General features: G+C 50.5%; 1 protein-coding gene and 1 long non-coding RNA gene across 6 annotated transcripts; one reads left to right on the top strand and one right to left on the bottom strand.

The window, feature by feature from the left end:
* The first annotated feature begins 12,290 nt into the window (after positions 1–12,290).
* Positions 12,291–110,677, top strand: KCNB1 (potassium voltage-gated channel subfamily B member 1). Its single transcript, XM_004430288.3, has 2 exons — positions 12,291–12,990; positions 106,221–110,677. Exons 1-2 carry the CDS (start codon positions 12,424–12,426, stop codon positions 108,228–108,230), a joined length of 2,577 nt encoding a protein of 858 aa, XP_004430345.1. The 5' UTR covers positions 12,291–12,423; the 3' UTR covers positions 108,231–110,677.
* On the bottom strand, positions 42,983–55,271 carry LOC147914195 (uncharacterized). Of its 5 annotated transcripts, XR_015555567.1 has the most exons (6): positions 55,214–55,271; positions 54,437–54,502; positions 48,615–48,811; positions 47,551–47,611; positions 46,356–46,433; positions 42,983–46,273 (listed from the first exon to the last, which is right to left on the bottom strand). It is a non-coding gene; the product is annotated as an uncharacterized LOC147914195 (long non-coding RNA). The 5 variants fall into 5 exon arrangements; XR_015555566.1 differs by having other exon boundaries at positions 42,983–46,433; XR_015555564.1 differs by having other exon boundaries at positions 46,356–47,611.
* Positions 110,678–127,877: the final 17,200 nt, after the last annotated feature.

Here is a 127,877-nt window from a genome sequence, read left to right on the forward strand (position 1 = left end):
AGAAGAGGCCAGTCAACAGAGACACAAAGTGGGTTAGCGGTTGCCAGGCGTTGGGGTGGGGCTGGGGAGAAATAGGGGGTGTCTACTAAAAGGTATGGGGTTTCTTTTGGGGGTGATGAAATGTTCTAAAATTGATTGTGGTGGTGGTTGCACCACTATGTGAATTTACTAAAAACCGTTGACTTGTACCCTTTAGATAAGTGAATTTTATGGTATGTTATTTATATCTCAATAAAATTGTTATGTATATTTTAAAAAGTAAGTATTTTGAGCACCCTGCACGTGCCAGCTACCATTCTAGGCGATGGGGACCCAGCAGTGAATAGAAAAGACCAAAAAAATCCCTGTCTACGTGGAGTGACGTTCTCATGGGGGAGGCAGCAAAAGACGAGGTAAATAAGTAAAATACAAATTATGGCAGATGGTGATAAGTGCTATAGAGAAGAATAAAGGTGGGAAAGAGGATGGAAAAGTGCAGTTTTCAATAGGTCCTCTCCAAGGTGACCTTTGAACAGAGACTGGAAGGACGTGAGAGGAGCAAACCATGTGAGTATCCTAGGGAAGAATGTTCCAGAGAGATGCAACAGCAAATGCAAAGGCCCTGAGGTAGGAAGCTCTCGGGCTCTTTGCAGGAACAGGAGGGAGGCCAGTGTGGCTGGGAGCCATGGAGGGTTCTGGGTAGAGGAGGGATGTGGTCTGACATGTATTCTAACAGGATCCCTCTTGCTCTATGTGTGTGAAGAATGGGCTGTAGGGGGAGAGGCAGGAAGCCAGGAGACCAGCGAGGAGGAGACTGCGATAGTCCGGGAAGGTCTCTGCCCTCCTAGATTTTACATTCAAGTGGAAGAGATAATTCAGCAAGGAAAATCAACCTAAATATAATGTTAGGCACAGAGAAGGGCTGCGGAGACAAGCAAACAGCACGATGCAGTGTGACGGTAAAACAGAGATGAGATGGCTGTGGAGGTGGCCGTGGAGGTGGCATAGGAGCTGAGGTCTGAATGAAGAGGAACCAACCTGGCAAAAAAACAGATCGAGAACGTTCCAGGGAAGGGGCTGGCCCCGGCCCGTGGTGCAGCAGTTAAGTGCGCACGCTCCGCCGCAGAGGCCTGGGGTTCAGATCCCGGGCGCGCACCGACAAGCCGCTTGGCAAGCCATGCTGTGGCGGCGTCCCATATAAAGTGGAGGAAGATGGGCACGGATGTTAGCCCAGGGCCAGTCTTCCTCGGCAAAAAGAGGAGTGTTGGCAGCAGATGTTAGTTCAGGGCTGATCTTCCTCACAAAAAAAAAAAAAAAAAAAAGAACGTTCTAGGGAAAAGGAACAGCAAATGCAGAGACCCTAAAGAGGCAAAGGGCTTGTGCATTTGAGAGACAGTGAGCATGCCCGGAAGGCTGTGGCCGGGCAAGAGGGGCAGGAGATGCTTCTGGAGACACCTTGGCAGCCGTGGCCTGTAGTCTGGTCTTTATTCTAAGGGCCCCTGGAAGCCATTGGAGAGTTTGGAGAGTTTAAGCAGGAAAGTCAACAGCAGCCTTCCTCTAAATGGAATCAATTTAGCTTTATGAAAATCTCATCCCATCATCCTTATGTTTCACAGTGGACCAGTGAGAATTCAAGCCCCTTTATTGCACTGGTGTTTGGGAATCATGGCCATTTAAGACGAGAACCAGAGGCATGTGTCTGCGGGGCAGAGGGTGATGAATGGAGAGAGCTGGCAGTGTGTTAGCCTCTTGCCCTGGGACCTCCCCCAGGACCTCAGAGAGGCCTAAATGGCCTGAGAGACACAAGGCAGATGCACCCACATTATGCAAAACTGGGAAAGTGGCCCTCGGGGCCTCTGGATCCTTGCGATCAGGGTCTCTGTGTGACTTTATTTCAGGTCTTCTGGGGGCTGACCACTGGGGAGAAATGCTGATTGCTTGGCCAAGAGCCAAACCCCCAACCTCCTTGCTAAAAGAACCCTGGTTTCCTTCAGATATTAGGGAGCCATGTGCTCCGAGAAAATGGGCCCAATCTCCAAATCAAGACCTGAGGCCAAGCCAAATATAGATATCAGGCACTTCTTGCCAGCGATTGGGCTAGTGGTTGTCATGTGACCCAGCACAGGCCAATGAGATGGTGAGGGAAGTCTGTGGGGAGCTTCAGAAATACGGGAGAAATTCCTCCTTCCTCCCTCTCTTGGAGTTGTCATGTGAGAACGTGGCCATGGCAGCCATCTTGTGATCATGAGGATAAGAGAATCTCGGAGAAATCCACCAAGAATCCTGAGACCTCCTAGATGCTGCTGTGACAGAGCCTGGCATGACTTACTTTCGGATTTCGTGTTAAATGGGACAATGAATGTCATTACTGTTTAGACTCTACTTAGAGGCCATATACCATAGTGGTTAGAACATGGACTCGCCTGGGTCTGAATCTCGCCTGAGCCACTTATACCAGGGTGATTTGGGGCGTCTCTCTGTGCCCCAGCTTCTTCATTTGTAAAAGAGGGATAATAGATAATAATAACATCTCCTTCATAGGGTTTTTGTGAGCATTAAATGAGCTAATATTGTCATTCACAACCAGAGGAGGAGACGGAAGAATGAGTGTCCTGAGTTAGCCTCATAAAAGAGTTTCCCAGAGGAAAGAGAAACTAACCCAGGCCGTGAGGAGGCAGGGGCAGTGCCGCGGGATCTGGACTTTGAAAGGTGAATAGGAGTCCACCGTGTGGGACAAATGGTGGCTGGGCTGGGGACGCATTCCAAGCACCCCAACAGCGTGAGCCCAGACCCTGTATCAGCTATCTGTTGCTGTGTAACAAACAGCCCCCAAATGTAGTGGTTTACAATGAAATTGCTTTATTATTTCTCATGGTTTTGTGGGTGGGCAGGGGCTCAGCTGGATGGTTCTGCTGCTGGTCTTACTTGGGGTCTCTCATTAGTTGCAGTCAGGTGTCAGGTGGGGCTGCAACATTTAGGATGGTGCCTTGGCAGGGACGACTGCCAGGCTGTGCTGGGCTGAGACATTGGGACGGCTGAGCTGCTCTCTCTTTCCACGGAATTTCAGGGCTTCTCACTTTCCATGTGGCCTTTCCACGTGGTCTCTCCTGCACGTGGCTTGGGGCTCCCAACAGCACAAAAGGGGATGCTGCCCCACCTTCTAAAGGCTTAGGCCTGGAATTGGTGTCACTTATGCCACCTTCTGCTGGTAAATGCGAGTCACAAGTCCCAGCTCAGCGTCAGTGAGGAGGGGACTGAGAACGGGCGTGGATACCAGGAGGCAGGTTCACTGGGGGCCGTCTTTGGGAACCAGCTACCACTGGGCCAGAGGTTGGAAGTTCTTTGCCTGAAATGCGGGGATGTAGTGGTGGGTGATGAAGCAGAAAAACAGACAGGGCAGGGGTCAAACCCGTGTTTCTGTGCCCTGCCATCCCCAAGCTTGTGGGGATGTGAAAAAGAGGGAAACACCCAGAATTCTGGCAACTCTCTTCAAAAACCAAAAATGCCATCGGTTGTCTCCCTATCTCCCTAGAGGGGGGTGATGGGCAGGGACTTCAAAGCCTATCGAGGACCAGCCTCCCAGGGGGCCCTGCGTCAGAGGGACCAGCATCTCCCTCGAGGGAGGGCACTTGTCAGGGGTTGTCCTCAGTTTGGAGGCTCTGAGGCCACAGGAGAAACTGAGACCCCCGGAGCCTCTAAAATAGCCTTTTACATCCTGAAGGTAAAAATCAAATCAGCTACTCCCTTGCTTAAAACCCTTCAACGCTCTTGACAAAATCTAAACACCTCCCCACGGCCCTCGCCTACATGGTTTTCTCTCCTCTTCTGTTTTTCTCTCCTCATGTGTTTTTCTCTCCTGCTCTTCTGAGCCCCCTCTTACCCTTACACACTCTTCTCTGGCCACATCTGCCATCTTCCATCTCCTCAACCTCCCCCCACCCTGCTGCCCCAGGGCCTTTGTACGCGCTCTCCTTTCTGGTGTTAGCTTGGAATGCCCTTCCGCACACCCTTTTATGGCTGCGGATTACTCTGGTTTACCCCTCCCCTGCATGGTCTCTGGCTCAGGGAGTTCTTGATCTGAAGTCGCTGCCCCCTCCTCCCCATTAATCTTACTTATACTTTTGCTTATTTCTTTCACAACTATTATCAAGATTAGATTATTTCTCAATGTCTCTGTTTACATCTCCCATTTGAGTGTGAGCTCCCGGAGGGCGGGTCGACGTCACCACTGCTGCATCCCCAGCGTGCAGCCTCAGCTGATGGGTGCTCGGGAAGTGTGTGCAAAGTGAATGGATGGCCTTTTCCCCATCTTGGAAAGGGAGTTTGTCTTTCATCCTGGACAGTGAGGAGTCCTGAAAGATTATAAGCAGGGGAGTGACAGGGTCAGATTTGTGCCTTTAACAGTCTACGCTGGTAGCTGGGAGGTTGGATAAGAGGGAGGATAAAACTGGGGGAGGGAGACCAGAGAGGAGGCAGATGAGATCAGGAAGGGGTGGACAAAGGTGTTGAAGAGGAGGTAGGAGAGACCTCAGTCCCCAAAAGGCAGGAGAGCTGGATTTTAATGAAATGTTGTCTTAGGAGACTCGGTTAATTAGCTCTCGATCTCTGCGGCTTTACTCTCCTCCTTTTGCTGACTCGTCCCTTTCCATCGCATCTTGGAGTTCCCAGGCTCCTCGGTGGGGAAGAGATATTAGTTCACCTCTAATTGCTCTGCTGGAAGCCGTGCCTCAGTCCATCCCCGCCCTGCATTTCACCATCGTTTGGCCACTGACCCTGGGAGTCTGTGGCTTTGGCAAAGTTCAAGCCACAAAGGGCCACACTGGACTACATGCAGGCTTGCCTGTCTCCCTCTGTGGGGACCCTCTGGTGACGCCCACATTTCCTCCCAGGGAGAGAACCCAAGAGACCACGCCTGGGCTTAGCACAGAGCATTACATGTGGTAAACACTCCAAAATGTTAGGTGGTAGGTGGGTGGGGATGGCTGAATAAGTGAGTAGATTCGTGAGGGGGTGGGTGGATGGATGGACGGACGGATGGATGGATAGGTGAGTGGTGGATAAATGCATGAATATTTGAGCTGGATGAGTGATTGGGTGGGGGGATGGGTGAGTAGGTCGATAGATGCGCGAGTGAGTGGGTGGGTGATAGGTGGATGAGGAAGTAGGTGGTAAGTGACTGGGTATATGGGTGGATGGATGGGTGAGTGAATGTGTAGATAGGTGAGTGGGTGGAAAGACAGATGGTGTATGGATGGGTGGATGGATGAATAACTGGGTAGGTGGGTAAATGAGTGGGTGCAAAGATAGATAGTGGGCAGAATGTATGAATGAATAGAAAGAAAGATGAATGAGTGAGTGGATGAGTCCATGGATTGATGGGTGAGTGGGTAGGTAAATGGATGGTCATTTAGTTGGATAGTTTGGTGGCTGAGGATGTGGGTGGATGAGTGGATGGTTGGGTTGATGGGTAGGTGATGGGCAAAAGATGGATAGAGGAAGGGATAAATGTTTGGGTTGGTCAGAAAACCAGGAACCTGGGCCAGGAAACCCAGGGCCTAATAAAGGCAATCAGGCTAGCACAGAACAGGCACTAGAATCAGACATCCGGTCACTGAAGAGTCATACAACAGCTAATAGGTCTTGTTTATATTAGAATATTCGTCCTAAAGATGAGACAGCCAGAAAGAATCTTAAATGAAGCCAGACACATGCAAAGCATTTAGTACTGAGCCTGGTATATAGTAACTGCTCAGTCAATGCTAGCTGCTATTAATTATTGCGGCTGTTAGTATTGCTACCACTGTTGTGCTAATGAGTACTTACTAGCGTAAGGCAGGGTGCTGAGCACTTTGTATGCTTGAGCTCACGGGAGGTAGATTCTATCATTAACCCCACTTTACTCATGACCATGATTATGATTATTGGGTGCGACAAAGAGGAAGGGCGCGAAGACTGGGGTCCAAGCTGATGGGAAAGTCCCTGGATTTGGAGGGAGCTGGAGTTTGTCTGGGCGAGGCCACAGCACAGAGCAGTCGTCCTAAGTGACAGCCACTCAGAGATGACTGTGACTTCCCGTGAGCCTTCGGGTACCCCATAACCACTCTCATAAAGCAATTATTCCTTCTCAGGGGTCTGTGGGGAGAGGGAAGAGGGGATTAATTAGTCTTGCTCAGTGCCCAGAAGTGCCGAGAAACCCGAGCAGGACACTCAGTGGGATTATAAATAAGTGATGGCCAGTATTATGGAGTCCAAGAAAAAAATCTGACTTCAAATGAACACATCTCTTGCCAGCACAGTTTAGAGGGGATTCACTTGTATTTACTTGGATGAATTGGTCCGACTTGAGCTCACTCAGCCTCGGGGAAAAATCTCAACACTTCTCAGTGGGAAGTTTGCCGAGAGGGCCTGAGCAGAAGACGTTTTGAGAGCGCACTGGCCTGGGAGTCAAGTGACCTGGTGCTGGTGCTCGGCTGCCCACTCGCTGGTTGACCACAGGGATGCTGTTCCCCTCAATGAGATTTTTCATTTTTCCATCTGTCAAATGAAATGGTTATACTTGAATTCTTATCCTGGGACCCCTTCTCTATAGAACATTCTGAACTTCATTACTCTTTTTGTCCTGTTTCCCATAAGTACATTTTATTTTTGCCCTGTTTCTTATAAGTACATTATAAGGAGAAGGTAAACTTCTTGCTAGTGGAGAGATAATTGTATCAGTTGGGCCCTTTTTGACATAAATGACAAAATCACAGTTCAATCTGGCTTAGATAAAAGGGGGTATTTACTTAGCTCACATGGCTGGAAAATCCAAGGGGACTGCCTTCAGGCATGGCTGGATCCAGGAGCTCTAATGACATGGTCAGGACTCAGCATCTCAATCTCTAGGATTTACTTTCCTCTGTATTGGCTTTATTTCTAGGTAGTCTCTCCTTTTATGAAGGCAGAAAATGCTAAGAAATGAAGGCCAGATGCTTTCAAATAACTTATAGTCTTTTCATTCAGAAAATAAAAATTCTAAATCCAGGCACTGTGCAGAGTCTGGGGAAACCGAGAGAAGCAAGACAACCTCTTTGGACTTCGTTGGCCTTTGTATGCAAGGAGCACAGACTTAAATTTATACCAAGACCAAACAAGTGACATAAGTGAGAAAAGTGGCTTGAAAGAGGAACATCAGGGAGAGGTGGAGACTGTGATGAAGTGGAGAGCACGTCCTGTCTAAAGGGGGCAGCTGAAACTCAAGGGCAGCCATGACTCAGTGCCAGCCGTAATCGCCATGTTACACAGGAATATGTGCCCAGTGTTAATCAGCTCCTCCAATTTTTCAAGAGAAGCCAGACATCTAGATTTTTTAAGTAAACTCTTCTGATGTTTAAATATTCACTCAAATTAAAAAAAAAATACTGTGATAGCCAAACAACACAAGTTGACAGATCACCAGCTCATGACTTCTGCTGTTTGGCATAAGGGATTGTCCAGAAGACTGGAACACTGCTTATATCCTAGCCATTTCTTTTAGAAAGATATACACAAATATCAGTTTAGCTGACTTGACTGTGAATGATCGCAGGAGTCTCCTCGTGAAAGGCTGGGAGTCAGGGAGCAGGGCTGTAAGAGAGTTCTTTGCCAATTTTATTTCTGCATACCTTGCCCCCACCCCTATAATGGGACTGGACACCTCTGGGGTCAGAGATGTGTCTTACTCGTAAGTTTCTCATATGCCCTCCTGTAAGAGGATTTATTTATTCATTCAACAAATGAGTATTGAGCAGTCACTCTCTGTCTGGCATTGTGCTGGGCACTAGGGGAACAGTGTGGCAGACACTGATGGTTGCCTTCTCAACTTCCATCTCCAATTCTTCCTTGTTAGACTTCAATATTGTAAGGGCAGTAATGAACCAGCCCTAGGGGGTGAATCCCGTTCCCTTTACCAGTGATTAATCGAGGAGGGGCTGTGTGATCCATGTTAGGGAACTTGGCAGTGGGTGGGGAGATTATGAAAAAAAAGAGAAGAGAATTATTTTTGGCCACTTTGGCCGTCTCCTTCTTTCTGCCTTTGAATATGGTTTTATGGAAACTGATGCCTAGAGTGATGGCAGCCATTTTGTGACTATAAGGCGACAAGCCTGGGACAAACAGCCAATATATTGAAGAAGGCAGAGCAAAAGGATGGAGGAAATCTGAGTCCTTAATAACGCAGTTGAGCTGCTGAATCAACTCTCAAACCACAATCCTCCTGAATTTTTATGTGAGATAACTAAATATCCTTATTCTTTAGGCCCCTATTAGTTTTCTACTACTTGAGATGAGCAAGACAGACCAGCTCCTGCCCTTGGGTAGCCTACAATTTACCAGATAACGAGAGCTAGCAACGAGTAGGTGCTTTCTATAATTCCTCTTAGTAACCTTAAAGAGCAAGCACTGTCCTTATTCCCATCCCCATTTTACAGAGAGAAAAATTGAGGCCCAGAAGGGTTAGACCACTTGCCCAAGGTCATTCTGCAAGTAAATATTGGCGCCAGTAATTCTGACTCCAGAACTCGCTCTCTGAGCCACTAGGCAACCCTGCTTTCCTGAAGACAGTGGCGCTGAATCCTTGTTGAGTAAATGAATGGACTAGTAGTAGCAACAGGACTGTTCGCTGAAAAGTGACAGAGCTGTTCCCACTATTCAGGATCCAGGTGTATCCAGATGTTCTTTATTTGAGTCTGGAGCTAGACTCTGCAGCAATCAGACCGTCCAGAGGGAAGAATCTGAACGACGCAGAGTATCTAGCACTAGCTGTGGCATTGCCCAGCCGTCCCCACCACCGTCATCCCAGTCCAGGCCCTATTACCTCTGGTCTGGACAAGGCCAAGAGGCCTTGGCATGGGTCTTCCTGCTGCCGCTCTTTGTCCCCCAGCTCTCCAGAATGCACACAGCAGCGACATTTATCAACACATGGGGCTTCTCTGCTTAAAACTCTACCTTGGCTTCCCATCACGATGAGAAAAAACTCCAACTCATTCCTTAACCTTGAGCATAAAATCCCAGCAAGGCTCTGCCCGGCTTGGTCCTGTTCGCCTCCCTTCTCAGGCTCATCTTTACCTGAGGGCTTTTGTTCCTTCTGGTTCTGCTGCCTGTGCCTCCTTCCTCAGAACTTCACACAGCTCTCTTCTCCCTGTGCTCAGGTTCTCAGCTTAGATATATCACCTCCTCCAGGAAGCCTTCCCTGCCTGACCACCCTGTCTAAATTTGTTGATGCCTCTCTCAGGCATGCTCCACCACTTTCTCTTGTTTACTTTTCTTCATAGCATTTGTCATAATCCAAATGACCCAGTTTATTTATTTACTTGTTTACGACCTGTATTCCCCACCAGAATATAACGCCATGAGCATAGGGACTGCCTGCTTTATTCTCACTGTTTCTCCAGTGTCTTGAGTAGTGCCTAGCACATAGTAGGTGCTCACTATTACTGGTTGAGAGTAGAGCATTTCCAGACTGGGAAATACCTTTGCCGTCTAGTAAATTAATCTAGGGCTTCTCAACCTTGGCACCGTTGACATTCAGGGCTGGAGAATTCTTTATTGCGAGGCTCTGTCCTGTGCATTGGAGGGTGTTTAGCAGCATCACTGGCCTCTGCCCACGAGATGATGGCACCTTGGACAGGGATCGTGGTGATGGAGGTGATGAGAAGTGAACAGATTAATCATATGTAATAATCTCATGTGCAACTCTGTGGAAATGAATCCCTTAATTTTAGAAATGAAGAAAGGGCCTAGAGAGGGTTAGAAGGATTTTATGTTGGGGCCCTGTGGCTTGTTCACAGTTTTTCTCTTCCAGAGCAGGGGCTCACCGTGTATCCCCAGCACCTATTTACCTATCATGCAGCAAACATGTGTTTGGAAGAATAACCAAGTAAACGTGTGGCCCAAGTATGGCATCCTTAGGGAAGCCCGGCTCACCTCTCCAGGTTCTATATTCGTTGCTGGGGATTATTTGATGGATTCTGTCTCCCCCACTGGACAGGGAGCTCCAGGAGAAGACGGTTCCTTTACTGAGCCTGGCACAAGGCCTGGCACACAGGCAGCTCTCAATAACCAGCTGTCCGAGGTAACCTGAATGAATGAATCACCAGCTCACCCCACTCTTTCTTCCTCTCACCTTGCTTTTTTCTTCTTCTTAGCAGTTATCACTAGCGGCCACATTGCATATTTATTTGTTGATGTATTCATTGTCCACCTTCCTCCACTAGAATCCAGAATTCCGTTCTAGAATTAGATTTTAGAATCTAGAATGGAAGCTCATGAAAGCAAGGACTATTTAACATTGCAATCTGCCCCCACCCCCACCGCCTCTGCCCTTCTCCTTTGCTTCATTATGCCCCCAGCGCACATCACCGGCTGACATATTCTTTGACTTGCTCGTTTCGGTCTGTCTCCAGACAGCTCCACGAGGGCCGGACGTTTGTGTTTGCTTCACAGCTGTATCTCAGACGCTTGTCCTCGTGCCTTGCACACAGTAGGCGTTCAACCCACGTTGTTGACCCGCCGAAGGAAGGCCAGATTGCAAGGCAGGCAGAGGAGGCAGCCCGGTGGGAAGGGCCGGACCGCCAGGCGCATCTTCCTCGCCTAAACCCCCAGCCCGCCCGCCCCCAGCCTCGCCAGCAAGCTGGGCCGGGCAGGCAGGAGTTAAGCCGCGCGCACGCTTCCGACCCGCAGGTGGCGCCGTCCTGCCTCGGTGCCCGACTCCGGGCGCTCCGAAGTGCGGGACAGAATCGCAGCGAGCGCGGAGCTGAAGCTCAGCCCCGACTTGTTGATCTCGCCCAGGCAGCCGCCACCGCCGCCGCGGGAGCAGGAGGAGGACGAGGTGGAGCAGGAGGAGCCGCGCGATCGCGGTCCTGCCACCCGCGCCCCCAGCGCCCGCCCGCGCCCCCAGCCTCGGAGAGCGCGCCCCGGCCCCGCCGCGCCTGCAGCCCCGGCGCGTCGCCTGCCCGGCCGGCGTAGGCCGGGCCCAGCCCGGCGCCGGGTCCGCGGCTGCCCGCGGGCGGGGGCGCCCGGGCGGCCGCGGCGATGCGCGGTCCCTGGCCCCGGGAGGCGGCCGCCCTGGGGGTGAGTGTTGGGGCGCGCGGCTCGCGGCGGGGGCGCAGGGGGACACGAGCAGGGGACTCGCCTGCTGCAGCTCGGCCTATTGGTCTACCCAGGCTCCGCGGCTCCAGGCTGGGGGGGCGGGCAAGGGCTGGGGCCTGGAGAGGCGCGCGATCTCCATTCCGGGGCGAGGGGAGAGGGCGTGAGCTTCGCACGCTGAGGGGCTCAGAAGAGCCCCCGAAATCACCAGTGCGCGGCGGGAGGAGGGCACGTTTTGAAAAGGCCAGAAAATTCAGCTCGTTTCCCCGCCTCCCACCTCCCCCACCCCTTCCCTTCCAAGCCCCGGGAAAGGCGCAGAACCCGGAGTTATAAAAAGCCATCGCAGGAGAGGAGCGAGGAGGAGGAGGAGGAGGAGGAGGAGGGAGGAGGAGGGGGCGGGGAAGGAGCGAGGGGAGGACGGAGCAGGTGGCTCCCCAGTACTCTGCGCCCCCCTCCTGCGGTGGGGTAGGGGGCGCAGTGAGAGGAGCGGGACCCCGCGCAGAGCTCGACTTTGCGTCTTCAGGGCTCACCTCATCGCCGGAGCGACCTCAAGAGATGCTCCCGTGGCTTGGGGAGAGGGGTCGCTCCAGGACAGCGGGGCTGTTGTGACCACCCCGTCTGATGTGACCTCTGACAGGTGGGCACCTGAAACCCCCAGGAATTCCCCCAAATCTTTAAGGTTTAGAAAAGGCAAACCCGCTGCCACCCCCCTTAGCCCTCAAACCCTAATTATCTCGGAGCGGGGGAAGGAAGAGATAAGAAATCTCTAAAAAAGAAAAAAAAGTTTTTTATGCAGCGCCCCTTTCTCCCCATTGCGGGGCCAGGTTAGGGATTCGACGGGGAGATCCAGAGAGAAGCGAGTTTCAGCACTCGACGGGGCGGACAGCGCCCCGGGCGGCTGAGTCGGGCCTGGGCCGCGGGAGCCCCGGGTGGGGCCTCCTGGGCCCCCGGGGAGCCTCTTGGGGGCTCTCTCCCCGCCCCAAAGGGCGGCCCCTCCCTCCAGCCATGGGGTGGGGCGGACTTCAGCACCTGCGGGAGGGACAGCACCCGGCCATTCTGCCCCCTGAGCCGCTTAAGCGCTGGGAAGGTCAAGGCCGGCGGGGGCCCCGGCGGAGAGGTGGGGAGGGGCCGCGCCCAACCCCCTGTTTGCTGACCCGCTTCCGCTTTCTGCCTCGCAGCCGTCGGGATGGAGGTGAGAAGACGGCCGTGACGCGCGCCGCGCGGCCCCTGCACCCCCAGCAGCCCACAGCGCTCCCTGCCCCCCTCCCCCGCGGCGGCCGGCCTTGCCGTCCAGTGACAGCGGCCTAGGGGGGCGGGGGGGCGGGGGCGGCCGGACCAGCGATGCCGGCGGGCATGACGAAGCATGGCTCCCGCTCCACCAGCTCGCTGCCGCCAGAGCCCATGGAGATCGTGCGCAGCAAGGCGTGCTCGCGGCGCGTCCGCCTCAACGTCGGGGGCCTGGCGCACGAGGTGCTCTGGCGCACCCTGGACCGCCTGCCCCGCACGCGGCTGGGCAAGCTCCGCGACTGCAACACGCACGACTCGCTGCTCGAGGTGTGCGACGACTACAGCCTCGACGACAACGAGTACTTCTTCGACCGCCATCCGGGCGCCTTCACCTCCATCCTCAACTTCTACCGCACCGGGCGGCTGCACATGATGGAGGAGATGTGCGCGCTCAGCTTCAGCCAGGAGCTGGACTACTGGGGCATCGACGAGATCTACCTGGAGTCCTGCTGCCAGGCCCGCTACCACCAAAAGAAGGAGCAGATGAACGAGGAGCTGAAGCGGGAGGCTGAGACCCTGCGGGAGCGGGAGGGCGAGGAGTTCGATAACACGTGCTGCGCGGAGAAGAGGAAAAAACTCTGGGACCTACTGGAGAAGCCCAATTCCTCGGTGGCTGCTAAGGTGAGGCTGGGGGCTGGGGGCTGCTGGGCTGGGGGGCTCTGCCTCTGTCTCCCGGTTGAGGACCACGGCTGGGGGACTCTGGCTTAGTTCCCAAATATGGAGACCGGAAAGGGAGAGGGGCTATGGCCGAGACCTCAGAGGTGAGGACCAACCCCTTCAGACTGTTCCTAAGCGGCATTGGTCACACCATCCTTTTATTATGCAATACTCTATACCCCAACTTTGTTGGAGAAAAGGATTTGCAGAGACATAAGAACCCACAGCAAGAGGAGGCACACTGCAATTAAGAAAGAGAGCAGAGAGGGACAATAAAGCCTTGCTGGGGTGGGGCAAAGTTGAGTTTGGTCTGTTCTACGTCATGCTCCTTTGTGAAGTCCCAGACCCAGGCTGGAGGGGTCGCCCTGCGATTTTGTTACTTATCCCTATATCTATAACCCCACTTTGCCCCAAGAAGGGAGTGAAAGCAGCTTACAGACATGCTTGGAGGACATTGAGATACAGGCAGTTTTAACACATACGTAAGAAAACTGAGGCGGAGGGGCTCTGAGGGGTGGGTGTGTGTGCATGATGCCTGCAGCTGGCCATGGGTGCTTGCGAGCGAACAGTCACCCTGGTTTGTTCTTTCTTTATTTATTTGGTGAGCTTATTCCAGGAAGGGTTGATGCAGCCTGTAAAGATGCTTTGGCTGTCAGAAGAGGATATAAATTTCAAAAGAGGAGAGAAAAAATGAGACAATGTGAAAACTAAGGCAGCATAAGGAGGCAGGAATGAGGTTGATCCCATGGGGGAGCCAGGAGCCTCGTGTGCTGCTGGGGAAAGACAGAGGCTGTCAGGGGCTGAGAAAGACTTGGGTGGGGGCCGGGCCAGGACGGGAGGTCGTTGGTTGATGAGCAACTTCTCTGTGTTGGGCTGGGGTTCAGGGATGCCTCAGAGCGATGGGGGCCTGTCTTCACGTGGCCGACGTGCTGGGCGGCAGGAGTAACTGACAACACAATGTGTTCATCACTATAAAAGAGGCCATGCGGGGCCCCGGGGAGCCCAGAAAAGAGAGGTGTTGATGTCGAAATCCAGGAAGACCGAGTTGGGAAAGACACGTTCTCTCTCTGAGATGGGGGCCAAAAATGGAGAGGGGCAGGTAAATGTGTCCGTGGCGGAAGAAAAGGGGACGAGGGAGTCTACGCACCCGCCATGGTGTGTTAGCTAGGGCTGCCTCCTGTCCAGCCTGGCCTCTCATTGAAGGATCCCCCCGGCCCCTCACTGGAGGCCCACCTGCAGGGCCGGGTCTGAAGGGTCCTTTCCCCAGATCTGGCCGCCCAAGGAGAGGCCTCTGAGAGTGGATGGGGGGGTGGAGGGGCTGGAGGGAGGGTGGAGGGAGACCCCCAGGTTTTCTTTCTTCCCTGTGGACCCTGAAGAGGACATAGAGATTCCTAGGCCTGGTTTCCTCTTCTGAGGCTGTGGGCTGCCTCTGGCCGTAATCCTGCCCCGGGTTCGTGTCTAGAAAACCTCCCTCTTACGACAGAGTCACTCGCCCTTAACCGGCTTAGGATCAACAGACTTATTTTGCTATTTCCAGGCCTGACACGGGTTCCTCACCTCCACATCCCATTTGGGCCGAGACATGACTCTCCATCCTTCCTGCCTGTGCCTAAAACATGACAGTGAGGGGGAGGGGAGGGTCACCCTTCCGAAGAAGCAGGTCCAGGGCTGTGTTTGGGTTGGCGCTGGCAGCAAGGCCGGGGAGCACAGGCTTGCAAAAGGTGCTGTTTGGAAATAAACAGCCTCATTTCTCCCTCGGGTTAATCCGCTTGCAGGGACAAGCTTCGTGACCTCTCCGTGATCCCAGGCTCAGGCTGCCAGCTCACATTCCCGGCAGATGGATGGTCTAGGATATTCTGCAGCCAGAGCTGAAATGGGGAGACAGGCAGGCAGGCTCGTTGGCCCTCGGTATAGAAATCCTGACTGCCGTTGATGAAATATCTACTGTGTATGAAGTATAACAACACAATTAGTCCTTATATCAATCAATGCTCTATTATTAACCCATCTTTCACAAATAGGGAAGCTCAGAGAGGTTAAGTAATTTGCATAACGTAACACAGCAGGCAAACAGAAGTAGCCAGAAATTCAAACCTAAGTATAATTTTGAAGACCCTATTCTTTCCATCATGATTAAGTGCCACGGTCTTCCTGCTTCTGCTTTTGCCCCCTGCCATCCATTCCCCGCACAGCAGCCAGAGTGAGCTTTTCAAAACGTAAATTGGATCACATTATTCATCTGCTTAAAATCCTCCAGACGTTTCCCATCATGCTCAGAATAAAATCCAAACCCTTCACCATGGCATACCAGACCCTACTGAATCCGGCCCCCATGACCTCTCTGGGCTCATCTCTTCTACTCTCCTCTGGTTCACCCAGCTTCAGCCCCCCGGCCTCCTTGCTGTTCCCGCAACAGGTCAGGTTCTATGCCACCACAGGACCTTTGCACTTGCTATTCCTGCTGCCTGGAATGCTCTTCCTCAGCTTGTCCCATGGCCGGCTGCTTCTCCTCATTCCTCATTTGAGCAGGTCCCTCTCCTCGGAGAGACCTTCCCCGAGCCTGTCTAAAACAGTCTCCCGCCCCTTCCTCTCCGTCGCATTGTGCAGTCTTTCCCGCATAAGCTTTAAGCGCCATCTGAAATTATATTTGCTTCCTCGTGTGTCTCTGTTTCTCTCCCACAAGAATGTGAGCATCATGAGTGGTGTTCACTGCTCTGTTCCCAGCACCCCTTTTGGTGCCTGGCGCAGAGGAGCTGCGGATAACTCCATGCAGAATGAATGAATGGGCCAAGCCATCAGTCAGCCACTGTGTCTCAGGTCTGGGGATCTGTGTCTCCTGCCTCACTGCCCACCTGCAACCCAGCTGCCTGTGCCCCTGGCCTCCTTGAGCCACGTGCACTTTGCCCACCCCACCCCCCAGCCCCCCAGCTTGGACGCTTTGCTTGTCCGAGCAGCGAGGCCTGCGGAAATCTCTCAGAGGCCACAGAATGAGAGGGTCAAATGGAGGACCACTTCTGGGTGGTTGTGAGACACAGAAATGGCCACGGCTCACACGTGTAAGAGCCAGGCAGACCCGGTTCCAGGCCCAGCTCTGCCACTTCCCCAGTTTCCGGCCTGAGGCACATTCTTCACCTCCCCAGGCCCCAGCCTCCGACCTGGGCAATGTAGATAAGAAACTACAGGGCCATCATGAAATCATGGTCGTCACACTTTAGCGGAGTGCCCAGCACATGGCATTACTGTTATGAATAATAAGGAGCAGAGGCCTGTCCCTGTGGCTGGGGGGCTGAGTGGCGGCAAACCCTTTCCTTCTGATGGCAGACCTGGGAGGCTGAGCTGACACTGTTAATAATTGATGGGATGTTCTGGCAACGCAGAGACAAGCCAAAGCACAGGCCCCAGCCTTCGCCATCAGGGGAGTTAAAATCAAAATCCATTAGGCAATGGCAGTGGGGTGGACTCTTGTTTGGAAGCTGGAGTCAGGCGCATCGGAGGGACAGGGCTGCGGTGCTGGGCCACCACTGGGTTTCCACGTCCTCGGAAAACTCTACAGGCTTGTCTCCAGAGGAGAGGGAGAACTCATTTGCCAGGCCAGGAGAGTCTGCACTCCCTGGGACAGTCTCAGGGTTAAAGACTGGAGATAATTTCCTCATTTCCAGAGTAGCTGCTGTTTGTTGTGCCCGGCACTGATTAGTGATGCTTTATATGCACAATCTCACTGAAATCCCTTCAAGAATCCCATCAGCTAGTCTGCCCATTTGGCTGCAAGTAATAGAGTAGAAAACTCAAAGGGGCTTCTATAAGGAGGAAGATGCATCATTTCACGTAACAGGAAGTTCCAAGGTAGCTGGTTTTGTGTTAATGGCCCCATGATGCCATCAGGATTCTAGACCATAGATTCTTTCTGGAGGAGTCTTTCTGCTCCTCCAACTCCTGCGGGTGACCTGGTCCTCAGGCTTGATGCCTCACATCACAAGATGGCTACCCAGTTCCAGCCTTCAAATGTAGACACATGAGGTCCAACCAATGAGGAGAGGCATTTCCTCCTATGTGCCACTTTTTTCCCAGAGAGACAAACCTTTCCCAGGAGCCCCCTAGCAGACTTCTTTTTAAATCCCATTGGCCAGGATCAGGTCACATGCTTATGCTCTAGCTGCAGGGAAGCGTGGGAAAGCAAGTGTCTGGCATTTTCAGATGAGGGAAGGAATGGGGTTGAGGAGTGGTGTTAATATTCTTTTACCAAGAGGAAACGGGGACTCAGAGGTGAAGTCACGTGCCAGAGCTCACACAGCTCAGTGCTCAGTAGATGTTTGTGGAAGGAATGAAAACGGCGGAGCCAGGGTTTGAACCCAGGTTGGTCTGCTTCCCAGGCCTGTATTTCCTAATCCTAGGACCTTGGGCAGATCATTCGCTCTCCTTGAGCTTCAGTGAGCTCATCTGCCGGTGGTGATAACATCAGTGTCCACCTCCCGTCGCTGTTTGATAATTCAATGAGATTTCAGATGTGACTGTAATTTGCATAGAAAGTACTTTATAAATGTGAATTATTATTATTATTACTATTATTATTGTTGTTATATGCAAGAGTGGGAGTATTCTTTATTTAGGGATATTGGTCAGTAGTTTAGCCACCACAGATTTGATTAAGAATCAGCTCCAGAGCCCAAAAGATGTGGTTCATTTCTTAGCTGCATCGCTCACCAGGAATACGGCCTTGGGCAAGTTCCTCCCCTTCTCAGGGTCTCAGTTTCTCCAACTAGGAAATAAGAGCTATAATGGAGACCCCCTTGCAGGGCCATCAGGAGATAATCTGCATAAAGAGCCTAACCCAGTGCCTGGTACCCGGTACCTGGTAAGCATCAGTAAGTGACAACGGTGAGTATTAGTGACATCACTGAATTCCTCTATTCTAGCTACGCGCCTGCTTGGCAACGTCTCCTGTTATGGGGGTGTTGACTGTAGGATCGCTGCCTGCCCTCTTGGCATTTCGTGCCTCCAGTGTGGTGATGCCTCTGCTTCCTTGACCGGAGCTGGGGGATTCGTGTATTATTGTCAAGAAAAATGAGGGAAACCAACTCAGAGTCCGTGGGGCCCCTTCAGCACTATGAGTCATCTGGCTGAGGCCCTTGCTGGCCCCAGGTCAGTCATCCAGGCTGCTTGTATTTATTCCTGGGAGGCACTATGCCAGAGATTCAGAATCTTGGCTGTGGGGTCACACAGACCTGGAATTGAGTCTCAGCCCTGACACTCCCTAGCTCTGGACTTTGGGCAAATCACTTTACCTTCCATTGCTTCCGTTTCCTAACCTGTAAACGAGGATGACAATAAAAGCCACCTCCCAGGGTTGCCCGGAGGATTACACGTGATAGCGCCTGTAAGGTGTTGAAGCCACGCTTCATAAATCCAGCATCCCCATTTGATATAGGGACACAGGGAGGATGCTTCAATGACTTGCCTGGGTCACACAACCATTTCCACGCCTTTCTGACAGCACTGTTACCCTCCTGGAGGCTCAGGGGTCTTTCCATTCCTCCAGCATGCATGACCAAGAGCATCCCTTGGCAGCTGGTCTGTCAGGAGACTGAAAGTCTGTGCTAGGCTAGAGAATGTGAAAATGCTTAGCAAGGAAACATGCTCGCCAAATGAGCAGTTTGGCGAAAGCTTAATTAACTGAAAGGGGACATGCATGCATTAAGCACCAACTCTATACCCAGTGTTCTGTGTACTTCCTCTCCTTGATAGCGCCATGGATGGCAGCCCTGATTTTAGAGCTGGATCGCCCAAGTTCAAAGTTTGGCTCCTCTACTCACTAACCATGTGATTTGGGGCGAACTACTGCACCTCCCTGTGCCCCAGTTCCTTCAGTCATAAACTGGGGGCACAGCAGTGCCTGCCCCTTTGAACTGCCACCAGAATTAGATGAGTCGATGCAGGCAAAGCACTTCGCATAGGGTTTGGCATGTAGAAAGCCCTCCATAACTGTTAGGGTTTTTTCGTTCTTCATTGTCATTGTCTCATTTAATCCTCCTGACAATCCTGCCAGATAAATAGCTCCTTTTCAAAAAATTGTCATTCTTATAAAATGATACCTGCGCGTTGTAAGGTGAGGCTGCGTAACTTCCTCAACGTCACACGAGCAGGTGGGGCAGAGCAGGGCCCCGACCCTGATAGAGGAGAGGCGGCGGTGTCCCACCGCACCCTCTCGGCTCTCACGCTGTCAAGGCGGCTAACCCAACTCCCAGCAGCCGGCACCTGCAGTGCTTTGCCTGGAAGCTTCCTCTGGCCGGCGGAGCCCAGCAAAGACAGAGAGCTGATGGCCCACCCAAAGCAGCTCACACTGCTGACTGATGGGAGAAGGTGCGTCAACACCGCACCCCTCGCCCCTGGGTGGGGATGTAGCTCGGAGGTTCATGGTCTACACCGGCCCCCAGAGTTCCTCAGCAGGACTAAGCCCCAGGTGCCCACAGTGGTTCCTGGCTTGATAATGCACCCTGCTTGGCCTCTTCCCCCTCCCTTTCTCACGGCCCCTCTCCTCCACTCGTGTTTTCTGGGATCACTTCCCACATGAGCCTCTTGTACTCAGGTCTTTGCCATAGGGTCTGATTCCGGGGGAACCAGCCAAAGACCTCAGAAACCTTAATCGTAGTGTCCTGGTGTTGTGTTATGCGCTAAGAAAGCATCTTACAAGCAAACCCCTGTCGGGGATCGTATTAAAAGAAGAAATTCCAGAGCTGGCTGGGCTCGGTCAGCCTCATCTCCATCTCCTGGAGAAAATAAAGACAAAAGGTGCGGCAGCACACACTTTCGGAGTGCTTACGGTGTGCCTGGCGCGCGACAAGGGGCATCAAATGCACCGCCGTACCTGATCCCCACAGTCACCCTGGGGGGGAGGGGTAATTATCGTCATCTCACAGCCGTGGAAACTGAAGCTGAGAGAGGTGAAGCGGCTGGCCCAGGGTCACACAGCGAACGGGAGGACTCCCTGCCTGCGAGCCCATGGGTTGGCCGCGGTGCTGTGAGAATGACCTTCAGGAAGTGAACGACCTTCAGGAGGTGAGAAGCGAGCTCCAGGCTGCCATCCGCAGCTTTCCCTTGTCACATTGGGGGACCTGAGGCGCTGTGAGGTGAGAGATGTGTTCAGCGTCCCCCACCTGACTTGGGAGTGCTCCTGGCTCCTGGTCCATAATGACCTGGCCCCCAAAGGCTGCTGGATGGGACTAGTGGAGACACAGGGCTAGCAGCGAGCATTATGTTAACATAATTGAATAGATAAGGCCCTGCCTTCTCCCTGAGGTGGGGAGTCTCGATTTGGGCGCCTCCGGTAGAGGTGGGCACAACCAGGGGAGACCAGGGACCGGAGGAACACTCCAGCCCCCAAACTGGAGGCGGGTGGAGTGGGAGCCAGGATTCACGTGTTAATATAGAGGGCACCAATTCTCCTTAAAATGTTTCCCTGGTGACGTAACTAACAAGACGTAATGGTACCCGCTGGAACATCTTCTTACAGGCCCACAGGGGCCTGGGTTCAAACCCCCCTCCACCACTTCCTGGCTGCCTGAGCTCCTGAGGCACCTCACCTCTGTGAGACCGGGAAGTGGGCGTAATAAACAGGGCATACCTCCCAGAGCCGCCGTGCCCAGCCCTGAGCTTTGAACAACACCCATGCCCAGGCCCCGCAACTGAAACACAACCCCTGGGTGATTTTTTAAAATTTGTGGTAAAAAACGCATAACATAAAATTTACCAACCTAACCATTTTTATGTGTATTGTTTAGTAGTGTTAGTATATTCATATCGTTGTGCAACCAATCTCCCGAACTTTTTCATCTTGCAAACCTGAAACTCTATGCCTATTACACACTAACTCTCCATTCCCCGCCCCCAAGACCCTGGCAACCACCCTTCTACTTTCTGTTTCTATGAATCTGGCTACTGTAGGTACAGGATTTGTCTTTCTGTGACTGACGTGTTTCACTTAGCATAATCTCATCAAGGTTCCTCCATGTTGTAGCATGTGTCAGAATTTCCTTCCTTCTTAACGCTAAATAATATTGCATTGTATGGATACACTACATTTTGTTTATCCATTCATCTGTCGAGGGACACTGGAGTTGCTTCCACCTTTTGGCTATTGTGAATAATACTGCTATGAACATGGGTGTATAGGTATCTGAGACCCTGCTTTCAATTCTTTTGGGTATATATCCAGAAGTGGAATTGCTGGCACGTGGTAATTCATTTTTTAATTTTTTGAGGAACTGCCATACTGTTTTCCATAGTGGCTGCACCATTTTACTTTCCCACTGACAGTGCACAAGGGTTCCAATTTGTCCACATCCTCACCAGCACTGTTATTTTCTGATTTGTTTTTTGGGTGTGTATGTGAGGGAGATCAGCCCTGAGGTAATGTCCGATGCCAATCCTCCTCTTTTTGCTGAGGAAGACTGGCCCTGGGCTAACATCCGTGCCCATCTTCCTCCACTTTATATGGGACGCCACCACAGCATGGCCTGACAAGCACTGCGTCAGTGCGCGCGTGGGATCCGAACCTCCGAACCTCGGGCCGCTGTAGAGGAGCGCGTGAACTTAACGGCTACACCACCGGGCCGGCCCCTGGTTTGCTTTTTTTTGATAGCAGTCATCCAAATGGGTGTGAAGTGGTATCTCCTTGTGGTTTTGATTTTCATTTCCCTAATGATTGGTGATGTTAAGCATCTTTTCATGTACTTGTTGACCATCTGTATATTTTTTTTGGAGCAACGTCAAGTCAAGCAATAGGCCCATTTTCTAATTGCATTGTTTGGTTTTTATTATTGAGTTTTGAGTTCGTTATATATTCTGGATATCAGAATATATGAAGATATATGATTATATATCAGATATGTGATTTCAAATATTTTCCCCCATTCCATTGGTTGTCTTTTCACTCTATTGTGTCCTTTGATGCACAGAAGTTTTTAATTTGGATGAAGTCCAATTAGCCTATTTTTTCTTTTTTTGCCTATGCTTTTGGTGTCATATGCAAGAAATGGTTGGCAAATCCAATGTCACGAAGCTTTCCCCCATGTTTTCTTCTAAGGGTTTTATACTTTTAGTTCTTACATTTAGGTCTTTGCTCCATTTTGAGCTAATTTTTGTACGTGGTGTGAGGTAAGGGACCAACTTCATTCTGCACGTGGACATCCAGTTTTGCAGCACCGTTTGCTGCCCTGGGTGACACTGACTCGCAGGGAGGGCCGGGAATCCCAGTCACTGAGGAGGGCCCTGGGGTGGGGGGCAGGGGCCCTAACACGCACAGAGCCCTGTGCACAGGGCTGGGCACTCGGGTCAGCTGCTATTACGATCGTTGGCTGGGATAATGGACAGTCCCGACACACCCGCGTGGCTCCACCATTCCCCTTCCACTCAGGGGAGCTCCGTGGGATGCAAGTGAGAAAGAGTGAAACACAGGTGTGAGGGACACGTGTCCAGAATGTGACCACTGCTCACCACCCCACTGCTGCCTCCCTGACCTAGGCCCCCATCCCCTCCAGCCGGGACCATTGCAGGAGCCCCCTTCCGTCTGCTGCTGCCACCCTCTGCCCCCACGGTCTGTCCTCCGAGTGCAGCCAGAGGGAGCCTCTGTAAGTCAGACCACCTCGCTCCTCTGCTCAAAATCCTCCCCTGGCTCCCACCTCACTCAGAGAAAAAGCCGAAGTCCTCACCACCCCCTACAGGGCCTAGGATCTGGCATCTTTCCCCTCTACCCCCAACACCCTTCCAACCTCATCCCTACCACTCTCCCCCTCCATCACTCTGATCCACCCACAGTGGCCTCTTTGCTGTTCGTCAGACACACCAGGCACTCTCCCACCTCAGGGCCTTTGCACATGCTGTTCTTCCACCTGGCACAGTCATCCTGCAGACATCCCCAAGACCACTGCCCACATTGTTCAGGTCTCAGCTCAAACGTCATCTTCTCAGCGAGGCAGTCCCCTCCACCCTGTATAAAATAGCACCCCCAGCACTCTCCATTCCCCTCTCCTGCTTTATTTTCCTTCACCTGATGTAACATATAATTACTTCATCATGCGATTACTTTTTCTCTCCCCCACTTGGATACAAGCTTCAAAGGGCAAGGTGTTTTTCTCTTTTGTTCACTATTGTATCCCCAGTGCCTAGAACAGCACCTGCCATAGAATAGGCACTCAATAAATGTTTGTCAAATGAATGAATGATGTTATCCTAGAGATAACTGAGAATACGTACTAAATGATGAGAAAAGGAATTTGTTTACAAACCTTGGGACTTTCGTTATTATTACTAACACATTTCTAAAAGTCTGACTCTCATCTGCTTCTGCCACACTCGGGATACAGAGCGCCTCTGGTTTCTCAGCCAGAGCCCGGTTTCTCAACCTCAGCACTATTCACAGTGAGGAAGGATAAGTCCTGTTGTGGGCCGTCCTGTGCACTGTAGGATGTTTAGCAGCCTCCCTGGCCTCCACCCACTAGATGCTACCTGGAGAGTGGGCATTGGAGAAACGGAGGACAAGCAGCCGCCAGGAGGATGTTGCAATATTCTAGGCAAGAGAAGATGGCGGCTTGGAAGGTGGTGGCAGGGGAGTCAGTGAGAAGTGGCTGGATTTGGGATATATATGGGATGTGGGGCCAGTTCCTGGGCAGCCACAAACCCTCAGCCCCCACCAGATGCCCAGTCAGTGTGATGGGTCTTGGGCCCTGGCCATTTTCTAGCTGTGGCTCAGTTTCCCCATCTGTAAAATGGGCCCTCCCTCGTAAAGAAGTGATGAGGATTAGATGAGGTGATGTGGTAAATAACAACAAGCACAGAACGCCCACAAGATCAGTAGCAGCTGTTACTATTTTGAGGGGTTGTGTTCATTCATTCAGTGAGATGTATTGAGTACCTACTGTATGCTGAGCACCGGGCTGGGTGCTGGGGACACAGCAGAGACAGAACAAAGATCCCAGCCCTGGTGGCACTGATATTCCAGCAGGGGAGAGAGTGAGACCACTCACACAACAAACAATACAGACACTGCTTGGAGCACGGCCACTGTGACAAAGAGATCACGCGACGGGCAGGGAAGCATGAACGCTAGCTGGATATTTGATGGCATTGAGGAATTGATGCTATTTTTTAGGTGTGATAATGCTATTGTGATTATGTTTAAAAATCTTTATCTTTTAGATATGCATACTGAAATATTTATGGATGAAATGACAAGATCAAATACATATGTAATGTTTTGGTTGGTGAGAGGTGCCATGAAGAAAGGTCGGCAGGGAAGGGGGAGGGAGTGCTCAGGTGGGGGGTTAACCAGGGTGGTCAGGAAAGGCCTCACCCAGAAGGTGCCCATTAAGTGGAGACCTGCAGGAAGGGAGAGAGGGAGCCATGTGGACTGTTAGGGGAGAGTGTTCCTAGTGGAGAAAACAGCATGTGCTAAGGCCCTGGGGCAGGAGCGTGTCTGGGGCAGTCAAGGAACAGCTAGGAGGCCAGTAGGGCTGGAGCAGAGTGAGCCAGCAGAGGAGTTAGGGAGATAAGATCAGAGAGGTGACTTTGTCTGTCACCGTTGGACTTGGGCCTTTCCTCTGAGCCCCTGAGCCTCCATGCTGGCCTCCCTGCCTCCAGCCTTTCCCCTCCAGTCCATCCTCTGCAGGGAACCAGAGCCGTCTTTCTCAAGTGTAATCTGTTCATGTTAATCGTCCCTTTCCAAAACCCCTTCCCTGGTGCCCGCTGCCCCCAGAATAAAGTCCACACTCCTCAGCTGGACCTTCAAGACCCTAGCCAACCTCTCCACCCTCCTCTCCTCCCATCTACTCTCCGTGGTGCCCTCTGCTCCCACCACACCCACCTTTCTGCGTTTCCCCGAATGCTCCGTCCTTCCTAGTCCTGCTCCACACCTTTGCCCAAGCTGATTCCTCTGCCCGGCAGCCCCTTCTTCCTCTTGTTTGCCTACGGCCTCTCTCCCCCGCCTCCAAGGCCCAGCCTCTCCCTCCCTGCACCACCCACAGCCCTTCAGGCAGCACTGACTGCTCCTTCCTCTACGCTCCGGAAGCCTGATGTTCACACCTTCCTCGCACGCAACACTGTGAAAACTAGCTTATGCGTTGTTCTGTGGATGCCAGGCCTGGCCCACAGAGAGACAGGGAGGCTTAAGAGAGGAGGCTCTGCAGCCCAACTGCCTGGGTTCAAATCCCAGCTCAGTCAATTTTGAGCTGTGTGCCCTTAAGTGAATGACCTAACTTCTCTGGTCAGTTTCCTGATCCATAATTTGGTGACTCTCACAACACCCAAGGTTGTCGTGATAATTCTACAGGAAGCACTCAGAGCAGTGCCCGGCGCTCAGCAAGTGTCCTGTACAAGTTAACTATTATTGTTATTATTGCAGTTAAATGTTAGTAAACGTTTGTTGAATGAATGAATAATCAAACTTTCATGATCTTGTGATGACTGATTGGAGGGTCTCCCTTACAAGGCAAGGGTTTCCCCGGTATATCCCCATCTCCTCCCACCTTCCCTGTCTCTAGCTGCCCACTACCACCCCCACACTTCCTCGGCGAGGAGGAAGTGACCTCTTGCCTTCCATTCACAGCGCGGAGACACGATGAAATTAGACCCTTGAGGTTCCCTCTGCACCCTGGCTGCTCCCTTTTTGCTCTGCGGCAAGGCTGGCCTCCACCATAACTGCCCACCGTGGCCTGGCAGGCAGACACCGTCTTTGAGAGAATAATGTTACGTCTGCCAAACCCACACCATCACTTACATCCGCCAGGTAATGGACCTGGAACCAAACAGCTGCTAAAAATAGACCATCGTATTTCACTATTTGCCACCGAGGGCGCATCCCTGAGTCTTTGCAAGGCCCGTGCGATCCTTGGAGCGGTTCACCTTGGCCAGCTCTGCCTCTTAGAGTCCTTGTGGCCCCAACTGTACCAGAGAGGCAGCCCAGGATTGCCCTGCCAGCGGCCGGTGAGAAGCAAAAGGAAAGGGGGGTATGAACCAACCTTCCAACTGCCTGTCATGTCTGGAATTCCCACTGTCTCTGAATGGATCAATTTTCTTTTATCTTCTATGCCGTGGAGATGTCGACACATATTTTATTGTTCCTTGAAATACGGACCGCAGTTTGATTCAGTCATTCCTCCCTATTCCCAAGACAATCCTTTTGGTTTCAAAGTTAGCCTCCTTTCTAGGTTTCTCTGGTCCTTGTAACTTTATGTGGGTGTATGTGCATGTTTTGAGGTCCTGCTTCAATGCCACCTGTTGTGCATGTGACAAAAATTTATTGCATCTTACTATACACCAGGTACCATGCTGGGTGCTTGAGAAGCCCTTGTGTATCTGTTAGGATTCTTTTGGTTGCAGGTGAAAAAAAGGAGCTCAAGTGGAATTAAGCAAAAAATGTCATTGAAAAGTCCTGGGTTAGGTAGGGCTTCAGGCAGGGCTGGATCCAGGGGCTTAACTATGACATCAAGACATGGTTTCCAGTCTCTCTAAGCTCTCTTCTTCTCTGTGTGGGCTTCTCAGCAGGCTGTACCAACATGGCTGGAAAGATAGCCTGCAGCAACTCCAGGTTTCCATCCTGGGGAAAAAGCAAGTCTCTTTCCCAATAGTTCCAGCGAAATCCTGGGGCTGATTTTCATTGGCCCATCCCTGAGCCAATCACTTAGCTGGATCTGGGTCAACAGCTAGAGCTGGGATGAGACTGAGAATGGGCAAGAGATGGTTCCCCAAAGAAAAACTGAAGTAGTGTTACCAAGAAAGGGGAGCATAAATGTAAGCTGGCAAAATAATCCACAGCCATCACGGAGCTTATAGCCTACTGGAGGGAGATAGGCGTTAAACAAAAAATTAAATGAAAGAATAATCGCACAGCGTAATATGTATGCTGTGAAGGAGAGACACCAAGGGTTTCAACAGAGGATAACAGGGCAGGGTCAAAGAGCCTCTCAGCGTAGGCAGCTGTTTCTGAGAACTTGAACTTGATTTGTCTCCTTCCTGAGCTGCAGAAGTGATCTTTCTTCTACAGGTTCTCTCTTCCTACCTCCCCTGCACCACGTAGCATGCTCTCTCTTGTATTCTATTTTCTTCTGAAGTTGTTTTTCTCCCCCACTAAAGCAGGATGTGCTCAAAGATCGGGACTGTCTCGTATTCATTGCTGTGTTCCAGGGCAGGGTGGGCTGCCTGTTGTGTAAATAAAGTTTTATTGGAACACCTGCCGCATTCATTTGCCTATTATCTAAGGCTGCTTTTGGTAGCAACAGCATTTACAGGAAAAGTTTGCCCACGTGTGTTCTAAAGTGGCCTCAGGGCCTGATGCAGAGGAGGGGCTCTGTCAGAGGGGGTGTGTTGGGGGGTGGGAGGGAGGGATGGCACAAGCTAGCTGTGGGACCTGGAGCAAATCGCTTAACCTCTCTGGGCCTCTGACGCCATATCTCGCAAAGCCAGCTGCCGCTTCTCATCCTTCAGGTATCGGCTCATGTGTCAGCTCTTCAGAAAGGCCCTCCTTGACCTTGAACGACCAGTTTGGACCTGGTGGCATTTACGCTTTTTCCGTGATACAATGTCTCTCTGATTTATTTTGAGATTCAGCCCACTGGAGCGGGCGTCCCTCCCTCCTCTTCCCCAGTGTTCTCCCTCCTCTCATATGCCATCACCCCGAAAGAACTCTGGTTTGGAACTCTGGAGGCCTGGGTTCATAACCCAACACCGCCACATCTGAGCTATGAGATCCTGGGCAGACCCTTCATCTCCCTGGGCCTCAGTTTCCGAAGCTGGAAAATGGGTGTGCTGACTTTGCCAAGCAGGAAAGACAGGTGCGCTCACCTGTGCCAGAGGGGCCAGCTGTGCGGGCCAAGCACAGAGGCTGCGTTCATGCTGTTGGTTTTCCTTCTCCCTTCCTTTTCTTAAGAGGGAGAGAGGAAAGCGAGTCTACCCCAAACTTCTCTAGTCCGGCCTCTGATGACACCTTGCCTGCTGGAACTCTTTGTGCAGTGACCGTGCCGAGGAGTGGCTGGAGGGGAGGGGGCCTAGACACTCCCCCAACCCTTTCCCGGGGCTCCTTCACACCCCCATCCTTTGATATGGGGGCATGGAGCTTCCTCCATCTTACAGGAAGCTCTATGCAAATGTAGCCCAAGGCAAGTCCCCTAGTCCCCCTCTCCTCCCTCCAGGTTGCTGCTCCCAAACTCCCCACCCCTGTATAAAAATTTTAGACCCTTGCTGGCCTCATGACTGGGAGAATAGGCCAATCCAAAGAGGTGGTTTTCCAGACAGATTAGGAGAAGCCCGGTGTGTCGGGGGTGGGGGGGGTGGGGGGGGGCTGGATGCCCCTAATTACTGAGTGATCCACTGGAGGGCCAGCTACAGAATCTGTGGGGATGCAGTGCAAAATGAAAATGCAGCCCCCTTGTTCAAAAATTCACGAGAATTTCAAGATGGTGACAGCGGAGCATTAAACCAAGCGTGGAGTCCTTCTAATCACAGAGCTGTGCACAACTGCGTGCGTTGCAGCCCCACGAAGCCGGCCCTGCCCACTGGGGAGAATGACTTAGAAGTCCTTATGGATGGGGAGTAAAAGGCCCCTCAGTCCCGGAGAGTCTGTCAAGGAAAAAGTGCCTCCTGGAGCTCCCTGCCAGGGACACGGAAGCCAGAGCGGGGACCTCAATCAAACTCAGGTGCCTGCGGGGCCAGGGAGGTCGTGTTAACAAGTGGAGCAGTCGGCTGGAGAACTGCAGTGGGGCAAGTCCAATCAGGAAGCCAGGTAACACTCAGCCTGGTGTCAAGGAGGCAGCAGGGAGTGGTGGGGACTGTGGTGACCTGGAGCCGACAATCCTGTATAAGGAGGCAGCTGCTATTCAGCTCCAGGCTGGGTTCTGGGCCCAGCCAGAAATGTTAATTTTCATGTGAGATATCCCAATTTTTCAATGTTGGCAAATAATTTTTAAAAATTAAAAACAGTTGAATAGGCCAAACACAGTACGTCTGGGGACCACACGCAGCCTCTGGGGTTCCACTTTTTGACCCTTGCAGCGTAGAGCCTTCAGATGGCTAGAAATGGGAGGGGGGATCATTTCTAGCCTCTGAGGCCCCCCACCTGGAAGGGGGGAGAAGGAAGTGGGTAAAGCTTGGGTGACAGATGCAACAGGTCCCCCCTCCCCTCTCCTACTCCTGGCATCAAGCACAGCAAGGGGTGGCAAGTGTTTGTTGAATAAATGACTGTCCCACCCAGCTGGGACTTGGCTCCAAAACCCTAGGCAGCTCGTCCCTGGTGGATGCCAACACAAGTCAGAGAAATTCAGGGGTGAATCCTAAACTTCTTAGCCAATAGGACCCAATGTCCCCATACCCAACCTCCAATGAGAACGGGAAGAAAAAGCTGCTGTGGTGGTTAGAAAAAGCACTGGATATTGAGTCAGCAACGGGACTGGCTCTGAGCCTCAGGTTCCTCATCTGTAAAATGGGGATAATAAACCCCCAGGGTGGTCCAGGGGACTGACTGAGGTAAAGCAGGTAAAGTGCTCAGCAGAGTGCCTGACGTGCAACCAACATAAGCTGGTAAATTCGTATTGTCGTTTTCATCCTCCTCCTCCTCCTCCGGGCATTTGGCTTATCTCCAGGGGCTGGCGGCCTGGGGAAGAGTTTTCTGTGTAGAATTAAACTGTATCCTGTGGCGTAATGTCAGCTCTACGCATTCAGGCTGGAAAGCTTGGGCCTTCGGGAGTTTTCGGTCGAGACTGGGGTGCCGGGGACTGGAATGCTGGCGTTCAGGGTTGGAACTCTGCTGCTCAGCGTGGCCGCTGTGGAGCACCGCCGCTCAAGGTCGTGGCCCCGGAGGTCCAGGTCGGGAGGCTGCGATCCGCAGTCAGATCCTCGGATCCCTCACCGGACGCCCAGAGCGCAGGGCCAGAGCGTCTGGACTCGCGATGGAGACTCCAGCGGGCAGGGTAGGAGCGCCGGTGTCCGGGCTGGAACTCGTGTGCAGAGGCGGAATTCTGAGCTTCAGGGTGGGGACACGGCGCTGGGTCACGATCGCAATCCCGGCGGGCGCGGCCAGGGCGCCGGTGTTTGGGGCTGGAACTCTTGTTCCCGGCTTGTTGTTTTGTGGGTCTCGTCCCCTACATGTGTCATTAACCCACCCTCCTGGCAGCAGTTCCTGAAGGAATGCAAAGCACGGAAGGTCCCCAAACCTCCATTTAGCCAGCGGGGTGCCCCTTTCTCGTGCTGTTCTCACGCCGTCTGCTCAGGCCGTGCCGGTAGAAGTGACATGATGCTCAGGGAGGCCAAAGACCCTTGAGGCCGTAGTCAGCCCTGCCTACATCCACTTCTTGCTGGCTGAGCCCCAGCGGGCCGGGGAAGCAGCCCTGCCGCCCCCAGGGGCGCCTGGGTGACCTCACGGCCCGTTCTCCAGAGAAAGGCAAACGCTCAGTGGAGGGTGGGAACAGAGCGCCAGGGGCCTGTGGCCCCGCAGCCCGGGAGGTGTGGCCGGCAGCGACAGGCGAGGAAGTGCAACAGTGTGCCGGTCACTGCAGTCACCGCAGATGCACTGCTGGTGCCAGCTGGACGGGAGCGTCACTGATCGCGGGGTGGAGAGGGGCTAAGAAGTCGTCTTTAAACTCTACTTTCAATGGTGAATATAACGGGTGGGACTCAGCGGAGGGGGTTGGCGGGGACAATTGCTGGGTCACAGCCCCTAGTGAATGGTTGTAGCACACCCTCCCCGCGACCTCCATGCTCCACTCCTGTACCTCCCTTTATTTTTTCTTAGCCCTTTTCACCACCTCATATGTTATATGTGCATCTGGCTATTGTCCATCTCGTCTCACTATGTTATAGGCTCCATCAGAGAGGGACGTGGTCAGGTTTTCCGTCTATCTTCCCGGTGCTAACACTGTGCCCAGCATATAGTAGTTACTAAGTAAATACTTGTTGAATGAATGAATGAATGAATGAATGAACAAATGACTGTTGCCCCTTCAGATATAGTCTTAGAGGGTTTTCCAAGCTCTCAAGTCATCCCATGCAGAGCCCACTTTCCATCTCATCCCCTCTTATCTGTACAGTTTTGGGTGGGGGTCAGGTGACACGGCAGTAGGGAGGGGCATTAGCCCCGCCATGGCATCTCATTGCCCTCAGGATAACTTCCCAGATCCTCATCCGGCCACTAAGGGCCTGTAGGAACCACCACCTGCTTTCACATTGCACACACATCATATGGTTCCTATCTCCTTTCTCAGATCCTCAGGACACTATTCTGGGTCTCATCTCAGGGCCTTTGCACCTGCTGTGCTGACAACAACAACCTTGTAGCCCCTACCGTGGCCCCTTTGGCCTCCTTAACTCACCCTTTATGACTGCTTAAACACCCTTCCTTTGACTTCTTAAACTTGATGTCATTCTAGGCTCCATGATGGGCCTTGGTATTTCTTCCAAGAATGTGTCATTAGGCCGCCTTGGTCACTGCTTTTGGATTCCAAAGTTCATCACTGTGGGGATGATCTTCCCTGAACTGGAGGTTCCCTATGAGGGAGGTGGCAGGAGCCCCTTCCCTTTCACTCGGAAAAGTGCAGAGCCTGTCCCTCCTCCCAGATATGAGACATTCTTGCTCAAGGGAGGAGGCGGTTGGTCTCCCAGGGAGATTCCCTAGCTTCCCCCAAAGCCCGAATCATATGGGCCCATCTCTGTGGGCCCTCTGTCCCCCAGTTACTTCCCACCCTCCAGCTGTCCGGGCTGAGCCCGGGGCCTCCCCGCAGACTCTGAGGAGTTCAGCCTGTTTCTCTGACAACACCCACGTAGCCAACACTCATACCGGTCTCTACGGATGGTAACCCATTTGGCCCTCACAATGCCCTGTGAGGAAGGTGCTATTATTAACCCCATTTTACAGATGAGGAAACCGAGCCCCAGAGAGGCTAACACATGGGAGGATGCAGCTAAAAGGCGGCAGGGTGGCGTGTGAACCCCCGGAGCCCAGTGCCGAGCCGCACTGCGCTCTTCTCCCCTCTCCGTGCTCCCTCACTCGCTTCTTCCTTTTATTCCTAGTCTTCTCGTCTGTCTCTTTTAGCTCTTCTCCTTTTTCTCCTCAAGTAACTCAAACTCCCCGAGTTATGAAACAATCCCAATTGTGTGGATGTTTTGTTGCCTTTTTCAAATTCCAGAAATCAGAAGGGCAGTGGGTTTTTTTCTCATCTTTATGATGTCAGGGAGGGAGGAGAGGAAAGTTGGGCGTTTTCCATCTGATTTGCTGGAGAATGGGATCGGGGGAGGGGTAAATCTCCTCCCAGTGGCCTGCAAGGCCCCATGCGGCGCCCCCACTTCTCTGGCTCATCTCCCACCACAATCTCCTGGCTTCCTGTGCCCAGCACACTGATCTTGTATTTACTAAATTCCTTCCTGCCTCAGGCCTTTGCACATGCTGTTCCCTCTGCCTGGAACGCTTTTCTTCTCTTCTTCATCCAGTTATTGCCTGCTCACTGAAGCTCCCAGATCAAATGTCACCTCCTCTGGGAAGCCTTCCCTGATCTCTGAATAGGGCAAATCCCCTAGTTATGGTTTTCAAAGTTCTGTATGTGTCTCTCGGAAGGTCCTGGTTCCCATTGTAATTTCACATCCATTTAAGTGATTATCTGATTACTGCTTGCTTTCTCAAACCCCATGTGGCCTGGGAGCTCCCTCATGGCAGGACTCGTCTGCTGTGTTCATCTGTGTTTCCTGCACCCGGCACTATGCCTGTCTCCACATAAGCACTCCGTAAAACTGTGTTGCATGAGTGGATGCATGGATGATGCCAGAGGTAGCTCACAGTTGGCAGAAAGCAAACATCACACTCCTTTGAGTGGGGAGGGGGTGAGACAATCTGAAATGTCCAGCTGAAACTCTAACCAAAACGTTCTTATCACCCCAAACTGAGAGGAACGAGGGCACCAAATTCTTCGCAATCAGCTGAATCTCTTCTCTGGTGCTCAGAACTCGGCGAATGATAATTACAGTGTCTTCTCTCAGCTTGTCAAAGGTACCCACTTAGGCTATATTTTATAGGGTGCTATTGAATTTTCCTTAAGCAAACGCCACATAGGAAGACTCTAACCCCAGGAAACAGAAGTTCTGAGGGAGGTTTCAAAATGAAGGATCCCAAAGAGTTCACCAGAAATGTGATTTACTTGGAAGGTGCACTACCCCTTGGGGGCAGGTGGGCATGGTTCAAATCCCAGTGTCACCTCTAGTGCCTGTGGCCTCGGACAGGTCACTTCCTCTCTGAGCTGAAAGCTTCTCCAAACTCCGTCCTCCAAGCACCGAGGCCGGCAGAAAGCGAGGCCCTCTTTTCTGGCTGTTCCAGCAAAAGTCCCAGGACTGGCTCTTTTGGCCACACTTGGGTCACGTGCTCCTCTCTGAACCGATGCCTGTGGCCAGAGGAGGACATAAGAGAGGGGTCATAGACCACCACCGGGTCCAGGGGAAATGCCTGAAATAGTATTTGCTTAATGTTCTTCTTTAAATTAATTCATTTATTTTACTTAAATCAAGTTGTTTTAGGAGGAAATGTGGTATCGTGAAGAATTGGTACCATTTGCCATAAATCATGTTATGAAATTCTAGCCCGATGCTGGAGCCTGACACCTGCTCTCTTTGGGTTAAAAGGGGAGATATGTGTGACAGAAGTTGTTAAAGTCCCATTAGCTTCAAACTGGGACCTTCCCCCTAAGGGAGTCTGGAGGTTTGAGAGAGAACGGGAAAGGCTAGTGCCTTGTCCCTCAGAATCAGTGTGCTTCGATATCTTGCACCTGCACAGCTAAGCCAGTCCTGGCTGCACATGAGAACCATCTGAGGATCTTTGAAAAATCCCAACACCAGGCCACCTCCCAGAGCAATTAAATCAGAATCTCTGGGGGTGGCCCCAGGGATTGGTATTTTCAAAGCCCCCAAGGTGGTTCCACTGTGCAACGAGGTTGGGAAATCCAGATTTTGGTGCATCTAGTACTGGGGTGTGTGTCCCACACTGGCACGCACAGGGGTTCGGCAAGTCCACTGGGCCGCAGGAAGGGGCTCACTGGGACGCTGGGGTCCCCTGGGCTGGTGAGTGTGTCAGAGAGCAGGTTCCGGTTTCTCGAAGGAATTAACTGAGCAGTAGCCCGAGGAGAGTCATCTAACACTCTCGAAAGGGAAGGAAACGCTCATCCATCTCCCAGTCCAGAAGGATTAGATTCCCGGGATGAAATTCAACTCTCACCCTGATCCTGCTGCCACTATCTGGGGACTGAGAGCTTGTCACCTGAACTGGCTGTTACCTCTCCATCCATCTGTCAACCATCCTAGACCCAGCTCTGCTGCTTGCCAGCTGTGTGGCCTCCAGCAAGTCACTTAGCCTCTCTGGTCTTCAGGTTCCTCGTCTGCATGATGAATGGTAGCACATTGCTGAGCTGTGTGATCTTTAAGGCATTTCCCCTCCGGGGACCTGTGAGTCTTCAGGCCCTAGGTAAGGGGTTCTCAAACCCCAGCAGAATTCAAATTCCCAGGTCTGTCCCCCGGACCACTGTCAAGGTCTCTAGAGGCGGCCCAGGATCTGCATTCTAACGAGGATCGCAGATGCTTCTGATGCAAGTGGTCCTCGAAGTATACTTTATAAGCATGCTCCCTATGCCTTAGGGTTCAGCGTCAAAGCCCCTTATCCAGAGATCCAGCCTATGAGCCACACCCTCCTCACAGCAGCCTCCTTTTTACAGGTGAGGAAACTGAGGCTCAGAGGGGCTGAGTCCTTTCCCAAGGCTGTGCCCTGAGTACCTGGCAGCGCTGGGATTCGGACGCTGAGCCTGCCTAACTCCAAAGCAGGCGTTCTTCTCCTGCCTCTCGCCGTCCATTTTCAAATGGCAGCTTCCACCCCTGCGCTCCTTTTCTCTGCTCTAGTATTTTTTCCACAGCAGTTATTACCTTCTTCCCACCCCTCCTGGCCCCCTTGAGTATACGCTCCATGTGAGCAGGGGTTGCTGTCTTGTTTACTAAAGTATCCCCAGCACTGAATTAGTGCCTGGCACACAGTAGGTGCTTAATCAATGCTTGTTAATGAATGAAGTCGCTGCACCTCTCTAAGCCTCAGTTTCCCCATGTGTGGACTTTAGCCCTTGACTCGCCCCCTCAAAATGCTGAGCTGATAGGTGTTTTGCTCACTGTAGAGTGCTGTGCCAAGGTGAGGGGGGTTTAGCTTGGCATGGGTGAAGGAGAGCTGTGGCCCTGCCCCTGGCCCTGCTCGGGTTGAAGGGCCTGGTGCCTTTCACAGCTGGGGTAGGCACTGCAAGCCAGACCCTCACCTCCCCGAGGACCCCCCGCGCTATATCTTCTGTTCCGTCACGCCACCTTCTCACGAGATCAGATCTCGCCATCCTCCCGTGCCCATGCCCGGGCCTCTGCTGAGGCCTGGCCAGGCCGCTTTGTCTTTCTTCCCCTGGTAACTCATCTCCTCGGCCTGGTCCTCGAGCTGGGCCCCATCCTGTCTTCCCTGGGTGAGGCCTCCCCAGCGGGAAGATCAGCTGAGAGAGCCTGAAGGCTGCCCGCAGTGCCTCGCAGACGCTCGAGCCTCACACGTGGAACAGGTCTCACTTGCATCTGGTGGCCCAGACATGCGACAGCGCTTGTTTTATTTTTCAAATGCTGGCTTCAATGGCCTGCGATGGAGGGTGCTGGAAACTTAACCTCAGTTCAGTTCAGTCTCCTCTTCATCTTTCCTCTGAGGGTGGTCCTAAGAAGGGGAGGTTTAGGTAGTGATGAATTAATGCCATAAGGGGGCAGTCAGCGTGGTGGATGCTATAGGTGCCTCACCCACACCCCCTTTCCGGGCTGGCGAGCCCACCTGACTGCTGTGAGCGCCAGCTGCTAACAGCTTACAGCTGCCCCCTCTCACAGCTGCCCCCCTCTCACAGCTGCCCCCATTCTCACAGCTGCCCCCCTCTCACAGCTGCGCCCCTCACAGCTGCCCCCTCTCACAGCAGCCCCCCTCTCACAGCTGCCCCCTCACAGCTGCCCCCTCTCACAGCAGCCCCCCTCTCACAGCTGCCCCCTCACAGCTGCCCCCTCTCACAGCAGCCCCCCTCTCACAGCTGCCCCCCTCTCACAGCTGCCCCCCTCACAGCTGCCCCCCTCTCACAGCTGCCCCCTCACAGCTGCCCCCTTTCACAGCTGCCCCCTCACAGCTGCCCCCTTCTCACAGCTGCCCCCTCACAGCTGCCCCCTCTCACAGCTGCCCCCTCACAGCTGCCCCCTCACAGCTTCCCCTCACAGCTGCCCCCTCTCACAGCTGCCCTCCTCTCACAGCTGCGCCCCTCACAGCTGCCCCTTCACAGCTGCCCCCTCTCACAGCTGCCCCTCACAGCTGCCCCCTTTCACAGCTTCCCCTCACAGCTGCCCCTTCTCACAGCTGCCCCCTCACAGCTGCCCCCTCACAGCTGCCCCCTCACAGCTGCCCCCTCACAGCTGCCCCCACAGCTGCCCCCTCACAGCTGCCCCCTCTCACAGCTGCCCCCTCACAGCTGCCCCCTTTCACAGCTGCCCCCTCACAGCTGCCCCCTCTCACAGCTGCCCCCTCACAACTGCCCCCACAGCTGCCCCCTCTCACAGCTGCCCTCCTCTCACAGCTGCCCCCTCTCACAGCTGCCCCCTTCACAGCTGCCCCCTCACAGCTGCCCTCTCACAGCTGCCCCCTCACAGCTGCCCCCTTTCATAGCTGCCCCCTCACAGCTGCCCCCTCTCACAGCTGCCCCCTCACAACTGCCCCCACAGCTGCCCACCCTCACAGCTGCCCCCTCACAGCTGCCCTCCTCTCACAGCTGCCCCCTCTCGCAGCTGCCCCCTCTCGCAGCTGCCCCCTCTCACAGCTGCCCCTCTCACAGCTGCCCCTTCTCACAGCTGCCCCCTCTCGCAGCTGCCCTCTCATAGCTGCCCCTCTCATAGCTGCCCCCTCTCACAGCTGCCCCTCTCACAGCTGCCCCCACAGCTGCCCCCCTCTCACAGCTGCCCCTCTCATAGCTGCCCCCCTCTCACAGCTGCCCCTCTCACAGCTGCCCCCTTCTCAAAGTTGCCCTCCTTCTCACAATTGCCCTCCTTCACACAATTGCCCTTGGCCAATAGGAGTCACCCACGTGGGGATTGCAACCTACACAGCTCCCTCCTCCCCGCAGGCAGCCTGCAGCCCACGCCTGGCGAGTCAGGGGTACAGAGCTCAGCCTTCTTTCTTTAAGGTGAGATCAACTCCGGGTGCACTTCACGCTCCTGGGCTCCCCGTGGGATCAGGCCAAGGAAGCTAGCATCCTCCTGAGACCACGTCCTAGCGTAGCTCCTGCCCTGCCGGGTCCTGCTTCCCCTGCTCACTGTCTCCTAAAGGCACTTCCTCAGCGAATCACTGCATGAGAATCCTGGTCTCAGGCTCTGCTTCAAGGACGCCCACCTACCCGTCCTGAGGGGAAGTGGTCAGTGTGTTTAAAACTTACCTCCTTGTACAAGTGCTAGGGATTGACAACTCAAAGGGACCCTCCGTCTGGGGCAGAGGATGGGCTCTCATTGACCCCGTCCCCACAAGCACAGACCCCAGGCCACTCCCCATTGTCCTGCTGAGCTAAAGAGTTTTGCTTCTTCTGCTGACTTGGTGGGGATGATGGCCAGAGTGGGCTGCAGTCTAAGCGTTTGTTCACAAAGGGCTTTTAAAGGCTGGCTCGGCCCTCCGTCCCCGCCTTCTCTGCCAGGAACGCTCCCCATCCCCAGCGCGAAAGCTCTGGCAAGCTGGACCTTGTTTCTCTTTGGCCGGCGTTTTCTGAGGTTTAGCTTGGCAGCCTTCCACGCCGACCTTGGACGACGTAATGAAGTTGGGAGAGGCTGCAGGCCAGCTCCCCGTTAATGTGGCTTTGAGAGCACCTCAGGGCTCCCAAATCTTTTGGCCCCCTCAGGTCAGGAAGTAGAGAAGGTGAGCCAGGCAGGGAGAAAATGACAGATTCAATGGTGCTAAGGCGCAGCGTGACCTTGGACAAGTCACAGCCCCTCTCTAGGTCTCGAGTCCCCCAATATAAAGGAGAGCATTGGGCTGAGTGTTTCCTCGCAGCTCCCTACAGTATCCATTCATTGGAAAAACATTTATTGAGTGCTGAGTACGTGCCAGGCACTCCTCTAGGTGCTGGTAACATAGTAGTAATCAAAACAGCCAGCGTCCCTCCCTCGTGGGATAGGCTGTCCCTAGTAGGGAGAATGGAAAGAATGTGGGATTTAGAGTCAGAAGACCTGGATATTTTGCCACTGACTTCTCTGAGCCACAGTCTCCTCGTCTGTAAAATGAGGTTATTCTGAGGCATCCCTGAGATAGTGATGCAAACGTTCTTGGTAGTAGCCACATCTAACATTTATTAAGCACCTACTGTCTTCCAGGGCATGGACATAGACAACAACCCTCATAGTCTCTCCGTGAGGAGGGTTACTGGAATGGCGGTGAGTGAAGGCTCTGCAGCCATACTGGGTTCAAATCCGACTCTGCCGCTTTCGAGCCGTGTGACTTGGACCAGCTGCTGGACCTCTCTGTGCCTCAGGCTCCTCACCCCTAAGAGAGGGGTCATAACTGTATCTGGATTCTGAGGTTGGTGGAAGGATGGAGGGGGTTAGGACTCGTACAGCCCCTAGAACAGTGCCTGGCACACAGTAAGTGCTCAATCCAGGGGAGTTATTATGAGGTAGATGTTATTCATCCCATTTCACAGAGGAGAACACTGAGATTTTAATACTTGCCTGAGGTCATCCAGCAAGGAGGAGCTGAAGGAGGTGTTGAAGGAGCTGCCCCCCGGTCTGGACCCAGGGCCAGGAGCTCCCCCACCTCCCTTAGCCGCCTGGACCTGGAGGGACCAAGCTGAGCTGCAGATCAAGGCTGAGGGATCTGCAGCTTGGAAATCCCCATTTCTGAGTGTGTACGGGGTGCCTCCAGGAGATTCCAGGCACATATGTGCAAGTGTGCGTGGCTGTGCGTGCTTGCTTGCACACATCTGAGCTTGCGTAACAGTCATCATCAAGAAGGCCGTTCTGTATGATTCCATTCACATGAGCTTCAAGAACAGGCAACACTAAACTGGTGAGAGAAATCAGAACAGCGACTGCCTTTGGTGATACTGACTGGAAGGGAACCCAAGGGAACTTTCTGGTGATGGAAATGTTCTGTACCTTAATTGGGGTGATGGTTACACATGTGTACCCGTTTATCAAAAGGCATTGCACTGAGCACTTAAAACTTGTGCATTTTATTATGTGTAAATTATACCTCAATAAATAAGAGAGTATTGGGAGAAAAATGATCAATAAGAGATCTCATTTATCGAGGGCTAACTAACCACGTACCAGGCATTGTTCTAGGTGCCTTATGGGCATCTGTCATTCAATCCTTGCAGCAACGCCACACAGCGTGGCTGTATGTACACACATGTACACGGTCCCGTGTGTACCTGTCTGGGGCTCTTTCTGTGCAGGCTTATGAGTGGTTCACAGAGCGCATATGCACACATGGGCACTAATCCATTGCCGACCTTGAGGGCCTAAGCAGACATGCATGAGGGTGTACACGAGTCCACAGACATGTCCCTGGGAACAGATGTCTGCTGGCACCTGTGTGCTACATAGTGTATAGTGAACCGTGCTCCACACTGGGCCGTAGTTAGACGCTGGTGGCATGCCGGGGCCCTGGTCTGTGTAGGCAAATCAAGTGCTGTGATCAGACAATAATGGCAGGGGATCGACAGCCAGCCGCCTGTGCCAGGGAGGGACGGGACTCACGGGCACCAGGCAATTAGCATCTCTAAAGGGCGTAGCAGCTGAATGGTGGCTAATTTGCAGACATGGCCCCACCAGCCAAGCACTGCAGGGGGATGACAGGCCTCCCAGAGGATTTGTGAGTTGCTCTTGGCGCAGGTTTTGCCCTGAGAGGAGCCCACACTTTAAGGGTGTGAACAGAGCCTGCCTGCCCACACAATCCTCTCCTCTGTCTTCTCCACCCACCTTGTGAGCTGGGGAGGATGTGGAGGCTCAGAGTGGGTGAGCAACTTGTCCAAGGTCAAACGCCCAGTAGGTCCTGGACCCAAGGACTGAGATTGGGTTTCCAGACTTGGAGGCACTGTGTCTCTCCCAACCCTGTCTCACATTCACATGCAGCTTTCATGATTTTTTACCATTTCCTTTCACTAAAGGTACTATTATTTTCTTAGTATTTTCCCCTTAAACAGCTCCCTTTTTAAATTTAACTAAGTTTATTTTTTTAAAAACCTGCCATTCATGGAAAACCGGTATCTGATATCCATAAATTGAAGCAGGGTGACCAACCGTCCTTGTCTCCATTTGCCTGGGACTGAGGGGGTTCCTTGGACACGGAACTTTTCGGTTTTAAAATGGGGATGGTCCCGGCAAACCAGGTTGAGTTGGTCACCCTAAATGAAAGACAAATTTAAAAATGAATGCCGTGAAAATGAACTGGATTATTAAACTCTAACTGGCCTCCATGGCCGGCCATAAGCTCTGAGCCTGTTCTCGGTGCTAAACACATAGCTTGGTTGGGACTGAGGAGCATCTCCAGGAGCATTTCCAGGTAGTCCCAGCAGGAGTCCCAGAGTTCACTCTGATTGGCTTGATTGGGTCACATGCCCAAACTCAGCCAATCATTGCTGCCAGGGGAATGCTCAGTTCTGATTGGCCAGGCCTGGAGCTAGAGGCAGGATCAGCCTCACCCAAGCCACGTTGCTCCAGAGTGGAGAGGATTTGTTGCCAGAAGGCAGGCCCCCCCAGGACAGACATGAAACGTGGGATGACCCTTCCACCCTCTCTAGAACGATGTCTTCTTGCTATCCCAGACCCTGGCTCCCAATCTGCCTCCTGCTCCCTGTGTCCCCTCCCCTCTCTGGGCCTCAGTCTCCCCATCTGTACAATGGAGGGGTTGAGGAAGGCTAAGCTGAATGATTTCTAAGCATCTTCCAGGCTTTGACATTATGAGATTTCTCTTCCCTGGGACAATTAATAATGGAGTTTGGCAGTGCTTACCTTTTTTCTCCCTCTCCCTAGCTCAGAGAGAGATGAGAAAAGAGGAGGTTGTATAACATGAGGAAAGGAGGCTGAGACATTTCCAGGTTCGTATCTGAGGCTGACGCTTTCGGACTTTTGTGATTTGGGGCAAGTTACTTCACTTCTCTGAGCCTCAGCTCCTTTATCTCTAAAACGGGAAGAACAGTAGTATCTATTTAGAAAGGTCATGACGAGGATTAAAACTAGCAAAATCCTTTGGTAAAGGACATATGTCTGTAAGGCGCATTCACGTGCAAGAAACAGAAAGACAAATCAAACTGGCATAAACAGTAAAGGACGTTTATTGGATGGAGATCACGGAAAAATCCCGGTGAGGGTTGATACAGGGGTGGGGGAGGGGTCACGATGTCTCCAGAAGGTCTGTGATTTACTCTGCTTGGCCCTTCCCGTGAGTCAGTTTTGCCCTTGGGCTGGCTCCCCTCGTGGGTGTCTCAAAGGCACTTCAGGCTTCACATTCGCAGACTGCGTCATGCAGAAGAAAGAGGACTTCCCGCATTCCAGCAAAAGTCTCAGAAGTCAATCCCACTGGACTAGCTGAAGTCACATGCCCCACTCTGAGCAATCTCTGTGGCTAGAAGATACAATGCGTTCATCTAGGGGATGCAACGTGCTGATTGGCTGATCCCTGGGCAGGGGGTGGAGTCAGCTTCCTCAGGACCACGTGGATCCCCAGCAGACAAGGGAGCAGTTGGGAAGGGGCAATGCGTGCTGAAATGATGCAATCAGATGTTTGAGATCACCGGAGGCTTTGGTGATGACGATGATGAAAGGGCTCTTAGGGACATCTCGTCTTGTCCTTCGCTAGCATTTTACAAATGGGGGAAACTGAGGCTCAGAAAGAAGAGGCTGGTTTCAGGTGGATGTTACCTGGAAAATTTGGACTGCAATCTGCGTTTGGCTGGGTTACTGTAAGACCCCATGGAAATAATAATATGCTTTGAGAAGAAAAAGAAAGGAGGAAAGAAAGGAGACGGGACTAAAATGCATTGCACACCTACTCCATGCCAGATTTTTTACACCCATCGTGTCATTGAATCCTTGTAGCCACCCTGGAATGAGGGTTCTGCCACTGCTCCCATTGCACAGATGTGAAACGTGAGGCTGAGCGAGCTGAGGTAGCTTACCCAGGGTCACATGCAGTAGGCGGTGCAGCAGGGGTCAAAGCTGGCTCTGCTTGAATTTCCATCAGAAGGACATTTGCAATTCGTGCGCTCCTACTGTCACGCTAGGTGTTTTCCCAGCCACCATCTCTTACTCGAGTGGTCAGTGGGTCTGCCCCCATTTTGCAGAAGTCCTGTCTGCCTGTAGGAGGGGCATGTTCTCAGGAGTTATCAGAGGTTCCTTCTTGGCTTCCAGAAATGGGTCTATATTTCAAGTCATCTTTGCCAGTGGGGCCTCTGTGACTTCTTTCCTGCTCTTTCTTTCTGCATCCTGCTCCCCGTGCCCCACCCCACAATCTTTTCTGGCCTGGCACTCCCCACTGGGAGTTTCTGAGTCTCCAGGTCCCTGGTACCCAGCCCTGGGGCAGGGTGAGGAAGTTTCTCTGCAGCCTCCAGGGCCTTTGCCTCCCTGGGCCCCAGAGCTCAGCCCTGCCCCCGGCTGCCCCCTCCGAGGCCCTCCCCAGCACTGATTTTGTGCCAATGTTTGGGCTACTATGGCCCTGGCCAGGCTCGAAAAAGGAATTATTTCTGTCTCCTTGCATAGTTCTCAGCCCAATTCCCAAAATGGGAAGCGGCCTGGGAGGGCCTCCCAACCCCCAGCTCCAGTGAAGGAGGGAGGGAGGGAGAGCTTGGCAGAGCTGGGAGAAAGGAGGGGACCCAACAAATGACTCCACACCACCCCCAACACACACACACACACACACACACACACACACACACACACACACACGAGGGCCCCTTCTCTAGCCCTGTGGCCTGTAAAAATAGTAAACCCTTGGGCTGTTCCCAGGCCCTGGCAATGTGTCTGATGTGCTTCAGGCAGAGACGGAGGATGGCTCCTGGTGGCAGGGAGGCAGGCATGGTGAGGATGAAGAGGTTGGGGAAGGTGTGTGGCCCTCACCCCCGTTGCTAAAAGAAGACTGGGGTTAGGGAAAGGGGAGACAGATAGGCCTCAAATCCTGGCTGGGGAATGGGCAGCTAGTCCACCCAGAGTGCTTTGTTCTTGCCTGTTGAGCCAGGTTCTGAGCCCTCCTCTTCCAGGAAGCTTTCCCTGACTGCTTAGGGGGCTACCTCAGGGTCAGACTCCTCGTTATTCCATGAGCTCAGGGCCACCTGTCCTGTTTTCCAACATCCCTCATAGAGTCCAGTTACGACTCTGCCCAGCCTGGGTGTCATCATAGTGACCAGCTGGGTCACTGGCCACTGGGTCACCGACAGTGTCTGACTGATTCGTCCACCACATGGCTGACTGACAGGCAGAATGTCTGAATGACTGGTCAGGTGGCTGCCTGCCTTCGTGGTGACCAGATGTCTGACTAATAAACCGATTACAGGCCCAGCTCACTGTAAGTCTGTCTGTCCTCCTGCCTGGGCATCTGACCAACTGGATGGTTAACTGATGGATGAATGGCTGGCTGTGTCTGTGTGTCCACCTCGATGTCTGACTGACTCGTCCGACTGACTACCCTGTGTCTAACTGAATGGGTAATCGGTTGTCTGTCTGTCTGTGTCCATGTCAGACTGAGTGCTGGTTCTCTGATGGCTGTGCGTCTGACTGAGAGGATGCGTAACTGACTGGCTCTCTGTCTGACTACGTCGTCAGAGCTCTGACTAAATGGATGACTGACAATCTGTCTGTCTGTCTGACTGCCTGTTATCTAACCAATTAAATGCATAACAAATTGCCTTTCCATCCGTCTCCTTGTGTGAGTGCCTTTCTGAGTGTCTGACTACTGACCGTCTGTCTGTCTGTCTGCCTGCGTGTCTGACCCACTGGCTGAGTGACTGACTGATGATCTACCTGTCTCCATGTCTGTCTGACTGTTGACAGTCTCTTTGGCTGTCTGTCTGTTTCCCAGGGTGTTTAGCTGCTGTAATGAGATGACTGGCTGAGCCTCCCTCTCTGTCTCCTCGTCAGACTAACGCCTGGCTCGCTGTCTCCATGTCTGACTGACAAGATGGCTGAAGACAGTCTGTTTGTCTCTGTCTGTCTGCTGGGTGTCTGCTGTAACTAAGAGATGATGACAAAAGATCTGTCTGTGCATCTCTTTGTCCAACTGATTGACTGATTGTCCGTCTGTCTGCCTGGTTGTCTGACCATGTGCCTGATCAAATACATGAGTGACTGACTGACCGTCTGCCTCTGTGTCTGACTGACAAGATGGTGGACAGGCTGACCAGCTGTTTTTCTACCTCCACGTCCCGCTGACTGGCACACTGGATATTGGACTCTTGACTCCCCAACTAGGACACCACTCAGGCTGTCCTAGGCAGTGGCAGGGCTGGAATGGTGCCCGTGTGGAACACCCCCACCCAGCCTTGGCAACCACACTTCTCTCCTTTCCTCCACGGGCCCCCCAGCCCAGAGGAGCTCAAGTCCTTTCCCTTCCAGAGAAGGGAGGGGAACTGAGAGGAACACCTCAGCATCTGCTCCAGCTCCTGGATTTCAAATGTTCGTGCTCCATGGGGGTGGGGAAGGCGTGATGAACTGCATGTTCCTCACCCCATCCCCCACCATTTTCGGGGAACCCCCTGGGGGCCTTAAGGAGGAAACATCACTCTTCAAGGAGGCCATAAGGACATTCTCCCAGTGTGTCTTGCCCTGCCGGGCCCTGCCACCCTTGGAACCACGTTGGGGGACTCTTTTCAAATCCTGACACCCTTGTTGCTCAGAGATCTGGGCTGATTCCCAGGTCCAAGGGCAGATCCCGGCTGTCTGAGGGGCAGACAGGCACCACCGGGAGGACAGCCTCCCTTGTCAGCACGCCTCCACCCGTCAGGAGCTCCACAGCCCCTCAGGAGGAAGCCAAGCCAGGGGAGAGTGAGTAACGCTTCGCAGGGAGGGAGAGGGCACCGTCCTTTCCTGCTGGCGCTGCTTCCTCCTGATAATAGAATTCTGCCCAGCTCCTGGGCGGCTGCTGTCTGACCTCCCTTCCTTAAAGACAATTCTGCAGATGAATTTTATTCCAAGATAAAGATGTGCATGAACAGGGGAGAAGGAGATGGGTAGGGAGAAATAGGAGTTTGGGAGCCTCTGGATGGAAAGGGGGCTCCCGAGAATCTAGCTCTGTCTAAATTGTGCCTTCCTTGTCTTTTTTAGGGCCCCCTAGATGCCCCCAGATTGGCCCTCGGAGATGGCAGGCTGGACAACCCTTGCACAGCTGGAGGGAATAACTGGTCCAAGCTCTCCGGGGAGGTGGGAAGAGGGCATTCTGGGAGGTCTTCAGACCTCTGGACGGTAGACAGCAGCATTTAGAGATGGCTGGTCATCTGAGGCCAGGGTTGGGACTCAGTCTGTGACCAGGGTCAGAGAGCAGTCTGTGACCAGGGTCATGGCTCACCCTAGGATCAAGTCGTGGTTGACTCTGTGGCCAGGACCAGGACTCAGTGTGTGACCAGGACGAGGGCTCAGTCTGTGACCAAGGGCAAGACTCTGTTGTGACCGGCGTCAGGGCTTAGACTAGGACCATGTCACGAAGGAATCTGTGGGCAGAGTCAGGATTCAGTGTGACCAGAATTAGGACTCAGTGTGTGACCCAGGGCAGGGCTCATTCAGGGGCTGGAATGAGATTCCGTCTGGATCGTTGGGCATTAAGAGTCAACTCAGGTGCTTATCCCTAAGGGACAGGCGAGCAAAGGGGCCAGTGTGCTGCTGGTGGTTCCTGCCCGCCCTCTCTCTCTTCCTCTTGGGCTCTGAGGGCAGAGCTGGGACGCCTGTGAGCCCCGGGGGCAGGTGAGGGTGCAGAGGATTGTCCTCTGTCCTCGCGTGTTCTGCTGAGGTGGGACCAGAGGGCCATCCTCGTGTCTAGGGGAGGGCGTGGAGGTGGAGGACTGCCCCTGATGAGCAGGGCAGACGAGGAAAAGGAGACAAAAATCACAGAAGGAGGTAGTTACAAGTGTGGGCTCTGGAGCAGACTACCTGGGTTTCAACTCTCGTTCTGCCACTTAGCAGCTGTGTGACCTTGGGCAAGTGACTCATCCTCTCTGTGCCTTGGCTTTCTTATCTGTAGAATGAGGAGAAAAATAGAATCTACCTCGTAGAGTTTTAGTAAGGATTAAATAAGTTAATGCATGTAAAGTGCTTACAGAATGCCCGGTTGGTTGTAAGCGCTCAGTCAATGTTAGCTGTTCTTGTTAGCTCCAGAGCCACGCGGGGGCCACACCCTGTGAACAGCCGGGGGGAGTCATGTCGGGGGAGAGAGGGCTGGCGCCCAGGCTCCTGGCCCCTGGCCAGCCCCCCCAGATCTGTAGGCCTCCCCTCTGTTAGGTTCTCACGCCTCCATAATCCCCTGGGCGTCATCGTTGTAACACTAATGACACTTGTAGTTACTTCTCTAAAGTCTGTGTCCCCGCAATGAGTGTCTGCTCCCTGAGAGCCATTTTCTTGTCTTTCTGGCTCATAACTGTGTCCTCAGCACCCAGCACAGTACGGGCACACAGTAGGTGCTCAAGAAATAGTTACTGACTATGTGATCGCCATAAAACCAACCATTCCCAGGGGGCCAAACACTGCACTTTGCCTTCTCTCTCATTTTTTGATCCAGTCTTTTAAAAACTGATGATTAAAATGAATACAGACACACAGTAAAGACTAACTCAAACAATACCAAAGGGTATACAGTGGAAAGAGAGAAGTCTCATCCCACAGCTCCAGGATCAGGAGAAACCATTTTCTTGTGCATCCTTATAATATCTTCATGTGTTTGTATTTTTATAGTCACATTCCCCCAGCTCCGGGGAAATAGGGATTTTTGTGTGTTTTGTCCACTGCTGTATTCCCACTGCTTAGAACGGTGCCTGGCAAGTAGTAGGTTTTCAATAAGGATATATTGAAAGTTCAGTTTTTTTCCTAATACCAATGGGATTATGTCATACATACCATTCTGTACCTTGCTTTTTGATTTTTAATAAATTAATAAATCTTAGAGATCTTTCCACATCAGCAAAAATACATTGACCTCACTTGTTTTAATGGCTCCATAAGCTTCCAGGCCGTGGATGCGCCATGATTTATTTCACTAGACCTGCATTCAGGTGCCTTCCGGTTCTTGTTTCTCCTCACCCATCACGGTGATATCTTACTTAAGCTTCACATCTCAACTCTACAAGCAGTTATCTCTGATCTCGGCTGAGAAGACTGCATCTCAGAGAGGTTAAGGCACTTGCCCAAGGTCACACAGCTGACCTCCAAACCCACTCCACCACCCAGGCGTTTCCTCTGCTGCCCACTGGTGCCCCTTACTGAGTTTTCCCATCACCAGCCTCAGAGAATTTGCGTCACCTGCACAGGGTGTGGTCCTCTGGCAAGGTTCTCCTGGCCTTCGGCAGTGCCTCCCGGGAGCCTGCGGTGGGATCAGGAGGGTGAGTCCTTAGATGGACCAGAATCCATTCCTCTAGAGCTGTGGTTAAGGCAGCAGTTCTCAGCCAGGGGCAGTTTTGACCCCCACAAGACACTTGGCAATGTCTGGGACATTTTTGGTTGTCACGCCCAGGGGGATGGGCGCTACTGGCATCAAGCGGGTGGAGGCCAAGGATGTTTCTAAGCATCCTGCAGTGCACAGGACAGCCCCACCACAACAGCGTGGAGAAACCCTGAGTTAAGGGCACAGGCTCTGGCAGCAGACTACCTGGGACAAAACCTGCTGCTTACTGGCTGAGTGATGCTGGCCAGGTTGTTTAACCTCTCTGTGCCTCTGTTTCCTTATCCGTAAAATGGGAATAAGAATAGTCCCTCTCTTCCAGATCATATTTGTAAAGCACTCTGGGAAGTGCCTGACCTATGGTAAGCTATCTGTATATGAAACCATAATTGGAATCGTTGCCCTGAGAATCCGGGTGTCAGAGAGAGCTGGAAGAAGATGTGCTCTGAGGAGAAAACAGGGCAGCCAGGCTGTTCCCTGCTCCGGGAGCACAACCTCCCCCAGGGAGCGTGAGCACAGTCCAGAGATGGAAATAGAAGCCCCTGGATGCTGCTGACCCCTGCATGGTCAGGAACGGAGGAAAAATTGCTCAGAAGACTGTTTCCACTTTGGGGGCTGAAAAGCAGCTCCCAGGAGACCCTCAGACACGGGGGTTTTCAAGAGGCTGAGCATTAAAGGGTCTTAGAGACCAGTGACTCCAAGCCGTCCATTTTACAGGTGGGGAAACTGAGGCCCGGAGAGGGGCAGGACTTGCTCACACAGTAAGGCAGTGGCAGATCTGAGCTGGAATCCAGCCCGGGCCACACTCCACAGCTCCACCCGAAGGCCCCTCCGGGCACAGACAGCGCGGCGGTCATATCGCTGTTCCCCTTTGCTGGGTCTCTGGAACCCGGCCCCCCGGAAGCAGTGTCATGCGGGTGCTTACGAGCGTAGTTCTGACGTCAGCCGGACCCTGGTTCCAATGCAGTTCCGGCAGCTACCTGCCCTGCCCTTGGGCAGACCACGGACGATTCCCTGAGCCTCAGCAGATGGGCGTGATCGTATGTCGTTGTTGCAGGGACTAGAGACAGCGTGTGGGTCCTCTGGCGCATTGCTGGTGGAGCGCAAATCAGCCACGCCTCCCTGCAGGGCAATTTGACAACATCCAGGAACATTTAAAAGGCACCTGACCGTTCGTTCAGCAATCCTATCCTGTAGATGTACCCTTCCACGTGGGAAATGAAATATGGACCTGGCTGATCTTGCAGTATTGTTTGCAATAGCAAAAAGTTGAGAACAATCCAAATGTGGACCAAGAGGAGACTTGCTAAAGACTCCATGGGGCATCTACACAAAGTCTTGGACACATTTATTGAAAAGTTTGGGGCAGCTCTGTGTATATTGCTTTGTAACAACCTCCGAGATATATCAAGTGAAGAAGTAAGATCCTGAAGGGTTAGTGCAGTGTATGCTACCATTACATCAGTTAGGAAGGGAAGCAGCTGAAAGGAACAGAATATTCAACACACAATGGCTTGGACAAACACAACAAGAAGTCTAGAGCTGAATGGCCCAGTGCTGGCACAGCTGCTCAAGGACTCAAGCATCTTTCTTCCTGCTCCCCCATTCTGAGCATGTGGCTTTGGACCTCATGGTCTCAAGATGGCTGCCTCACCTCCAGGCATCAAGTCCACATTCCAGGCAGAAAGAAAAAGGACAAAGGAAAATAAAAAGACAAAAGTCTTCTCTTCCAGGAGCTTTATCTTTTGGGGGAAGTGGAAAGGAATGCCCAGCCCAGAGACTTCCACCTACATCTCATTGCACAGAACTGGGTAACATGGCTGCTTCTAGTTGCAAGGGAGTCTGGCAACACGAGTGTTTTTATCTAGGTAGATTGCCCCCTGAACAAAATTGGGGTTCTGTTAGTAAGGCAGAGGATGGATATTGGGAAGGCAAGCAGTGTCTGCCATTCATAGCCCATCACTGGAAGGATCCATAAGAAACTGGGAACAGTGGCTGGCTCCAGGGAGGGGAGCTGAATGACAAGGGATGAGGACAAAAGGGAGGTCCCTCTTTTAACTGTGTATCCTTTTGTACCTTTTTGGTTTTCAAACTGTATGCAGGTATTACCTTAAAAAAAAAAACTATAATGTTTGTGAAAGTACAATTTTTAAAAAGACAATGCGTACAAAATGCCTGGACCTTAATCGGCATTCAATAAAAACCAGCTTTCCTTCTTTAATCACTTGGCTTAGCATCAGAAGTAGATTAAATTCCCAGCTCTGCCACATCTAAGTTTTGTGACCTTGGACACACTTCTCCATCTTTCTGTGCTCCATTTCCTCCTGAATGTGCAATGAGATACAGATAAACATATTCTTTTAGCGGCTGGCAGGAGAATTCCTCCCGGGGGCCCAGTGCTGTTGGGGAGATGGCTTCTTAAACCACTTGAAATGAAGGAGCCCCCGTGGGGTGTGGGTGAGGCCAGCGCTTCCCAGAAAGGGAGTGAGATTATACGGCGTGAGGCAAAGGGGAATTTGCTGGGGGCAGTGAGGTGAGGGAGGAGAATTAGCTCGGGGTTGGCTAAGACATCACACACTCACACACACGGTGACCTCCCAGCTCCCTCTTACCACAAATCATAATACAGCCGCGCAGTAACAATAGCAGCCAACATTACTGAGTGCCGACCACGTGCCAGCACTGTTGTACGTGCTCTTACGCACATTAACTCACTTAACCCCGTCCCAGGGGGCTGCTATTATTATCCCCATTCTATAGACAAAGAAACTGAGTCTTCAGTTGTCTGCCAGAATGATAAATGTTGGATGGGGTTGCATTTCTTACGGAAAGTGGTAGTGGGGGCTGAGCCAGGGCCCAGAGGGGTCAGGACACTTGGACACAGGACACAGAAGCAGCAAGGACGCTAAATCTGCAAATCCATGGGGGTTTTCAGAGTTCTGGGTCGGGGCTGTGGACTGGGTGTTGACCTGCGAGACTGTGAGGAGTTCAGACTGCTCAGTAGGTAGGAAGCCCCCTCTCCCGGCTGACAGCCGGGTCAAGTTCAATGGCAATAAAAGTCCGTGCAAATGTCAGGGCTGTGGGGAGGTTCGGGCGAGACCACAGCTGGGACTGTACACTGCACACCCGGCATCTGACCACTTCACACCTCCACCTCCACCCCCTGGGCCAAGCCCCCATCCTCTCTCATCGGTCTATTGCAGTAGCCTCCTCCCTGGTCTCCTGGCCTCCATCCTGCTCCCCTCCACCCCTCAGTCCATTCACAGCCAGAGGGATCCCAGGAAAACCCTAGTCAGAACGCATTCCTCCTCTGCTCAAGACCCTCCCATGGCTCCCGCCTCACTCAGAATAAAGCCACAGTTCTCACCACGGCCTACCACGTCCTCCATGATCCAGCCCCCACCAGTTCTCCGCCCTCACCTTCTCCACCCTGCCTCTGGCTCCTTATGCTCCAGCCCCACCGGCTCATTGTGCCCACCTCAGGGCCTCTGCACTTGCTGCTTCTCCTGGTACTCTTCCAGCAGCCGTCTATGACTTCCTTTACCTTTTCATTCAAAATGTCTCTGTTCAAAAGTCACCTCCTCAGAGTGGCCTTCCTGGACCACAGCGCCCCCCCCCCACCCGCCGTCTAAAGCAGCTCCAGCCCCAGCCATCATGCTAATCCCTTCCTGCTTCACTTTTCTTATCTCCACGAGTCAAATTACACTTTTCCTCATTCCCTTGTCTCCTCCTTGTCAGCTTCCTGAGACAGCAGGGACTTTGTTTTGCTCACCTGCCTCCTAGCAGATACTTCATAAATTAAATTATATCTGTATAGATGCAAACATACATACACATCTACACATCACAGCCTCATTGAGATATTGGGATGTGCAATTCACCCATCTACAGTGTACCATTCACTGGCTTCCAGTGTACACACAGAGTGGTGCAACTATCACCATCATCAACTTTAGAACATTTTTATCACCCCAAAAAGAAACCTCATACCCGTTAGCTCCCCACTCCCCAGCCCAGCCCAGGCAACCACTAACCTAATTTCTGTCTCTAAAGATTTGCCTGTTCTGGACCTTTCCTATAAATAGAATCATATAATATGTGGCCTCCTGTGACTGGTTTCTTTCACTGAGCCTGTTTCAAGTTTCACCCACCTTGTAGCCTGAGCCAGTACTTTCTCCTTTTTGTGGCTGAATACTATTCCATTGTATGGATAGACCACATTTTGTTTAGCCTTCAGCAGTTGATGGATATTTGGGTTGTTTCCACTTTGGGTTATTATAAATAATGCTGCTATGAACATCTGTGTACAAGTTTTTGTGTGCACATGTGTTTTCCTTTCTAGGAGAGGAATTGCCGGGTCATGTGCTAACTTTCTGTTTTGCCTTTGGAGGTTCTTCCAGACTGTTTTCCAGAGTGGCTGCACCTTGTTGTGTCCCCACCAGCAGTGTCTCAGGGCTCCAATTTCCCTACATCCTTGCCAACACTTATTGTTGTCTGTATTTTCATTCTAACCATCCTAGTGGACGTGAAGTGGGATTTCCCGGTGGTTTTGATTGGCATTTCCCTGATGGTTAATCACGACTACTTCTCGAAGGAGTGAATGGCATGCTGTGAGGCGGGGGTCCATACCCGGGTGTGCATGGCCCTCCAGGCCAGGGCAGGCTGAGATCTGGAGCCCAGGTGATCCCCAGGATGCTGTCCCAGGCTGGGCAGCCTCCTGGGTCAGGTCAGATGGCCAGGCCAGCCCTCTGTGCTGACTCAGGCGGCCGGTGGCCACAGCTGGGTGTGAGAATCTCCGGTGGGCACCAAGTCCTGACACCCTGGGCCGAGCCTGGGCTGTCCAGTGGTTGTGGCCAGCTTTTCGGGCCAAGCTCTAGGCACCGTGACATCAATGCAGTCCCTCAGCAGCATCACAGAGCCCTGGCAGGGTCTCCCCTCCTTCCATCTGCCCCTCAGCCTTTCCAGGGGCTGCCGGTACCTCCCTTACACAATTGAGGAAAGGGCGGCTCAGAGAGGTCATTTTCCAGCCCCGGGACACCAGCTGAGCCTGTGCTGACTCTGGGGGTCCCACGTGACCAAGACAAAGTCCCAGCCCAATGGGGCTCACCCTCTCATGGGAGAGACAGAGGGCACCTAAGTAGACAAACACGTAAGACTATCTCAGGAGAAGAAAAATAGAGAAGGGAAGGGAAGCTGAGTGACACGTAGAGGGGCCGCAAATTTAGATGATAATAAAAGCACCAGACTCTTCTGTGGTGTTCACCGAGTGTCAGGTGCTGTTTGAAGCACTTTATGTATATTACCAGGTGAGGCAGTCAGAGAAGGCCCTTCTGTCACAGAGAAGACAGATCATGTTCCCCCCCTCACATGCTTCTTGGTCCTTGAACTGAAACCAGGAAAATGAGGAGCCATGTGAATAGCTGCCTGAGGGTGCTTTCCCCAGAAGGGAAAGCAGCAAGTGCAAGGGTCCTGGGGTGGGAATGTGTTTGGTAGATTCTAGGAACAGTGGGGAGGCCAGTGTGCTGGCGTGGAGTGAGTAAAGGGAGGGCGTAGGAGGTGAGGTCAGCAAAGCTGGGGGGTGGTGCGGGTCAGGGTGAGTGGCCTGCCAGGCTGACACAGTGGGAGAGCCCAGGTTCTAACGCAGGTCTCAGGACTCGTAGCCCAGCGCCATACAGGGCGCTGTATGGAGAGTGGGGGGTCCTTCTGAGCGTGGAGCCAGTGCTCCACACTCTCCTCTTCTGTCACCCAGGCTCTCTCCCGACTCCCAGGAGAAGGCATCTCCTAGGCGTCTGAGGGCATCCTGCCTAGCGGCCGAGACAGGCAGCAGGACCCCTCATTTCCCTTACCTGTTCCAGTCCAACCTAAGCCCCCACTGAAGCCTAGTTCCGCCACTTCCCGAGTGTGCGGCCTCGGGTGAATGACTTTACCCCTTGGTGCCTCAGTTTCCTCCTCTGCCAGATGGAGGTCATCCTAGGATCCACCTTACAAGGTTGTTGCGAGAATTAAAACAGGCTGGGATGTATCCAGTGCTTAGAACTGCACTCAGTGAGTGCTTCATAAATTTTGGCTTTTATTATTTTGACAACTGTGATTTCGTTTTATATCTACTCCTGGCCTGTGATGTTTGCGATTGGCAGGGGTGAGGGTGCTCGTGGCCAGCACAGCTTGGAGGCCGGGATTCTTCTGTCCGGGGAAAGTGGGAGGAGGGAGGAGGGAGACGGGAGCATCAGCCTACCCGCCAGGCGGCAAGCCTGGCCCCAGTGTCCAGCCCCCCTGGGGGGACAGGTCTCATCTGACGTCATAGGCCCAACACTAAGAGGAATGAGCGGGTGAACGGGCGTTGTCTGGGCGCTCACTTGTGTAGTAGCACTGGCTCCACGCTCAGAAGGACCCCCAACTTTGTTTAATGCTCTGCTGTCACTGTCTTGAAATTCATAATAATTTCTGAACCAGGGGCCCGGCATTTTCACTTTCAACTGAGTTCTACAAATTACGTATCCAGTCCTGGCTGAGAAGCAGCTGGGAGGCCCCCCTCCCTTGCTGGAGCCAGCCATAATGGATGCCTTCTTCCTGTTGGAATTTAGAGGATTATTTGATCTATCTAGTTTAATCGAGCGCCTGGTGAGTTTTCTCAGAGGGTCTAGAAAAGCATTTACCCTTTAGAGGAACAAGAGAGCCCAGGATGGAGGCAGAGAGAGGGCCTGATGGTGCATTTAGCATAGGGCGGGAGGGGGCAGGGTGCATTACCAGGGCCTCTGTCCACTGAGATCTTCACATAAATCACATCTCTGACTCCCAGGATCTCAGAAACTCCTGGAAAGGAAGGGAAGTAACGCTGCAGAGCACCACTTTGTGTCAGAAGCTTCCCACAACGCTATTGCCCTTAATCGTCATTATGATGAATTATTATTATTAGATCCTTTTGCACACGATGAAACAGACCCCGTAAGGCAATGCTGATGCGTAAGCTCCCAAGGTTAGTGGGGGAGGGGAGGAGATGGAGAGAGGGGAGAAAGAGGTCTAGAAGGACAGCGGAGGAAGGGACAAGAGGGCGACAGGGGAAAGCAGGACCCCGTTATGGATTCCGTGGGTCCCCGGGGACTTTTGCCTTTCTCCACAAAAAACACTAAACCTTATATTTTTGGCTGCATGGAATAAAGACGAATGTATTAATATTACATATTAAAACATTTTCTCCTGTCTAGACGTGCGTTTTTCCCCTTCTAATTACAAATGAAATTAAAACATTGGGGAGGGGACCCCAGAAGTCTCGTGAGCCCCCAGCTCCGTGTCTCCTGTGCCTAAGGGGGAAGTCCCTTCTGGCAGGCGGAGAGGCGGAGAAGGGAGATGGAGAGGAGGGAGAGAGAAGGCGCAGGGAGCAGAGAGGCCGCGTCGCATATCAGACACGAAGGCTGCGTGAGAAACGCAGGGCAGCAGCTCGAGCCTCGCCCTCTGCGCTTAGCCCAAGTGTTTGCTCTCTTGGGGCTGCCCTGAGACCCGCCTCTCCTTGCCCACCCGCCTCACCTCTGCACTGGGAGCCTCATCTTCCAGTCCTTGCCTGATCAGATCTGCCCCGGGACCCTGCACGGGGCCTGCAGACACGGAGAGGGTCGGCCCCAGCCCCTGCCCCACCACACCTGCCCTGGAGGCCCCGCCCCACAGCCCCTGCCCCCCGCCCCACCTGCCCTGGAGGCCCCGCCCCACAGCCCCTGCCCCCCGCCCCACCTGCCCTGGAGGCCCCGCCCCACAGCCCCTGCCCCCGCCCCACCTGCCCTGGAGGCCCTGCCCCACAGCCCCTGCCCCCGCCCCACCTGCCCTGGAGGCCCCGCCCCACAGCCCCTGCCCCCGCCCCACCTGCCCTGGAGGCCCCGCCCCACAGCCCCTGCCCCCCGCCCCACCTGCCCTGGAGGCCCCGCCGCACTGCACAGACTGGGCCTGCCTGCTGAGTTACGCAGTCAGCGTGGGGGCCCAGCTGCCGTGCGGCCAGCCACGCTCTTACCGTTTGTGTTATTAACGCGACTGTTTACTCCCGGTAAAATGACCTTAATTTACAAGGCATTATGACTAATACCAGATGATTACGGCCATTAATATTTATGGCTGACACTCCCAGGAGGGGACCTGGGTGCTAATTGGCACTCCTCTCTGTGCCTCTTTTCTCAACGTAGCTTCTGATTTCCACTGCTGTTCCAGGTTTCTGCCTCTTAGTTTCAAAGGGAATTATCGTTTGGGGCATTTCCTTATTTCTGCCTGGTTCTCTCATCGCCTTCTCTTATTTCCTTCTGACTCTGTAAGCAGCCTAGAAACACGCCGGATGCCCTGGGGACTCCAGGGCCTTGGCAGAGGGCCGGGGTCGTGGCTGAGGGGAAGACGGCTGGGCTGGGCTGAAGGAGGGTCTGTGCTTCTGCCCAGAGGAAGTGGAGGGGAGGGAGGCACAGCGATGTGCACGTTCGCCCATAAACAGCCCCGTCAGACACCAACGCCTTCCTATATCGCTAATCAAACATTTTCTGGTCTTTTTATATGAGATGGAATCTAAACCAGCCCCTCCCAACACCCCATCTCTGGGTTGGTTGAACAAATGGGGGTGTTTGGGGCATCTGCATTCGGGGCCCAGATTGAAGAAGACGGATCACCCCTCCCCTTCGTGGCTCTTAAGTTTTGGGGGCTCCCGGAGCTGATGTCGCCTGACCCCAGAGGAGAGATGTACTTGTCATCTCTCCGTGTCAGCTGGAAGATGTGTTACAAACCGGCAGGGTGTTGCCATGGTCACCAAGCGCTTCCTTCCGAGAGAGGGGGGTGTCCTGCCCGAGAGATGGGGGTGTCCTGCCCCGGGGTCCCCTAGAGGCCTTGCCCACTCACGCTCACCCCCCATCAGCTGGGACTGGGTTGCAATCTCAGAATGCCTCCCGGGGCCGGGAGGCCTGTACGTGGGTGACGTGCCAGGAGGACACTGGGGTGGCATGGAGCCCTCGTGTCCTGACTAAAGGGACAGCCGCCACCCAGCTCCAGGAAGTGGCTGCCGTGCAGAAAAATGGGCACAGTGCTGCCGAACCTTCTGATTCTCTACGAGAAGTGGGAAATTTGGATTATAGGAACACTGTCCCAATTATTTTTATTGTTGGCAAAGGCAAATAATTTTTTAAAGAACTGTGTGGGCCAAAAAAACATGTGCATTTGGTGGCCATTTTGCAATCTGAGCAGACACGTCACTGACAAAATGGCAGCCCCACTCAGCGTCCTTTTGGGGTCCTGAGGTCAGTGAATCCAGGAAGATGGCTTTGTAAGGAGATGGGAAGTAGGGTGTGCCCAAATTCCCAAAATAGACTTGGATTTAGGAACTGGAAACTGTGATGGGCCACATCACGTGTCTCTAAACGAGCATTCCGGATCTCCCGTGGTGTTGATCCCGGGCTAGGAAAAGGGCACGTGGGTTTTGGCCTGCATCTGCCCCCAACTTGCTGAGTGACCTTGGACTGTGAGCTCCCCTTCTCCGTGCCTTGGTCTCCCCATCTGTACAAGGATGAGATTGAGCTATTTTCTGGGGTCTTCTAATGCCAACTGACTGCCCCTCTTATGCTTATTCCAGAACATTGTCCCCAGCATTCACTCTGTGTGACGCCCAGGATTTTCAAGAGTTGGGGTTCCACTGTCAAGAGTGGGTCTCCTTCTCCACTCCATTCATCTAGTCTTTAAGAGCAGCATGTTGAGCAACTACTGTGACAGGCACGGAGCTGGGGATGGGAAGAAAGCCCTGAGAAGGACAGGCATGGTCCCTGCCAGCATGGGCTCACATCCCCCTGGGAGAGGCAGGAAAGGTGGAGGGGGTCATCTGCCACATGGCCGAATGGCAGGCTTGACTCCTTACCTGGATTTGGTTAGCCAGCGTCCATCTTTCTAGACTCAGCTGAGCTATTACAGCCTCCAGGAAACCTTTCCTAACTCATTCCTTTACCCCTTCCCACTGCTGCCCCCATGACTCAGGGTTTGGTCCTGATTGGCCTAAGGCAGGGTTTCTCCACCTCGACAGTGTTGACATCTGGATAATTCTCTGTTATGGAAGCTGTCCCGTGTACTGTAGGATGTTTAGCAGCATCCCTGGTCTCTACCCACTAGATGCCAATAGCACCCCCCACCACACACACACACACACACACACACACACACACACACACACTGATGACAACCAGCAATGTCTCCAAATGTTCCCTGGAGGGAAAAATCGCCCCTGGGTAAGAACTGCTAGTTTGAGACGATCATGGCGGCCCCATTCTTTTTGCCAGTGACGGTTTAGGTGTGGACATGTGATGCCCATCAAGGCTGCTGGGAAGCTTCTGGGAAGGTTTCTCCATCTTAGAAAATGATGGGAGGGTGAGAAGATCTTTTTTCTTGCCCTGGAGTGTGGTCATGTCTTCACATGATGGCTAGCGCAATGGCAGCCATCTTGGGTCCATGGGGTGAGCCAGGCTGGGAATGGAGCCAATCTTTTGAGGAAGGTAGAGCATATGGTAGAGGACTTGGACCATTGGTGATATTGTTGAGTACCTCAGCCCTATCTCAGGACTTCTTGTTATGTGGGATAATAAATCCCCTGCTTTTGTTGTTGTTTGTTTGTTTTTTGTTTTGAGGAAGATTGGCCCTGTGCTAACATCTGTTGCCAATCTTCCTCTTTGTGTTTTTTCTCCCCAAAGCCCCAGTACATAGTTGTGTATCATAGTTGTAGAGTTGTAGCTCTTTTATGTGGGACGCCGCCTCAGCATGACTTGATGAGCCGTGAGTAGGTCTGCGTCCAGGATCCGAACCGGCGAACCCCAGGCCGCCAAAAGTGGAACCTGCGAACTTAACCGCTACGCCACCGGGCCAACCCCTCCCCTGCTTTTGTGAGCCTCTTTTAGTCAACGTTTTCTACTTTTTGAATGAAGAGCATTCCTGACTGATAAATTATAAATCATACTTCAGACCTTATCTTAAATGTCAACGTCCTCAGAGAGCCCTCCCGTGTCCCCCAGTAGAAATTAGGTTCCCCTTATTATTCTGACCTTTTCCTTGATGGCAGTCATCCCAATTTATGCTGATACTTTGTGTGTCTACTAAGACCTGTCTTCCTCCACTAGACTGTGAGCTCCGTGAGGACAAGGAGCTTGTTTTGTCTTTTCTTCCACTGTACCCAGTGACTAACACCAGGCCTGGCACATAGTAGGCCCTCAGTAAATATTTGTGGAGTTAATGAATGAATTAAGTAAATGGGGAAATTGATGGATGGATGGATGGATGGATGAATATATGGATGGATGCATGGATGGGTGGATAGATCGATCGATGGATACCTGAAAGGGTGTGTGCTTGCAGCTCTGGCTGCACACTTTGGTGGGAAATTCTCCTCATTCTTTCAAACTCTGAAGCTGAACCCAAAGCTTTGGAAGTGAAGGGAGAACACCCAAAAGCATCTCATTTAGAGCTGAGGAAAGCAAGCCTGTGAAATTGCATCATGCAAATGCTTCACAGAGCCGTAACCTTCTCTTCTTACTTGGGGTTATTTGAGAAGTGGTTATGGAGCCCACAGCACACAAGAAGCATGCCAGGCACTAGAAAGATGGAGTCAAGAAAAACAGCACAGATCTGGCCTGGAATCCCCGGGCAGGTGGGGCCCTGAGAAAAGATGTTTGGCTTTGTTCAAATGAAATCTGACAAAATGTGGAATATGATTATATCAGAGGCAGGTGAGGATGCTCTGGCTCAAGTCCCCATGAGGACAGTGAAGGGGTGAGCTGGAATTTCATGGTTCAGATGGAGAAACCAAGGCCCACAGAAGGCAAAGAACTTTCCTGGGGTCCCCCAGCAAGTGGCCCCAAGTCCTGGTCTGGGCAAGTCCCACGTACTATGATGTAGCTGAGAGCGCCACACACCAGCTGTGTGACCTTAGGCAAGTCATTTCACCTCTCTGAGCCTCTATTTCTTCAGCTGGATAATGGGGGTGATGATGCTACTCGCACTCAACAAGGCTGTTGCATAGCTTCAGTGAGCGATCACAAGCAGAGCACCTGGACACTGAGTGGTGCCCAGTCATCATGCTGGGTTCCTTTTCTCATCTCTGGTTGGGGTATCTGGGAGGGCTGCCTGGAGGAGGTGTCCTGCAGATTCTCAACTGTCTAGGAACAAGCCCTCAGGCAAATCCTTGGGGTGTGGTATTGAAATGCTGTCTTGAAATCCTTCCTGAGACATCAGGGAAGACAGCATGGGGCTGTCCATGCTGGAGATGCTTCCTCATTTGTGTGTTCCGCCTTCTAAAACTTCGTTGTCATGGAAATGCTTCTCTTGGTCTTTTTAAAAAGTGGTTTGGCTGGGATATAATTCACATGGCATAAAATTCACCTATTTAAAATGTATAATTCAATAGTGTTTAGTATATTCACAGAGCTGTGCAGCCGTCACCACAGTCTAATTTTAGAACTTTTTCATCACCACAAAAAGAAACTCAGTACCTATTAGCAGTCACTCTCTAGTCCCCCTCCCTTCAGCCCCTGACAACCACTAATCTGCTTTCTGTCTCTATGGATTTACCTGTTCTGGAAATTTCATATAAATGGAGTCATACACTATGTGACCTTTTGTGGCTGGCTTCTTTCTCTGAGCATAATGTTTTCAGGGTTCACCCATGTTGTAACGTGTATCAGTATTTCATTCCTTTTTATGGCTGAATAATATTCCATTATATGGATATACCACAGTTTATTTACCCTTCATCAGTTGATGGACATTTGTTTCCACTTTTTGGCTATAATGAATAATGCTGCTGTGAACATTCACATACACATTTTTGTGTGGATATTACAGGTTTTCAGTTCTCTTGGGTATGGACCCAGGAGTGGAATTGCTGGGTCATATGGCAGCTCTGTTTAACATTTTGAGGAACTGCGCTCTTGGTCTCCCTCTTCCCCCCCGACTGTATAGTATAATTCAGCTCAGAGGTCAGGGCTCTCCTTGTGGACAAGGCTTTTCTCTCATAGCTGGGCATTTCCCAGGTATCTTCCTCTACCTGAAGAGTCTAAGGGGTGCCCAGCCCACAGTAAGATGCTGTGGATTCAGATCCTGCCCCTGCCACTTCCAGACTGTGTGATCTCAGGTAGGCAACTAAACCTCTCTGAACCTCCATTTCTTCACCTGGAAAATGAGGACAAACAGTATTCCTGGCTTGAAAGACAATCATGACAGTCAAAATAAGAGAATGTGTGTGAGAATTCTTTGTAAACACTGAAGACTGCTGTAGAGATCTTATTATTCACCCAGAGTATATTTATCAAGGGCCTGTTATTTGCCAGCTCCTATGTTATGTGATGGGATGGAGTTGTGACCAAGGCAGACAAAGTACACGCCCTCTGAGATTTTACACTCTGGTCTTTTCAATCACAGATTGTGGCCAACTGCTCTATCATCTTGAACAAACCGTGCTTCCTTTCAGGCCTCAGTTTTACCACCTGTAAAATTGGTGGGCTGGATCCATCCGGGGGCAGTAGAGTCCCTACTTCTCTCAGCCCGTCAGTAACACGGGCATAAATACAGACAATACAGACTTCCAAACTCCAGGCAGCATCTTCAGGGGACAAGGAGAGTGGGCTCTTCCTAGCTGCTCAGAGTAGTCAAAGATGGTCCGTCTGGGATGGGCACGTGGGCTGGGATGAGCTGCCTTCCCCCCACCTCCGCGTCTCTGGGGCTTAACGATACCGTCATCCTCATGCAGCTCCTGGCCTAATTGGCATGATGCCATTACATCTGCTGGTTCTTTCCCACCGTGGAGCCCAGCCTGGTGGTCCAGACCTGGCTGCTGGGCTGCAGCCGAGAAAAGGGCCCCCCGGGAGCGTGTGTTCCTCACAAAGAACAAAGATGTAGGCAGCGGCCTAAAATAGACACAGAAAAACACTGCTTTTTGTTTTCTCCCTGGAAGGGTGGCTGAGCGATCCACGGCAGGGGACCCAGAATGTCTGTATTGAACACACTGTGATTATCAGACAGCCAGAGGAGGGAGCCGGGAGCTGAGGGCTCTGGTGGAAGATGCCACCCCTCGCACCGCTGTGTGCACTCCGGGCTGGGGTTTGGCCCCAAGAGAACCCTGAGCCGGACTTGATATCAAGAGGGATTCTCGCTGCCACTGCCCCACACCACTGCCAACTCTGACTGTGTCCCTTTCCTTGCTCCGAAGTCTTCTGTGGCACCCATTACCCTCAGGAGAAGTTGAAGTGACTTTGCAAGGCATTCAAGGCCCTCCAGGTTCGGGCCCCAAATGATTTTGCTGGCCTCTTCCCACTCCAGACTGCTTATTGCCAGTCCTACAACTTGCCCTACATTTTCACGCCCTTGGGCCTTTGCTTACCCAGTGTCTTCACCTAGAATGCCTGGATTAGTCCAGAAAATCAATTCTAACAGACTGAAGCAAAAAAACTGGGAGGGCAAGGGAACAGAGGGAATTTACTGGCATGTGCAACTAAAAAGTCCAGAGGTACATGGCTGCAGGCATGGCTGGATCCAGGTGTTCAGACTGTGTTGTGAGGTTTCAATTTTCTTCTATCTCTGGTCCTTTTTTCCTTTGTGTTGGCTTCCCTCTCAGGTGGCTTCCCCAAGTTGTGGCAAGGATGGCTGTCAGCAGCTCCAGGCTGGCATCCAGTCAGGACAGCAGCTCCAGTGGGTCCCAGTAGTTCTGAAAGAGCGGTGGGGTCGACACACATTGGCCTGATTGTGCCGTATGACCACCCCTGAACCAATCACTGTGCTCATGAATGGAAGGCTCTAAGCTGCCAGGTCTGGGTCGCATGCCCACTCCTAAGCCATTTGCTGGGTGTCAGGGAGATTTGGTTCCCAGAGGAACACCAGAGACTGTTACAGATAAAGTGTGAGTAGATGCTGGGCAGTTAGAAACAAGTGTCCACACAATTCCAGTAGCCCTGTCTACACTCAGCCGATTCCAACTTTAAGCAAATTTCATTGGGATACAAATATTTGGGGGAAGGCTGGTTAGAAACTCTTCCAGGCAAGACTTATCCGCTCTCTGGGTCTTAGTTTACTCATCTGAGAGATAAAAATGTTGGACTTGACTAAGGTCCTTCTTGCTTTGACATAAAATGAATTTCAGAAAAACAACCTTCCTTGTCTGCCAGTTTCTGAGAGAAGAGAAGAGGTCAATGGTGGACTGTAACCAAAGGCCAGAGAACGTTTTTTCTTTCTCAGCTCCCACTCACCAAGTGTGTCCTATTCTCCCCACTCTGTGTCAAGACTTGACCAGATTGTACATTATTTTGTACAATTTGCACATCAACTCTCGGAGATCCTATGATATTCCACTTGAGGAAACTGAGCTGAGATCAGGAAAACAAGCGTGGATTGTAACTCCGTCTGCCTGGCTCTTAACCACTATGCTCCACACCCTCCTTCCCAACCAAAGACTCTTGGAGACCTCAGATCAGGGACCCAAGCTACAAGCACAAAGACTCCCAAAGGCTGTACCGGGCCACATGAATGAATGAAGAGGGCCCGGTGGGGCCTCTGGCAGACCGGAATGCTCAGGCTGTGTGACTCAGCCCCAGCCAGTGGCTGTTACGTATGCAGGAATGTGTAGCTTGATCTTCCAGTTTTTCAAGAGAAGTTGAAAATTGGAATTTGAAAATGAAATCTCCCCAATTTTGTAAATGTTAGTAACAAATTCAGTTTTTTCTAAACACTATTTAGACCAAACAAAACATATCTGTGGGCCAAATTCAATTTACAGGCCACCAATTTTCAATTTCCCTCTCCTTGTTACAAATAGAAGAAACTAAGTCACAATCTGTGTTATACATAATGTTTATATATTTGGCCTTATCGTCGAGGCTGCTTTCTCCTAGAGTGGTCTTGATAATATCTCTCTGAGGAGATGAGATTCGTGCAGAGACCTAAAGGAAGTGAGGGAGTCAGGCTGTGGCTATCTGGGGAAAGAACTTTCCAGGCAGATAGAAGCACATGTGCAAAGGCCCTGGGGCAGGAAAGGAGGAAGAACAGCAAGGCTAGTGGGCTACGGTGGAGTCAGAGAGGGGAGGGTAGAAGGAGATGAGGATAGAGAAGTAACCAAGTCCAGATCTATACAGGGCCTGTAGACCCTGAATTTAATTCAGAATGAACGATTGAGAGGACAAATTGATGAATGGATTCCAAACTGCTTTCACTGAAACAGTCATGTTTGGTGTGGGTGTGTGGGTGTGGCTGATTCATCCTAGGTGCTGAAGTCTTCAGAATTATCCTGGAAGATGGGTCTGTGGTTAACATCCTCAGGTTGCCATTAGCTGTGGCAGTGGTACTTGCTGAGAAGCCTCAGATGGAGAGGGGTCTTTATGAGAGTGGGTATATATGAGAGAGACAGACAAGCCAAGAAGAACAAAGGCAGAAAGAGATGGCGCTCACGAAAATACCCATCAAGTCAAGTACACCAGGCCTCCATGGGGGGACCCTGAGCTCACCAGCACGCCCACGAGACCTCCTTATCACCACGTCCTCACGACTCCTGCAGCAACCGTGGAGAGCCCACCGGTGCTGGCGTGTGGCAGACCTGAAACTCCTGTCCTTGGCCGCACTCAGCCCATGAGACTATTTTCTGCCTTGATTCAGGCACTGACATCCCCGTTGCTGGCAAGCAAGTTGGGTGGGGTTGCCATGGCGACCCTCAGGCATGGATTCCCAGAGATGCTCCCTGCATCCTCCCCAGCCTGCCGCTGCTGATTGCTGGGGGAGAGCGTGACTCACCGTTAAATATATCGCGGCCGTCCCAAATTGGCCGCTCAGCCCCAGCAGCCGGATGTGGGGACAGACAGCATCTGGGGGCGTGTGGGGTTGGGAGGCTGAGAGGCACAACCTTCTGTGGATCTTTGGGGCCTTCAGCTCCCCTCACTCCCAGCTGTTACCTTTGCCAATTCCCTGCCCGGAACTCACGCCTTTGCCAATCTGTCTGGGTTTCCATCCCAGCTCTGTTACTTGCTAGCTGTGTGACCTTGAACAAGAAGCTTCAATTCTCTGGGCCTCAGAGTCCTCATCTGTACAATGGGGGTGATGTGAGTGCCGACTGTCAAGAACTGTGGGGGATCTGGGATTTTACTTTGCTTGCACGCGAACAAGTGAGCCTGCCACAGTTTCATGGATGCTGCAGAAGACACGAGACTCCTGGGTCAGAGACAAAAGACTTTGTTACTCACAGCACAGCAGGCGACTTGAGCTTCCTATTCGCATCAGTTCTCTTTGTCCCCAGGTTCTAAGGGAGCACTGCAAAGCGACCCAGATGGATGCTGCACTGCCTGGATTTGTCACGACTCAGGATCCTCAAGCTTAGGAAACCCCCAGTCTTATTAGGGGGCTACTGGCAAACCTGCCCAGCCTTTGCCCCAGAGGGAGACATTATCCTTATTATACTGGTTGGGAAACAACTCTGCCCTCTACCCTCTGCCCTCTGCCCCAGAGGGAGATACCATTTCTGTCTTCCAAGGCTGTTTGCTATACAGACACCCTTGAGATGATAATCCAGAAGACAGCTCTTGGTGTCTCTTGCTCAGAAGACATACAGGCACTGAGAGACACATGAATTGTCTCCCAACACCTCTTCATAGGGCTGTTGGGAGGAGCAAATGTGAGTTCATACATGTGAGATGCTTCACACAGCACCTGGCACAGAATAAGCACTTAATACGTGTTAGCAGTTATCATTATTATTCTCAGCTTTTATCCCTTTCGTAATGTAATCTCTTTTTCCTAGCAGGAAGTCAGAGGCCTTCTGCCCCATGATTTCCCCGGTTAGGCAACTACGAAAACCAGAACTTCTACCTCCTCTCCCAGGACCCACCCGTTCATCTCCCATGCTCCACGATGCCTTAATAGCCCCCGACCCCACCCCGTCTCCTCCCTCTGACTTCCCTGGGCTCTTTTTTCAAAATGGCTTTATTGGGGAATAATTTATGTACCATAAATTCATTCGTTTTAAGTGTACGATTCAGTAACTTTTAGTAAGCTTACAAAGCTGTGCAGCCATCACTATAATCCAACTTCAGGACGTTTCCAAAAGAAAGCACTGGCCTACTTGCAGTCGCTCCCTGTTGCCACCCCCAGGCCAGGCAACCACTAAGCTACTTTCTGTCACTGTGGATTTGCCCCTTCTGGACATTTTATAGAAATGAAATCAATCATACACTACGTGGGCTTTTGTGTCTGGCTTCTTGCACTTAGCATAATGTTTTGGAAGTTCATTCATGGTGCGGCATGTATCAGTAGTTCATCCTTTTTTATTGCTGAGTAGTATTCCATTGCTGGATAGACCACAGTTTGTATCCAGTCTTCACTGGGTTCCTGAGAGAACGTTCCGAGATGATGCTGATGAAAGCTTTTTGGACACCGTCAGTTGCGGAGCAGGCGTTGCCTATTGTTGCTCCGATCCCTCTCCTGACCTTGTCCTGTCCTCACGGCCCTTTGCGAGTTCTAGCTAACTTGAAATAAGAGCGAGGGACGGTTTGGCAGACGGAGTTTCAGAGATTTTTAAAATCACACAACAAACCCACTTCCATGAAAAGCAGGCAAATCCACTTCCGTGGAGCCAGTCCAAGCCCTAGAAAAAGAGGCGTTCACGGAGATCTTATAGGCTGAACTTTCCCCACCTCCTCCAGTTCCAGCTCCGTGGCAGCCCCACACAATCAGTAAAAGAAGAGCAGAAGGAGAGGCTTCCGGTGCTTTCCTGCACAGTGGCCTTGTTTCCTTTATATTCCAAATAGGACCACAGCTGCCAGATAATGCCACGTCCCATGAAAAATACCTAAAATCCTGCATTAAGGGAAAACATCTGTTCTCTACCTTTTCTACCCTCAGCCCTGACGCTGGAGGATCTGGAGGGGTGTTTGGTTAACAGAGGATTCTGTCTCAAATAGCGAAAGGTCCAGGACTATTCTTAGCTGTTCTAGTTGATGAGACTGGAGAGAGACGGGGGAAGACAGCAGATGGAGTTTTCTGGCCTGATTTATTAGCCCTCCTTCAAATAAGCAGACCTCTCTTATTGAAGTCCTGCATCTGGACTTGGGGTTCCTGCAAGACCCAGGAGATTCCTTCCAAGTTGGGAAGGTGTTCTGGTTATCTATTGCTGTGTAACAAGCCACCCCGAAAACTTAGTGGGTTGAAACAAAGTCAATCATTTCTTTGTCCGTGAATCTGCAACGTGTGCAGCGGTGGGTGGGGCTGGTTCGTGTCTGCTCCACACATGGCGTCCGCTGGGGTGGCTCCGCTGGGAAGAGCTGTTCCTGGCTGTCAGTCCCTCTGTCTGGAGTAGCTGAGCTTCCCCACAGCGTGGTGGCTGGGTTCCGAGAGTGATCAGACCAAGAAACAGGAAGTGAAAGACACCAGTTTCTCAAGATTTGGGTGCCACATCATTTCTGCCATAGTCTACTGCACAAGCAATCGCAGAGCCCAAATTCAAGAGGAAGGGACCTAGACCTCACCTCTTGATGGAGGAGTGGTGAGGAGTGTGGGGGTGACGCTTTAAGACTCACTTGGCTGGCAAGTTCATGGCGTGTAGCGCGTCAGGAGGTTTTCGAGGAAAATGCTCCACAGGACTGTTAGACGGTAAGGGCTCATCCCAGAACCACGGTCCTTTCCACTTCGTGTTGGCCAAAGTTGGTTTGGGCCAAATTTCATTTTGCCTCGTGGGCCGAGGATGAAGCAGGTCCCTACCCTGTTTGTTCTGTGCCCCCAGGCCATTGTTTCTGCCCTCCACCCCCGAGGGGCTGTGTACTTGGAAATCCAGGCCCTCTGGCGCAGCCTTGGGTCACAACGTGTTCTCAGAACTGGGAGACCCCCTAGTGAGTCTGCAGGACAATGTGCACGTGGCTGCTTTAGCCCCTAAGCACCTGCTTTCATGGAATCCAGGGAAGACTTCCCACACACATCTTCCCTCTCCATTTCACTGAAGCTTTCAGGAGAAAATGGCCAGAGCTCTCTGGACGTCTTCCAGGAACACGCCGATGGTGAGTGTAACCCCAGCCTGAACTCGGGGTGCTGCATGACTCGCCACCTTTGTCGTTTGGATGACCTAGACTCCTTATTTTTCTCAGGCGCTGGCCAGCAGGCCTGTGCCAATCTGCATGGCTGTCTTAGCAGCAAATGGCCACTGCCAGTGTTCTTTGAGGATCTTTTCTTGGATTTGGGGTGAGAAGACCAGGGTTTGAGTGCTGACTTCTCCTCTTAGTGGCTGTGCAACATCAGGCAAGGCATTTTACTTCTCTGAGCCTTGGTTTCCTTTTCCGGCAGGCAGGGATACTATTTAAGGCATCGTGAGGGTTAAGTAGACAATGTACCTAATGCACTGCACACAGTGCCTCGCCCATAATTCCTGCTCACTTAACGGTAACTAGCATTATGAATAATTGTTTTCTGCATAATAATGGTTTTTGAGGAATGGGAGCCAACCTCAAGGAAAGCCGACTTTGCATAAGATCTCATTTGCTATTTATGAAGAAATAATCCCTGGTTCCTCTCTGCTTTCTTGTAAATCATGCGTTTGGAGCAAGATTTCACTCTACAAATTTTACCTTGAGCTCCAAAAAGTTCTCATTGTGTTTGACTGCCTTGAGGAAACAGAGGGTGCTTTGCCTTCAGTCACAAAAACACACCGACTGGGTACTGTCGCTGCAGTGGATGTGTGGCCAGCAGATAGATTGCCCAACCCCAGAGGGAAGCTGGATTTGCATTTCTTGAAGAGAAAGATCTGCGAGGCATTTCAGAGCCCATTGGCCCAGTCAGAGTCCTGAGGAGTCTGTCTGGAGACCTGGAATTCATTTGTTTGTTCTCCCAACAAATCTTTATTGAGTATCCCCCTACACCAGCCCCTTGCTAGGCGCTGAGGATACAGCAATCAAGAAAAAGGACTAAGACCCTGTAGCTCACAAAGCTTGCGTTCTAGAAGGGAGAGAAGAACAATAAACAAGAAATAAGACAGAATTAAATATAGAATATCTATCCGTAGATGTAATATGTCAGGAGTGAGGGGACAGGAATTGATGGGGGGTGGGTGCCATTTGAAATAGAGGGGTCAGGGAAAGCCATTCTGGGGATGTGACTCTTGAGCAAGGACCTGAAAGAAGTGAAGAAAGGAGACGGGTATATACATGGGGGCAGAGGGCACAGCCAGTGCAAAGGCCCTGAAGCTGGAGAGTGCCTGTGTGTTCCAGGAGCAGCGACAGGCCCAGCGTGGCTGGAGGGGAGTGAGCGAGGGGAGGAGCGGAGAGAGAGAGGGCAGAGAGGTGAGGAGGGGGCCAGGCCATGCAGGGCCTTGCGGGCCATTGTTAGGTCTTTGGCTTTCGTTCTGAGCACATTGGGAGACACGGGGGTGTTTTGAGCAGAGAAGACTGAAATGGTCTGGCTCAGGTTCTAACAGGGTCCATCCGGTCGAATGTGGAGAATGGACTGTTTTATTGTAGGGACCAGGACAGAAGCAGGAAGATAGTGAGGAGGGGATTGCTGTTGCCCAGGCAAAAGAGGATGGTGGTCTGGCCCAGGGGATATCTGTGGGGTAGTGAGAGGTGGGCATGTTCCAGATGGGTCTTGAAGGCAGGTCTGACAGGTCTTGCAGATCCATTAGATAGTCTGAGATTCCCGTCGCTGGTGGCTTAACGTGCCTCCCCCAGCACCAGGCTCAGCGGGACAGTCTTGACTAGACATCTGGCCACTGTGCAGCGCTCTGCCCACCTGGTGAGAAGGGGCCTCTCCCATCCATGCCCTGGGGACAGAGGCGCTGGGCTAGGCCCACCTGGTTTCCCCCAGGGAGTGTCTCAGAGAGAGCTCTAGACTGGAGACCCTTACCACGTATGACACTCCCCAGCTGTGTGACCTTAGACAAAGTGTCTTCCCCACTCTGAATCTCAGCCTCCCTGTCTGGAAAATGGGAATTATGAAACCAACCCTGCTACCTCCACGACCACGTCTGCCATAGTCTACTGAACAAGCAAATGCAGAGCCTAATTGGAGGGGAAGGGACGTATACCTCACCTCCTGATGAGGGAGTGGCGAAGAATGTGCGGGTGATGTTGTAGGACTCACGTGACTGGCAAGTTCTCGCAACGTGGTCGTGAGAATCAAGTGAGATACAGGCTGGGCACGAGCTCTGAAGACAGTGACGGGCGACGCTCCTGAAAAAGTTAGATTCACGTACGTTATCAGTAGTGCCGTCTGGTCCTTTCTACCGTCATGCCGGCTGTTGGGAAAGTGACGCTGGTTCAGGTCAGACCACAGCCACGGCTAAGTCAGCATCCCTCCCTTTGGTGTGCTGGTTAAAGAGCCTGGGCTCTGGACTCAGACAGAACCCGGTGGAGCTTCTAGGTTGGTGCTGAAGGGCTGTTTCCAGAAGAGGCAGCTAAAAAACGATAGATGGTCCCCCCAGTTTGTAGCAAGACCAGCCTTTTAGGCTGGGCATTCCCTCTTGCCCACATTCACCAGGAGCCGCGTTCCCAGGGGCCGGCCTGGCCCTGCCCCTGCGCACTGGTGAACTCGTCACGGTCCCCGGGAGCCGCTAAATGTGGGATGTGGGTTCACCGTGCCTCTTCTCTGAGCCGCCCTGGTCTCCCCCTGGGGAGAACTGGGCCAGGGTCCTCTCAGGCCAAGAGGAGCCTGGGAGACTTCTATTTTTTGAGAGTCCTGGAATATTAATTTATTTTTAAAAAATAACCAAAAAAATGAACACATTCCTAAAGTTGCGGTACATTTAAAATAGTAAATTGAACAAACTCATGCTTTTGACCCATCTGCACAAAATTACAACACAAGTGTGAGGCTCACAAGATAACTGCAGGATTTGTTTTAGTTATTTATATATTTATATTTTAAATTCAGGGATCTACCAATAAATAAATTTATTTATATCTTACACTTGTTCACTCCCTCCAAGCGAGCCTGTAATGGGACACGAGGGGAGCATGGTTCAATGCACGCAGTCTTTCCTCCTCGCTGTCACTGCGCCCCTGTTTCTGTACATAACCCATTTAGAGATAAGGTCAAAATTCTAAAAATATTGGAATGTCAGTTTTTTGAATAAGTAATATATTTTCCTTGTCTGAAAGTCAAAGCATCCAAAAGGGCACACAGTGAAAATCCTTCTCCCGCCTCTGTCCTCCACCCTCCTCCCCGGAGGCAGCCACTGCTGCCAATTTCTTGTGATCTTTTTGGGAAATAATTTATCCATGTTTAAGTAAATCCAAATCCGTATTTGTGTCTATTCTTTTTCTTTGTTTTATTGAAATGGGAGCTGGGTGCACATGTTGTTCTCATCTTGCTTTGTTGGCTAACAGCAAACAAACAGCATACCTTGGGGATTATTCCCTGTCTGTGCCTATTGAACTACCTCGATCTTTCTTACAGCTGCGTAGTATTCCATTGTGTGGGTGGCCCACTGTTGATTGAACTTTCCCCTGTTGATGGGCACTGAGGTTATGGCCAAGCTTTTTGATCTAATAACAATGGCGCAGTGAATAACCTTATATCTATATCATGCAAACTCTTCAAGACCCTTAGGGATTGTGAGGTCTGGGCAGAATGACCCCTCTTTTGTCCACCCCCAGCCACTTCCTGGAAGCTGAGGCTTGATTAAGGACAGCATCCCAGGATGGGGGAAGAACATTCCAGGCAGAGGGGACTGCAATGCAAAGGTCCTGAGGCAGACATGAGCTCAGTATATTGAGAGAACAGTGAGAAGGCCACTGTGGCTGGAGTGGAGCAGGTGAGGGGGAGAAGAGCAGGAGATGAGGTTAGAGAGGCCTGCGGGGGGCAAGTGGGCCATGATAGGGTGAGAGGGGAAAATGAATGAAGCCACATCGATGACAAGTGACAACTGAAAGGACATTATGGTCCAAGAGGTGTGGCCCTCCCCCGAACTCTGGCTGCTGAAAAGACTGATGGCCCCTCCTCTCTTGGGTCCCCTGGACCTTTCCCCAAGGTCACCCACAGAGAGGCAGGAGCCCAGGGACCTGCCACAGGGCTGGAACCCACCAAGGCCTTCCATGGACCTGGCTCTGGCCTCTCCCAGTGCCCGTGCTGGCCTGGCCGAGCACATCTGAGGAAGGGCGGGAACTCGTGGGGGGGTGAGGTAGGGCTGGGCTCAGAACATCCCTCCGCTTAGGCCACCCTAGATCACTCTTTCCTCCATCCATGCGTGGCCAGCCCCTCTGTCTCGGCTCAAAGATCGTCTTCTCAGGCCACCACGTATCGACTCACCTCCCCGTCCTTGCCCCCACCCACCTGCCCACCCTGCCTGTCTCCTCACTGTTTGGAGCCTGGTGGTTTCAAAGCCAGATGGCCCAACAGAAATGGCTCTGCCCCTGGGAAGCTGCTCAGAGTGGGGAGCCCGCTGTTCCGGGCTGGAGCCAGATGGGACAGGTAAGTGCACGGACGGCTGCTGAGCAGGGCCGGAAGGCCCTCATCTGCAGAAAAAAGGGCACTCATCTGCTTTTCCCCCTGCTGCCCCTCCCTGCCTTAAGTCCTCTCTCCCCCTTTCTGTACTGTGTGCTGCCCCTCTCCTCCTCTGACCCTTGAGCTCAGCAAGGGGGGTGCCTGTCCAGTTCAGCCCTGTGCCCCCAAGTGACATTTAAAGAGACCTTGAAGGAGGAGCTGGAGTTAGCAGGACAAGAGGAGTGGGGAGAGAGCATAGCGTGCAAGGCCCCTGGGAATAGCCTAGTGCGGAGAGGAGGGGAGAGAACAGGGCCGCGGGAGACGAGGAGCGTGGGGAGGAGAGAGGAGCGGGAGAGGGGCAGGAGACAGATCCCTGGGCCTTGAGAGCCGCAGTAAGGAGTCTGGATTTGTCCTGAACGCACTGGGGAGCCACAGAAGGCTGCAGAGTAGAGGTATGACAAGATCTGACCTTGTAGAAAGATCCTTGGGATTCTCTGGGAGGAGGGGTAGAGGAGACAGGAGGGGGAGCAGAGCCAGATCTAAGCATCACTGCCTTTCTCGGGTCAGACAGACTCTCTGTCTCCCTCCTCCTCTCTCTTCCTTTCTCCCCCTCCTCCTCATCTTCCTCCTTGTTTTTTCTCTAGCTCTCTCTCTCCCCTCTCTTCTTCTCTTTTTTCTCTTCTCTCTCCTCTTTCTCTTCTTTTCTTCCTTTCTCTTCTCTTCTATCATAATCTCTCACACTCATCTTCTCTCTCCCTCCCCCTCCTTCTCTCCCACCTCTTCCCTGGACAAAATGGTAATTCATCTTCCCCACTCTGGCAGGCCCTGGCGCCCTTCCTCCGGCACAGCTCATTATTTTAATTAAACTCTGGGATCTGTTTTACTAACCTGACATCTTGCTTAGGGAAACCAAAAGAGGAGGTGCCTGGGGCCAAGGAAGGGAAGTTGCCAGGGGACTGTGGAAAGGTTTTCATCGCCCCATCCCAAGAAGGGCCCTGCGGAGCCCTTAAAGGAGCAGCCAGCCCAGCAGCATGGTTAATGCTTTGAGGTCTGGCTTAGCCTCTAAGTCCCATCACTTGTTCGGGCATGAGTTACTCTCTGAAGCTCTTTCCTGATCTATAAAATGAGGATATTAATAGTTCTTCTCTTGTAGGGTTTTGGTGAGGTTTAAATGAGTTAACATAGTGCTTTTCACACTGAGGTCATAAAATCAATTTAGTGGGTCACAACCACCATTGAAAAAGCAAGAACAAAAAATGCCAGAGTGCATTATCATAATAAGGATACATGTTGTGGGCAGGAGCGATTATTTCTCTGGGTTTTGTAACTATCTCTTTCTCTGGCTGCCCTTCTAGAAGACTTGAAAGCTACAATGAAAGCACTTAGAAAAGTTCATACAGTAGGTGCTCAAACTGTGATTGTGGAAGCAAGGAAAGATTTCTTGTTGATTTCCCGGCAGTGTCAGTGGTTTTGCCCCATTTTACACACAGGGAGACTGAGGCTCAGAGAAAGAAGAGGCTGTCCGAAGGCCCCTAGATCAGGCTGAGCTGTGAACCCTGGCCTGACTTGGCCTGAGAACTGCCTACCCTCCCTTCTAGAATCTACGGGAGGTCAAGGGATAATTGTCTGGCTGTTAATGGTATAATGAGGGCTCTAGGCAGCCAGGGCCTGGCAGGACTCAGGGCAGAGGCTGGGCGGGCTCTGGGGCTGGACCACCCTAGGCTGTGCCCAGAGGCTGCACAAACCTCCTGTCCTGTGATCTTGCCTCTCCAGCCTGCCGCCCCTCCAGCAGTTACAAGGGACTGGTGCAGCCACTATGGAAAATAGTACGGAGATTTCTCAAAAAATAAAAAATAAATTACCATACGATCCAGCTATTCCACTACTGGGTATTTATCCAAAGAACATGAAATCAATAATTCAAAAAGATATAGACAGCCCTATGTTCACTGCAGCGTTATTCACGATAGCCAAGATGTGGAAGCAACCCAAGTGCCCATCAACAGATGACTGGATAAAGAAGATGTGGTATATATATATACAATAGAACACTACTCAGCCATTAAAAAGACAAAATTGTGCTATTAGCAACAACAGGGATGGACCTTAAGGGTATTACGTTAAGTGAAATAAGCCAGACAGAGACGGACAAACACTGTATGATTTCACTCATATGTGGAAGATAAACAAACACATGGATAAGGTGGTTACCAGAGGGGAAGAGGGTAGGAGGAGGGTGAAAAGGGTAAAGGGGCACATGTGTATAGGCAGTGAATACAATGCAGTCTATACAGAAACTGAAATATAGTGACGTACACCTGAAATTTACATTACCTTGTAAGCCAATAGGACTTCAATAAAATAATTTTTTTTTAAAAAAAGGGAAACCTTAGAGGGGAGAAGGCTGCGGTTTTTCTGCCTCCTCGTGGGCTTTCCAGAAGCCGATAAGTCTAGAAGAGATCCTCACGGGGAGCAGGGGAGGATGGGGTGGCTGGTGCAGGGCTGTGAGGAGGGGGCGGCCGGAGTGGCAGGGTCTGCAGACTGCAGAGGCTGTTGGGAGGACTCTATGAGGCTGTGACCCGGAACAAGACCCTGGCTGAGGGGCTGAGAGGCAGGAGGCCTGGGTCTCTGCCTTGGTTATGCCACAGCAGGGCTGTGTACCTGAGGGCTGGCTCCTTCCCCTCTCTGGGCCTCAGAAGCCACATCTGTACAGTGGGTGTGGTGGCTCTGCCAGTCTTTAGGAGGCTCACCACTCAGATGTCTCAAAAATGCTCCCATGAGTCTGTGATTCTGATTCTGAGAAGTCTCCTCAACTTTCCCACTAGCCCTGTATTCATTCATCCAACAAACATTGATTGAGCACCTACTGTGTACCAGGGACCTGGAGATGCATAGCGGATCAAGACAGACCCAGTCCCTGCCCCCCCCCATGAAACCTATCTAGTGTACGAGACAGTTAACAAGTCAAGAAAGAAATGATGAAGTGCTTTGACAGCCCTGAAAGAGGGTCTTGGGATAACAAGTGAGGCGGGGCTGTTTTACCAAGGTGTCAGGAAGGCCTCTGTGTGGAGGAGACAGTTGAGCTGAAATCTGAAGGATGAGAAGGAAATAGAAGCAGAGATCTAGGGGAGAAGCATTCCTGGCAGAGAACCACAATGCAAAGCCCTGTGGCTGGAGCGAGTTCGGGGTATGGGAGGAGCAGCCGGGAAGCCACTGAGCCAGGGGTGGAGGTGAGGTGGGCGAGGCAGCCGGGGCCAGATCAGGCAGGGGCTCGAGGCCATGGTGAGGCCACTGCTTGTATTCCAGGTGCAGGGCGGCGCCAGTGGGGGCTTTGGTCAGGGCAGTGGTAGGATCAATGTACACTGTAGCAAGAGCGTTCCGAGTGGAGAATGGACTGTGGGGGCGTGGGAGGACGCGGGCACACCAGTGAGGAGGCCACCACAATCATCCTTACGGGATGTGTCAGTGGCCTGGGCCAGGGTGGTGGCGGTGGAGGCGGGGAGAAGTGGTCAGACTCTGGCTCTGTTTTGAAGGTGGAGCCCACAGGATGTGCTGACGGACAGAGAACAGTCGAGGAGGGCTGTCAGGTTTGTGGCCTGAGGATCTGGGAGGATGGAGGCGCCATTTGCCAAAACAGGAAAAGCCCAGTCAGGAGCAGGTGGTGAAGGATGGAGAGCGTGGCTTGGCCTTGTTGAGTTTGAGAAGCCTGCGGGACATCCGAGTGTCAAAACAAACCTCCCACCAGCCAGGCCCCGCCAGCCCAGATGGTGGGTGGAGGGAGCCTGCAGAGATTAATTCCCATGGCCCAGTTCTGTCTGCCTGTGCCTATCTGGGTCACCTGGACCGCAGGTCCTCACCCCCCAGAGCCTATCCACTCTGCCCCGTTCTTTTCAGTTCTCTGGACTCTGCTTCCCCGAGAACACTGAGGGAGGGAAACCAGAGCACTCCTTTTCCACACGCCCCCTAGAACTTCCCTGCCTCCCTGCCTTTGCTCTTACTGTGCCCTCCGCCTAAAATTCCCTTTCCCCTCTTCCACTCTCACATATCCAAATTCATTCCATCCTTTTATGCCAAGCCTAGAAGCCTCCAAGAAACCTTCCCTGGTTTCCACTAGAATAATAGGAACTGTATTTTGAAGGCCCTACTATGTGCCAAGCTCTGTAAAAGTGGTTTATCTTTTTCTGATCTCATCTAATCTTTGGAGGTAGAGATTATCACCTCCATTTTACTGATGAGAAAGTTAAGGTTGAGGGAAGTGAAATCATTATCTTGTGGTCATATGAGAGAAGTGGCAGAGTGGGGGCTCAAACTCTATACTCTCTGTCATATTTTATAGGGCAACTTAGGTACTCATCCTGCCTGAGGGACTTTGGGCTCATCAAGGGCATAGGTTGATTTATTTAGTTCTGCATCTCCAGAATCTGGCACGGGCTCTCCATAAATGCTTGCCAGATGGATGGATGGATGGATGGATGGATGGATGGATGGATGGACGCATGCATGCATGGATAGGTGGATGGGTAGGTAGATATGTGGATGGGTGGACAGATGAACAAGTAGACAGATGAATGGACGATGAGTGGATGCATGGATGGATAGATAGGTGGATGGGTAGATAGATGAACGATAAATGGACAAATGGATGGATGGATGGATGGAGTAGAAAAAGCGAGATAAGAGAGATGTGAGAGACAAAGAATTTCCATCTGAGAAAGCTGTTCTTGCACATTAAGTCATTGTTGAGGCGCCCCTCTGACCTCGGGAAGCACATAATTAGGAGGCCAACTCTTCTCAGAGAAGATGGGGCAAAGATCCACCGTTTATTGAGCACCCATTATGCACCAGGCACCATCCTAAGAACCTTATATACATTAACTCAACCAATCCTCATGAAAGCCCTGTGAAGAGGGTACTGTTCTTATCCCATTTCTCAGATGAGAACACTAAGGCTCAGAGAAATCAAACCACTTGCCACAGGAGTGAGGATGGTAACACACCCTGTTGGTGCGATGTTCACTGGAAACCATGGTAGCCCTGAGGGGTTCTCCCACCCCGGGACCTTTGCACTTACTGGTCTCTGCATGGGGCTTTCTGCCTCAGGCTCTTCTCATGGTCAGCACCTTCTCACAGTCAGATCTTAGCTCAAACATCTCCTCTCAGAAAGGTCGTGATTGACCACCCCACTTACTATGACCTTCCAATCATTCTCAGAATCACTTAGGATACAGATTTGGCTGTTGTGATAGAGACCCAAATAGCGGTGGCTTAAACAATATCAAAATTGTTTCTTCTCTCTTTCTCTCAATAAGGGGACGTCACTGGTTCTTGAAATGTGGTGTATGCTTGTGTGGCCTCAACAAGGCCAGAAAGCACAGTGGTTAACAGCACGGGCTCTGAACCCAGCTCTGCCTGAGTTCAAATCTCACCACCATCTCAGCAGAGACCAAATGGACCTTGCACAAGGATCTTAGTCTCTCTGAGCCTCCATCTCTGCATCTGAAAATAAGGTTGTAATAACATGCTTATCTCAGAAGGGTCCCAGGAGTGAATACATGCAAAGTGTCCAGAGCAGAGGTCAGCCAACCAGGGCCCAAGAGCCAGATCTAGCCCACCAGCTGTTTTTGAATGGCCTGCAAGCTAAAAGTGGTTTTTACATTTTCAAGTCATTGAAAAACATCAAAAGAAGAAGACTATTTCATGACATGAAAATTATATAAAATTCAAATTTCAGTGTCCGTAAAGGTTTCTTGGAACACGGCCAGGCCCATTGGTTCCCATTTGTCTCTGGCTGCCTTTGTGCTCTGGTGCAGGGTGGACTGGTTGCGACAGACCGTGTGGCCCACAAAGTCTAAAATATTTACTGTCTGGCCCTTTACAGGAAAGGTTTGCTGACCGCTGGTCTAGAGAGCATTGCCTGGTACACGGCAAGCCCCAGTGTGTGTTAGCTGTTCTTATTCACATCCTTGGAAGCAGCTACGGGCTAGGGACCAGACTGCATTTATTAAGCACGAATCGTGGGTGGCCCCTGGGCTAGGTGCATCTCCTCACAACACTTCCAGTTGGATATGACGATCCCATTTTATAGATGAAGAAACTGAGGCTCAGAGAGGTGATGGCAGTGGCCCAAGGTCACCCAGCTGAGTAGGTGACAGAGCTGAGATTTGAATCCAGGGTCCTCTGGTTCCATTGACTGTCCCTCCCTCCCCTGGCTCCATACACACAGCGCAAGCCCTACTGCCCGTGGTGGCTCTAGGAAAATGCCAGCAGCTATGTCTCTCTGAGGCCCAATAATGGAATAGCCTTGAAGAGTCTGTTAAAAATGCAGATTCCTGGGTCCTCCCACAGACCTCCTGAATCAATCTCTGGGGGGAGGACCAGGAATCTACATTGCTAGAAAAATCTCCCAGGGATTTCAATGTCAGAGAGGTGGTCAGGGAAGGAAGAGTTCCCCAAGGGCTACAGCTGTCGGGGAGGGCTTCCTGAGGAAGGCGGGGCTGAGGAGAAGCTGGACCGGTTAGGGGAAGGATGGGCATTGCAGGCAGGGGAACCTGCCTGAGCAAAGATGGGGAGGCAGGAATGAGGTGTCATACCCAAGGGCAGACTACATACAAGCCAGCAAGGTTGCCAGGGTTGGGGTGTCAGTCAGGTTCTCCCACGAGCCCTGGCACTCCCAAGAGATAAGGAAGTTCTTCCGCTCAGGACCCAGAGCCTCCTCTGTCTCTGAGTTCTTAGAATAAATTGGAAGGTCCTCACTCTGGCCTTCAAAACCATGTGATCTGACTCCTGCCTGCCTCTCTGTCATCACCTCTAACCTCTCTTTCCCTTGCTTCTTCCACACTGGCCTCCTTTCTGGCCCTCAGACGCACCTCGTTCCTGCCTCAGGGCCTTTGCACTTGCTGTTCCCTCTATCTTGCTGTGCTCATCCTCAGACCTCAACTTAACAGGCATCCTCAGAGGGGCCTTTATCAACCAGCTGCCTCCCTCCCACAGGCACTCTCTCCCCATCGCCCCTTAACTCCCTCCCTGCCATTTTTTTTATCTGTTTGTTGGCTCCTCCTCTTCCTGAGGACAGTGACTTGTGTCTCATTCACTGTTCCGTCCCCCGGAGCCCAGAAAGTACTCGGTACATGGTGACCGAATGGGCATAGAATGTGAAACATGCCCAGGCCAGAGAAGGGCGAATCCAGGCCTCTGGGCTCCCCTCGTGGCTGAGCCCTCAGGGCCCAGGGGACTGCTGGTTAAGGGTTTGGGATGATAACTCTGTGGCCTGGACGTGGACAGAGAGGTGTGTTGGGGAGAATTCGTAAAAGAGAAAATCAGGCAGTTGGAGGGGCCCTTTCCTTCCTCTACCCTCTGGAGAGGAGGACACGCTGTCACCTTCTAGAATTCTCCAGAACATCCCTCTATTTCCATAGACCCTGGAGCTAATGGCTGCCCCAGCTCCCGTCCTGGAGCAAGCCCCAGGCCAGCCAGCCTCCCACATGCATAATCTCTCAAATCCTCCCAACAGCTCAGTGATTGAGGAAGTACCTCTGCCCCCATTTCACAGATGGGGCAACCGAGACTCGGAGAACTGAAGGAATTCGTCCTCTGTCTGGGGCGAGACCCAAACACCAGGACCCAGTTCTCACTCTGGAGCCTGTTTTACTCAGCCCCGTGTTTGCCGCCGCCTCGGTCCCCCGCATTCGTGTCACTCCTCCATCCCACCCTGACATGCCATTGTCAGAAAGTCGTTCTGAGATCTAACTCAGAGCCTCAGCATGTCACCAAGGGAGAGGATTCAAAGACGGCTTCAGTTTCCGTTTCCGGTGTAACTTTAGGGCCCGATTCTAACCAGAAAGGCATCGAGAGTGGTGAGCAGAGGTCACAGAAAACCTGAACCCCGAAGAGGGTCAATTCTCAGAACAAAGCTTCAGAAGACGAGCTGGGGGTCAGAGTGCCTGAGTTGAAATTCCAGCCCCCACACTTCCTTCTCTTTGTGACTTCAGTCAAGCCAGTGACACTCTGTGCTGCCATCTGCCTGTGTGGAGAAGAGGGGCCTTAACGGGCAGGTACCTATGCCCCGGGGGCTTCAAGGTTTGAACCGGAGAAGCAGGCCCTGTTCCCGGGCAGCTGGGGCCTGAGGGGAGCCCGGGCCTGGTGGGGAGAAAGCGTGGTGACGAAACAGTCAGAGAACAATTCCAGACCACGGTGGAAAGGCTGGTGATTAATCGCCAAGTAGAAAGACAACAAGGTCCTGCGGGACCTTCCCGGGAGCTGTATGGCCCAGAAAGCAGACTTGGTTTCTAGGGAGGACATCTCAACCCCGGCACTATTGACACTTTGAGGCAGGAGAATTCTCTGTGGGGGGCTGTCCTGTGCTTTGTAGGATGTTTAGCAGCATCCCTGACCGCCACCCACGAGATGCCAGTAGCTGGTCCCCACCCCACACCCGGTGTGACAAGCAAAACTTTCTCCAGGGGGAACATTGCCATACGCCCCTGGTGGAGAACCAGTGCTTTTAGGTGTGATCTAAGATACCAGCATCTGATTTACAAAATGTTTAGCCCCCATGCAGGCCTCAGACATCGGTGATCAGCTCAAGTTCGTCCTGGTGTCAGGCGGGGAACAACCATCAGCAGGTGGTGTTCAGCCTGAGAGCCGCCAGCGTGAGACCTCTGTCCTGGAAGGTCAGGCTAACCCTAGAGGTCATTCATTGTGCAGACGGGGGTGCTGAGGCCCAAAGAAGGGGAAAGACTTGGCCAAGCTCACCCAGCAGGACATGGCAGAGCTGGACCTAGGGCCAGACTCGGTTTCCCCATCTATATAATGGGGGATTAGGCTGGATGGCTAGTGGCCGCCTGGCAGACTGCTCTCACCCGTGACTCATGTGGTGCCTCCTGCAGGAAGTCACCCCCCGCCATAGACTTGGTTTCTCCCGGGCAGTAGGCTGGCCCCTTGCCCTTACCCTCTCCCTCTGCTTTGCAATAATTTGCGTTTCTGTCTCTCTGCTACTAGCTTTTGCAGACCTGGCACCTGGCCCAGGGCTGATCATTTTTAGCTTTGCCATAAAGTTAAAATGTATTTTTAATACATTTTATCTACATACAATTTTATCTACATACATACAATTTTTATCTACATATATATATGAACTATACAGCCCTTCATTCGTCCAGCCAGTGACCACAATGCATCGGGCACCATGCTGGATGCTCCAGGTACAGCAATGAACGCAGCAGACTGCTCCCTGCACTGGAGCTCCCCGTGTGGTGGCGGGGACAGGCATCACAACCAATCACACAAATATCTAAAATCATGTCGGCAGGGCCAGGAGGAGGGTGAGGTAAGTGAGGTGCCCAGGGCACAAAATTTAAGAAGGCATCCACTCTCAGAGTCAGGCAAGTGCACCCCTCACCCTTGCCCCAGTCCTGCATTTTGGTTCTAAGTTTTGCAAAGAAAAAGTGCAGATGCTCTGAAAGCAAAAGCAGAGAGATGTGGACTCATCAGGGAGGTAGGAGAGGATCCAGGACATCAGCCCTGGGGAGGAGAGGTCTATAAATACACACACCATTCAGGGCAATGCTTCTCCATGAAATTCATGGTTCATATACCTTCCCTATGTACATAGCTTCCCCCAAATCAATATAATGCCCTCTCTTTCGTAGAAAGGAGAATTACAAGGAAAGGAATTTATATTAAACTTGTATGCATTTCAATATGCAAATGCCTGGTCATGACAATGACACCAGAAAACACACTATACAGAGAAGCACCGTGAGTGTGACAGGGACAAAAACAGAGCACAGGTGTGTTGGCAGCTCAGGTACCACGAGCGCTATTGCATCAGCTACACGATTTCGCTGACGTGGTGACTCTTGGTAAAGTTCTGAACAGAAGAAAGTACAGTCCTTCCCCTGCTTTTTCCAATGGTGGTGTTTCTGGAAAATTCGGAGTATTTGAAAACCTTGGCAGGAGATATTTGGTGTATTTATATGTAAAATGGAGTCGGAGTCCAGGTTCAGGAAATTATAAGCAGCGTTGTCTCGGGCATCACAGGTCGGGCCATGCCGGCCTCAGCCCACTCAGTGCCCTAGGTGACCTCGCCCATCCCTGGGACATCCTCACACATTTCCAGCACGGGCCCTTGCGGGCAGTCCCACCCCGCTGGGAATCGCTGGATGCAGCCTCCAGCTAACAGCCAGGCTCTGAGTAGAGGACGGCGTCTGATGGCTGTTCATCCTTCCATTCTCCACCTAATGGTTTGTTTGTTAAACTGCCTTTATCAGGGTCCTTGCACGCTGAGAGGGGCTTGTCTTTTTTTCCAATTTGTGCTCATTTTTGGTAATTATCCGTGGAAGAAAAGGAGGCAACACCAGCACGAATTATCTCCTGACCAGTCTGAGCCAGCCTCGCTAAAGACTCCCGAGGAAGCTGGCAGCCCCTGGCCGAATCCACCAGGAATTCTCAGCCGCTCCAGACTCGCTCTGTGGACATTAGCCAGCTCCCATGTGCGATTACAACCAGAAACAGACCGCTCGTGAGGTCCGGGACCCTGCAGATTGTTTCTTAGAACCAGCATCATAATGAGCTCTTCTACAGGCCAAAGACTTTTAGCTAGAACAGGGTTTCTTATCCAAGCATCTAATTCATGAGAATTGAGTTTTTCTCGCTTGAGAAGGAAGAGAGACAGAAAGGGGAAAATTCTTTATTTAATCTTTTACCCCCTCACCATTCCCTAACTACTCCTGCCCCGTTAGACACGTACCTCCCAGCCTCAAAGAGGGAGACCACATCCCAAATAAAGTCCATTACTTCTTGCCTTTTCAATTTCCAGGTTTCAGTTTCTCACAACTTAAAGGTAGGGATTTTCAAGAGTAAATGACAAATATTCATCTTACATGGTTACCCTTGGAACCAAACCCATGAGGGAGGTGAGCCTACTGTGTCTTGTTTCCAGTCTTCCTCGCCACCCGCAGGGTAGGTGTCCTCATCCCCATGTTGCAGATGAGAAAACAGAAGCTCAGAGAGGGCTGTGACTTGCCCAAGGCAACACAGCAGGTCCGTGGGAGGGCTGGGGTTTGTCCCAGATCCACTGCCCCCAGAGCCCACCCTTGTGACAGTCGCCCTGCTGCAAAGTCATTTTCCTTCTCCGAGGGTAGAAATAGCTGTTTACCCTATTTTCTGTGAACAGGTTTCCAAAGAGACCTCCAGAATGTGTGCGATCAAACCAGCGAATTCAAAAATATAGCGCTTATTACGGAACTTAGTATTAGCCAGCCACCCACCCGCCTGGCTCTAATTAGAGGCCTGTCTTCTGTTTTACAAATCATGGCTTTCCGGGGCCTGTAATTGAACCAGTTGCAATCCAGGCCTGGTGAGTTGAGGGTGGAAGACTGGCCTCCCCACCGCCGTCTTACTGAGGCTAGTGATGGAGAGGCAGGGAGCCATTAGTATGGCCTTGGGTTCCAACCCTGACTCTGCTGCTGAGGGCCGGGATTGGGGTGAGGGAAGTGAGGCACAAAAATCCAGGATCGGTGTTATTGATTTTTCCTTTTCTCTTAGACTCCAATAAGGCTCAACATAGCAGATCCTGTCTTGACATGAGATTTCGACATTTTGTTTGTGGATTTTTTTGCATTAAGTTTGATTTTCTAAAATATTGCATTAAAATATTACTTATCTTTATTACTGAGTTTTTGGGGACTCCCTTAAATTTTGTACTCTTGAATTTTCTCACCCTAGTCTCGGCCCTGCTACCACTTTTGTGTAACCTTTGTCAAGTCACCCCCTCCCCAAGCTGCAGTTTTCCCATCTATAAAATGAGGGTACTAACAGTACCTACCTCAATTGGCTGCTGGATCTAAAGTCCTGGCATACAGCTGGCACTCAATAATGGCTGCCATTGTGGGGGAAGAGAGAAAACTGGGGACACTATTGGCATTGGGGGCTGGATAAGACTTCGTGACGCAGGACTGTTTGTACATCATAGGATGTCTCTCATCCCTGGCTCCCACTGAACACCAGTAGCATCCCCAGCCCATCACTGTGACAATCAGAGACGCCTGCCCGCCCTCACATTTCCAAAATGCCTCCTAGGGGGCAGTGCCACCACCACTGGGCCAGATCACAGTCCTGGAGTCACACAGACCTGGGCTCAAATCCAGGTTGTCACATAGCTGTGTGACCTTGGGCAAGTTCCTTAACCTCTCTGAGCCTCTTGTTTTCTTCATTTGTAAAATGCCAATAACAGTATCTAATAGGGGTGATTTGAGTGTTTGGATATCCAATTCGTGGTAGCTGCTACTGTTCTTATTACATTGTTTGTATTCAAAGAGATAAGCCTTCTTGGAGCCAGGATCTCTCGTGGCAATTTGTGGGGCAGGAGGGGGCCGGCTACCAGATGAGGCTGTGAGACGGGGAGAAGCAGATCTAGCCTGTTAATTTGTATCGTTTGAACTGAACTGCATTTACATATTTTTATTAGTTGCAAACATTAACAATTTGAGATTTCACAAAAAAAAAGATTTTTTTTTGTTTCTCTTGATAAGTTAGAAAATTAGGCCACCCTTGGCCCACCTCTGTTCCCTCCTGGAGCTGGTAAGAGGTGGCCGAGCACCCCTCCCGGAAGGTTACATCCAGCCGGATCCCACTGTTTGCACTTCCCGCCTGGCCCCTGTAGATGGTGAGTTTTCAACCCCCAGCTGGCTGTAAGGGGTAGGGAGAGAGGGCTGCTCAGGAAGGCGGAAGGAAGAGTTTTAAAAGGAATCAGGGCTTGGCACTGGGTTGTCAGGGAAGATAAGAAGTCCTGCAGGAATTCAGAGTGTCTCAAAAGGTGGCTGAGAGAATCGGGGGTTTCTGTTTGTTTGTTCAAGCTCCTTTGCAAATTGCTAAGAGCCAGGAAAATATTAGCCTTCTAGGGAAGGAGGCTGGGAAGAAGCATAGCAGGAGCAAAAACCTGGAGTCTGGAATCATCCTTCATTGCCCAGGGAGAACTGGGGGAGCAGGAGACAGTCAGTAAGGGACACTGTGCCAGGTCAGGAGACCCCAAACCCAGTCCTGGTTCTGCCACAGGCTGTCCTGGCGCCATTGGTTGGTCACTCCCCTCTCTGGGCCGTTTCCCAGCCTCCTACCCTAGAATAAGTGAAAGGAAAGGGTTGAACCAGGAAGGGGCCTGTGCAGAGAAATTTTAGATTGTCTTTTTCATTGCACCCCCCATTATGCCGGTACACAGTAGGCGCTCAAGCAGTTCTGTCCTGTTTTTGTACACAGCTGCACCGAGCTGTGCAGCAGTTTGGTCCTGCCCAGGGCTGTGTTCTCTGAAGGCAGGGGTTGAGAACAGCTCCAGGAACAGCCAGAGAAAGTGGTTGTGTTTATAGTTTCCGCCTGGTCGATGGACTAAAACTCTAGGGAAGATTCCAAACACAGGCAAGGAAAACAATGCCTAGGTGAGAGCTGGGGTCCTTTAGAGGGTTCAGGAGACAGACTATAGGGACAGGGAAAGGGGACCCGGTCCTGAGCAGCCACTGGGCTGGTTCAAATGTGCTCTCTCTAAGGAAGGGATCGAGTGGTGGTCACTTTATCAGTGGCACCTGACACAGGGCCTGACATGCTTGAGGGATGAATGAATAATTGATTAAAAGAAAGAAGGAAACAAAGACAAATACAGGGAATGAAGGGAGAGAAGAAAGGATGAACGGATGCATGGGTGATAGAAGACTAAAGGATGCTGGATGCTGGATAAGTGGATGGAAGATGGATGGATTAAAATATGGAGAATGAGTGGAAGGAGGAAAGAGTGAAGGGAGGGAGGGAAGAGAAGGAAAGAGGGAGGGAAAGTGGGAGATTGGACAGATGGGAAGTTGGGTGGATGGATGAATGGATGGACGGAAGGAAGGAAGGAGAGAGGGAGGGAGGAAGATGGAGGGTGCATGGATGGGTAGGTGGACGCATGGATGGATGGATGGGTGAATACAAGAATGGAGGATAGGTGAAAGGAAGGAATGGGGTGGATGTTAGATAAATGGATGGATGGAAAGTTGGGTGGATGGATAGAAGGATGGAAGGAAGGAGGCCTAACTCTGCCTGAGAAACAATCCATTAATAAGCATTTACTGAGTTCCTACTGTGTGCCCAGCCCCATGCTAGGCACTGTGCAGAAAGAGAGAAGTAAAGTCAGGATCCCTCCCCCACCCCCACCCCACACACACACAAGGAATTCATGGACTGTTGGGGAGAAAGGTTCGGAGGCTGAGTCCATTGTCCAAGGCAGCTCAGGTGAGAGGTAGAATCCACAGCAGTCCATCCATTCTGCCTACAAACTGGGCTCCTCCACTGGAGTCTCAGAAGCCTGAGGAGGAGAGAATGATCCTGGCCAGGCTTCCCGTGTGGCCTTGAGAGAGGCTCCTTGGAATGTCCCAGAGCCCACCAGACTGGTTCCTCAGTGAGGGCAGGGAGCAGGTCTGTGTTCACTGCGGCATCTGGTGGCTAGTGGGGCCCATCCTCCCACAGAAGGCAGTCAGTTACATTTCTTCAATAAACGAATGAGTAGGTGAGTCAATGAATGAATGAATGAATGAGTGAATGAAAGTCTGAGTAGCTTTGCCTATGGCTGTAGGCAGATTCCATCACCTTTGCAAGCCTCCCTTTCCTCGCCCCTACGATGGAACTAACAATACTCAGCACGGATTGTGAAAGTGCTTTGTAAACTGGACAGAGGTTTACAAATGGAGAGTGTGACATTAATAGAAGCGAGAGTAGTGGTACCACATCAATCGCAGGAGCAGTCATGGCCCCCGCTGTCACTATGTTCACGGTAGCGATGATGCTGTTATTACTGGCGGTGGTCCTGGAAGTATTAATGAAAGCCCTAATTGTTTCCTTGATGGCAGTGATGGTTGTTTTCATGGTGGTGGTAAGAATAATACTGTTGGTAGCACGAGAGAGGAAAAGGGAGGGCATTCCAGGAGGAAAAAAATGTTCTGATTTCAGTTGCAAGTGACAGAAATCCAGTTCGAACTGGCTTAAGCTAGAAAAGCAAGGGACGGGTGATATATTGGCTCGTACAACTGGAAAGTCCAGAAGTAGCTCTGACGTCCAGGCCACATACACAGGCCCTCGAACCATGTCATCAGGACTTGTCATTGCAACTCAGTCTCTCTCTGTTTTCTGTCTCTGCCTTCCCTCGGGGGGGCTTCACTCTCACACAAGCTCTCCGGGCTGCCAGGCTCCCAATCTCCCAGCTACACAGCCCCCCGCAAAAGAGAACTCCTCCTCCGAAGTAGTTACCGCCAAAGTCCCAGGACTCGCTCTCATTGGCCCATCTTGTGTCACATGCTCATCCCTCAGCCAATCACTGTGGCTAGGAGGGCTGGAATATGCTGATTGGACCAGCCTGGGTCACATGGCCACTCCTGAGCTGGAGGTGGGCAGGGTGGTGACAGAAGAGGAGGAAAGAGCTGTGCCTGGCGGGGGACCAGTAAATGGCCTTCAGCGCTACAGCCAGGTAAAGATGGCAGAGGGCAAACGGCCTGGTGCCTGATTGGTGCTCAACAATTAATTTTTCTCCTCCCTGTGCTCTGAGGATAGGGAACAACTGATATAAATTGGAGGATAGAGCAGATCTGAGTTCAAATCTCAGCTCTGCTACTTGCTAGCTGCGTGGCCTTGGACAAAGTACTTAACTTCTCTGTGGCTCAGTTTCCTCATCTGTGAAATGGGACCTCAATAGTGGGTTGTTTTGAGTAGAGTCATGCACTGCATAATGATGTTTTGGTCAACGGTGGAGCACAGATACAATGGTGGTCCCATATGGCCTAGGTGTGCAGCAGGCTACGCCATCTAGGTTTGTGTAAGTGCACTCTATGATGTTCACACAATGATGAAATCACCTAATGATGCACTTCTCAGAACATGTCCCCATCATCAAGCAACACATGACTGTATTAAACAACATATTGCTTAGAACGAGGCCTGGCACTTAGTAAGTGCTCGATAAATGGAGGTAACAGTGCCAACTCGTATGATTTGTGAGGATGAAAATCTTGTCCCTCTGCCTGGATGGTCCTCTCCCGGATCTTCAGACCACTGGATGCTTCTCTTTCAGGTCTAAGCTCAGAAGTCACCTCCTCAGAGAAGCCCTCCCTGACCGCCATTGCTATTGGTGCCCCCCCACCCACCCAACCCCTCTCTATCCCATTAGCCCGTTTTCTTATCTTTGTGGTACCTAAAGGGACCTTGTTAATTTCTGTTCCCTCATTTAATGGCTGCATCCCCCACGCAAATGTCAGCCACCTGCAGACAAGGGCTGTCTTGGTCGCTACTGTGTCCTGAGAATCTAGAACAAGGCCTGGGACATAGTTCGGGTTCCATAAATGTTTGCTGAATGAATGAATGCATCCCTCTTTTCTTCCCTGATACCATGTTTTTGTACAGCATTGCCCCCAACAGGGAAGACCCTGGGACTGAGACGCAGGGACGGGGGAGGGGTGCAGAGATGCACTCCCCAAATGGGCAGGGGCGGGGGGCTGGGCGAGCTGCTACCCTCTGCCCTCAGAGAGGGCACCTTTTGGTCTCTGTCCTGGCTGTGTGGAGGGTCTTAGCCCTGGGGGACCCTGGCGGGCCGGGCACCCACCTTGACGTGGGTCATCCCAGCCAAGGTCAGACTAAAGCCGGCAGGACAGGAGGCTCAGGCCTCGGATTACACAGCCCTACACATCCAGCTGCTTAGCCGAGATTAGTGAAGACACCACGCCCATGCTGTCCAGGCCCGAGGCGGGGGCCCAGGAGGGTGGGTCACAGGCCACCTCTCTGTCCCCACCCTTCAGGCCCATCCTGCCGTGGGGAAGCCTCAAGACCCACCGGACACTGGGCCAGGGCTGCCGACAGCGTGGCTGTATTTTCTGCACATTGTTATTACTGTTTATTGAGTGCCTGCTGTGTACTAGGCCCTGAGCCCAGCACTTTATAGAATCTCGCTCAGTACTTCAAGATGGCAGACTGGGGCTTTCTAAAAATTCAGTTCCCCAGTAAATAGTTGTGGGGCACCTACTATATGCCAGGAGCTGGTCTAGGCACTGGGAACACAGAAGTGACGAAGATGGTCCCTACTTTCTTGGAGCTTTTAGAAGGGAAGACAGGCAATCAGTGAGTAAATAAGAGTTTTTAAATGCACTTCAGCTCCTAAAGCAGGGGATGGAGAAGGAAGAGAAGGGAACCATGGATCAGCCGGTGAGATCTCCTCGATCCACACCCCAGTCCCAGGAAGGTGGTTTGTGCCCTGTAACCCATGCTGGTTGCGGGAGCTTCACTATCAGGAAGAGTGCAGAATGTGGACCACCTCTCCCCGTAAATGTTTGTTGAATGACTGAATGAATATACTGCCATTGCTCAAAAGCCTTCCATAGCTCCCCATTGCCTGCAGGGTCTCGTCCAGACCCTTCCGCCAGTGTTCACAGCCCGTCACAATCCGGCCCCAGGTGCTCCTCTGGCCTCTCCAGCGTGCTCCTCGCAGTCCTCCCCATCTCAGGAAATGCCACCACCATCCTCCTGGGCGCTCAGAACAGAACCTGGGATTCTCCTTGACTCTTCTTTCCCTCGCCCCACACAGCTGAGCCATCAGCAGTTTGGTTAGTTTCACTTCCAAAATATGCCTTGAAGCTGTCTTCTCTATTCTCGACAGCCGCAGTCTCTCCCCTGGAACCCTGCCAGGCCTCCCCACTTAGATTCCTGCTTCTGTTCCAATCCCCCTACAGGCTGTTACCAAACACAGTGCAGGAGCTTAAAACCTACATTAGGCCATGTCTTTGGCCTGCTGAGAAGCCCTCTGTGGCTCCTGTGGTTCTCAAAATAAAAATGTCTTATCAGATCTTTAAGGCCTTTCTCATTTCTCTCTTCAACCTCATCTCTGACACCCCTTGCCTTCCTCCCAGCTCTGGGTACACTGCTCCCCCTTCTCTTCCTCTTACATGTCAATCTCTTCTCTGCCTCAGGGCCTTTGCACTTACTGTTACCTCTTCCTGGAACACCCTGTCCCCAGATCTTCCCATGCCTGGTTCCTATGCATCTCTCAGATCTCCACTCAAATGTCACCTCCTCAGAGGGGCCCTCCCAGGCCACTTAAGCTCAAGTAGTCCCCCCCCTCCCCACCCTATTGCTTTTTATCCCATCTCTTTGTTTCATTGGCAGACTGGGTGGTGGAGAATCAGAAGGGGCTTCGGAGAGGTCCAGAAGCGGGAGAGACGGGGGAAAATGCGGCCGGGGGCTCTAAGGAAGCAACAATGTGGCTTCCGTGCAGACTGGGATGAGCAGGCCACAACGCTGACGGGTGAGGGGCTAGAGCAGGCGGGGCTTCCATCCCTGATTCAGGCCCCCGTGGGCCCAGCTGCAGGCCCAGTGTGTTCTCAGGAACCCATGACTGTTTCCCTGGCACTGTTTAATCCTTTCCCTCATCGCTGGCCACACTGCTAATGATTTATTCCTACAAACCGCGATCCCGGCAGAGGCCAAGCAGGCCTCATAAACAACTCACGCGGGCCGCACGGAAGACTGTGAAAGCACAGGCCTGGACTCGCTGGCGCTCGGCTCCAGCCGGGGATGCCGCAGAGAAACACTGGCCCAGAGTAGCCAGGGCTTCAGATTTTGGGGGGGAAGCTGGAAATCTGGATTCATAGGGGAAATAAATGTTGGCAAATAATTCACTGTGTGGGCCCAAACAACCCGCCCACGGGTAGCTGGAGCCCTCCAGCTGGCAGGGTGGCCTCGGTTCACACTCTTACCCTTCATTGGCACCAAGTGGCAGGCCCTGGGGTACGCATTTTCCACCCACGGTTTCATCACCGCCTCACAAACACCTGTGTGATGGGGACCGGTCTGACCCCATTTTACAGACAAGAAGACTGAGGCTCAGCCAGACGACACGATTATCCATGCCAGGGCTCAGCCTGCACGGAGAACTCACTTGCACAGCCCAAAAGCTAAAGAGCTTCCAAACTCTGCCCTAAGAGCTTCTAGCTGCTTTGTCTTATTTCTTCTTCCCAATCTGCCCATTTCACGCAAGGGGAAACCAAGGCTCCGAGAGGTTAAGTAGTGGACTAGGGGTCACCCAGCTGGCAAGAGCCAGGTATGCAACCGATTGTAAGTTCAACATCAGAGTTTGCAGGCTAAACCGTTACTCTGTCTGGCTCTGACGGGAAGGAGCTTTGAGAAGTTCGCATGACCACAGAATCCTTAGCAGCAGTGAAACTCTTCTCTGTGTAAGCTCCTACTAAGTGTAAGTCTCTAAAAAGTGCTAGGACTTCGAGCTCTTCTCTGGAAACCCTACACTGCAGCCAGGACCCTCAGATGACATTTTTGGAGGGACTGGGAGCCTCAGGAATTTTGTTCAAACGCTGACATCCTGGCTGCTGGTTTACTGTTTGCCAACCCCCGAGCCTTGGTTCCTGCTCCAGCGTGGAGGATTCCAGATGGAATCCAGAATCTGACCAGCAGCCTGGAGCTCAGCATGTTCCCCATGGTGTATCTCTTCTAGTCCTCTGCTCCACCATTTCTTGGTCTGTGGAGGAAGGGAACTGGCATTTCTTGAGGACTTATTAGATGCCAGGCACCTTCTATGTGATATCTGTGTGATTCAGCTCCCTCCTGGCTGTGTGATCCTGGGCAAATCATTTCACCTCTATAAATCTCAGTTCTCTCATCTGTTACATGAAGATGAGAATTTTGTTAGCCAGGTCACTTTTTATCTGCAAGGGTTAGAAACCCAACCCAAACTGGCCTAATCAAAAAAGGGCATTGATCAGTTCATGTTATTGGGAAGTCCAAAGACACTGGCTTCAGGAATGGCTGTATCCAGGTGCTCAAATAGTATCTTCAGAAACCTGCCTTTGTCTGTTGGCACAGAGTCCCTCTGCATTGGCTGTATTCTTGGGCAGACTCTTTCCAGGGGGCCAAAGATTACCCTTTGGCCCCTGCAGGTTGACATCCTGAGAACTCAGCAGCCCTGATGAAAGAGAACACCTCTTTCCCAATAATTCAGAAAAAGTCCATTGGCCGGTTTGAGTCATAGCTATACTACTAAACCAGTCACTGTGGCCAGGCAGATGAATTATCCTAACTGGCAAGCTTGGGTCTCATTCTGACCTCCTGGAACTGGGGAAGAGGGTCCGCTTCACTCATAACATGAGAGTGGAGTGGAAGAGGGTTGATGCTCCAAAAAAATGCTAAACAGCCGAAAAACTTATCCACCACAATAGTACCTAGCTCCTGGGTACTTGTGGGGATTAGATGAGATAATATGCTGCGCCTGGTTCTTATACAGGCTCGTTTAACAGCTTGCCTTTGTCTTCCCCCTCCTGGACCCCTGAATATCCCTCTGACCAGCATGTCCACCCCAGAGTTAGGCAGGCCTGAGTTCAATCCTAACTCTGATGTGTGACTCTGGGCAAGTTATTTCTCTGCTCCAAGCCTCAGACTGGTCCTCTGAACAATAATGGGACGTGGTGAGCAGTAGGTGCTTGGTACGTGGCGGCTGCCACTCTTGCACCTCTCTCTCTCTGCACACCCCCCGGCCAAACTGGGCTGCCTGTCATTCCCCACTTCCAAGCCTTTGCACGTGCGACTAGCTCCGCCTAAACTCCTCCTCCTCCTGTCTCTGCCCGCGGAATCCATCTCTAGCCTTCAAGCCCGGCCCAAATGATTCCTCCTCTACAAAGCCTCACCTCTCTGTGCCTTGGTTTCCCCAACTGCAGATCAGGGATTATGAGAGTACCTACCTCTTTGGGTTGATGTAAGGAGTAAACGCGACTGGCCATGTAAAGCAGTTGGCACCGTGCCTGGCATGGTGAGTAATCAATAATATTAGCTGTCATTATTATGTCATTGTTATTAGACGTTCAGATGCTGACTCGAGCTTGTCTTTCCCCGTAGTGCCTCCCACAGGGGGAGTACTCAGTAAGCATACTGCATTCGGAGTGGTCCAGTTGGGGCCATGGCTTCTAAACCCATCCATCCATCCCACCAGCCATCCATTTATCAACCCATCATTCATTCATTTAATGGACAGTATTGGTTGAGTGCCAACTCCATAGCAGGCTCTGGGCAGTGGGGATTCAGCCTTGCAAGACAGACACAGTCCCTGACCTCATAGTGCTAACCTGGGTTGGTGGGGAAGCAGAAAATAAATGAGGGAACAAGTGAGTAAACAAGATGACTACAGATTGTGCCAAATCACCACGGAGGTAAAACAGTGTGGCAAGAATGAGTGACCTGGGAGGAGTTTATTTTGAATCAGGTTGTCAGGGACAGCCTCTCTAAAGAGAGAATGTGAGGGATAAGAAGGAGCCAGCCATAGAGAAATCTGGAGGGAGGACACTCCAGGCAGAGAAAACGGCAAGTGCAAAGGGCCTGAGGCAGGAATGATTTCATTATGTTGAGGAGCAGATAACTGGCCAGTGTGGCTAGAGGAGAGTGATGGTGTGGGAGGGAGCAGAGGAGGAGAGCTCAACAGGGGCTGGATCAGGCAGGGCATTGCAAGTCTCATAAGAGTTTGGACTTTATTCTGAGTGCAGTAAGAAGCCAGTGGAGGGCTTTAAGAAAGGGATTGACAAGACCTAGTTTCTACCTTAAAAAGGCTGCGATGACAGGGGCGATGAAAGGGTTGCGTGACACACCAGAAGGGCATTGAATCCAATCCGGGCAAGGTTGAAAAGGCATCTCTGAGGATGTGACATTTCTGCTGAGTCCCAAAGGAAGGGAGAGGGCAGGCTGTGTGTGTGGGCGAGGGGGCGGGAAAGGGCTCCGCGGGCCCAGGGCACAGCAAATGAGAGGGTGCCGAGGGCTCTGTTGACTTCCCTTTCATCACAGGAAAACGAGAGGCTGCTCAGGCTGCAAGAAGGAAAGTGTTAAAGATTAAAAAAATGCAGCGAAACTTGGTAAAGATGTAAGGCAGACCTTATTCGGGACCTTTGTGACAGGCGTAGGGGCCACTGCGTTGGGACTTCACAGTGGAGAAGAGAGATTGGGCTTGGCTTCGAATACAGTATGGGCATGCGGGAATGTGTAAGGAGCACTCTGTATACTGAGGTATTACTAGGCTAATCACTGCCGTGTTGATTAGGATCTAGGCCTGGCTGCTGTAACAGAGAGAGAAGAGAGACGAGACCCAGAGGCGTTTCTCTCATCAATCCAGACATACCTAGTCCAAGACTGGAATGGTAGCTCTACAAAGTTGTCATGGTCCCAGGCTCATTCCACTTTTCTGCTCCACCTTTCGTGAGTGTGACTTTCAGTCTCATCTCTCTATATAGCTGCTAGAGTTCCAGCCATCACATGATCATCCCTAGCAGCAGGAGGGAGGAAGATCTAGAAAGAGGAGGCAGCCTTCCTTGTTTTAAAGAGATTTCTAGAAGTCTGACACAACACTTCCACTTACATCTTATCGGCCAGATCCATAACCCCATCTAGCTGCGGGGAAGGCTGGGAACTGTGGTCTTTAAGCTGAGAAGCTGTATTAGCCCACTGAGAATCAGGACTCTGTTAACGTGAGAGAGGAGAAAACGGATACCTCACAGTCTCTGGCACACATGGCTTTCCTCAAAGCAGCCCCAGGCCCATGCGGAACTCACTTGCAGGCCCCACGAATTGAGAGAATGGGACGTGACCCCAAGAGTCACGGAGCCGAAGCTCAAGATGCCAGGCCCGGAGCTCCTGGCCACTTCTCGTTCTTTTCCCAGGCAATTAGTGCGGATGATCCCTCGCACTCGAATGGGTCAGCCTCCCCTTCAACATCGGACAAGGGCCTGGCGTTTTGCTGCCCTGAGTGGTTTCGTGGGGTACAGCTGACTATCTGAGGGAACACAAGAATGATTGTCCTTATTTCCCAAAGCAGGTCCTTATTGGGGCACGAAGAAGGGAGTCAGAGGAAGACGGCTGCTACTGACATTAATAATAATCAGGGCATGTTCTGCAGTGAGTGTGGGTGGTCTGGAGACCCCCTAACATCGTCCCCCATTACCTGTCTCCCCTTGTCTCCTCTTACTCTCCCTTCCCTCACCCTACTTCAACCACACTGGCCCGGCACATTCTCACCTCAGGGCCTTTGCACTTGCTGTTCCCTCTGTGTGGAATGCTTTTCCCACTGATGGTCACATGGCCAGCTCCTCCTTATCATTCAGGTCCCAGCTCAAATGTCACCTCCACGGAGAGGCCCTCCCTGTCCACCTCAGCTAAACACTACCTCTAAGCTGTTGTTTCTTTGCAGGGATCTTTGTAAACCATTTGTCTTTGTCTGCCAGAATGAGTTTGGTTAAAACCAAAGAATAGAATCTGCCCTCCAACTCAACCTGATGAATTAGTCAGAATAGGCTAGATTGTGCTGCAGTAACAAGCACACACAATCTCATGACTTTACACATCACAGCTTATTTCTCACTCCTGTGATTTCCACTAAGGATCCAGTAACAAGCCAGCGCAGCTCTCTTCCAAGAGGACACTCAGGGGTCCAGTAGCTCCATCATCTCAACGTGTGATCTCCGTTTTTGCTGGGGGAGAGGACGAAAGAGTGTGGAGAAGTCACGCCCACTCTTAAATGCCTCAGCCCATGGGGGCCGGCCCAGTGGCGTAGTGGTTACTTTCACACGCTCCACTTCAGCGGCCCAGGTTCTTGGGTTCAGATCCCAGGCACGGACCTACACCACTCATCAGTAATGCTGTGGCAGCATCCCATATACAAAGTAGAGGAAGATTGACACAGATGTTAGCTCAAGGTAAATCTTCCTCAGCAAAAAAAAAATTTTAATTAAATTAAAAATAAAAATAAATAAATCCCTCAGCCCAAAAGTGATAGATATCATCTCCATGCACAGCCCATTGGCCACAGCTAGTCACACAGTCCTGCAGAGAGGAAATAGAAGCCTCCGTGTGCCCGGGAAAAAGGCAAGAACCAGATAAGAGTGAGAGCTAGAAGTTTCTTCCACACTAGGCATACATACACTGCATTGCAGCAATCAAAGACGTGAGAGTTCCTTTGCCAACCCTCTGAGCAGAGGCACCCCCGTCTTGCTCCGGGGCTCTTCTCCTTCCCCCGTGGCTGCCTGACACAGAGAGTGAACAGGGCACCCATGTGGATTCATGGGCTAAACGTCAGTAAAACATGATTTCTTTTTGTTTGTTTGTTTACATTAAAAAGCAGAAATACCAGTAATTTCTCTCTTTTTTGTCTGCCTCAAATGCTTTTTATTTTTTAAAACAATTTTTAATTTATTTTTATTTTATTGTGGTAAGAACACTTAACATGAGATCTACCCGCTTAAAATTTTTAGTGTACAAGACAGTACTGTTGACTCCAGTACGACGTTGTACAGCAGATCTCTAGAGCTTACGAAGTGCCCGTAACTTCTTTCTGCAGCCCAGCGCACCATATCGTGCACGCACCTACATCGGAGACCAGCCCCTCAGCCTGTCGTGAAGATTTTAGAGCTTTCAAAGCCCTTACCGCATCCCCGTGAGGGAGGCAGCGTGTAGACCACAGACCTCACTGTCAGAGGAGGGGGTGATGCGTATCACTTCTGGCCACAGACGAGTGTGCGTTCTCCATGCTGTCCCTTCCCCTGCCTTGGCAAGAATGGAGGCCACATACTGAGATGACAGAGCCGCTGGATTCCCGAGTCACCACTTGGAAGGAGACTGTGCTGGAGACCCAACAGACTCTCAGCGGATGTTGCGTGAAAAAGACCAGAGATGTAAAGACACTTGCCTAAGGATGCCCAGCCAGAATTAGAAAGTAGGTCTCTCAACCACCCATGCGTCCATTTCACCTCAACCGGAATCTCTACTGAGACTAAAATGCTACGTGAGAAAGATCTATTTTTAAGCCACCCAAATGCCTCCTTCTAAACGTATATTGGACATTAACCAGCAAAGCTGGCTATTGTCAAGAATGACCACTCAGAGCCATCGTTCTAACATTAGCCAGAGTGGTACCCAACCCCACATCCAGACTAAGCTGCCTTTAGCAGCCCCAGCCACCTTGGCCAAGCTCTCAGAGAGTACCCTCCCCACTCCCCATCCTGCCAGCTTCAGGGGGCGAGGGGACAGGTTTGTGACCCAGCAAAAACTGTGGACACTGCCCTTGCCTAGCATTTCCCATGCTCCTTGATTTTTATTCCACACACTGCTCTCTGCAGCGGGGATGGACCGATGCCATTCATCAATGTTAAGACTGACAGTTCCTTCCTCAGCTCCTCGTGCCCTCAGCAAACATGGGGAATGGGCGATCATTCAGGCAGGAAGGACCTTGCCCCACTTCTCCCCATCACCTCCTCCCTCTGCAGGGACCAGAGTCCAGTCCCCTCCATGGCAGGCATTGTCCTCAGAAGGGCAGGAGATTGTAACATCACCAGCTCCCAGAATCCCTGCTTTAGCAAGGCTCATGGGAACTTAGTTGACCCATTGGGAAGAGGGTGCCCAACCCAGAGCTTGTTGGGAAGAGTCGGTCACTTCAGGGAGATGGTTAAAGTGAGGGCATGTGTTAAAAACTACGCCCCAGACCCCAGGATGCTGGCTAAGAAAGGGCCTTGGGGGTTAAAAAAACAAAGAAGGGCTTCAGAGTCTAGGAGACATGGGTTTAAACCCTGCCTCGGCCACTTCCGTAATTATCACTTGGGATCTTGTCTTTCTAAGTCTCAGTTTCCCCAATTATAAAATGGGGGGAGGGGGCAGAGCATGACCTGCAGGTTGTCTTCAGGATGAAATGAGATCCTTACTTCCATAAATGTGTATTGAGCACCTACTGTGTGCTCTGAGGATTCAGGATTGAGAAAAATCAGACACAACCCCTGCGCTCAAGTTGCTTGCATTCTACAGAGGCAGCCGTCATCGTGGACAGTGTTCTGAAGAGAAGGATGTGGTACTATGAGAGGTTGTAGCTGGGGATTTGGCCTGGCCAGGGAGGTCGGGGGTGTCTTCCCTGAGGAGGTGATGCCTGAGCTGAGAAGGATGAGTAGAAGTTAACCAGGCAGAGAGGAGGAAAAAGCATTCCAGGCCTAAGGAACAGCATGGGCAAAGGTCCTGTGGCAAGAAGAATTGTGGAGACTACGAGGGACCAGAGGAAGGCTAATGTGCCTGCGATGAGAGAGCAAAGGGGAGTATGGAACAAGATGAGGCTGGAGAGTTGGGAGGGGTATAGACTAACTGTAACAATGAGACCCAAAATACAGTGGCTCAAACAAGATAGATGTTATGAGGTAGACCAAGAGCTGGCAAACTTTTTCAGTAAAGGGCTGGTCTAGGGCTGGGACTAGCTTCCATCTCAGATCCAAGATAGCTGCTCCAGCTCTGTCCATCACATCTGTCTCCCAGCCAGCAAGAGAGAAGAAAAGGAGAAAGGGCAAGCATCATTTCTGCTCACATTCCATTGGCCAGACTTAGTCACATGGCCATGTCTAACTGCAAGGGAAGCTGGGAAATGTAGTCTTTATTCTGGGTAGCTCTGTGTTCAGCTAAAACTCTATGACAATGGAAGAAGGGAAGAATAGATATTGGGGACAGCTAGTGGTCTTTGCCACAGTGGGCCAGAGTGGCTTTGGGGAGACCAGAAAGACGTCTGTTTGCAGTGGTCCGATGGGTGGTGATGGTGGCTTGGGGCAGGGCAGTGTCCTGCGAGTGGAGAGAAGGGATTGGATCCAAAGATGTTTGTGAGCCAGAATGGCCAAGACTTGGTGACAGACTGGATATGGGGGCAAAGGATGGGGTGAGGTGTGGCAAGTGTGACCCTCTAGGTTCCTTGCTTGTGCAAGTAGATGCAGATCTGGCCTGGAAAGTTCTTCATATGTGGTAGCAAGTCAGTAAGTGGTTGCTGTCTTCAGTAACACATCATCTGATTTTCCAACACATCATCTGAAAATCTGGATTTTTATGTGAAATCTCACAATTTTGAAATTTGGGCAAATGAGTAAAAATAAATTTCTCATTCCCAAGACATCTGGTTTATAGTGGCTGGCACACCCCCAGCAATGCCACTGCACCCCATTTCCACCTCTGTGACTCGGTTGCCCTCTCATGGTGAAGGTCCCTGTTGCCGGGCTCACCCCAAGGCCTCTGCCTTCATCCTCTGTAGTCCGAGCACACGAGCCCTGGATTCCTGTCCCTTTGTATCCAGGAGCGCCCCCTGCAGGCTCCTGACTCCAATTTCACCAAACCCCGCCGTTGGCTCCCACCTCTAGGGGAGGCGGACAAAACCATCAGCCTGCTCCCAATCCCCTTAATCGGATCTGAGCCAGTGACCCTTCTAATTAAAACTCGCCAGCTGTAATCCCCCCTTAAAGCTGGGGGAAGTGGAAGCGCCATAAAAGGAGCGAAAGCTTTGATGGTCCAGAAGCCACCTCCTCCATCGTCCTTGCAAACATCTTAGTTGACACACAGACATGAGTCGAGTCCCAGATCTACCGCTTACCAGCTGTGTGGCCCTGGAAAAGTCACTTCATTGTCTGAGCCCCCCTCTCATTCATTTGCTTGTTCATACACTTTTCACCTATTTAGGGAGCACCTATTCTGCCCGGCACCGTTTCAGGAGCTGGGGATACAGCAGTGCAAGACAGACCCCGCCTGGGCCCTCGTGGAGCCAACATTCTATTGCGGGGCACAGAGGAGAAAATTCCAGCTCAGCAAGACCAGTGCTGCGATGGGAGAAAATTGGGGGCTGTGGGGTTCCCGGGGATGGACGTACCCAACCCAGACCTGGGGATCAGAGAGGGCTCGCTGGAGCAAGTGGCCTCTGAGCTGAGGCCTGAACGGGCAGTAGGAATCAGCGGGGAGAAGTTGGGGAGGAAGGGCACTCCAGGCAGAGGGAACAGCATGGGCGAGGATCTGGAGGTGTGAGCAACACTGGCGTACGGCTTGGGGCCTGTAAGCAGTTTTGCCAGGATTCAGTACAGAGTATGCAGTGGGAAATGTGGGAAATGGTCTGGAGAGAGAGAAGAAAGGAGGTCTTGATATCAAATCCAAATGTCTTTATCCTGCCTCATCGGGCCTTCCTGCCTCTCCCACCTCCTCTCCTCCCCCTCTCCCCCTTGTTCACTCAGCCCCACCCACACTGAGCTTCTTTCTGTTGCCTGATATGCCAAGCTCATTCCCATCTCAGGGCCTTTGCACATGCTGTGCCTTCTGCGTGGAATGCTCAGATCTTTGAATCACACACTCCTCATCCTCAAGTCTCAGCAACCAGGGCACCTCCTGAGAGAGGCCTGCCCTGACCACCCAGGCTCATGTGGACACCCCCCAGTGCTTCAGTACTGATCCTCCTGCTTTGTTTTCTCAGTATCATGTAGCACTTTAACACTCTCTGACATCATCTTGCTCTTTTATTGGTTTATGGGGTTTTTTGTCTGCCTCTCCCTACCAGCTCCTTGAGGCCAGGGAAATTATCTTTCTCATCCATGCTGCATCCCCAGCAACTAGCATAGCACTTAGTAAGTGATCAATAAACATTTGCCAGCTCAATGCAAAGGAATTGGGACTTTATCGGAGAGCATGGGGAGCCACTACAGGGGGTAAGGGAAGGGCTGTGTCTTGCTCGGATTTCTGCTTCTCCCTATGACCTACCAATATGGTTGTGAGGATTAAAAGCAGTGGGATACTCTTTATGGAAAGCAAATTTCTATATAACTTTATTGAGGCTTATTTTACATATCGTGTAATTCACCTGTTTCCAGTGTGTAATTCAATGATTTTTTAGTAAATTTGCCAAGTTGTGCAACGATCACCCTAAATCAGTTTGAGAACATTTTCGTCATCCTAATGAGATCCCTCATGCCCATTAACTGTTAGTCCCTATCCCCACCCTCGCGACCACTAATGTGCTTCCTGTCTCTATAGATTTGCCTTATCTGGACATTTCATATAAATGGAATCATACAGTGTATGGCCTTCGGTGTCTGCCTTCTTTCACTGAGCGTAATGTTTTCAGGGTTCATCCACGTTGTAAGGTGTATCAGTACTTCATCCCTTTTTCTGGGTGAATAGTATTCCATTCTGTGGCTATACCACAGTTTATCGAGCAATCAGGTGATGGACATTTGGGTTGATTCCACTTTTTGGCTACTATGAATGATGGTGCTATGAACATATATTGTATGAAAAGCAGTTTGCAAGCCCTAAACACTAGGTGCAGCTCTCAGCTTGCCAGAGCTGCTAGTATCACTGTACAGACTTGACCCCAGGGCAGTGTGACCACGGACAAGTGCCCTGTCTTCTCTGCTTGAGTCTCCCCATCTTTCCAGAGAGGAGCCTGGGTCCTTTTCTGCATGGACGTTCTGTGCCTTGTCCATATTCCTGGAAGAGGAGGGAAGTGTGTGGAGGAAATGATAAACAGTCTGTGTTTATTGCTGGAGCCAGAGGTGCACGTCCTGTCATCAACCACCAGAGCTGACAATTAAGATGAGGAGACCCTGGCTGCAGCACCCCTGAGTCCCACCCTGGGGACTCCCACTTGCCCATCTCTTTGGTCCTTTGGAGGACCAAGCCCTCTCCCCCATTTGGTGCAGACAGGTGGGCTCCGGGATCCAGAACCTCCTCAAAGGGAAGGAATTTGGGGACAGCCTCCAAGTCCCTGGTCCTGGCTCCTGCCTCTGCTCCCTGGGTTCCTGGAGTCCTGCCCACACTTGACTGGGCTCAGATCCCAGGAGAGCAAGGCTAGAAATGCAGAGGCCTGGTCAGGTGTTTGAGCTGGGGCTAGGAGGACTCAGGGTGCTGGCTGGTCCCCCAAATCTGGGGCCCATCCCAGAGACCAGATCATCACTGTCCATTTGGGTTCAAGGCTGTTTATAGGATGCTCACTGCCTTAGCCAGGCTCTGGGGTCCACAGACCTACCAGAAGCAACCAGTCGGGGGCTGGGGATGGGGGTGACGATAAATTACCCGAATAATCACTTAATAACATAATATATATTAAGTGGCTGTTGTTTGGCAAGTGCTCAATTACTCTCATCTCCATATTAGCGATAAGGCAACGGAGGCTCATCAAGGGGAAGTGACTTGTCCGAGGCCACACAGCCGGGGAATAATAGCCCCCGACTCAAACCCAAATTCAAAACCAACTTATAGGGCCGGCCCCGTGGCTTAGCGGTTAAGTGCGCGCGCTCCGCTGCTGGCGGCCCGGGTTCGGATCCCAGGCGTGCACCGACGCACCGCTTCTCCGGCCATGCTGAGGCCGCGTCCCACATACAGCAACTAGAAGGATGTGCAGCTATGACATACAACTATCTACTGGGGCTTTGGGGAAAAATAAATAAATAAATAAAATCTTCAAAACCAACTTATAAATCAGTGTAAGGCTGCAGAGTAGTAAAAGCAATAACAGCTGATCTAAGGGCCTTATGAACCCATTGAATTCTCATGGCAGCCTTGCAGTGACCCCCCTGCCCCCTGTCTTACAAACGAGGAAACTGAGGCACAGAGGGTTTAACTCACGTTCAGAAGTTTCCCAGCCAGGCAGTGTGGCCCTGACGCTAAGGGCTTCAGTGGGTGTGGAAGAGCACACAATCCTGCGGGCAGGGCCAGGAGGAGTGGGTCGGGGGAGACCCTCACGCTGCATTAGTGCCCATGCTGTTTGATGTGTGCACATGCAAGGAAGGAGGCCTGGCTCGCTCTGACCCTCCCAAACCAACCCTGGGCAGCGGGCACCCCCACCCCCAGGATCCAGTGAGGCCTCTGCCCCCTTTTTCTTCTTTCCTAGGCATCCTCGGGCAGAGAGGCGGGGAGGGCACATTCTCAAGTACAAAGGGGGTGCCTGCCTTAGAATAACAGGCCCTAAGGACGATACAATAGCTGGGTGCATAATTCATGTATCTGTCAGCAGAGCAGCAATTATGTGGGCCTTCCCTGGAGTTGTCAGGGGGTTAGAAACCGGAGCAGGCTTCCCCTGCCAGCCTCCGAGGGAAATGGGACCTCCCAGCTCTTAAAGGAACAGACTCCCCAAGAACCTGCCCCTTCTCCTGCGGGCTCCCTCCTGCCTGGGAGTCAGAGGCTGGACCAGCAACCTGTGGGGCTCAGCGCAAGGCCCTGGCTGGCTGCCCCATGAGGTCACACCCACTCTGTGCCTGGCCCTGTGCTAACAGCCACATGTGCATAGTCTCCTTCTCTCATTCTACGTGTGACGGGCTGACTGTCGGTATATCCTAGGGTTTCTCAACCTTGGTCCTATTGACACTTTGGGCAAGATAATTCATTGTGGGCTGTCCTGCGCACTGTAGGATGTTTAGCAGCCTCCCACAGGCCTCCACCCACAAGATGCCTGTAGCGTCTACCCCCCAGTTGTGACAACCAAAAATGTCTGCAGAATTTGCCAGATGTCCCCCGGGGGTCAAAATCATCCCCAGTTAAGAACCGCTGGAATATTCCCATTTTACAAATAAGGAAACTGAGACAAGGGAAGTTCCAGTGCCCGAGGCCACCAGCCAGTAACTCGCAGAGCTGGCTTCCACCTCCGGGGCTTCCTGACCTCAAGGCAGGAGTTCCAAGTCATTCAATAATCACAAATTTATTTTCATGAACATTTAATATCTATATATCCCTAGCACGCAAAATCAGCAGTTTTGCAAATGTTATTTCTTAGGACAAGACTAAAATAAAACAAAGAAGGTGAGTAGTGTTTGTTTTCTGTTTTTTTTTTTAACTATTAAGGACAGAATAGTACGAGTAGCCAAAGAACACATACAGAATGATGGCGAAACCAGGCAAAACCAACAATAATTGGTTTAGGGTTATGTACATTTGTATTAAAACTATACAGAAAAGCAAAGGGATGAGAAACAAATGCTGATTCTGGGGTGGAGAGGGACACACAGAAGGGTCAGTGTTATTGTTACATGTGCTGTTTCTTAACCTGGGTGGTGGCCTCACAGGGGTCCGTTTGAATATGGTTCATAAATATGTATAAATTAGATCTACTTTTGTACGTGATTTTATAAAGTGATTGCAGAATTTTTCTTTTTCAGTGACTATAAATCAAGACAGTAAAATGCAAAAGTTTTTTTTTTTAAGACACAGGATGTGTGGGACACAGCTACAGCAAAACAAAATCAAGAAGTTGGTGGAACAACGGAGGCTGGGGAAACGCTGTTCTGAGCGGGCCAGAGAGACGCCCGCGCCGCGCTGCCTGTGGCGGCCCCCGTGCCGCCCAGAGTGGATGATCAATGAAGAGCTGCCAAACTGAAAACCGATGGCTGGTCCTGGCCCTTCCACTTGTAGCTCCGCGAACTCCAGCCACAGTCCACACTTGGGGAGCGCCTGCTGGGGTCGTGCCCTGGGCTAGGTGCTGGGTGTGCGGAGATAAACCTCAGAACCAATCCCTGTCCCCCCTCAGCTCACAGATGCTGGGCAGTGATGGACACACACACACACACGCACACACACACCCCTGTAATGTACTAAGTACCCCAAGGTGTGGCAAATGATGAGGGGGCCCAGAGGCCCTCTCATTTTGCAAATGAGAAAACTGAGGCTTAGAGAGTTAAATAAGTGGCTCAAGGTATAGAAGCAGCAGAGCTGGGAGCTGAACCCAAAACAGCCTGACACCAGAGCCCGAGCTTATGTTAGCTGCTGCCTTCTCCGCCTGCTCTCGAAGTTCCTGTGTCCTCACTGCTTCTCTCTGCCCCTTCCCTTCATTCTCTGGCTTCTCTCCAAGGCTCAGCTTTCCCTGATGTTTTTGTGGCTTCTCTGTTCCCCTACAACTTGGGAGATACTTGCTTGGGGCTTGGGCTTATCATGAATCTGGTCCAAGCCTAGATTGTACCTGACCATTTAATTCAGAGGCTCGCCATCCCATAACCCACTCACCCCCTAGATGCCTGAGCTCAGATTTTCAACAGTGGGTTGGCTGAGCCTAGCCTGGATTTTCTGTCCATCTCTGGGCCAATCAGCAGCAGCCGGGATCAAATGATGTGAGCGTGGTGAGCAGTCCAGCCTTTCAGCAGGGGCAGCAAAAGGAGAGGGGCAAGTCTCCAGGAAGAGGACAAATGGGGAGGGGATGCTGGTAGACAAGTTTAGGGGTTTAGATCTTGTCCTGAAGAGTCCCGGAAATTTATTAAGCAGGGGAGTGATGTGATTTTATTTTCGAAAAAAGACCCTCAGAGCAATTTATTACATCTGCTTGCATTTCTGCATAAGCTGCAGACGGGCCCAAGTTCGTTGATTTCAACAACATACCGTGAGCCCTTTCTCAGGCCAAACCCTTTCCTTAATCCAGGGGTCTTAAATACCTGTGGTCCTTAGCCTCAAGATTCATAGTCCCAATTGGGAGTTAATAACATGGGTCCAGGATGTCTATGCCTCCCTGGAAACTGCCTGCAAAATCTTGTGTGTCTAGCCAAAGGGTCCATAGCCTTCATCTGATTTCTAACACAGCCTTAAGAGCTCACGCTCTGAGGTCAAACAGACCCGGGTTAAAATACTGGCTCTGCCACTTTCTAGCTTTGGAAGCCTAAGTTTCCTCATCTGTTCAATGGAGACTCAACACTTGATGGGGTTGTTGTAGGAATGAAATAAGGTATTGCACGGAAATGCTAAGCACATTGCCTAGCGTACAAGGAACACTCAGTAAAGGGTAACTATTGTTATTATCATCAGCATCATGTCGTGAAAGCCAGACCCCACCTCATCACAGCTATGAACCACTGGTCTAGATCACAAGTCAGCAAACCATGGCCCCTGGGTCAAATTCAGTCCGCTGCTTGTTTTTGTAAATAAAGTTTTATTGAAACACTACACACATTCGTTTATGTATTATCTAAGGCTACTTTCATGCTATAACTGCAGAGTTGAGTAGTTGCAACAAAGAATTCATGGGCTTCAAAGTCTAAAATATTTACTGTCTGGCCTTTTATAGAGAAAGTTTGCAAACCCCTGGGCTAGAATGATTAGCTCTAAATCATTGCAGTTCTCAGGGCCTCAGTTGCCACATCTGTACAGTAAATGAATTTGAGTAAATGATCTTTTTAGCTCAAACATCTAGTCATTAAGTGACTACTGAGATGTGAAAATGCTCTTGAATGTTGAGGAGCGTCCTGCGTAATACCCAGGGTATTACGATGATCGTCCCATTGGTGGTTGATAACTAAATCTCACTCTTGTCTCTTCACAGATCCTTGCCATAATTTCCATCATGTTCATCGTCCTCTCCACCATTGCCCTGTCACTCAACACGCTGCCTGAGCTGCAGAGCCTTGACGAGTTCGGCCAGACCACAGACAACCCCCAGCTGGCCCACGTGGAGGCCGTGTGCATTGCGTGGTTCACCATGGAATACTTGCTGCGGTTCCTCTCCTCGCCCAAGAAGTGGAAGTTCTTTAAGGGCCCACTCAACGCCATTGACTTATTGGCCATCCTGCCGTACTACGTCACCATCTTCCTCACCGAATCCAACAAGAGCGTGCTGCAGTTCCAAAATGTCCGCCGCGTGGTCCAGATCTTCCGCATCATGCGTATTCTCCGCATCCTTAAGCTCGCACGCCACTCCACTGGCCTCCAGTCCTTGGGCTTCACTCTGCGGAGGAGCTACAACGAGCTGGGCTTGCTCATCCTCTTCCTCGCCATGGGCATCATGATCTTCTCCAGCCTTGTCTTCTTTGCCGAGAAGGATGAGGACGACACCAAGTTCAAAAGCATCCCAGCCTCTTTCTGGTGGGCCACCATCACCATGACAACCGTTGGGTATGGAGACATCTACCCCAAGACTCTTTTGGGGAAAATTGTGGGGGGGCTCTGCTGCATTGCAGGGGTCCTGGTGATAGCTCTTCCCATTCCCATCATTGTCAATAACTTCTCTGAGTTCTACAAGGAGCAGAAGAGGCAGGAGAAAGCAATCAAACGGAGAGAGGCTCTGGAGAGAGCCAAGAGGAATGGCAGTATTGTATCCATGAACATGAAGGATGCTTTCGCCCGGAGCATTGAGATGATGGACATCGTGGTTGAGAAAAATGGAGAGAATATGGGCAAGAAGGACAAAGTGCAAGACAACCACTTGTCTCCCAACAAATGGAAATGGACCAAGAGGACACTGTCGGAAACCAGCTCAAGTAAGTCCTTCGAAACCAAGGAGCAGGGATCCCCTGAGAAGGCCAGGTCATCTTCTAGTCCTCAGCACCTCAACGTCCAGCAGTTGGAAGACATGTACAATAAGATGGCCAAGACCCAATCTCAACCCATTCTCAATACCAAGGAGTCAGCAACACAGAGCAAACCAAAGGAAGAACTTGAAATGGAGAGTATCCCCAGCCCCATAGCCCCTCTGCCCACTCGTACAGAAGGGGTCATTGATATGCGGAGCATGTCGAGCATCGATAGCTTCATTAGCTGTGCCACAGACTTCCCTGAAGCCACCAGATTCTCCCACAGCCCTTTGGCATCGCTCCCCAGCAAGACTGGGGGCAACATGGCCCCAGAGATGGGCTGGCGGGGAGCTCTGGGTGCCAGTGGTGGTAGGTTTGTGGAAGCCAACCCCACCCCTGATGCCAGCCATCGCTCTACGTTCTTCATCGAGAGCCCCAAGAGTTCCATGAAGACCAACAACCCCTTGAAGCTCCGAGCACTTAAAGTCAACTTCATGGAGGGCGATCCCAGTCCACTGGTCCCCATCCTGGGGATGTACCATGACCCTCTTAGGAACCGGGGGGGTGCTGCAGCTGCTGTCGCTGGACTGGAGTGTGCCACACTCTTGGACAGGCCTGTGCTGAGTCCAGAATCCTCCATCTACACCACAGCAAGTGCTAGGACACCCCCCCGGTCGCCTGAGAAACACGCAGCAATAGCATTCAACTTCGAAGCAGGTATCCACCAGTACATTGACGCAGACACAGATGATGAGGGGCAGGTGCTCTACAGTGTGGACTCTAGCCCGCCCAAGAGCCTCCATGGGAGCACCAGCCCCAAGTTCAGCATCGGGACAAGGTCAGAGAAGAACCACTTTGAAAGCTCCCCATTGCCCACCTCCCCTGAGTTCTTAAGACAGAACTGTATTTACTCTACAGAAGCATTGACTGGAAAAGGCCCCGGTGGTCAGGAAAAGTGCAAACTCGAGAACCACATCGCCCCCGACGTCCGCGTGTTGCCGGGGGCAGGAGCCCACGGCAGCACACGGGACCAGAGCATCTGAACTCCTGCGCTTGGAGGAGAGACTTGTGGCCAGGTCCAAAGAGGAGTGCTGTTCAGCTTACCTGCCGCAGAGCTTTGCTGCACAAACTCTGCAACAGAAAGGCTCTGCAAAGCCCCCAGAAAGAAGAGAGACTCCAGAGAAGGCTCCTAAGACTTTGAGAGCTACGACAGGTCCACCAAAACAAAGCTGGCCGGGCCGTAGGATGTGGCGTCTCCCTGGAACAACTCCACTGCCCTCTCTGGGAGATGACATGAGCAGAACTCACAGCCACCCACCACCACATTCTAGACATAACCAAGGCTGCCTACTCCCCATTCTTCTCTCATGGCTCTCCATCACAGCCCCTGAGGGCAACATCTCCATTCCTCCTGGCTTCAGCTGGAGAAGGATGCAGGAACAAGTGGCTGGTGTTGAAAGAGTGGGTTGACCAATTTGGTTCTGGGTGTTGCCCGGCCGCCTCTCGGAACTCCCGTCCATCGCCGCCTGGATGGACCCCCCTGTTAGAAGGCTACAGGGGATGCTTATGTCTTGGAGAAATCTCTGCACCATAAGCCACGATCCCAGCACAAAACCCTTACTCAAATGTCTTCATAGACTTCAGTATTCCGTACTACCTGAGATTTTATTTTGAGATATCATCAGGGTGAGTTGCACCACTTGTACTCAATTCTAATTGCCCCCTGGCAGTCTGGGAAGGGTTCAGAAAGCAGGCATTCAGCCAACGGTATGAACTCTGAGCATTGCTTTAGAGTTGTGGAAGGAAAACGCGTTCTGTACATCACTAGTTCAGACTTAAAGATACGCAAGTGTCAAATATGCAAAAGAAATAGCTTATTCAAAGAGACTGTGTGTTACTGAAGAACAGAATAAAATCTGATTTTTTTTTTACCTGCAAAAACGAAAGGGAAAAAACCATCCCCAGTTGAAATGCCCAGTTCAGACGTTTGAATACTTCCTGCTGTGGCAGGGAAGCTATCTACTATAATAGAAATTCTTTCTTGTTTCCTGTGGTATTCCAGTTTTAAAAAAAAGTTGAAATAAAAAGCACTTTATGTTTTTCAAAAATAGGTTCTACCAGGGACAGTGTCAACATCTTGCACTTTAAAACAAGCACTATTTCCCGTGGGCCACTTGTTGGGACTAGAATTGGGTTGTTGCTACATGCTACCGTCCGGCCACGGAGGGTGATATTGTGCTGGTATCGCTGTCTGCCATGTCGAAGTCTGTGGGCTCCTTCCCCGCCCCTCTGAAGCTTCCCCTTAGCCCTGTTGCATCAGGAAGGGTACTTGGCCCTTGAGCGGGGCCTCTCGTAAAATCACGAGTACAGGAAACATGCGCATCTCAGAAGAATGCAGTAGACGGTTGAGCATTGAGTGTTTTACTCTGTTCTCTTTCCTGTCAACTAGCTGTTGGTGTGTTTTCAGTGTCACTGTCTGTGCTAATAAGCTCGGCTCATCTTTCGGCAGCCATCAATGCAGCCAGTACAGACAAAAGCAATAAGTATTCGTGTGCATCATGAGTAGTTCTGGTGTATTTCTTGGTGTTGGTCTTTCTGTCCTAGCTTGATGACCTGGCGTTGGCCTGCCTGATTTTAGTCCCATAGTGCGGTGGTGGTGGCCACTCTTCAGTTCAGTAACACTGGTTTGAGCCACTGGTTAGCACGATGCCATGCTGTCAGCCCATCTGTCAGTAAAGATGACATGTTATTGATCTGCCTGTCTTTAGTGCAGTGGAACAATGTCATTCTCTTAATGCAATGCTGATGGACAATGTCCCAAGTACTGCACTGTAAATCTGCTGACCCTCAATACGGTGACGGGTATATGTCTTCCTGATGGAACAAAACATGGTGTGGTTCACCTGTCCTTCATGTGACATGTTGTTGATCTGCATGTCAGTACACAAATATCACGGAGTTGTCCTGCCTGCCCTCCGTACAGTGGCATGAGCCTGGGCCACCTGTCACAGGTATGATGACATGGGGTCATTCCACCACCCTTGAAAACACGTGTTCTCTGCTGCATTCGCGCCCGGCTCACACCACTTTTCAGCATCTCCAGGGTCTGTAGATCCCTCCAAGAGGGTGCAGTCCTGTTTTTGCTGCGTTAACAAGGAAAATGAGTGCCGAAGTATCTTGACTCTCCGGAGGTATCTTCAGGGTGCAGTCGCAGCAAATGCAAAGGGACTTAAGGGGCAGGGAGGGTGTGTGGTCACCCTGTGCTGGTGGCACACTCGAAAGAGGAGGCAGCAGCGGTCCAGGGGTGCCCTGTCGAGCACACAGTCCGTGCTGGGGGCCTTTCGAGGAACGGCCGCGGAACAGTCCTACCCAGTCCATTACACATGTCTCTCCTTTGTTCTCATCACCATTTACGTCCACCATCAGCACAAATGTGAAAATTCAGGGAAAACAAACAAATGCTTTTTGATAAAAGTAAATAGTTGTGATTTCCGATTCAGATATTTTTAGAGCTGATGCTATCTGTAAAAATTAATAATAATAATAATATAGTCTATTTTACATATCAGGCAAGTGAACATGTTTAAATATAGCCATATATAGCGAGAAGGAACTTACCACCCCTTCTTCAAATTGAGGCATTTCATTTGTTGGTTGAAGCAGATGAGAAGTATACAGATTGGAAATGATTTCTTTCTTTCTTTTTTTAAAACTAATAATCAATTGGTGCAACTCTCCTTGTAACCAAAGGCCCTTTTTGCCTTGTGTGGTCACACAGGACCTGGCCCTTCCTCCTTGTGTATTTTGTCTGACCTTAAAGTAGCATTTTATTGAGTCACTTTTGAAGGACGAATTCAGAAGTATCATTAAGAACCTACCTTTTCAGGCTTAACAGCCAGAGTCCTATAGAGTTCTTATAGAAACAGAATCATTGAAACTCAGCATATACTATGCTTAGAAAGTATTGCGTTTGGTTTGGTTTTTTTCTTTTACTTGTGTATGTATTGTGGGACTATAGTTTTTACCCTGTGCCCGGTTCAAAATAGAGTATCATAAGTTTTCCTGGGACCCCAACTGCCAAAAGGAACTTAACCCAGATTTTTAATATGTGTACCCCCCTGCCTGTACCTGTGTATATGCACTGGGAAATCTCCCTAAGAGTCTCCAATGAGAAACGAACTTTGATAGACGGGACGAGAGGAAAGCAAGGGTTTGGAGGCAAATGCTGCTTCGACGTGGTGGTCCACGTCCCACCCATTCCTGAACCAATAAAAGCAGGAAAAAAACAAGCCAACCCAAAGAAACAAAGCTGGGGCTGGAGGTGGATGGACTCCTTGTCCCTTTGGCGAATTCTGTGAAACTTGTCAAGAACCCAGCTGAACTGGAGTTCCAACCTCCACCATGATCAGAAAGGGCTAGGGACCAGGTAGATGTGTGTCCCAATCCCACAGGGAACGGTCTGCGAGCAGAGGACACAGGCGGGCAAGCTCTGGAGGGATCCGTTTACTCACCTTTTTATCTTTGGGTCAAGACAAACAACAGGACTTGGGGGCAGTAGATTTCTCAGTGCCTTCCTTAGGGGTTTAATCTTAAGCACACTTGATAGGGAAAGATAAAAGGGGAGAGGACATTTGTTCCTGTGAAGCCCCTTTCTCTAAAAGCGTTGGGGATCACGAAGGAAGAAGAAGAAGACAGGGAGACAGCAAGATCCTGAGGAGGCCGTTTCCTTTCAACCCGCCCGGCTTGCCCCTGAGAATTGCTGGTGACGCAAACTTTTTCAAACTGGTTCCCAACCTCTCCTCCACCGTGTCTTCGTAACTGTAGAAAGGGCATCCCTGCCCTTTCTCCTAATAAGATTCACATTTCTAAGGAGAAAAAACAAAACAGTATTCTCTTCTGTAAAACTGTAATGTATTGTTGATGTGTGTAACTATTGTATATTTGTGTCTTGCTCCAAATCATGGCTGGAGTGTCTAGACCACGGGCAAGGGGGTATTTGAAATTCACCACAGACAAGGGTCGCTAAATCCAGGTCTCTCTCTATCTCTCTCCTTTCTTTATTTCTCTGCCAACTAGTCTCGAGTAACATAACCCCAAGCTTCAGCCTCCATCAAGTCACTTTGAATCAAATGAGAGCATGGCGAAACGCCTCTAGGACATGATCCTTTGGGAAAGGACTTTTTCCGTGACCGTGAAGTGGCAGGAAGAAGAAGGGGGCTCCCCTGAGACCCTCAGCAGGACAGTGGAGAGCCTCCAGCCCGGAAGTGAAGTTTCCCTGCCTCTCACTGCTTATATGACAGCATCCAGATGCTTTCACTCAGCCAGGACCACCCAACCCAGACCTGGCTACACCCAGAAATAACAGTTACCTCTGTATTTTCTGTTGCCATTTTTCTGGCTCTAGAATTATCTGATGCGTGACTGCATCATAGGACATCCACGCATCTCAGAGTAGTCTATTTTTCTGTTCAGATAAAAATATATATATATATATGTATTTTTAGCAAATTTATAATAGGGCCATTGAGTCTAATTCTTCTTTTGTAATACAGAATAAGATCTTAGGAGTTTTACCGTTGGTCATTATCATAGCTGATATGTTCTGGTCTTTTTCATCTCCTCCCATATCCCCTTGGGCTGTTTTTTCTTTTCCTTCTTTTGATTCTGATTTTCTGGGGGCGGGGAAAGACTCTGGGGTCTGATTTCCCTGGGCAGGCATTTCCTGACACTAGGCCTAGAGTCTGTGGATGCTGTTATTTTCCTCATTCTGTCTGTGTGTTTCTCTTATTTATTGTTCTCACGAATCCAGGGCAAGGATACCGGAGCTAGACCAGGGGAAGCGGGGCTACAGATGGCCTTCCAAATCGGGATGGGATGTGGGCTGGTTTAGCTCATCCCCCACACCCTTCCGGGGATCTGAAGGGACTGAGTTTTCTCATCCCTGGAGATCTTAGAACCGAAAATCTCACGCAAGCACACCTCCCGCTGGCATTCTTGAGGTCCAGAACACACCTAAGCCCCTCTCGGCGGGCCTGATGCCATGTCCAGAGCCCCACTCCCCTGTGACATCAATTGGATCTGAAGGCCAGAGCGTTTTCAGGTCCTTGTGAACCTCAGAAGACATGCTGGGCCTCAGATCTCATCAACTTTTTATCAACTCCTCATTTCAATCTATTTCCAACAGACTCACCAAAAAGACAGCGGCCAGACACACTTGCAGCCAAACCCTGAGGAGCTGTGTCCCCAGAATCTGCCATCTCATCTCCTCTTCCCTTTCCAGCTGCCTGGCTTCATAGAGCCAGAGATGCACGGCAAGGGCAACGGTATTTTTCCAGCTTTTACCCATCCAGGCCTCAGGGAGTTTCTGGACTTCCTGATAATTAATTCCACCAGGCACTTCCCAGCCTCGGACGGGCAGAGGACATCTCATGAAGCAGGATCTTCAACAGAAAGTGATCCTCCATCCGTCAACTCATGCAGGAAGACGAAGAAAGGCCAGATGATCTGCAACTTGCATCCATTCGGTTTTCACATCCCACCTGCCTCACTGTCAGTTTCAGGGCTCTGGCCTCTGTCCAGATCAGAGATCTGAGCCAAATCAGGACCCCCCCAGATGGCAGTGAACCATCACCATTGGATCAACCCCAAAAGGAAACCAAGCCATGTACGAATTGATTATTCTGGACTGTGACCCTAATCAGAGTTTTTCTACCCCTAAAATTCCTGGTAATCTGGTTTGAATCAGAGCCAAATAAAACAGACAAGATTTTTTAAAACATCTGCTCAAGAACAGCACAAAAAATTATCTCCCAGTAGTTTGCTAGGTTTGATGCCCAGGTAAGCAAACGCCCTTGCCTGAGGCTGTTTTCATCTAGAAAGAGGTTGTATGGTTGTGGTTTCCATCCACTGGCCCTGATGTTGTCTTAACCCGGAATTTCTCCTTAACTCCCCAAAATGCCATTCTGAAGAAACGAATTTGGAAGTGGCTCTGTTAATCCAGCGGCCCCTCATCTTTACCTCTAACTCTTACTCTGCAGTCCTCCCTGCAAAGATCCTGAAAAGATCTCCTAAAGGCTGGCCAGGATGGGATGGAGTGGGGCAGTTCACCTGAAGAAGAACCCTCCCACCTGTAGGATGGCTGCGTGCAAGTCTCCGAAAGTCTCTCTCACGTGAGAGGGTCGGGGCGGTCGATTCCACCTCAAATTAAGGAAGCTCTTCTAATAGGCGGGGCTGCCTGACCATGGAACTCGATGACCTGTTGGGTGACGAGCTCCCTGACACCACAGGTGTTTAGAGAGAGGCTGGATGATGTACAAAATGGATGTTGCAGAGGGATCTTAGCATTGCCTGGCAACTGGACTGAACAACCAGAGAAGTTCTCTCTCTCTCGGTGTGTGTGTTTGTGTATGTATGGTTTGAATATCTGGGCACAGGCTCCATCCACTGAGGCAAAGGCAGGGAGCACAGTTAGCAGCAACTCAAATTCTAGGATTTGGAGCCTTCTGAGGGGGTGCCAGGGAGGGAGGTGCCAGCAGGATGCTTCCTCTCTGCTCCCCATCTTGGACTATTTTAATGAGCCTGTCGGTCACGTATCCAACCCATCCCCAGTGCCCTAACAGGCATGACTCTGGCTGGGGTGAGGCTCATGCTACCCTCCCGCAGGCCGGCCAAGGAGCCATCCCCGTCTCCGGCTGGGCCTCTCATGGTGCTTCAGCCCTTCTGCCTGGACCCTATGCCCTTATAGGCCTGAGGCTGTTTGTACAAGAGACACAATTATCTTTTACCCACTAGGCAGCTGCCTAATGAACAAACTGCCCAGGCAATAGCAAATGGCATCATTACCAAAGGGCTTTTCTTTTTGGCAAATAAAACAGGAAAATCCATTCAAGACCTTTGAAAATCCCCAGTCAGCGGAGTAAGTCCAGAAGGGCCTAAAGAGAGAGGCAGCTGTCATCCAGCTTGACAGCTAAACAAGGCTTCGGCCACCTGCAGGCAGAATGCCCAGTCTCCCACGTCGGTAGCCCCTTCCCTACTGGGCCTGGACACTGCATCCTCCAGGGAGAGTGGTCTGCAAGAGAGGTTTTAAAATCCCTCCCAATTGTGTATGGTTAGTCTGGAGGAGTGGGATTTCCTCCTCAGGTGGCCCCAAGTCCAGGCAGTAGCAGGTTGTTTTACCTCGAGGTGAGGAAGGGCAATAGGTCGGATGGATAGACTGAGCCGCCTTCCTCCGAAACCAAAATGAAACAAAAACCCTGTTTCCAAGATCCCCCTTGAGGCTCTGTCCTGCAGGACTAGCTCAAGTTAGTGGCTGCAATGACATGACCATTCTGGAAAATGAAGGAAACTCCCAATTCTGTCCCATTAGAATGCTCTCAAGGTGGTGCATTGATTGCCCTGCACTTCCTGCCTCCCTGAGCTAATCCAGGTTTGGAAAACAAGAAGGGAAGCACAGAAGATGCCCCAGAGATTCGGGCTTCTCCACGGCTTGGCTCAGGGCCCCCTGGTCTTCACTAGGGCTTTGGGCTCTCTCTTAGATGAGCCTGACGTCTGAGCTCAGTGTGCCTGGGGAAGAGGGAGATCAGCAGCTGCTGGGCTGGGCAGCTGGCCTTTTGCTCTCTAGATCCATCCTGGCTTCAATCCAAAGTCAAGGGCTGGGAACACCATTTTCTGCACCAGGAACTCAGGGTTATCCCCCAACATATGCCCTTGACACATAGTGGTCACCCAACCTGTTTTTTTTTTTTTTTTTTAAGTGAGTGAATGTGTAAATGATTGACTTCTGAGTGAATGAATGGATGAGTGAATGCGTGAGTGAGTAGAGGAGTTTATTAGTTCTTACCTGGCTTGAGGTATTGCTAACTGGGAAGGAAGGAGAAATTGGGGGCCCCTCCCATTGAAGCCAGTAAGCCTCAGCAACACCATCTGGCCTTTGACTCAATTGGGGGCCAAGATGACATCCAAATTTGACACTTGTCCACCCTAAGGGCATGGCCTTCTCAGAGCTATGCTTCCAGGGGGCCCACGAGGCAGCCCCAGTCTCCTTCCTACTCTCGTACCCTGCATTTTCAGCCTCATGTTCTAGTGTAGCTCACACATAGCCCCCAGGAAACCACAAAGTGGTTTTCCAGTGGGCTAAGCCAAGGGTCCAAAGTCGGGGTTTCCCCTGGTCTGGTACTTGCTGGGGGCAGGAATGTGGGAGCCACCATCTGGAAACTGGATCGCATTCCCTGAGCCGTGGGAGTCCAGCTGGAAAAGAGGGCCAGCCCGTCCTCCAGGTTTTAGAGCCAAAGGGTCTTCATTTTTTCTGAGCCCCAATGTCCTCCTTGGTAGCATGCGCCCCGATCCCGTTAGCAAAGATCCTCTGTCTCTCCCAGGAACCATGGTGTGAGGCTGAGGCTTTTCTGCCAGCAAAGCCATTCTGATTGCCCCACACATGATGGGGGCCAAGCCAATCACATTAGCCATAAATGACCAAGGTCCTTAGCCGCTCTTTTCTCGTGGTCACGTTCATGGGTCCTGTTCATCTCTGGTCAGTTCACGTCTCTAGTCCTTTCGTAAAGGGGAAAATGAGCATCACACACACACGAGGAACCAAACAACAACAAACGCCAGTGTCTTTTTATGCATGTGACGAGATGAAATTGTGACCTCCAGCTGCTGTCCTGTCTTGTAAAATATGTCCAAATGTTTAAGAATTTCTAAGCAAATGGTCCCTTAATGACATCTGCAGAGTTCAATAAAAAGGTATGGAGAAAACAAGCTTGATGGAATTTGTTTTATTTTCCAGAGGGCACAGGGAGGTGGGGGTGTGAAGATCTGTAGGGGAGGCTGAATCTGGGGAACTCGAAGGGGCCGCACTGGCTGTTCCCCTTCACCTGAAAGACAGAGGGTATGAAAATGTAACTGGCTTGTCACCCCAATATGCAAGCAGTGGTAACCCACCCCATGCTGTGTTCATGGACCAAAGCCCCAGTTCTGGTCATGGGCTCTCATGTCAACTATGCCTGCGTATTCCTGGCCTTAATATTTCTCACTCATGAAAATGTCTCATAATAGAATTTACAAGCTCAAATATCTACAGAAGAAAAGCAGGTAACATAAATGAGTAAAGCAACCTAGCTAAAAGACATAAGGGAGTGGTGGGCAGTGTGGCCAACTGGAGAACTCAATTAATCTCTGGTTGGTTGACACCACACAGGGATGCAGGCCCAGCAATGCTGGATCTTCAGACTTTTTTGAAGTCAGAAATCTGCATTTTTATGGAAAGTATCCCAACTTTTAAATGTTAGCAAGTAATTCTAATTTTTTTTTCTTTTAGCCACATAGTGGCCAAATGAAACACGTGTGTAGGCAGGCTACAGCCCATAGACTGTCCTTTTGTGATCACTGCCGTGACTGACAGGGCTTGTATTAGTTATCTATTGCTGCGTAACAAATTATCTCAAAACTTAGCAGCTTGGAACATTTGTTATCTCATAGTTTTTGTGGGTCAGGAAATCAGGAGCATCGTTAGCTGGGTGGTTCTGGCTAGGGGTCTCACATGAGGTTGCAATCGAGACATCAGCTGTAGTCATCTGAAGGCTTGACTGGGGCTGGAAGATCTGTTTCCAACAGAGCTCAGGAGGCCTCAGTTCCTCACGATGTGGACCTTTCCACAGAGCTCCCGGAATCTTCTTACAGCACACAGCTGGCTTCCCCAGAGTGAATGATCTATGAGCGAGTGAGCAAGGAGGAAGCACAATGCCTTGTGTGACCTGGTCTTAGAAGTCAGATACCCTCTCTTCCACCAAATTCCATTCATGAGCTTACACTCAAGAGGAGTGGAAATGCACCTCTTGAAGAGAGAAGTATGAAAGAATTTGTGGATGTATTTTAAAACCACTACATTCCAAGGCCCATTTAGTGGAAAGAGTAGTTTCCAACTTTAGAATTTCATAGGCCAGTAGAGTTTCCGATTCAGTTTGGGGAAGTATATAAGCCTTGCTGGCATTTTATTTTGCCATATAAAGATGTTGAAAACTAACTACCATGTTCTCTTTATCATCACTTTGTAAAACAAAGATTGTTTCAAACCTCCTCCCAAAAATATAATCTCAGAATAAAAGACCATCCTTAAAAAACAAAACTTCTGTTATGTTTTTTAATAGATCAGAGTTTCTCAATCTCAGCACTACTGACATTTGGGACTGGATCATTCTCCATTGTGGGGCTGTCCTGTGTATTGTAGGATGTTTAGCAGCATGGCTGGCCTCTACCCACTACATACCAAGAGCACCCTCTCCATGCTTGTGACAACCAAAAATGCCTCTAGATATCACCAAATGTCCCCTAGGGACAAAATCACCTCTGGTTGAGAACAAGTGGAAGAGGTACAAAACCAAAATCTAAAAGGTACAGTGAAAAGTGAAATTTCCCTCACATCTCTGGACCCCAGTCCCCCTGTCCCCAGAGGCAATTACTGCTACCAGCTTCTCATATATCTTCCAGAGATAATCTTGGCAAACACACAAAACATAAATACATATATGAGTGTTTGCATGTGTGTGTGTCTCTGTGTGTGTTTTTGTTTTGCTTTGTTTTATTTTTCCCCACACAAATGGTAACATACCATATATGCTGCTCTGCACCTTGCTTTTTTCATTTAATGTATCTTGAAAATCATTCTGTATTAATACAGGAAGAGCTTCCTCATTCTTTTGTAAGCCTATGTCATGTTCTATTGTACATAGTAATTGCTAGTCTCCTACAGCTGAGCATTCAGGTTTCTTCCAAACTTTTGCTGTACAAACAGTGCTGAAATCAATGGCCTGTCAGCAGTTCCTGTGGGCCCCGCCCTCAGAATAGATCTGGAATCTGCGTCTCTCGCCCTCCACTACCACAGCTCTGGGCCTTGCCATCCTCAGCTATTGCCTAATGACTGCAGCAGCCTCCAGACAAGGCTCCCCGTTTCCGCCCTCGATCCCTTTCAGGCTCTTCTCAACACAGTGGCCAGAGGGATCCTGTCAAACTGTCAGTTTGATCATGTCACTTCGCCACCAAAACCGTCCAAAGGCTTCCCATCACATTTTGAATAAAATCCAAAGTCCTTGGCACAGTTTGCAAGGCCATCGGTCCCCTGGCCCTGCCTGCCTCTCTGATTTCGTCTCCCCTGCTCTCCCCTGAGGGTGCTCTGTGCCACTGTCACAGGCCTCCTTGTGGTTCCTCACACACGCCCATTGTGAGCTCACATAGTGATGCTGCCCCCTTCTGGCCCCCTCCCAGACCCCTCTACTCTCTCTGATGTCCTTTCTTACTACTCTTCCTCTCTCACTCCCCTTCAGACACATTGGCCACCAGTCAATTTTCCAGTACACCAAACACACTTCCACCCCCAGGCCTTTGCTCTGGCTGTACCCTCCTCTACCTGGAACATCTTTTCTAGGCTAGACACATGGCTCACGCCTTCACCTCCTTCATGTGTCACCTTCTCAGCAACACCCTTATCTGACAATCCTATCTGTGATAGCAACCTCCCCCTCACAGACACACACAACTCTCACAATCCATCCCCTTCTCTGCCTTATTGTTCTCAACACTTACCACCTTCTGACACACTATATTTTATTTATTCTGTTTATTGTTTACCTCTCTCCAATAGAATGTATATTCCTCCCTCCAGTAGAACATAAATTCAAAACTAAAAAGCAAAGAGAAGAAAAACTGAAAAAAACTGAACAGAATATCTAAGGACTGTGTGACAACTACAAAAGGTGTAATATATGCATAATGGGAATACCAAAAAGAGAAGAAAGAGAGAAAGGAACAAAAGAAATATTTGAAACAATAATGACTGAGAATTTCTGCAAATTAACGTCAGACACCAAACCACAGATCCAGGAAGCTCAGAGAATACCATGCAGAACACCTAGGCATGTCATTTTCAAACTACAGAAAATCAAAGATAAGAAAAAATCCTGAAAGAAGCCAAAGTAAAAAACACCTCACCCAATGAGACACAAAGATAAGAATTACATCTGACTCCTCCTCAGAAACCATGCAAGCAAGAAGAGAGTCGAGTGAAATATTTAAAGTGTTGAGAGAAAAAAATCACCGACCTAGAATTCTGTACCCTGCAAAATTATCCTTCAAAAATGAAAGATAAATAACATCTTTCTCAGACAAACAGAATTGAAGGAATTTGTTGCCAGTAAAATCTGCTTTGCAAGAAATGTTAAGTTCTTTAGAGAGAAGAAAAATGATATAGGTCAGAAACTTAGATCTACATAAAGAAAAGAAGATCGTCAAAAAAGGAGTAAGTGAAGGTAAAATAAAAACTTCTATTTTTCTTATTCTTAATAGAACTAACAAATAACAGTTTGTCCAAAATAATAATACCAACAATTTACTCGATTATGTATGCTTATATGTGTATATATATGTATATGTTTATTTATGCTTATATATAAGTGAAATGAATGACAGCAGTGATACAAGGGATAGGAGAGAGAAATTAGGATTATTTTATTATAAGGTATTCACACTGTCTATGAAGCGGTGCAGTGTTATTTGAAAGTGGACTTGTATTACTTGTAAATGTATATTGCAAACTCTAGGGCAACCACTAAAAAAAGTTTAAAAAAAAAGAAGTATAACTAATATGCTAAGAAAGAAGAGAAAATGAAACATATAAAATGCTCAGTTAAAACCACAAAATTCAGCAAAAGATCAGAAGACAAAAATAGGAACAAAGAGGGGCCTGCTCGGTGCCGTAGTGATTAAGTTCACATGTTCCACTTAGGTGGCCCAGAGTTCACAGGTTCGGATCCCAGGCATGGAACTACATACTACTTATCAAGCCATGCTGTGGCAGGCACCCCACGTATAAAGTGGACGAAGATGGACACAGATGTTAGCCCAGGGCCAATCTTCCTCAGCAAAAACAGGAGGATTGGCAACAGATGTTAGCTCAGGGCTAATCTCCCTCACAAAAAAAAAAAAAAAAAAGGAATAAAGAACAAGGGAAACAAATAGAAAACAGTAACAAATATGGTAGACATTAATCCAACTATATAAATAATCACTTTGAATGTCAATGGTCTAAACACAACAATTAAAAGACAAAGATTGTCAGAGTGGGTCAAAAAAACAAGACCCAATGCTCCATGTGCCACACACACACATATCTGACAGGTGGTGAGTGCAAGCCTTTGCAGACAGCTAGTGAGCACACACAGAAAGCCAGCCCAACTCTGCAGGATTGGAAGAAAGCACACAAACTTGAGCATTCCGCACTGCCTTAGGGAAAGCAAAAAGCAGGCTGTGAGCACCCAGCCTGGCTTTGCAGGATTGAGAGAAGACATACAATCTTAAGAATTACCCCCTGCCAAGGGGGAACAAGAAGTGTGGGGCAGATGTATCCATAGAGAAGGTCTGAGAAAGCCTCTGAATCTCTAGCAGGGCTGTCAGGTAAAGGTATTTCTTTCCCAAAGCCAGTCATAAAGATTGGAAAGGGGATAGTTTCTCCAAATGTGAAGACAGCAATGCAAGACCTCAAGAAACACAAAACTCAAGGAAACGTGATACCACCAAAGGAACACAATAATTTTCATATAACCTACCCCAAAGAAACGGAGGTCTACAATTTGCCTAAGAAAGAATTCAAAATAATTGTTTTAAGGGAGCTCGGTGAGCTATAAGAAAACACAGAAAGACAATTCAATGAAAGCAGGAAAATAACAACAAAATGAGAAGTTTGACAAAGAGATAGAAATCATATAAAAGAACTAAAGAGAATTCTGGAGCTAAAGAATAAAATGAATGAAATGAAAAATGCAATAGAGAGAATCAACAGCAGACTTGAACAATCCAGAGAAAGAATCTCTGAACTCGAAGAAAGATCATTTGAAATTATGCAGTCAGAGGAGAATTAAGAAAAGAGAATGTAAAAGAGTGAAGAAATCCTACATGAATTGTGGTATACCACCAAGTGAAACAATTTACACATTATGGGAGTCCCAGAAGGAGAAGAGAGGGAGAAAAGGGCAGAACGCCTACTCAAAGGAATAATGGTGGAGAACTTACCAAATCCAGGGACAGATTTAGGCATCCAAGTTAATGAAGCTTATAGAACCCCAAACAGATTCAACCCAAATAAATCTTCTCCAAGACACATTATAACAAAACAGTCAAAAACCAAAGACAAAGAGAGAATTTTGAAAGTAGCAAAGGAAAAAAAACCTCATCATGTACAAGGAAACTCCCATAAGGCTAGCAGCAGATTTCTCAGCAGAAACCTTGCAGGCCAGGAGAAAGTGAGATGACACATTCAAAATGCTGAAAGAAAAAAACTGCCAACCAAGAATATTCTACCCAGTAAAGCTGTTCTTCAGAAATGAAGGAGAAATAATGAATTTCCCAAACAAACAAAAGCCAAAAGGGTTTATTATCACTAGACCTGCCTTACCAAAAATGCTGAAAGGAGCTCTTCAAGCTGAGATGAAAGGATGCTAATTAGTAACATGAAGATACGAAAGCATAAAACACACTGGCAAAGGTAAGTATATAGTCAAATTCAGAATACTCTAATACTGTAATAGTGGTGTGTAAATCTCTTACTCTAGTATAAAAGTTAAAGGGCAAAAGTATTAAAAATAATTGTATAGTTACAATAATTTGTTAATGGATACACAATATATTAAGATGTAAACTGTGGTATCAAAAACATAAAACGTGGAGGGGACAGTAAAAGGGTAAAGTTTTTGTGTGTGCTCTAAGTTAAGTTATCAGTTTAAAACTGACTGTTTAAACTATAAGCTGTTTTATGTAAGCCTCATAGTAACCACAAAGCAGAAAACTATAGGAGATGCACAAAAGATAATTGAAGGCTACCACTACAGAAAATCATCAGTTCACAAAGGAAGACAGCAAGAGACAAAGAAAGGAAAAAGGGAATTACAAAACAGACAGAAAACAATTAATAAGATGGCAATAGTAAGTTCTTAACTATCAATAATTACTTTAAATGTAGATAGATTAAATTCTCCAATCAAAACACATAGAGTAGCTGAATGGATATAAAAACTAGACCCAACTATATGCTGCCTATAAGAAGTTCACTTCAGCTTTAAGGACACATGTAGGCTGAAAGTGAAAGGATGGAAAAAGGTATTCCAGGCAAATGGAAACCAAAAGACAGCAGAGGTAACTATACTTATATCAGACAAAATAGACTTTAAGTCAAAAATTGTATCAAGACAAAGTTATCATATAATCATAAAAAGATCAATTCATCAAGAGGATATAACAACAGTAAATATATGCACCTAACATTAGAGCAACTAAATATATTAAGCAAATACTAACAGATCTGAAGGGATAAATAGACAGCAATACAATAACAGTAGGGGGTTTAAGTACCCCACTTTCAACAATGGATAGATCATCCAGACAGAAAAATCAATGAGGAAACATTGGACTTAAACTATACTTTAGACCAAATGGACCAAAAAGACATATACACAACATTCCATCCAATAGCAGCAGAATACACATTCTTCTCAAGTGCACATGGAACATTCTCCAGGATAGATTATGTGTTAGGTCACAATACAAGTTTTAACAAATCTGAGAAGACTGATATCATACCAAGTATCTTTTCTGACCACATGGTATGAAACTAGAAATCAATAATAGGAAGAAAACTGGAAAATTTACAAATATGTGGAAAAGAAATAACACATTCCTGAACAACCAACGAGTCAAAAAGGAAATCAAAAGCATCTTGAAACAAACAAAAATGGAAACACAGCATACCAAAAACTTATGGGATGCAGCTAAAGAAGTTTTAAGATCAAAGTTTATAGGCCTAAACACCTACACTAAGAAGAAAGAAAGATCTCACAATAGCCAAGATTTGGAAGCAACCTAAGTGCCCATCAAGGGATGAATGGATGAAGAAGATGTGGTATATATACACAATGGAATACTGCTCAGCCATAAGAAATGATGAAATCCAGCCATTTGTGACAACATGGATGGACGTTGAGGGTATTATGCTAAGCAAAATAAGTCAGAGGGAGGTCAAATACCATATGATCTCACTCATAAGTAGAAGATAAAAACAACAACGAACAAACGCATAAAGACAGAGATTGGATTGGTGGTTACCAGGGGGGAAGGTGGGATGGAGGAGGGTGAAAGGGATGATGAGGCACATGTGTGTGGTGATGGATTGTAAGTAGTCTTTGGGTGGTAAACATGATGTAATCTATGCAGAAATAGAAGTATAATGATGTACACCTGAAATTTATATCATGTTATAAACCAATGCTACCACAAGGAAAAAAAGAAGAAAGAAAGACCTCAAATAAACAACCTAACTGGGCCGGCCCCGTGGCTTAGCGGTTGGGTGCGTGCGCTCTACTGCTGGCGGCCCCAGGTTCGGATCCTAGGTGCGCACCGACGCACCGCTTCTCCGGCCATGCTGAGGCGGTGTCCCACATACAGCAACTAGAAGGATGTGCAACTACGACATACAACTATCTACTGGGGCATTGGGGGCAAAAAAAGGAGGAGGATTGGCAATAGATGTTAGCTCAGAGCCGGTCTTCCTCAGCAAAAAGAGGAGGATTAGCATGGATGTTAGCTCAGGGCTGATCTTCCTCAAAAAAAAAAAAAAAAAAAAAAAAAACAACCTAACTTTACACCTCAAAGAACCAGAAAAAGAACACCAAACTAAGCCCATAGTTAGCAGAAGGAAGGAAATAACAAAGATCAGAGCAGAAATAAATGAAATAGAGAATAGGAAAACAACAGAAAAGATCAACAAAACTAAGAGCCAGTTTTTTGAAAAGATAAACAAAATTGACAAACCTTTAGCTAAACTAAGAAAAAAAGAGATTAGATTCAAATAAAGTCTAAGACTCAAATAAACAAACAAAAGGTATACAGATTGGAAAGGAAGATAAAAACTGTCTTTGTTCACAGCTGACATGATCATCCATGTAGAAAATTTGAAAGAATCAACAAACTCCTGGAATAAGAGATTATAGCAAAGTTGCATGATACAAGATCAATATACAAAAGTCAATCACTTTCCTACATACCAGCAATAAAGTGGAATTTGAGATTAAAAAACACAATACCATTTACATTCGCACACCAAAAATGAAATAGGCATAAATCTAACAGATATGTACAAGATCTATATGAGGAAAACTACAAAAGTATGATGAATGAAATCAAAGAAGAACTAAATAAGTGGAGAGATAGTCCATGCTTATAGACAGGAAGACTCGATATTGTCAAGATGTGAGTTCTTCCCAACTTGATCTGTAAATTCAATCCGATCCCAATCAAGATCCCAGCAAGTCATTTTGTGGATGTTGATAAATTGCTTCTAAAGTTTATTCAGAGAAGTAAAAGATCCTGACTAGACCACACAATATTGAAGAATAACAAAGTTGGAGAACTGACACTACTCGACTATAAGACTTACTACAAAGCTGCAGTAATCATTCACTCAACAAACATGGCACCCTCTATGTGTCAGCTGTGGATAAGCATTGCAATTCTGAGATAAATTGAGGCATCCTTCCCTTCTTTGTTTGTTTCTTCTTCCTTCCTTCCCCTTCTTCATTTTCTTCCCTCCTTCATGCCTTCTTACCTTCCATAAATATTATTGAGCACTTACTGCATATCAGGCCCTCTACTTGGCAATGGGAATACCAAACTGAATTGGGCAGAGTCCCTGCCCTCATGGAGGTAATAATCCAAAGGGGCAGACCACACTCATTCACCCCAGACATAGGCAAGGGGGCTGCAAAGAAACCACACACACACACACACACACACACACACACACACACACACAGATCGGGGGTGCCTGCAAGAGGGGGGGTGTGGCCCAAGATCTCCTGTGTTCCGGGTGCTTTGCTAAAAACACTTTTTATGTATCTCCCCCAATCCTCATGAAACACTACTGGGAAGACATTATTATCACCCGCATTTTGCAGCTGAGGGAACTGAAGCAAAGAGCAGGAAGGTGACTTGTCCAAGGTTGCCCAGCTAGGGAGTGGCAAAGCTGAGATTTTCACCCAGATCTGTCTGATTTCACCAGATTGCTGCCTCTGCCAAAAGGAGCAAAGCACAACGATTCAGCAGGCAGAGCAGTGCAGGGTTTGAGAGGGCTGGGTCTGGAGCCAGGCTGCCTGGGTTCAAAATCCTGACTCCTCCACTTACTAGCTATATGGCATCAGAGAGGTCTCTAGCCTCTGTGCCTCAGTGTCCCCGTCTGCAGAATAAGGCTAGTTCACTTCAGCAACAGTTATGTATTAAGCTCCCCAGGGCCAGGAATAGGATGAGGAGAGTGAGGTAGAATTGTACAAGTGTAGCCTTGGATTTTGTCTTTATTTGAAATTTTGCTATTTTGTTCATCGTGGATTTTTTGCATTAACTTTTTTTTCATATGCTTTATCTTGATTACTGAGTTTGGGACACCCCCTTAAATCTTGCATGTGAGATGAATGCCTCACTCACTTCACCCTAGTGCCAGCCCTTTCCCTGGGGGGCACGGCATTAAGCAAAGACATCCCTGCCTTCAAGAGATGCACATCCTAGAGGGAAGGGCTGCCAATAAACAGATTAAAAATGTATGGCATGTCTGGTGCTAAGGAGAAAAATGAAGTTGGGTAAAAAGACAGAGACATGGGGCAAAATATAGTACGCACCTCACAAAGTTGGTGTAAAGATTAAAACAAATGATTCATATAAAATGCTTAGTACCTATAGAGGTGGGCACATGGTAAGTGCTATACCAACACCGGACATTAATGTGATTTCAGTGCCAGCCGAGGGGGCACACACCGATTAGAGAGTCCAGGGCTCTGCTCTCCTGGCGCTTACAGCTTGGGGCAGCATTTCATAAACCGTGAGCTGGGAGCCACTGTGCAGGGTCCTTAAACTTTGTGTGCCGTGGATCCCTGGGCAGTCCAAGGAAGCCCACAGACCCCTTCTCAGAATAATAATTTTGGTGTGGGGCGGTGGGGGGAGGAAGATCAGCCCTGAGCTAACATCTGTTGCCATTCTTCCTCTTTTTGCTGAGGAAGATTGTCCCTGAGCTAAAATCTGTGCCAATCTTCCTCTATTTTGTATGTGGGATGCCACCACAGCATGGCTTGATGAGTGGTGTGTAGGTCCACACCCAGGATCTGAACCTGCGAAATCCGGGCCGCTGAAGCAGAGCATGCCAACCTAACCACTACACCACCAGGCCAGCCCCCAGAATAATAATTTTAAGTGCATAAAATAAAATATATAGGCTCACAAAAGAAACCTATTCTAATGAAATGCAGTTATCAAAATACTTTTAAATATGTGATATAGTAATCCATGTGCTTCTTTATTAACAAATTAAATAACAGGATCTAGCAGTGGGTCTAGCACCCACCATAATTTTAAGGTAATGAAGAGCACAAACGCTGTTTCGAGGCATCTGCAGCAGCTATAAGGGGATACAAAATAATCTATGATTTTTATTAGCGACAATGTCACAAGTGCTGCTAATACTACTCTGATTTGTTGCCTATATTCATAACTGAAAGTGCTACCCTTCGGCTAGAGGTCAGTGAAAATAAAGACAGAGAGTTTTGTCCTATTCAAGTTCACAGACCCAGATTAAAAATCCCTGCATTAGGGGGCTTGGAAATCTATTT

The sequence above is a fragment of the Ceratotherium simum genome, chromosome 21, assembly GCF_057802395.1.
Source record: "Ceratotherium simum simum isolate JZ-2026a chromosome 21, ASM5780239v1, whole genome shotgun sequence".
Lineage (NCBI taxonomy): Eukaryota > Metazoa > Chordata > Mammalia > Perissodactyla > Rhinocerotidae > Ceratotherium > Ceratotherium simum.

Coding starts and splice junctions, on each gene's coding strand:
- KCNB1 (XM_004430288.3), top strand. CDS start 12,424: ATGCCGGCGGGCATGACGAAGCATGGCTCCCGCTCCACCAGCTCGCTG. Junction 12,991..106,220: donor ATTCCTCGGTGGCTGCTAAG/GTGAGGCTGGGG, acceptor GTCTCTTCACAG/ATCCTTGCCATAATTTCCAT.